Source organism: Salmo salar, chromosome 13 (assembly GCF_965601325.2).
Source record: "Salmo salar chromosome 13, fSalSal1, whole genome shotgun sequence".
NCBI lineage: Eukaryota > Metazoa > Chordata > Actinopteri > Salmoniformes > Salmonidae > Salmo > Salmo salar.
Window position 1 is genome coordinate 89,368,567 of NC_138303.1, and position 121,896 is coordinate 89,490,462.

The 121,896-nt window shown below is 44.6% G+C and overlaps 4 protein-coding genes and 1 long non-coding RNA gene across 9 annotated transcripts in view; 3 read left to right on the plus strand and 2 right to left on the minus strand.

Annotated features, from left to right (window-relative positions):
- The window catches only part of LOC106567763 (A-kinase anchor protein 1, mitochondrial), a 23,996-nt gene extending 21,100 nt beyond the window's left edge, over positions 1–2,896 (minus strand). For both annotated transcript variants that reach the window (XR_001320152.3, XM_014137468.3), the window contains exon 1: positions 2,745–2,896. The gene's annotated coding sequence lies outside the window, so the exon portion shown is untranslated. The remainder of the gene's footprint in view (positions 1–2,744) is intronic.
- A 40,506-nt stretch (positions 2,897–43,402) lies between these two features.
- Positions 43,403–121,340, minus strand: LOC106567758 (neurofibromin). 4 transcript variants are annotated; one of them, XM_045692333.2, is made up of 58 exons: positions 120,900–121,340; positions 113,474–113,617; positions 113,271–113,354; positions 109,906–110,096; positions 108,695–108,801; positions 108,463–108,530; positions 107,695–107,770; positions 106,014–106,171; positions 105,722–105,895; positions 105,456–105,584; positions 100,090–100,164; positions 99,150–99,281; positions 92,526–92,660; positions 91,928–92,041; positions 91,747–91,826; positions 91,488–91,611; positions 91,021–91,267; positions 90,778–90,851; positions 90,577–90,660; positions 90,120–90,461; positions 89,875–90,014; positions 89,637–89,759; positions 89,168–89,251; positions 86,836–86,952; positions 86,530–86,711; positions 85,314–85,525; positions 84,882–85,043; positions 78,871–78,974; positions 78,492–78,627; positions 78,145–78,207; positions 76,177–76,335; positions 75,961–76,058; positions 75,689–75,835; positions 75,310–75,456; positions 74,268–74,378; positions 64,647–65,079; positions 64,058–64,398; positions 63,697–63,899; positions 63,428–63,621; positions 61,669–61,809; positions 60,017–60,296; positions 59,575–59,789; positions 57,789–57,850; positions 57,418–57,559; positions 57,082–57,183; positions 56,536–56,676; positions 56,272–56,398; positions 56,054–56,185; positions 55,748–55,883; positions 55,416–55,573; positions 55,060–55,185; positions 52,606–52,727; positions 52,424–52,524; positions 52,167–52,309; positions 52,023–52,069; positions 51,720–51,936; positions 50,243–50,296; positions 43,403–49,810 (listed from the first exon to the last, which is right to left on the minus strand). In XM_045692333.2, exons 1-58 carry the CDS (start codon positions 120,957–120,959, stop codon positions 49,668–49,670), a joined length of 8,343 nt encoding a protein of 2,780 aa, XP_045548289.1. In that variant the 5' UTR covers positions 120,960–121,340; the 3' UTR covers positions 43,403–49,667. The 4 variants fall into 4 exon arrangements, with proteins under 4 accessions (XP_045548289.1, XP_013992936.2, XP_045548288.2 ...); XM_014137461.3 differs by having other exon boundaries at positions 50,179–50,296; XM_045692332.2 differs by lacking the exon at positions 78,145–78,207 and having other exon boundaries at positions 50,179–50,296.
- LOC106567761 (uncharacterized) lies at positions 66,013–68,688 on the plus strand. Its single transcript, XM_014137467.3, has 2 exons — positions 66,013–66,166; positions 67,123–68,688. Exon 2 carries the CDS (start codon positions 67,127–67,129, stop codon positions 67,982–67,984), a length of 858 nt encoding a protein of 285 aa, XP_013992942.1. The 5' UTR covers positions 66,013–66,166; positions 67,123–67,126; the 3' UTR covers positions 67,985–68,688.
- Positions 70,630–72,091, plus strand: LOC106567760 (oligodendrocyte-myelin glycoprotein-like). Its single transcript, XM_014137466.3, has one exon. The coding sequence runs from the start codon at positions 70,718–70,720 to the stop codon at positions 72,089–72,091; it is 1,374 nt and encodes a 457-aa protein (XP_013992941.2). The 5' UTR covers positions 70,630–70,717.
- On the plus strand, positions 73,272–74,217 carry LOC106567762 (uncharacterized). The gene is made up of 2 exons (XR_001320151.2): positions 73,272–73,511; positions 73,785–74,217. It is a non-coding gene; the product is annotated as an uncharacterized LOC106567762 (long non-coding RNA).
- Positions 121,341–121,896: the final 556 nt, after the last annotated feature.

Genomic DNA, 121,896 nt, shown 5'->3' on the forward strand with positions numbered 1-121,896 from the left:
TTTCAGTAGACTGCTACAGGCTGTTCATTGGCTAGAAATGCAGTTATAAAATCATAATAAGCAGTTGGGAGAGCAAAATAAAGAGCACTGGAAAATTGGTGTGAGGGAGAAAATACAGCCGCGTGGGGATGCAGCGTATTTGTGAGCGCGCAGTAATCTGAGTGTTGACATATAGTACATTCAGAAAGTATTCAGACCCCTTGCCTTTCCCACTGTTACATTACAGCCTTATTTTACAATTAAAATAATTTACCCCCCTTAATCTACACACGATACCAAAGCAAAAGCTGTTTAGAAAATGTTTGCAAATTTATGAAAAATAACTCACATTTACTAAATGTCACATTTACATAAGTATTCAGACCCTTTACTCAGTACTTTGTTGAAGCACCTTTGGCAGTGATTACAGCCTTGAATATGATGACGCTACAAGCTTGGCACATCTGTTCTTGGGGAGTTTCTCCCATTCTCCTCAAGCTGTGTCCAGGTCTCTCCAGAGATGTTCAATCTGGTTCAAGTCAGGGCTCTGGCTGTGCCACTCAAGGACATTCAAAGACTTGTCCCGAAGCCACTCCTGCATTGTCTTTGCTGTGTGCTTAAGGTTGTCCTGTTGAAAGGTGAACCGTCACCCCAGTCTGATGTCCTGAGCGCTCTGGAGCAGGTTTGTCAAGGATCTTTCTGTACTTTGCTCCCTTCATCTTTCCCCTCGAACCCAACTAGTCTCCCCGTCCTTGCCGCTGAAAAACTTCCCCACAGCATGGTGCTGCCACCACCATGCTTCACCTTAGGAATAGTACTGGCCAGGTGATGAGCAGTGCCTTTCCTCCAGACGTGGTGCTTGGCATTCAGGCCAAAGAGTTCAAGCTTGGGTTTCATCATACCAGAGAATCTTGGAGTCCTGTAGGTGCCTTTTGGCAAACTCCAAGCAGGCTGTCATGTGCCTTTTACTGAGGCGTGGCTTCCGTCTGGCAACTCCACCATAAAGGGCCTGAGTGCTGCAGAGATGGTTGTACTTCTGGAAGGTTCTCCCATCTCCACAGATGAGCGCTGTCAGAGTGACCATCGGGTTCTTGGTCACCTCCCTAACCAAGGCCTTTCTCCCCCGATTGCGCAGGTTTTCCTAGAGTTGACCACCAAGCCAGTCTTGGGTGTTCCAAACTTCTTCCATTTAAGAACAATGAAGACCACTGTTCTTGGGGACCTTAAATACTGCCGCAATTTGATACCCTTCCCCAGATCTGCGCCTTGACACAATCCTGTCTCGGAACTTTACGGACAATTCCTTCGACCGCATGGATTGGTTTTTACTCTGATATGCACGGTCAACTGTGGGTCCTTATATAGACAGCCTTTCCAAATCATGCCCAATCAATTTAATTTACCACAGGTGGACTCCAAGTAGTAGAAACATCTCAAGGATGATCAATGGAAACAGGATGCACCTCAGCGCAATTTCAAGTCTCATAGCAAAGGTTCAGAATGCTTTTATTTATTTATAAATACAATTGCAATAAATTTAACCTGTTTTTGCTTTGTCATTATGGGGTAGTGTGTAGATTAATTTAATCAATGTTTCTCCTCATCAATTTTAGAATAAGGCTGCAATGTAAGACAAACATTTCAAATAGGCTACATATTAAACAGCATAAAGACTAAATTGGTCAGGAGCCTAAGAGGATGGAATATGTTTTATGTAGGCTGTATTTTTTCAACGCTATAGCCTACAAAGAAATACATTGAAGCATTTGAGAGTCCGGTACAATAGGCTGGTAGGGACAAAGTGCTCAGCATTTAAAACATTGTTTTTAAAAATCATTATATAGTCTATAAAACTGGGCATATAGGCTGTGACCTGTATTACTTTCTTAGCTACAACATACAGTACATATCACATTTTTGGACTCACCGTTGTGCTGTGCACACTTGAACAGGTAGGTAGTGCGGCAGTCCTTGTAGGCAAATTGACTTTAAACTTCTGTCTGGCATTTTCTGGATTTATGGTACTTTCAAGACAACTTTAAACTCGGGAAAAACAAGGTTGAATCAAGACGTCAGTGATCTTCTGGACGGAGCTCTAGAAAGAGGCCCGAATACCCGATTTGGAATTCCGAGTCAGATGACCGTTCAAAACGAATTTTCCCAGTCGGAGCTTGTTTTTTGGAGTTCCCAGTTGCCTTCAACTCACGGAAGTATGAGATTTCCCATTTTCAGAGTTTCCAGTTGTTTTGAACGCGGCAGAAGTCATGCTGGATTGACAGCATGGCCAATGTATTCATTCAACTTTTTCTAGCCCACAGTAAAGTATTGTATACCCGACTTTTTGGAACACTGGTACTGAAGTTTAAATTATCAACTTATGTCTGGTGCACATGCCTTAGGTCATGAGTAAACATCTATTGCCACACAAACCCGCGTTTGAAGTCGGTTGTAATATACATTTTATTAATCATTCGTGACAAGGGACGTAGATGTGAGTGGTGCCTGCACAATTGAAGGCATCGCCACGTTTAGTGACAAACATACAGATAGGCCTAGTCAGCTCGTTCGCTAAAATTAAGCTAGCTAATGTTAATAGTTAAGTTACCTCTGATCAAATATGTTTGCAACCTATCATTTTTGCTTGCATCAATCAAACGTTTGCTCTGGTTCCTCTCCATTGACCTGCAATGCATTTGGCACTGGTGCAAGATAAAGTAGCTAGCTAGCCCCCAAAAAACATTGTAAGGTAGATGCTATGTACTCACCACGTTCTCAATATCCCGCATATAACTGCACACCTGCAAGTTGCTCTACCTCTTAGATGTCTGGTCTCAACATGCTTCTTTCAGCAAGCAGCCTAAATCACTCTCTGAAATTCGGCAGCTTTGTTCCAAATCCAGCATCCAATCAAACCTCGCGATATTATTGCCCACGGAGGCTGCAGGGTTTCATGCGCAGGCAGATTTTTTATTTTATTTTTTTATTTCACCTTTATTTAACCAGGTAGGCAAGTTGAGAACAAGTTCTCATTTACAATTGCGACCTGGCCAAGATAAAGCAAAGCAGTTCGACACACAACAACACAGAGTTACACATGGAGTAAAACAAACATACAGTCAATAATACAGTAGAAAAATAAGTCTATATACAATGTGAGCAAATGAGATGAGATAAGGGAGGTAAAGGCAAAAAAGGCCATGGTGGCAAAGTAAATACAATATAGCAAGTAAAACACTGGAATGGAAGAAAGTGCAAAGTAGAAATAATGGGTATAGCCGCAAATTGAGGAGTTCCTGCATGTTGGAAATCCTGCATTTACAAGAACGCGCATCCCATTGGTTCCTTCATGAAAGCCCTCCCTGAGTATAGATACACTCCACGAGGCGTGGCTTAACGTGACAACGCCCTCCAGTAGGGTACAGACATGGGGTATGCCCTTTACATAAATTTCCTCCTTCACTCATAACCCAACAACAGCTGTATTCTTTTTTTATCATTATAAAAACATTTTGTATATGCTTGGTTGGTAGTTTTTATCATACTTCCATGTAGTCGTAATCAACAAACTACATCAAACATAATATGGTAAGTATAATCAAAACTTGTATCTCATTGTGGTAAGTGGTGAAATAAGTATAGCTAGTTATAATTGTAATGGTTCAGAAGATAATAAGAAAAGACGATCAGTCTTTACCTGGTTAAAAGAGAATGAACATAATATATTTTGTTTACAGGAAACTCATTCTACACCTTTAGACGAAGTTGTATGGAACAAGGACTGGGGGGCGAAATATATTTCGCCCATGGCCAAAGAAACTCAAAAGGAGTGATGATACTAATTAACAATTTTGATCCGAATGTGCATACTGTTCAAACAGATCAGCAAGGAAGCTGGATCCTTTTAAATAGGATATTGGACAATAAACAGACTTGGCTCTTTAATCTTGTGGACTTGTTTACGTGCTGCTGTGCGGTTTGTTGCTAACGTTACTTTACTACCTGCCAACTTTACGGTTTTACGGTTTTAGATTTTAAAAATTATCTCACTCAACTTTTTTCATTCAACTTTTTCACCCCGGATGCTTTATCTGGACATGGTTCTACATGACCTCCACCAGCCGAAGCTAAATAGTAACATTAACATTATGCCTTCTAACTGCAGTCGCTGTACTCATAATTTACAGGAGAACGATCGCCTTATGGTGAGGATAGCCATGCTGCAAGCCCAGCTTCAGACGCAATCGTTAGTATTGGGAATTTTCCAAAACGTGTGTGTTCATTTCAGAAGAGTCAGCAAGAATTGTGCACTCTATATGTCTGTCTGGATCATTAGACACCATTACACATGCACCTGTCTTGGGAGTGGACATGTCTATTTATTTTTGAACCATTGCTATGGCTCTAAAGTTTCCATGCCCTAATGTTAAACCAAACAAAAATTAGTGCACGGCAAAAAGATAACGGTGGCTAAATGCCAGAGGGAATGAGTCATTAACATAAAGAGGAGTTACTATGTATGTGACATAAGGATGAGACCTGTATAAAGAGTGTGTGCCAAGACTGAAAAGTTAGCTTTCTTCATGAACCAGCTCGGCTTATATTACTATTGTAATAAAAGCTCCTGACTAGCGGGCGGCTCTGGCAGCTCCTGACTGGCAGGCAGCTCATGCGACTCTCGACTGGCGGGCAGCTCAGGCGACTCTCGACTGGCGGGCAGCTCAGGCGACTCTCGACTGGCGGGCAGCTCAGGCGACTCTCGACTGGCGGGCAGCTCAGGCGACTCTCGACTGGCGGGCAGCTCAGGTGACTCTCGACTGGCGGGCAGCTCAGGTGACTCTTGACTGGCGAGGCTGGGCTGACGCACTAGACGCCTGATGCGTGGGGCTGGTACTGGACGTGCCAGCCTGGAGACACGCACCTCCATGCTAGTGCGTATGGCGGGAAACACCGGACCGTAGAGGCGCACTGGCGGTCTTGAGCGCAGGGTTGGCATCACCCCTTCCGGCTCGATGCCTACTTCGCCCTGGCACATGCGGGGCGCTGGTACTGTGCCTACCGGCCTGAAAATCCCAGGCCTCACCACAGCCCCAACCCCAAAGCACGGGACCTGTCCAGTCTGCCCTACAAGGGTACGGGGAGCTGGCCTGGGGCTCCAATCTCGCCCCGCCAAATAGCCCTTGTGCCCCCCCCAAAAAAATTATTGGGGCTGCCTCTCGGGTTCTACCTGCCTCCCAGGCAGGTTGTCACAGTGGGCCCGAAACTGCTCCCATGTCCAGTCAATCCTCTCCTCCAATACTTCCATCGACCAGGAATCCATCTCCTCCCGAGCGCGCTGCTTCCAATAGTCCTCCTGTGGCTTCCTCCTCTTCCGCTGCTTGGTCCTTTGGTGGTGGGTAGTTCTGTCACAAAAAGAGCCGTGTTGAATAGACCAAACTGCAGCGGGAATATGAATGCTCATATTTTAATTCAAAAAAAGGAGTAAAGCATCCACTGGAAAAACAATACACAAGACAGGAACAGTCTTACAGGCATACAAAAACGCAGCGCAAGAACAACTACCCACAACCCCAAAGAAAAACACACACACCTATATAGGACTCCCAATCAAAGGCAACTCAACACACCTGCCTTCAACTGGAAGTCCCAATCACCAACACAAACATTCACACACACAAAACTGCCACGTCCTGACCCCAAAACGAATACAATAGCTCCATCTGCTGGTCAGGACGTGACACCTAAAGGGAGAAATCTAAGAGCAAGAGAAAGAGAGTGGTTTTAATAAAGGGAATAGCACAATAAAACGAAACTAGGGAGCAAAGAATAAATACAAATATCACAGGAAAATAGGGAGAGGCTTGGATAATAGTTATTTTAATAAAACCATGGAGTCGCTGAAAGAAGCGCACACAAATTCTACCAATTCGGCTCAAATATGGAAACTATTGAGCAAACTGGATAATATTGAGCAACATTTCCCTGCTAACGCAGAATTCAAATCAAATAAAGAATTCAGGGAGGCAATTATGAATTAGCACAATCACATAAAACCAGAATCAAAAGCTCAATATACTAGCGTATTGAAGTTAGCGTTCTATCAGCGTAATCACTCGACACTTCCGGTGCCGACAGAGATGGCCGCCTCGCTTCGCGTTCCTAGGAAACTATGCAGTATTTAGTTTTTTTATGTGGTATTTCTTACATTGTTACCCCAGGAAATCTTAGGTTTTATTACATACAGTCGGGAGGAACTATTGGATTAAAGAGCAACGTCAACTCACCAACATTACAACCAGGAATATGACTTTCCCAAAGCGGATCCTCTGTTTGGTCCACCACCCAGGACAATGGATCGGATCCCAGCCAGCGACCCAAAACAACGGCGCCGCAGAAGGGGCAGACGGAGCGGTCTTCTGGTCAGGCTCTGAAGACGGGCACATTGCGCACCGCTCCCGAGCATACTTCTCGCCAATGTCCAGTCTCTTGACAACAAGGTAGACAAAACCTGAGCAAGGGTTGCCTTCCAGAAAGACATCAGAGATTGTAACATTCTTTGTTTCACAGAAACATTGCTCAATCGGGATACGTCATCAGACTCGGTACAGCCCCCTGGCTTTTTCACGCATCACGCCGACAGAAACAAACATCTCTTTGGTAAGAAGAAGGGCGGGGGTGTATGCCTTATGATTAACGAGACGTGGTGTGATCATAACAACATACAGGAACCCAAGTCCTTTTGTTCACCTGACCTAGACTTCCTTACAATCAAATGCCAACCACATTATCAACCAAGAGAATTCTCTTCGATCATAATCACAGTCATGTATATCCCCCCCAAGCAGACACATCGACGGCCCTGAAAGAACTTAAATTGACTCTATGTAAACTGGAAACCACATATCCTGAGGCTGCATTTATTGTAGCTGGGGATTTTAACAAGGCTAATCTGAAAACAAGGCTCCCTAAATTTTATCAGCATTTCGAATGCGCGACCCAGGCGGGCAAAACCCTGGATCATTATTATTCTAACTTCCGCAACGCATATAAAGCCCTCCCCCGCCCTCCTTTCGGAAAATCTGACCACAACTCTATTTTGTTGCTCCCAGCCTATAGACAGAAATGAAAACAGGAAGCGCCCGTGCTCAGGTCTGTTCAACGCTGGTCCGACCAATCGGATTCCACGCTTCAAGATTGCTTCGATCACGTGGACTGGAATTCAACAGCTCAGACACGAGAGGTATGTGGCAGGGTCTACAGTCAATCACGGACTACAAAAGGAAAACCAGCCCCGTCGCGGACCACGATGTCTTGTTCCCAGACAAACGAAACAACTTCTTTGCTCGCTTTGAGGACAATACATTGCCACTGACACGGCCCGCTAACAAAACCTGCGGGCTCTCCTTCACTGCAGCCAACGTGAGTAAAACATTTAAACGTGTTAACCCTGACAAGGCTGCCGGCCCAGACGGCATCCCCAGCCGCGTCCTCAGAGCATGCGCAGACAGCTGGCTGGTGTGTTTACGTACATATTCAATCATTCTCTATCCCAGTCTGCTGTTCCCCCATGCTTCAAGAGGGCCACCAATGTTCCTCTTCCCAAGAAAGCGAAGGTAACTGAGCTAAATGACTACCACCCTGTAGCACTCACTTCCGTCATCATGAAGTGCTTTGCGAGACTAGTCAAGGACCATATCACCTCCACTCTACCTGACACCCTAGACCCACTCTAATTTGCTTACCGCCCCAATAGGTCCACAAACAACGCAATCGCAATCACACTGCACACTGCACTAACCCATCTGGAGAAGAGGAATACCTATGTAAGAATGCTGTTCATCGACTACAGCTCAGCATTTAACACCATAGTACCCTCCAAACTCGTCATTAAGCTCAAGACCCTGGGTTTCAACCCTGCCCTGTGCAACTGGGTTCTGGACTTCCTGACGGGCCTCCCCCAGGTGGTGAGGGTAGGTAACAACATCTCCACACCGCTGATCCTCAACACTGGGGCCCCACAAGGGTGCGTTCTCAGCCCTCTCCTGTACTCCCTGTTCACCCACAACTGCGTGGCCATGCACGCTTCCAACTCAATCGTCAAGTTTGCAGACGACACTACAGTGGTAGGCTTGATTACCAACAACGACTAGACGGCCTACAGGGAGGAGGTGAGGGCCCTCGGAGTGTGGTGTCAGGAAAATAACCTCACACTCAATGTCAACAAAACAAAGGAGATGATCGTGGACTTCAGGAAACAGCAGAGGGAGCAGCCCCCTATCCACATCGACGGGACAGTAGTGGAGAAGGTGGAAAGTTGTAAGTTCCTCGGCGTACACATCATGGACAAACTGAAATGGTCCACCCACACAGACAGCGTGGTGAAGAAGGTGCAGCAGCGCCTCTTCAACCTCAGGAGGCTGAAGAAATTCGGTTTGTCACCACAAACACTCACAAACTTTTACAGATGCACAATCGAGAGCATCCTGTCGGGCTGTTTCACCGCCTGGTACGGCAACTGCTCCACCCAAAACTGTAAGGCTCTCCAGAGGGTAGTGAGGTTTGCACAACGCATCACCGGGGGCAAACTACCTGCCCTCCAGGACACCTACACCACCCGATGTCACAGGAAGGCCAAAAAGATCATCAAGGACAACAACCACCTGAGCCACTGCCTGTTCACCCCGCTATCATCCAGAAGCCGAGGTCAGTACAGGTGCATCAAAGTGGGGTCCGAGAGACTGAAAAACAGCTTCTATCTCAAGGCCATCAGACTGTTAAACAGCCATCACTAACATTGAGTGGCTGCTGCCAACATACTGACTCATCTCTAGCCACTTTAATAATGAAAAAATTGATGTAATAAATGTATCACTAGCCACTTTAAACAATGCCACTTTATATAATGTTTACATACCCTACATTACTCATCTCATATGTATATACTGTACTCTATACGATCTACTGCATCTTGCCTATGCCGTTCGGCCATCGCTCATTCATATATTTCTTTGTACATATTCTTATTCATTCCTTTACACTTGTGTGTATAAGGTAGTTGTGAAATTGTTAGGTTAGATTACTTGTTAGTTATTACTGCATGGTCGGAACTAGAAGCACAAGCATTTCGCTACACTCGCATTGACATCTGCTAACCATGTGTATGTGACAAATAAAATTTGATTTGATTTGATTGCACTAACCGGACTATTTTGAGAATGGATAGTGTAAAATGGGTACTTGGTAAAGCCGTTCAAGCTGTTTTGTTTGGATTTCAAAGCACTAGTATGGATGTACCAGAGTGCAGAATAATTGACGAATTTACGAATGCTCAAAGCCGGATTGAATATTGCCGGTGTCAGTAAACGTCGGGGAAATAACGCAATTTTAATTATTGCCAGCAGTACAGTTAGTCACCAACGTGTTTAACAAACAAGTAAAGAGCCCAACCAGCTCTGCGAGGTGAGTAGAATGGAGAGTGAAGATGTATTCTCTTGTTTATGTCTGGAAGTAGCATTAGCTAAATTAGCTAGCCAACTTTAGCCAGTTAGCTTGGGTGCTTGACTGCCTTGTGGGAAAAATATTTGGCATTATGAATCAGAAAGTTTGGATCAACCCTCATTGCGGAGGGTGTAGTCATTGTGAGAATCAAGGACAGTAGGAAACATTAAAATGGGCAGTGTATATGGGCGAGAGGACAAATGATGTTTAAAAATAGTCGAACTTTGTATCATGCCGCATTCAAACAATCGCTAAAGGTTTAAGATTTGGGGGTTCTGTTTTGATACAATATGTAAACTATGTGGTAGAGCAGGGTCACAAGGAAGTATAGCTATGGTAAACTACAACCGGCCAAACCAATAACATATTTTGGGGTTTCGAGAACCATGCGACTCAAGGAGAAAATCCTAGTCATTTGAAACTCGTGAGTCTTTGTTTCGTTTTATTCTAAAATTTATTTATTGAATTGACATAAGGGACGAAGAGATAATAGTAATGAAAATGGCCTCCCTGTGAAAAGTAGAATTAGGTTTGTTTTAACTATACTGCTCAAAAAAATAAAGGGAACACTTAAACAACACAATGTAACTCCAAGTCAATCACACTTCTGTGAAATCAAACTGTCCACTTAGGAAGCAACACTGATTGACAATAAATTTCACATGCTGTTGTGCAGATGGAATAGACAACAGGTGGAAATTATAGGCAATTAGCAAGACACCCCCAATAAAGGAGCGGTTCTGCAGGTGGTGACCACAGACCACTTCTCACTTCCTATGCTTCCTGGCTGATGTTTTGGTCACTTTTGAATGCTGGCGATGCATTCACTCTAGTGGTAGCATGAGACGGAGTCTACAACCCACACAAGTGGCTCAGGTAGTGCAGCTCATCCAGGATGGCACATCAATGCGAGCTGTGGCAAGAAGGTTTGCTGTGTCTGTCAGCGTAGTGTCCAGAGCATGGAGGCGCTACCAGGAGACAGGCCAGTACATCAGGAGACGTGGAGGAGGCCGTAGGAGGGCAACAACCCAGCAGCAGGACCGCTACCTCCGCTTTTGTGCAAGGAGGAGCAGGAGGAGCACTGCCAGAGCCCTGCAAAATGACCTCCAGCAGGCCACAAATGTGCATGTGTCTGCTCAAACGGTCAGAAACAGACTCCATGAGGGTGGTATGAGGGCCCGACGTCCACAGGTGGGGGTTGTGTTTACAGCCCAACACCGTGCAGGACGTTTGGCATTTGCCAGAGAACACCAAGATTGGCAAATTCGCCACTGGCGCCCTGTGCTCTTCACAGATGAAAGCAGGTTCACACTGAGCACGTGACAGACGTGACAGAGTCTGGAGACGCCGTGGAGAATGTTCTGCTGCCTGCAACATCCTCCAGCATGACCGGTTTGGCGGTGGGTCAGTCATGGTGTGGGGTGGCATTTCTTTGGGGGGCCGCACAGCCCTCCATGTGCTTGCCAGAGGTAGCCTGACTGCCATTAGGTACCGAGATGAGATCCTCAGACCCCTTGTGAGACCATATGCTGGTGCGGTTGGCCCTGGGTTCCTCCTAATGCAAGACAATGCTAGACCTCATGTGGCTGGAGTGTGTCAGCAGTTGCTGCAAGAGGAAGGTATTGATGCTATGGACTGGCCCGCCCGTTCCCCAGACCTGAATCCAATTGAGCACATCTGGGACATCATGTCTCGCTCCATCCACCAACGCCACGTTGCACCACAGACTGTCCAGGAGTTGGCGGATGCTTTAGTCCAGGTCTGGGAGGAAATCCCTCAGGAGACCATCCGCCACCTCATCAGGAGCATGCCCAGGCGTTGTAGGGAGGTCATACAGGCACGTGGAGGCCACACACACTACTGAGCCTCATTTTGACTTGTTTTAAGGACATTACATCAAAGTTGGATCAGCCTGTAGTGTGGTTTTTCACTTTAATTTTGAGTGTGACTCCAAATCCAGACCTCCATGTGTTGATAAATTGGATTTCCATTGATTATTTTTGAGTGATTTTGTTGTCAGCACATTCAACTATGTAAAGAAAAAAGTATTTAATAAGATTATTTCATTCATTCAGATCTAGGATGTGTTATTTTAGTGTTCCCTTTATTTTTTTGAGCAGTGTATAATTGAAATAAAAAATTCACCTGGTAACATAAATGTTAGCGAAAAGAAAGGTGGAGTATGGCTAAGATTGTAGAGAGCTTTCTGAGTTTAAGGGAGATGTAGACTAGGGAAGGTAACAAAGGAGAGTTACAATTGGAAAGTAAGATTTTAGAATTTGAATTGTTTGGATTGATTAAGAATTGGCTGATGTATTTTCTACATTTGCCGCATTACAGGCTAATCTTAAAATAATACATGTTTAATGGGTGTGAAGCAGTGGTTAGTGATAAAAATATAGTCATATTGATAAGGAGGATTGATGTAAATGTAATGAGTGTTGACAGTATGTGAATGGTAATATGTTATTAGTGTCTCTTTATAGCACTCTAATGATGCGATATTTTAGTAATTTGAAAACTGAGGTTTCAATAGAGGTTAAATTATGAGTAGAGGGATTGAGCCTTGAGATTGTAAAAAATAATTATCTGCGGTTGAAAGCAAGCAGGTAGTGGGACATTTGACGTAGAGGTATGAGAAACATTACTGTTGCTTTGTTTTATAGTTAGGGAGTTAGGTAACACCAGTGAATTTGAGCAGGAAGTGAATGTATTCTAGAAATTATAATCTGTTTCCATGACTATCAAGCTAAAACAGCAACCAACTTTTTGAAGGTTCTACATTTGTTAAACAACAGTTTTTGTATTTTACTAAAGTAATGCAACAGGTTAAACTGATAGGATTACTGGGATTGTTTCTTTTAAATGGGGTCGATTCCACTTAATGGAACACTGTATTATCTGATGTGTCTTGAATAGAATTCTTGCTTCCAGGACTGATGGAAGTCCAATACAGAATGTATGTTAATTAAGGGAGACCTAGGAGACCATGTCTCAAACAACTTTTTATTAGATGCCTAGGATCAAATATCACAGATTTTTTAAACTGAGAAATTGACTACATTTGCGACAGGAAAAAGTATTACATTTAGAAAGGTTAACAGGAACAATCTAAGGTGAAACAGCTATTACATATGTTGATTGGACATTGGTCTTTTAACGATACCAGGATAATTGTACATGGTTATGGAAGAGGGAGACCAATCATATAATACCGTATGGGAGTTTTTTTATTTAATTTTTATGTCACCTTTATTTAACCAGGTAGGCCAGATGAGAACAAGTTCTCATTTACAACTGCGACCTGGCCAAAATAAAGCAAAGCAGTGCGACAAAAACAACAACACAGAGTTACACATGGGATAAACAAATGTACAGTCAATAACAAAATAGAACAATCTGTATACAGTCAATCAAATTTTAAATGTATTCATAAAGCCCTTCTTACATCAGCTGATGTCACAAAGTGCTGTACAGAAACCCAGCCTAAAACCCCAAACAGCAAGCAATGCAGGTGTTGAAGCACGGTGGCTAGGCAAAACTCCCTAGTGTGTGCAAATGAAGTAAGGAGGTAAGGCAATAAATAGGCCAATAGTGGCAAAGTAATTACAATTTAGCAATTTACACTGGAGTAGAAATATTGGTGTGCAAAAGAGCAGAAAAACAAATATGGGGATGAGGTAGGTAGTTGGTTGGATGGGCCATTTACAGATTGGCTGTGTACAGCTGCAGCGATCGGTAAGCTGCTCTGACATCTGACGCTTAAAGTTAGTGAGGGAGATATGCCTCCAACTTCAGTAATTTTTCCAATTTGTTCCAGTCATTGGCAGCAGAGAACTGGAAGGAAAGGCGGCCAAAGGAGATGTTGGCTTTGGGGATGACCAGTGAAATATACCTGCTGGAGCGCGTGCTACGGGTGGGTGTTGCTATGGTGACCAGTGAGCTGAGATAAGGCGGAGCTTTACCTAGCATAGATTTATAGATGACCTGGAGCCAGTGGGTTTGGCGACGAATATGTAGCGAGGACCAGCCAACGAGAGCACACAGGTTGCAGTGGTGGGTAGTATATGGGGCTTTGGTAACAAAACAGATGGCACTGTGATAGACTGCATCCAGTTTTCCAAGTAGAGTGTCAGAGGCTATTTTGTAAATGACATCGCTGAAGTCAAGGATCGGTAGGATAGTCAGTTTTACAAGGATATGTTTGGCAGCATGAGTGAAGGAGGCTTTGTTGCGAAATAGGAAGCTGATTCTAGATTTATCTTTGGATTGGAGATGCTTAATGTGAGTCTGGAAGGATAGTTTAAAGTCTAGCCAGACACCTAGGTATTTATAGTTGTCCACATATTCTAAGTCAGAACCGTCCAGAGTAGTGATGCTAGTCGGGCGGGCAGGTGCGGGCAGCGATCGGTTGAAGAGCATGCATTTTGTTTTAATAGCATTTAAGAGCAATTGGAGGCCACGGAAGGAGTGTTGTATGGCGTTGAAGCTCGTTTGGAGGTTTGTTAACACAGTGTCCAAAGAAGGGCCAGATGTATACAGAATGGTGTCGTCTGCGTAGAGGTGGATCAACGAATCACCCACAGCAAGAGCAACATCATTGATATATACAGAGAAAAGAGTCGGCCCGAGAATTGAACCCTATGGCACCCCCAGAGACTGCCAGAGGTCTGGACAACAGGCCCTCCGATTTGACCCACTGAACTCTATCGGAGAAGTAGTTAGTGAACCAGGCAAGGCAGTCATTAGAGAAACCAAGGCTGTCGGTCTGCCGATAAGAATACGGTGATTGACAGAGTCGAAAGCCTTGGCCAGGTCAATGAAGATGGCTGCACAGTACTGTCTTTTATCGATGGCGGTTATGATATCGTCTAGGACCTTGAGTGTGGCTGAGGTGTACCCGTGACCAGCTCGGAAACCAGATTGCATAGCGGAGAAGGTACGGTGGGATTCAAAATGGTCGGTGATCTGTTTGTTCACTTGGCTTTCGAAGACTTTAGAAAGGCAGGGCAGGATGGATATAGGTCTGTAACAGTTTGGGTCTAGAGTGTCTCCCCTTTGAAGAGGGGGATGACCGCAGCCGCTTTCCAATCTTTAGGAATCTCAGACGAATTGTGAATTGTGTCTAAAGGTAGTACATGCTAAATAAAGAATGGGAAGGCCTGGCCATTTTTCTTTGTTTTTGCCATATGGTTTACCACACACACACTCACAATTTATGCAATAGTGGTGTTGATACTGTGTGATTTATTTTGGATGGGGTTTTTTTCAATTCAGTTTTAAATTGGGTTTACAGAAGGGTGGAAATGTTTTTGAAAGGTATTTAAATGGTTTTGGAAGGTCAGGGAAAGGAAAGGAATAGGAAATATTTTAATGGCGTCGAATGCCCTGTATCCTGACTTTCTGGTGAGGCCTGATCAATCTCACTGGAAATGACAGGAACAGGTGGGATTTAATTATAAAAATGAATGAGAAACACCAGTATCTATTCAAAGTTTACCATTACTTTGAGTTACTATTATTTCCTTTGGGAGTTATAAAGAGTTGGTAAATATACAGAGGTACTTTGTTCAGTCTGCATATAGAAGGGAAATTAATGTTGATAAGGGATGACAGTTACTTCAAATGGATTGTGATATATGTCTTGCTGATTTCATTTTGTGTTTTTGTTTCACCGGATTGGGATACTGGAGTGTGGGATTTTGCTTGGGGTTAGGGTGATAACTTAGTATAGTATAAGGGAGTTATCATGGAAGGTGACGTCAGATCGTGTCTTAATGCATGGTAGGAATAATTTGACGACAAACAGTGTGTGTGAACATCAAACCCCTCCCTAACCAGCTGAAGAGAGAGCGACAAAGGCATGCAATGTGACAGTGACTTTTAACACTTCTATCTGTGTCCGTTGGGAAGATGACCTGTGAACGATATCTGAAAAGGACACACTAGAATGATAAATACCGGGAGAAGGGGAAAAAAACTAAAAGGGGAAAGGGGGTCTACACACTATGAAAGTTTAGACTAAGGATGCATTGTGATACTGATCATTCATTACCAAGCCACTTGCGACACAAAAACAGGGACAAAGGGAGGTTGTAATGAGAAGAGTTATTAACAACAATAAAAGGTTCCGTTTACAAATCCACATTCTAACCGGGATGATGTGTGCTAAGTTAAGAAGCAGGAAGTCAAGTCATAGTCTCAAAGTAAGCAAATCAAATCAAATTTATTTATATAGCCCTTCTTACATCAGCTGATATCTCAGTGCTGTACAGAAACCCAGCCTAAAACCCCAAACAGCAAGCAATGCAGGTGTAGAAGCACGGTGGCTAGGAAAAACTCCCTAGAAAGGCCAAAACCTAGGAAGAAACCTAGAGAGGAACCAGGCTATGAGGGGTGGCCAGTCCTCTTCTGGTTGTGCCGGGTGGAGATTATAACAGCACATGGCCAAGATGTTCAAATGTTCATAAATGACCAGTATGGTCAAATAACAACAATCATAGTAGTTGTCGAGGGTGCAACAAGTTGGCTTTTTCATAGCCGATCTTTGAGAGTATCTCTACCGCTCCTGCTGTCTCTAGAGAGTTGAAAACAGCAGGTCTGGGACAGGTAGCACGTCCGGTGAACAGGTCAGGGTTCCAGCAGGTCTGGGACAGCAGGTCTGGAACAGGTAGCACGTCCGGTGAACAGGTTAGGGTTCCATAGCCGCAGGCAGAACAGTTGGAACTGGAGCAGCAGCACGGCCAGGTGGACTGGGGACAGCAAGGAGTCATCATGCCAGGTAGTCCTGAGGCGTGGTCCTAGGGCTCAGGTCCTCCGAGAGAGAGAGAGAGAAAGAGAGAATTAGAGAGAGCATATTTAAATTCACACAGGACACCGGATAAGACAAGAGAAATACTCCAGATGTGACAGACTGACCCTAGCCCCCTGACACATAAACTACTGCAGCATAAATACTGGAGGCTGAGACAGGAGGGGTCAGGAGACACTGTGGCCCCATCCGATGAAACCCCCGGACAGGGCCAAACAGGTAGGATATAACCCCACCCACTTTGCCAAAGCACAGCCCCCACACCACTGGAGGGAAAGCACTAAGGACTGTCATTCTGAATTTGGGTTGGATAATTTATAAAATGTTGTAGTTATGATTCGGATACAGCAAGAGAGAGTTGCTTTTGAACAGTGAGGGGTGAGGGCACTGCTCAAATGTATTGGGCCGAGGGAGGCTCCAGAAACCTTTTTTCTAAGTGTCCTCCGACAGGGAGGCTGTTAGAAAACTCACTGTATGATAGCTTGGGTTGATCATTACTTTTTTGTTCTCTTTTGTTTTACCATGTAATCAGAATTATGTCAGTTGCATCCATGGGTGATGTGGAGTTAAACATTTTTTTTTTTATTCTCTTGCCTTTTCAAGTCAATTTGTTTTTATGTTGTGTGGAACAATAGTATGATCTTTGTTCCAGAGGAGGGACTGATGTATATTGACTAATTGATTTTGAGAATGCTTTAGTATGGTTATAACTGTAGAAATGCATTTGGAGTGGTGACTAGTGTGTTATGGGGTGGACGGAGTGATAGATGTGCGGAGGTATCTGTAGCAGGAGGCGAGGTGTTTGAGACAGAATGTTTACATAGGGCTGTTATTTAACGATCACAAATGAGTGATCTTACCATAAGAGGAGAGTCTATGTTGTCAGGAAATGACCCATGTGTTGCGGTGTGCATGTCCTCAGGTGAAAGCAGCACATAAGGAGCCAGAGATAACCAAGGGCATGGGCTGAATTCTGGAGATTGAGTGTACATCAAGATACACCAGGCAGGGGGTGTTGGGACAGCGTTGGTCTGGTCCACACACAGTACTCCTTACAGCACCTGCAGCGGTAAAGATTGTCATCTCTCTCCGTGGGTGCATAGTTCTCATGAGAAGTAAGGTCCAGCTGCATAATGGGTGAGCTTGAAGACACCATGACAGAGGAAGCGGAGCTAAAGAGAGAGAGAGAGACTAGATTCCACTGTAGACATACATGCAGATGGGTTGTGTCTAGGAGCTACTTTAACATCATAGTTGGGTTGGGTTAGCTGTTTTATTGGTTAATGCATCATATGAAAGAGCTAGCGGGACACCTCGACAACATCCGGTGAAATGGCAGAGCGCCAAATTCAAATTAAATTACTATAAATATTAAACTTTCATGAAATCACAAGTGCAATACTTCAAAATAAAGCTTTACTTGTTGTCAATCCAGCCGCCGTGTCAGATTTCAAAAAGGCTTTACGGCGAAAGCAAACCATGTTGCGACACAAAAGTCAGAAATAGTGATATAATATATGCCTTACCTTTGAAGATTTTCTTCTGTTGGCACTCCAAAAGGTCCCAGTTACATTACAAATGGTCCTTTTGTTCGATAAAGTCCTTCTTTATATCCATAAAAACTCAGTTAACCTCTATGGGCTACTCAACAGCCAGTGTAATCCCGTGGCGCGATATTCAAATACCTTAGAAATGCTATTACTTCAATTTCTCAAACATATTACTATTTTACACCATTTTAAAGACAAGACTCTCGTTAATCTAACCACACTGTCCGATTTCAAAAAGGCTTTACAAAGAAAGCAAAACATTAGATTATGTCAGCAGAGTACCCAGCCAGAAATAATCAGACACCCATTTTTCAAGCTAGCATATAATGTCACATAAACCCAAACCACAGCTAAATGTAGCACTAACCTTTGATGATCTTCATCGGATGACAACCCTAGGACATTATGTTATACAATACATGCATGTTTTGTTCAATCAAGTTCATATTTCTATCAAAAACCAGCTTTTTACATTAGCATGTGACTAGCATGTGACTAGCATTCCCACCGAACACTTCCGGTGTATTTACTAAATTACTCACGATAAACGTTCACAAAAAACATAAGAATTAATTTAAGAATTATAGATACAGAACTCCTCTATGCACTCGCTATGTCCGATTTTAAAATAGCTTTTCGGTGAAAGCACATTTTGCAATATTCTAAGTAGATAGCCCGGCATCACAGGGCTAGCTATTTAGACACCCAGCAAGTTTAGCACTCACCAAAGTCAGATTTACTATAAGAAAAATGTTATTACCTTTGCTGTTCTTCGTCAGAATGCACTCCCAGGACTTCTACTTCAATAACAAATGTTGGTTTGGTCCCAAATAATCCATAGTTATATCCAAATAGCGGCGTTTTGTTCGTGCGTTCAAGACACTATCCGAATGGTAAATAAGGGTGACGAGCACGACGCATTTTGTGACCAAAAAATTCTAAATATTCCATTACCGTACTTCGAAGCATGTCAACCGCTGTTTAAAATCAATTTTTATGCCATTTTTCTCGTAAGAAAGCGATAATATTCCGACCGGGAAAGCGTGTTTACGTTCAAAGAGAAAGAAAATAAAAACATCTCGTGCCCTCGTGCACGAGCCCCAGTCTGATGGTCCTCTGACAGGCCACTATCCAAACGCGCTAATGTGTTTCAGCCAGGGGCTGCCTCGATATCATTCAGCTTTTTCCCGGGTTCTGAGAGCCTATGGGAGCCGTAGGAAGTGTCACGTTACAGCAAAGATCCTCAGTCTTCAATAAACAGAGCCAAGATGAACAAGAACTTGTCAGACAGGCCACTTCCTGTAAGGAATCTTCTCAGGTTTTTGCCTGCCATATGAGTTCTGTTATACTCACAGACACCATTCAAACAGTTTTAGAAACTTTAGGGTGTTTTCTATCCAAAGCCAATAATTATATGCATATTCTAGTTACTGGGCAGGAGTAGTAACCAGATTAAATCGGGTACATTTTTTATCCGGCCGTGTAAATACTGCCCCCTATCCCCAACAGGTTAAGCTGGCGCGCTTCAGTCAATAATCCACTCGGTTTCCCTCCTTCAAAATGCATACAAAATGAATCCCAAACGTTACCAATAAACTTATACAAACAAGTCAATCAATGTTTATAATCAAACCTTAGGTACCCTAATACGCAAATAAACGTTAAAATTTAAGACGGAGAATCGTTATTGTCTTTACAGGAGAAAAATACTAAAGAACGCCCTCTCATTCACGCGCTTGGAAACACTACAGCCAAAATGGGAGCCACCTAGAAAAACTACAATTTCTTGCTCATTTTTCCAAAAACCAGCCTGAAACTCTTTCTAAAGACTGTTGACATCTAGTGGAAGCCCTAGGAACTGCAATCGGGCACGATTTCGCCCTATTATAAAAGTGCCAGCCATTGAAATCAGTGGAAGGATGATTTTTTTGGGGGTGGGGATGGTTTGTCCTCGGTGTTTCGCCTGCCATTTTAGTTCTGTTATACTCACAGACATTATTTTAACAGTTTTAGAAACTTTAGAGTGTTTTCTATCCAAATCTACTTATATGCATATCCTAGCTTCTGGGCCTGAGTAGCAGGCAGTTTACTTTGGGCACACTTTTCATCTGGACGTCAAAATACCGCCCCCTATCCCAGGGAAAGGGGAAGACTGGGCGAAGGATGAGGAGGCTTTTTAGGGCTGTCATATTTGTGGAATCCAGCAGTGTAAGGGGTGCGTAACTGGTGGCAGGGAAGTCAGACGCAGGAGAGCAGAACTAGGTAATAGCCGGAGCAGTTTGATTCCAAAACCAACGGTATCAAGAAAATACCAGCTTGGGTACAAAACCCGACGCGCACCAGTCAACATGTGCACAAGCACTGACAAACAAACAATACCACACAAAGACATGGGGGGAACAGAGGGTTAAATACACAACACGTAATGAGGGAATGAAAACCAGGTGTGTGGGAAAACAAGACAAAACAAATGAAAAATGGATCGGCGATGGCTAGAAGACCGGTGACGGAAACTTCCCTACCATCGACTTCTTAATAGACAGTGGAAATCAGGACAGATGAAGAACGGTAGAATGGCCTTGACAGCAATAGCGGCAAACCTAGAAAAAATTGTAAAAACACCTCCCAGTAGCACTAGTACACCAATGACAATGGTAAAACCACAAGAAAGTGGGTTGATGCAGAAAATCTGGACATCTGTTACCAACTTGGGTAGCCGTAATGAATTAACTACCCCAGAATCAAACATTGACCCAAAATTTAGAAAATAAACAGAAAATGGCTGGTATAAGTGGGCTCAGTGGCGCAGCAGAAAAAAACATAGAATGGACAATTGTATACTGTGTAGCAAATCCCCCATGACAGGTATAGTAATAGTACCTAAACCTGCGATGTTTGAGGTTTGTGCAAATGGTGCAAATTAGATGATATGAAACTTGGACATTTTCATCATGCTGATCCAATTTTCTGTGCCATGTGCAAAAAGAGCCCCTTATGAATGTGTTTAGAGTATACACATACTATAACAGAATATAACCATGTACTCAATGTAACATTTGCTGAATGATAAATGATGTTAGACCTTCTGAATTTCAGTTTGTTTAGACATGTAAGTTACATAGTGTTTTCCGGATACAAGAGTCCACGGACCATGCCCTTAAACCTCTAGCAGGTTTTCTCACTTATGACCAAACAGTTGTTAGAGAGGTGTCTGTGAGGAAGGGCCATATGTTTATGAGGTTTAGTTTATTCTTTTTTATGTTTTTATTGTTTTTCTTATATTTTACGTAACTGAGAACCTCGGGCAAGAATAAGAAATGCATGTACATGCTTTTACACTATGTTAAATGACAATTGGCTTGAGGAGGGATCTTTTACTTCTTTCTAGCCATGTGAGGGGATGTATTTGGTCCTGCCTCCCCAGTATGAATGTGAAGCAAAAGCTGATAAGGATTAAGGGTGGCAGGCAACATAGGTGCTTCCCTTCTCATTTGTACTGGAACATACTTTAAGGACTTATTAAGCCCCAGAGGAGGGTTATATTGGGAACTTTCCAGAACATGTGTGTTCATTTCAGAAGAGTCAGCAAGAATAGTGCACTCTATATGTGCATCTGGATCATTCGACACCATTACACATGCACCTGTCTGGGGAGTGGACATGTCTATTTATTTTTGAACCATTGCTATGGCTCTAAAGTTTCCATGCCCTAACCAAACTAAAATTATTGCAAGGCAAAAAGATAATGGTGGCTAAATGCCAGAGGGGATGAGTCATTAACATAAAGAGGAGTTACTACAGTTGAAGTCGGAAGTTTACATATACCTTAGCCAAATACATTTATATGCAGTTTTTCACAATTCCTGACATTTAATCCAGGTAAAAATTCCCTGTCTTAGGTCAGTTAGAATCGCCACTTTATTTTAAGAATGTGAAATGTCAGAATAATAGTATAGATAATGATTTATTTCAGCTTTTATTTCTTTCATCACATTCCCAGTGGGTCCTCACATTCTCAGAAGTTTACATACACTCAATTAGTATTTGGTTGCATTGCCTTTAAATTCTTTAACCTGGGTCAAATGTTTTGGGTAGCATTCCACAAGCTTCACACAATAAATTGGGTGAATTTTGGCCCATTCCTCCTGACAGAGCTGGTGTAACTGAATCAGGTTTGTAGGCCACCTTGCTCGCACACGCTCCTTGCTCGCACACGCAGTTCTGCCAACAACTTTTCTACAGGATTGAGGTCAGGGCTTTGTGATGGCCACTCCAATACCTTGACTTTGTTGTCCTTAAGCCATTTTGCCACAACTTTGGAAGTATGCTTGGGGTCATTGTCCATTTGGAAGACCCATTTGTGACCAAACTTTAACTTCCTGACTGTCTTGAGATGCTGCTTCAATATATCCACATAATTTTCCTCCCTCATGATGCCATCTATTTTGTGAAGTGCACCAGTCCCTCCAGCACCCCCACAACATGATGCTGCCACCCCCGTGCTTCACGGTTGGAATGGTGTTCTTCGGCTTGCAAGCCTCCCCCTTTTTCCTCCAAACATAACGATGGTCATTATGGCCAAACAGAGCTATTTTTGTTTCATCAGACCAGAGGACATTTCTCCAAAAAGTACGATGTTTGTCCCCATGTGCAGTTGCAAACCGTAGTCTGGCTTTTTTCTGGTGGTTTTGGAGCAGTGGCTTCTTTCTTGCTGAGCGGCCTTTCAAGTTATGTCGATATAGGACTCGTTTTACTATAGATATAGATACCTTTGTACCTGTTTCCTCCAGCATCTTCACGAGGTCCTTTGCTGTTGTTCTGGGATTGATTTGCACTTTTCGCATCAAAGTACGTTCATCTCTAGGAGACAGAACGTATGATGGCTGCCTGGTCCCATGGTGTTTATACTTGCGTACTATTGTTTGTACAGATGAACGTGGTACCTTCAGGCGTTTGGAAATTGGTCCCAAGGATGAACCAGACTAGTGGAGGGCTACAATTATTTTTCTAAGGTCTTGGCTGATTTCTTTTGATTTTCCCATGATGTCAAGCAAAGAGGCACTGAGTTTGAAGGTAGGCCTTGAAATACATTCACAGGTACACCTCCATTTGACTCAAATGATGTCAATTAGCCTATCAGAAGCTTCTAAAGCCATGACATCATTTTCTGGAATTTTCCAAGCTGTTTAAAGGCACAGTCAACTTAGTGTATGTAAACTTCTGAACCACTGGAATTGTGATACAGTGAATTAAAAGTGAAATAATCTGTCCGTAAACAATTGTTGGAAAAATGACTTGTGTCATGCACAAAGTAGATGTCCTAACCGACTTGTCAAAACTATAGTTTGTTAACAAGAAATTTGTGGAGTGGTTGAAAAACGAGTTTTACTCCAACCTAAGTGTATGTAAACTTCCGACTTCAACTGTATGTATGTATGTGACGTAAGGATAAAACTTGTATAAAGAGTGTGTGCCAAGACTGGAAAGTTCGTTTTTTCATGACCCAGCTCGGCTTATACTACTATTGTAATAAAAGTCTATTTGAACTCACAGGCTCCGGTATTTGCGAAATATTATTGACTGAATATTTGCAAGGAATTAGGCAAGGGTAATTTAAGTGTAGGAAAGGATGAAACAGCGTCTGTGCCACCAATAAGTACAGATAGTATTATAAATCCCCTCGCACAGTCCCCGCAGCCGGACAATTTTCTCATGGCTTATGGAAGGAAATGCTGTAGGAATGCTCAACCGGTGTCGCTCATTCAGCCGACAGAAACTTTCAACTGGTTTTCCCCATTAAGCAACGAGTCGGAGTCAGAGGCCAAGCCTTCTCTGGTCTCTACTCCTCCCGTTACGGGGTCTGAGACGCCGAAGGCTCCCACCATTAGCTCTGACAAATTGAAAACCCCATGTCATTGGCGACTCCATTACCCGCAGTATTAGACTTAAAACGAACCATCCAGCGATCATACACTGTTTACCAGGGGGCAGGGCTACCGACGTAAAGGTTAATCTGAAGATGGTGCTGGCTAAGGCTAAAACTGGCGAGTGTAAAGAGTATAGGGATATTGTTATCCACGTCGACACCAACGATGTTAGGATGAAACAGTCAGAGGTCACCAAGCGCAACATAGCTTCAGCGTGTAAATCAGCTAGAAAGATGTGTCGGCATCGAGTAATTGTCTCTGGCCCCCTCCCAGTTAGGGGGAGTGATGAGCTCTTCAGCAGAGTCTCACAACTCAATCGCTGGTTGAAAACTGTTTCCTGCCCCTCCCAAAAGATAGAATTTGTAGATAATTGGCCCTCTTTCTGGGACTCACCCACAAACAGGACCAAGCCTGCCCTGCTGAAGAGTGACGGACTCCATCCTAGCTGGAGGGAAGCTCTCATCTTATCTATGAACATAGACAGGGCTCTAACTCTTCTAGCTCCACAATGAGATAGGGTGCAGGCCAGGCAGCAGGCTGTTAGCCAGCCTGCCAGCTGAGTGGAGTCTGCCACTAGCACAGTCAGTGTAGTCAGCTCAGCTATCCCCATTGAGACTGTGTCTGTGCCTCGATCTAGGTTGGGCAAAACTAAACATGTTGGTGTTCGCTCTATCAATCTCACTGGAATAAAGACCTCCTGTCTTTATTGAAAGAGATTGTCATATCTCAAAATAGGGCTACTTAATGTTAGATCCCTCACTTCCAAGGCAGTTATAGTCAATGAACAAATCACTGATCATAATCTTGATGTGATTGGCCTGACTGAAACATGGCTTAAGCCTGATGAATTCACTGTGTTAAATGAGGCCTCTTCTGGTTGCACTAGTGACCATATCCCCGTGTTTCCTGCAAAGGCGGAGGTGTTGCTAACATTTGCGATAGCAAATTTCAGTTTACAAAACAAAAGACTGCATTTTCGTCTTGAAATCTATGCAGCCTACTCAATCACTTTTTATAGCTCTTGTTTACAGGCCTCCTGGGCCATATACAGCGCTCCTCACTGAGTTCCCTGAATTCCTATCAGACCTTGTAGTCATAGCAGATAATATTCAGATTTTTGGTGACTTTAATATTCACATGCAAAAGTCCACAGACCCACTCCAAAAGGCTTTCGGAGCCGTCATCGACTCAGTGGGTTTTTCCACAGTCATACTCTGGACCTAGTTTTGTCCCGTGGAATAAATATTGTGGATCTTAATGTTTTACCTCATAATCATGGACTATCGGACCACCATTTTATTACGTTTGCAATCGCAACAAATAATCTGCTCAGACCCCAACCAATGATCATCAAAAGTCGTGCTATAAATTCTCGAACAACCCAAAGCTTCCTAGATGCCCTTCCACCTACCCAAGGACATCAGAGTTTAAAAATCGGTGAACCACCTAACTGAGGAACAAAATTTAACCTTGCGTAATACCCTATACGCAGTCGCACCCCTAAAAACAAAAAAAACATTTGTCATAAACTAGCTCCCTGGTATACAGAAAAAAGCAAGCTTCCAGAAAATCGGAACGGAAATGGCGCTACACCAAACTGGAAGTCTTCCGATTAGCTTGGAAAGACAGTGCAGTATTAAAGAGCCCTCACTGCTGCTCGATCATCCAATTTTTCCAACTTAATTGAGGAGAATAAGAACAATCCAACATTTATTTTTGATACCGTCGCAAAGCTAACTAAAAAGCATCATTCCCCAAGAGAGGATGACGTTCACTTCAGCAGTGATAAATTCATGAACTTCTTTGACGAAAAGATCATGATCATTAGAAAGAAAATTACGGACTCCTCTTTAAATGTGCGTATTTCTCCAAAGCTCAGTTGTCCTGAGTCTGCACAACACTGCCAGGACCTAGGATCAAGGGAGACATTTTATTTTCTCTCTTCTCTCAGAGGACCTGAGCCCTATGACCTCAGGTCCTCTGAGAGGACTGTCCCCAGTCCACCTGCTGCTGCTCCAGTTTCAACTGTTCTGCCTGCGGCTATGGAACCCTGGCCTGTTCACTGGATGTGCTACCTTGTCCTGGGACCTGCTGTTTTTGACTCTCTCTCTACTGCACCTGCTGTCTCTAACTCTGAATGATCGGCTATGAAAAGCCAACTGACATTTACACCTCAGGTGCTGACCTGTTGCACTCTCTACAACCACTGTGATTATTATTATTTGCCCCCGCTGGTCATCTATGAACGTTTGAATATCTTGGCCATGTACTGTTAAAATCTCCACCTAGCACAGCCAGAAGAGGACTGGCCAACCCTCAGAGCCTGGTTCCTCTCTAGGTTTTTTACTAGGTCCCTGCCTTTCTAGGGAGTTTTTCCTAGCCACCATGCTTCTACATCTGCATTGCTTGCTGTTTGGGGTTTTAGGCTGGGTTTCTGTATAGCACTTTTTGACATCGGCTGATGTAAAAAGGGCTTTATAAATACATTTGATTGATTGATCTATATGGTCCTAATAATGATGATCCACGCTTCTTTGAAAATAAATATAATAATTTATTGAGCTTACAGGCAATACATCACTCAGCTAAAAAGACAAAGTAGTCAAGAAGACTAACTTGATTGACCCTCCGCCATGTATATCCCACTAGGGCAGGATATTTATGTCTCCGTATATCCACTAGTTACAATATATCTATAATATTCTTAATTGCCTTAAGTGCATGAGGGTGATGATGGTTTGTAGTGTGATTTCATTTACGGTCCACTAAATCCATATTATCCTCCTTTTGCTGTATACCTATAATGTTGATGTTGTGATGTGTCTGTTACATGAACTCTGTGATGTATTTATTTGGGCTGCAATTTCTGAGGCTGGTAACTCTAATGAACATATCTTCTGCAGCAGAGGTAACTCTGGGTCTTCCTTTCCTGTGGCAGTCTTCATGAGAGCCAGTTTCATCATAGCGCTTGATGTTTTTTGCAACCACACTTGAAGAAACTTTCAAAGTTAGTGACATTTTGCAGATTGGCTGACCTGCATTTCTTAAAGTAATGATGGACTGTCATTTCTCTTTGCTTTTTTGAGCTGTCTTTTACCAAATAGGGCTATCTTCTGTATACCACCCCTACCTTAACACAACACAACTGATTGGCTCAAACACATTATTAAGAATGTTACATGATTCTATATGTTTTATTTCATAGTTTTGATGTCTTCACTATTATTCTACAATGTAAAAAACAGTAAATATAAAGAAAAACCTTTGAATGAGTAGGTGTGTCCAAACTTTTGACTGGTACTGTATGTAGAAATAAAAACTGTAACATAGAGGCACCGAATAAGTCAAAGGAAAAACAAAAATAAATGGAGTTATTTATTCAAGAAAGATCAAGTGTGCTTTATTTTTATAATACACTGCTCAAAAAAATAAAGGGAACACTAAAATAACACATCCTAGATCTGAATGAATGAAATAATCTTATTAAATACTTTTTTCTTTACATAGTTGAATGTGCTGACAACAAAATCACACAAAAATAATCAATGGAAATCCAATTTATCAACCCATGGAGGTCTGGATTTGGAGTCACACTCAAAATTAAAGTGAAAAACCACACTACAGGCTGATCCAACTTTGATGTAATGTCCTTAAAATAAGTCAAAATGAGGCTCAGTAGTGTGTGTGGCCTCCACGTGCCTGTATGACCTCCCTACAACGCCTGGGCATGCTCCTGATGAGGTGGCGGATGGTCTCCTGAGGGATTTCCTCCCAGACCTGGACTAAAGCATCCGCCAACTCCTGGACAGTCTGTGGTGCAACGTGGCGTTGGTGGATGGAGCGAGACATGATGTCCCAGATGTGCTCAATTGGATTCAGGTCTGGGGAACGGGCGGGCCAGTCCATAGCATCAATACCTTCCTCTTGCAGCAACTGCTGACACACTCCAGCCACATGAGGTCTAGCATTGTCTTGCATTAGGAGGAACCCAGGGCCAACCGCACCAGCATATGGTCTCACAAGGGGTCTGAGGATCTCATCTCGGTACCTAATGGCAGTCAGGCTACCTCTGGCAAGCACATGGAGGGCTGTGCGGCCCCCCAAAGAAATGCCACCCCACACCATGACTGACCCACCGCCAAACCGGTCATGCTGGAGGATGTTGCAGGCAGCAGAACGTTCTCCACGGCGTCTCCAGACTCTGTCACGTCTGTCACATGTGCTCAGTGTGAACCTGCTTTCATCTGTGAAGAGCACAGGGTGCCAGAGGCAAATTTGCCAATCTTGGTGTTCTCTGGCAAATGCCAAACGTCCTGCACGGTGTTGGGCTGTAAGCACAACCCCCACCTGTGGACGTCGGGCCCTCATACCACCCTCATGGAGTCTGTTTCTGACCGTTTGACACATGCACATTTGTGGCCTGCTGGAGGTCATTTTGCAGGGCTCTGGCAGTGCTCCTCCTGCTCCTCCTTGCACAAAAGCGGAGGTAGCGGTCCTGCTGCTGGGTTGTTGCCCTCCTATGGCCTCCTCCACATCTCCTGATGTACTGGCCTGTCTCCTGGTTGCGCCTCCATGCTCTGGACACTACGCTGACAGACACAGCAAACCTTCTTGCCACAGCTCGCATTGATGTGCCATCCTGGATGAGCTGCACTACCTGAGCCACTTGTGTGGGTTGTAGACTCCATCTCATGCTACCACTAGAGTGAAAGCACCGCCAGCATTCAAAAGTGACCAAAACATCAGCCAGGAAGCATAGGAACTGAGAAGTGGTCTGTGGTCACCACCTGCTGAACCACTCCTTTATTGGGGGTGTCTTGCTAATTGCCTATAATTCCACCTGTTGTCTATTCCATTTGCACAACAGCATGTGAAATTTATTGTCAATCAGTGTTGCTTCCTAAGTGGACAGTTTGATTTCACAGAAGTGTGATTGACTTGGAGTTACATTGTGTTGTTTAAGTGTTCCCTTTATTTTTTTGAGCAGTATATATTAAACTGGATAGAATATGGGGGAAAATGCACCAAATATATATATATTTAATCTTCAACAAAGAAATGCTACCAAAAATAATTTACTGAAACTTGTTACAAATGATGGCATCATCCATGATTTTTTTCAATTAATAGTGTAAAATGTACAGCTATACAGAAAGACTCATGTGAAGGCCTAATTATAGAGGAGGAACTTCTAGATGCAATTAAAGCCTTCAAGTCTGGGAAAACTCCAGGGCTGAATAGCATACCAGTTGAGGTATATCAAATATTTTTTGATGTACTCAAAGGTCCATTATTAACATGTTTTACCACTCCTATAAAAATTCTAGACTATCAGATACTCAGCAAGAAGGTCTAATTTCACTATTACTGCGACAGGACCCAGATGGTAAATATAAAGATCCAGTCCACGTAAAAAACTGGAGACCCCTTATACTTCATTGTTGTGATGCCAAAATCCTAGCAAAATGCATAGCGCATAGAATTAAAAAGGTATTGTCAGATATTATTCATCTTAATCAGACAGTTTTTTTTAACATGGACAATACAGTGGAGATAATATAAGACTAAAGTACTGTAAACAATAGAACACTATGAAACATCTGGGAAACCAGGCCTGGTTTTCATAGCTGACTTTGAAAATGCCTTTGATAAAGTACGACTGGAATTTATATATAAACGTCTGGATTATTTTAATTTTGTAGAATCTCTTATACAATGGGTAAAAGTTATGTATAGTAACACCAGGTGTAAAATAGTAAATAATGACTACGTCGCAGAAAGTATTAAATTGTTAAGAGGAGTATTTATATATTATGGCCATCGAAATATTAGCTAATAAAATTCAACAATAATATCAAGGGGCTAGAACTCCAGTGCTTTTTTATTTTTATTTTATTTTACCTTTGTTTAACCAGGTAGGCAAGTTGAGAACAAGTTCTCATTTACAACTGCGACCTGGCCAAGATAAAGCAAAGCAGTTCAACACATACAGCAACAGAGTTACACATGGAGCAAAACAAATATACAGTCAATAATACAGTACAAAAACAAGTCTATATACAATGTGAGCAAATGAGGTGCGATAAGGGAGGTAAAGGCAATAAAAAGGCCACGGTGGCGAAGTAAATACAATACAACAATTAAAAAACACTGAAATTGTAGCTTTGCAGTAGGTGAATGTGCAAAGTCGAAATACTGGGGTGCAAGGGAACAAAATAAATAAATACAGTAGGGGATGAGGTAATTGTTTGGGTTATTTATAGATGGGCTATGTACAGCTGCAATGATCTGTGAGCTGCTCTGACAGCTGGTGCTTATAGCTGGTGAGGGAGATGTGTTTCCAGTTTCAGAGATTATTGTCGTTCGTTCCAGTCATTGGCAGCAGAGAACTGGAAGGAGAGGCGGCCAAAGGAGGAAATGGCCCTGGGGGTGACCAGTGAAATACACCTGCTGGAGCGCGTGCTACGGGTGGGTGCTGCTATGGTGACCAGTGAGCTGAGATAAGGCGGGACTTTACCTAGAAGGGTCTTGTAGATGACCTGGAACCAGTGGGTTTGGCGACGAGTATGAAGCGAGGGCCAGCCAACGAGAGCGTACAGGTCGCAGTGGTGGGTAGTATATGGGGCTTTGGTGACAAAACGGATGCCACTGTGATAGACTGCATCCAATTTGTTGAGTAGGGTGTTGGAGGCTATTTTGTAAATGACATCACCGAAGTCGAGGATCGGTAGGATGGTCAGTTTTACGAGGGAATGTTTGGCAGCATGAGTGAAGGATGCTTTGTTGCGAAATAGGAAGCCAATTCTAGATTTAACTTTGGATTGGAGATGTTTGATGTGAGTCTGGAAGGAGAGTTTAGAGTCTAACCAGACACATAGGTATTTGTAGTTGTCCACATATTCTAAGTCAGAACCGTCCAGAGTAGTGATGCGGGGCGGGCGGGCAGGTCTAGGCAGCGATCGGTTGAAGTGCATGCATTTAGTTTTACTTGTATTTAGGAGCAGTTGGAGGCTACGGAAGGAGATGTTGTATGGCATTGAAGCTCGTCTGGAAGGTAGTTAACACAGTGTCCAAAGAAGGGTCAGAAGTATACAGAATGGAGTCTTCTGCGTAGAGGTGGAGCAGAGACTCACCAGCAGGAAGAGCGACATCATTGATGTATACAGAGAAAAGAGTTGGCCCAAGAATTGAACCCTGTGGCACCCCCATAGAGACTGCCAGAGGCCCAGACAACAGGTCTTCCGATTTGACACACTGAACTCTATCGGAAAAGTAGTTGGTAAACCAGGGGAGGCAATCATTTGAGAAACCAGGGCTGTTGAGTCTGCTGATGAGGATGTGGTGATTGACAGAGTCGAAAGCCTTGGCCAGGTCAGTGAATACTGACAGTATTGTTTGTTATCGATGGCGGTTAAGATATCGTTTAGGACCTTGAGCGTGGCTGAGGTGCACCCATGACCAGCTCTGAAAACAGATTGCATAGTGGAGAAGGTACGGTGGGATTCGAAATGGTCTGTAATCTGTTTGTTAACTTGGCTTTCAAAGACCTTAGAAAGGCAGGGTAGGATAGATATAGTTATGCCGTAGAAAAATGCTTAAGAACAAAGGTGTCATTGTACACTGACGATTCATGTCTTCTTTCAAATCAGCAATTTGGATCCCTCAACAGCCTCATAGAGGATCTAGATCATTTTTCTAACCTCTCTGGATTAAATCCGAATTATGATAAAAGCTCCATATTAGGTATCGGATCTTTTACGTTACCGTGCAGTTTACCAATATAATGGGACAACGGTGAAGTGGACATACTCGGTATTCATATCCCAAAATAAATATTGTATTTTGTATTTTTTAAATTAAATGAGCCCAAAATATTCCACTTTATTTGGAAAGGCAAGCCGAACAAAATTAAACGGGTGTCACGGGTATCGTCGGTGAAGGAGGACCAAAATGCAGCAGGACTGTGTTTGTTCATTTTGAACATTTATTAAATCAAAATGAACACAAAAAACAACAAACAAGAGAAACGAACAATCCACTGACAGTCTGGCAAGGCACAAGGCTAGACACAGAACAATCTCCCACAAATGACAAACACACCCTAATATATGGGACTCTCAATCAAAGGCAAATAGACAACACCTGCCTTCAACTGAGAGTCCCAACCCCAATTAACCAAACATAGAAACAGACACACTAGACTAAACATAGAATACATGAAAATCAAACAGTGCCCAAAAACCCCGGAATACTTAAATCAAATGCCCCTTCAACAAACACACCACCCGAACCACATAAAACGAATACCCTCTGCCACGTCCTGACCAAACTACAATACCAATTAACCCTTATACTGGCCAGGACGTGACAACGGGCCTATTTATATAATGAATATGAATTTGGAGGGCAGAAATGATTAAATATTAAAGCATTGGACATTTCACTAAAGGCGTCTGTCATACAAAAATTATACTTAAATCCAGACTGGTTCTCTAGCAGATTAGTAAGAATGTGTTCAAGAATGGCCTTTTTCCCTTAATTCAGATAACAACCTCTCATTTTCGGTTATTTGAAAATGAAATCACCTCCAAAATATTGCTATTTTAAAAACAAGCAATACAAAGCTGGTTGCAATTTCATTTTAATCCACCAAGAAAGACAGAACAAATATTAGAACAAATATTATGGTTAAACTCAAATATACTAATTGATAAAAATAAATCAAATTACATTTTATTTGTTACATGCTCCGAATACAACAGGAGTAGACCTTACAGTGAAATGCTTACTTAACCAACAATGCAGTTAAGAAAAATAAGTGTTAAGAAAGTATTTACAAAAATTAAGGAGCAACAATAAAATGACAGTAGCAAGGCTATATACAGGGGATACCAGTACAGAGTCAATGTGTGGGGCCACAGGTTAGTCGAGGGAATTGAGGTAATATGTACATGTACAGTAGGTAGAGGTAAAGTCTCTATGCATGGATAATAACAGAGAGTAGCAGCAGCGTAGAAATGGGGGGTGGGGATGAAATAGTTCGGGTAGCCATTTGATTAGCTGTTGAGTCTTATGGCTTGGGGGTAGAAGCTGTTAAGAAGCCTTTTGGGCCTAGACTTGGCACTCCGGTACTGCTTGCCGTGCGGTAGCAGAGAGAACAGTCTATGACTAGGGTGACTGGAGTCTTTGGCAATTTTTAGGCCCTTCCTCTGACACCGCCTGGAATAGAGATCCTGGATGGCAGAAAGCTTGGCCCCAGTGATGTACTGGGCAGTACGCACTACCCTCTGTAGTGCCTTGTGGTCGGAGGCCGAGCAGTTGCCATATCAGGCGGTGATGCAACCAGTCAGGATGCTCTCGATGGTGCAGCTGTAGAACATTTTGAGGATTGGAGGACCCATGTCAAATCTTTTCAGTCTCCTGTGGGAAATAGGCGTTTTTGTGCCCCCTTCACGACTGTCTTGGTGTGTTTGGACCATGATAGTTTGTTGGTGATGTGGACACCACGGAACTTGAAACTCTCAACCTGCTACACTGCAGCCCTGTTGATGAGAATGGGGGCTCGGCCCCCCTTTTGCTGTAGTCCACAATCAGCTCCTTTGTCTTGATCACGTTGAGGGAGAGGTTGTTATCCTGGCAACACACTGCAAGGTCTCTGACCTCCTCCCTATAGGCTGTCTCATCGTTGTCTGTGATCAGGCCTACCACTGTTGTGCCATCGACAAACTTGATGATGGTGTTGGAGTCGTGCTTGGCAATGCAGTCATGGGTGAACAGGAAGTACAGGAGGGGACTGGGCCCCCGTGATGAGGATCAGCGTGGCAGATGTGTTGTTACCTACCCTTACCACCTGGGGGTGGCCCGTCAGGAAGTCCAGGATCCAGTTGCAGAGGAAGGTGTTTAGTCCCAGTGTCCTTAGCTTAGTGATGAGCTTTGAGGGCACTATGGTGTTGAACACTGAGCTGTAGTCAGTGAATAGCATTCTCACGTCGGTGTTCCTTTTGTCCAGCTGGGAAAGGGTAGTGTGGAGTGCAATAGAGATTGCATCATCTGTGGATCTGTTGGGGCGGAATGCAAATTGGTAGTGGGTCTCGGGGTTCTGGGATAATGATGTAGTCATTTAGATTATATAAATGGTATAATCTTTGTAAATTATATCAAATGGGACTGGTGGAGCTATGTCACACTTGCAGTTAACAAAAATATATGGACATGTATGCTCTATTCAAAATTACCAACTGATTGTGACATTACCACAAAAGTGGAGGAAGCAAGTGGAACTTGTCTGTTGGCCCTGCATTAAAGACTAAAATTGGCTAAAGAAAATTGTGATAAATAAAATAGTATAGCAGTTTCATTTAAGGGCCAAAAATTGCACCATACATGTTGAAAAGTAGTTGGGAGGAGATTGTCCATGTACAGATTCCATGGCCCATGAACTGATACACCAAACAACGTCGGATTCAAAACTTACGAGTTTTTCAATTTAAATGATTATACCATTTTTTTGCAACCAATAGAATGTTATATATAAACTCAGCAAAAAAAGAAACATCCCTTTTTCAGGACCGTGTCTTTCAAAGATAATTCGTAAAAATCCAAATAACTTCACAGATCTTCATTATAAATCATTAAAACACTGTTTCCCATGCTTGCTCAATGAACCATAAACAATTCATGAACTTGTGTTCAATTATTGAACACTTGTGGAACTGCCACGTCCTGATCTGTTTCACCTGTTCCTGTGATTGTCTCCACCCCCCCAGGTGTCACTTATTTTCCCCAGTCTCTCTGTGCCAGTTCGTCTTGTATGTTAGTCAAGTCAAACAGCGTGTTTTTCCCGTACTCCTTTTGCTATTCTCTTTTTGTTAGTCTTCCCGGTTTTGACCCCTGCCTGACTCTGGACTACTTTCCCGCCTGCCTGATCATCCTGCCTGCCCTGACCTTGATTCTGCCTGCCCTTCGGTACCTTTCAGACTCTGAACTGGTTTTGACCCTTTTGCCTGTCCACAACCATTCTCTTGCCTTCCCCTATTGGATTAATAAATATTGTAAGACTCCAACCATCTGCCTCCTGTGTCTGCATCTGGGTCTCGCTTTGTATCATGATAGGAACGGTCGTTAAGACACTAACAGCTTACAGACGGTAGGCAATTAAGGTCACAGTTATGAAAACTTAGGACACTAAAGAGGCCTTTCTACTCTGAAAAACACCAAAAGAAAGATGCCCAGGGTCCCTGCTCATCTGCGTGAACGTGCCTCCTCGGCATGCTGCAAGGAGGCATGAGGACTGCAGATGTGGCCAGGGCAATAAATTGCAATGTACGTACTGTGAGACGCCTAAGACAGCGCTACAGGGAGACAGGACGGACAGCTGATCGTCCTTGCAGTGGCAGACCACGTGTAACAACACCTGCACAGGATCGGTACATCCGAACATCACACCTGCGGGACAGGTACAGGATGGCAACAACAACTGCCCGAGTTACACCAGGAACGCACAATCCCTCCATCAGTGCTCAGACTGTCCACAAAGGCTGAGAGAGGCTGGACTGAGGGCTTGTAGGCCTGTTGTAAGGCAGGTCCTCACCAGACATCACGGTGGGCACAAACCCACCATCGCTGGACCAGACAGGACTTGCAAAAAGTGCTCTTCACTGATGAGTCGCGGTTTTGTCTCACCAGGGGTGATGGTCAGATTCGCGTATATCATTGAAGGAATGAGCGTTACACCGAGGCCTGTACTCTGGAGCGGGATTGATTTGGAGGTTGAGGGTCTGTCATGGTCTGGGGCGGTGTGTCACAGCATCATTGGACTGAGCTTGTTGTCATTGCAGGCAATCTCAACGCTGTGCGTTACAGGCAGGGGCGAAAATCGGATATCAACTTTGGAGGGGACAATTACATTAAATTTTCTCAAGAGCAATTCCTGAGGGGGACACCAAAAGTAGTGCTGTAACACATAGCCTACATTGTAATATGGTAAATGTATATTGAGGAACCAAAGAAATAAGGTGTTTGCCGTACTCCTAACTACCGGTACCCAAAACTACACAACTAATCACAACAGCAATACCATTGCCTTTAACAAATCTTAGTTCAGTCACCAGTTTAAGTTGAGAGTGGGGGTATCCATGGCATTTTCTAATTATGTTCCTATTTTACAAGTAAAAAAAATGGAGAACCTTTCATAATGTTGCCAAACAAAGACTCAACAAACTTACCTGAGACTCCCTGTCTCTGCCAGTCTGTCCCTGCATATCTGTCCCCAACTCTGCTGTCTGTGTGCCATCTGTTGCCTGCTCTGCCTAATTAACATCATTGTGAAACATTTCCATTAGAATTTCATTTCTTTCTTATGAACATTTTATCAACTAGTCTTTGAGATATTAGGCTACTAGGGTTCTTACTTTGCGTTTTGGTGTACTGAAAAATACTCTGATGTCCGTCTTTTATTTTTCTGCCATTTTTCTACCTGGCTGGCTGGCTACACCCACACACACACACACACACACACACACACACACACACACACACACACTTTGTGTAGGTTATTTACAGTAGGAGATGGGCTTCTATCATCTTATCTTTTATCATTCTATTTGGGCTTCGATCTAAAAGGTAGCTAGCAAATGTGAAACGGATTAAAATGACAAGAGTTGACAGCTGTATGAGTTCACCATTTACACAACATATGCTGCAACCTTTTGTAATTTTAATAGTTTGTTTCATATTGGCTGGCTTCCAATAATAGCTGAATTTGCAAAGCTAGCGAGCACCAATTCCGTTTCAGTGGTGTTTGCTATAATCTTTGCTACCCGGGTTAAATAAAGGTGAAATAAAATAAATAAATAAAAGTTCCCTTGCGACAATTTAGCTTTTGCAATGAGACCATTAAATATATTTAAGACAATGGTAGAAGAGAGTGTAGTTCTGTTCAGTTTGGACTTCAGTTTATCGCTAACCTTATCACAGGGACTTTGAAGCACTAACTTACATCATCTGCATGCTGATCTTGGAATAAATTGACGATAGCAAAGATTCCATCTTTGACGAGGCCACATAAATGGAATAGGTACTAGCTAGCTTAATAGTTAATATTTGCGCGCTAGCTCTGCATATTCAGCTAGTGTGTGTGCGCGATTGACTGGATTAACCTCACTTCAGTTACGTTTATTGAGTGCCTTTCAGACAGTAGATACGACCCCTCTGTTACCTTGCCAACTAAGGAACTGGCAGTGGATCAAAACATTGTGAGGCAAAGGGTGGGGGGGGGGGGGTCGCAATCTTTTGAAACTTAAAAACACGCTATTAAGTGTCTATAATCAGCACAATTGCTTTCATTGCGTATTATTAATATTATTTAAATTACATAGTTATGTTTCAGTGATATATTGGGGGGGACAAATCATATTTTTCCAAGGATGGGGGGGTCGTGTCTCCCCCGTCCCCCCCGGGATTTCCGCCCCTGGTTACAGGGAAGACAATCCTCCTCCCTCATGTGGTGCCCTTCCTGCAGGCTCATCCTGACATGACCCTCCAGCATGACAATGCCACCAGCCATACTGCTCGTTCTGTGCGTGATTTCCTGCAAGACAGGAATGTCAGTGTTCTGCCATGGCCAGCGAAGAGCCTGGATTTCAATCCCATTGAGCAATTCTGGGACCTGTTGGATCGGAGAGTGAGGGCTAGGGCCATTCCCCCCAGAAATGTCCGGGAACTTGCAGGTGCCTTGGTGTAAGAGTGGGGTAACATCTCACAGCAAGAACTGGCAAATCTGGTGCAGTCCATGAGGAGGAGATGCACTGCAGTACTTAATGCAGCTGGTGGCTACACCAGATAGACTGTTACTTTTGATTTTGACCCCCCCTTTGTTCAGGGACACATTATTCCATTTCTGTTAGTCACATGTCTGTGGAACTTGTTCAGTTTATGTCTCAGTGTTTGAATCTTGTTATGTTCATACAATTATTTACACATGTTAAGTTTGCTGAAAATAAACGCAGTAGGCAGTGAGAGGACGTTTCTTTTTTTGCTGAGTTTGTATATGGGGGATACACCCATCCCCAGCTTGGCAGATTTTGCTGTGAATCATTAGATCACTTGTTTTGGTACTGCCCATATGTACAGTAGCTGTTTTTGGATGCAGGTTCAGGAATGGCTGAACAAAAAATGTAACATTTACTGGGAGTTAACTCTGCAAATAGCACTGCTGGGTGAAGTCCTAGTCAATCGATCAATAATATAATAATACTCTTAGCAAAAGGTGTTTATCTTTAATTTATAATCTGTAGAAACTATGAAAATAGAACGGTTCAGAACTTTTGTGAAACATCACAGCGGAAAACTACATGGCAGCTAGAAATCAAAACTGGATGGTGTTCAGAGATAGATGGGAGGGGTTGAGGATAGCTGAAGGCTGGGATTAAAAACAAACAAAAGATAACTAATGTAAAATATACTGTCCTTGAAATGTATGTAGTATGTATAAGCTGGAAGTGGAAGCCTAAGTATTGTTGTCCATTAGTTTACTCCAATTAGGGGAGGGGTGGGTAGGGTTAGGGGAAAATATATATATGAAAACATAAAAAATAATATACTGCTCAAAAAAATAAAGGGAACACTTAAACAACACAATGTAACTCCAAGTCAATCACACTTCTGTGAAATCAAACTGTCCACTTAGGAAGCAACACTGATTGACAATAAATTTCACATGCTGTTGTGCAAATGGAATAGACAACAGATGGAAATTATAGGCAATTAGCAAGACACCCCCAATAAAGGAGTGGTTCAGCAGGTGGTGACCACAGACCACTTCTCAGTTCCTATGCTTCCTGGCTGATGTTTTGGTCACTTTTGAATGCTGGCGGTGCTTTCACTCTAGTGGTAGCATGAGACGGAGTCTCCAACCCACACAAGTGGCTCAGGTAGTGCAGCTCATCCAGGATGGCACATCAATGCGAGCTGTGGCAAGAAGGTTTGCTGTGTCTGTCAGCGTAGTCTCCAGAGCATGGAGGCGCTACCAGGAGACAGGCCAGTACATCAGGAGACGTGGAGGAGGCCGTAGGAGGGCAACAACCCAGCAGCAGGACCGCTACCTCCGCCTTTGTGCAAGGAGGAGCAGGAGGAGCACTGCCAGAGCCCTGCAAAATGACCTCCAGCAGGCCACAAATGTGCATGTGTCTGCTCAAACGGTCAGAAACAGACTCCATGAGGGTGGTATGAGGGCCTGACGTCCACAGGTGGGGGTTGTGCTTACAGCCCAACACCGTGCAGGACGTTTGGCATTTGCCAGAGAACACCAAGATTGGCAAATTCGCCACTGGCGCCCTGTGCTCTTCACAGATGAAAGCAGGTTCACACTGAGCACATGTGACAGACGTGACAGAGTCTGGAGACGCCGTGGAGAACGTTCTGCTGCCTGCAACATCCTCCAGCATGACCGGTTTGGCGGTTGGTCAGTCATGGTGTGGGGTGGCATTTCTTTGGGGGGCCGCACAGCCCTCCATGTGCTCACCAGAGGTAGCCTGACTGCCATTAGGTACCGAGATGAGATCCTCAGACCCCTTGTGAGACCATATGCTGGTGCGGTTGGCCTTGGGTTCCTCCTAATGCAAGACAATGCTAGACCTCATGTGGCTGGTAGTGTGTCAGCAGTTCCTGCAAGAGGAAGGCATTGATGCTATGGACTGGCCCGCCCGTTCCCCAGACCTGAATCCAATTGAGCACATCTGGGACATCATGTCTCGCTCCATCCACCAACGCCACGTTGCACCACAGACTGTCCAGGAGTTGGCGGATGCTTTAGTCCAGGTCTGGGAGGAGATCCCTCAGGAGACCATCCGCCACCTCATCAGGAGCATGCCCAGGCGTTGTAGGGAGGTCATACAGGCACGTGGAGGCCACACACACTACTGAGCCTCATTTTGACTTCTTTTAAGGACATTACATCAAAGTTGGATCAGCCTGTAGTGTGGTTTTCCACTTTAATTTTGAGTGTGACTCCAAATCCAGACCTCCATGGGTTGATAAATTGGATTTCCATTGATTATTTTTGTGTGATTTTGTTGTCATCACATTCAACTATGTAAAGAAAAAAGTATTTAATAAGATTATTTCTTTCATTCAGATCTAGGATGTGTTGTTTAAGTGTTCCCTTTATTTTTTTGAGCAGTATATATATATTTACAACAACAAAAAATATGGGGGATTGGAAATGATGCAGACAATTACATTGATAGAAGGTCCAATCTATCTGCAATATTAAAGCTGATCTACCCCCTAAAGAATGAAAAATATAAAAATAAAACTACATCATGCTAGCTGGCACATGGTGTCGGCTCCGCCTGCTGTGCACCGGAGTCCTCCTTGGACAGGGGTGTCAAGCTCATTCTACGGAAGGCCGAGTGTCTGCAGGTTTTTGGTTTTGCCTTTCAATTATGACCTAGACAACCAGGTGAGGGGAGTTCCTTATTAATTAGTCACCTTAATTCATCCATCAAGTACAAGGGTGGAGAGAAAACCCGCAGACACTCGGCCCTCCGTGGAATGAGTTTGACACGTGTCCTAGGACTAGCTAGCTAGCAGTGTCCTTTGCTCCCGCCTCCTGAACACCTGCCTTCGTCATTGTTAACAGAACTGCAGGAAAACAGTGCCGACGTGCATGGGCGATGTCACGAATCCCACCGAAGGTGGCTCCCCTGCCTGTTCGGGCGGCGCTCGGCGGTCGTCGTCGCTGGTCTACTAGCCGCCGCTGATCCCTTTTTCCTTTTCTGTTTGTTCGGTCTTATTGGTTGCACCTGTTCCCTGTTTTGTTTCTTGATTTGTGTTTATTTAAGCCTGTTAGGCCCGTCCAGGTTTGTGCAGGATTATTTCTCTGTGTTGTTGTTGGATGTGCTGGCTGGCGCCTTATTTCTCTCCGGACTGTTTTGCCCTGTGTTTTTGGGCTGGTCTACTTTGTGACACGCCCTCTGTTTTTGGCGTGACCGTTTTGTGCCGGAGAAATAAAGACGTTATACTTACCCTCTGCTCTCTGCGCCTGACTCCAACCACCACTCCTAGGAATCCCTGACAGAATCCTGCACCTGGTAAAGGAGGTGCAGCAGTTGTTATGGTTTGCCAATTACTACCGGAGGTTTATCCGGGGCTTTGGTCAGGTGTTTGCTCCCATTACCTCACTGCTGAAGGGGGGGCCGGCGCGCTTGCGCTGGTCAGCAGAGGCGAACAGAGCTTTCAGTTGTCTGAAGGAGCTGTTTACCGACGCTCCCGTGCTGGCTCATCCGGACCCCTCTTTGGCATTTATAGTGGAGGTGGATGCGTCCGAGACTGGGGTGGGAGCCGTGCTATCACAGCGCTCGGGCACGCCACCAAAACTCCGTCCTTGCGCTTTCTTTTCGAGGAAGCTCGGTCCGGCGGAGCAGAACTATGACGTGGGGGACCGGGAGTTGTTAGCTGTAGTCAAAGCTCTGAAAGTGTGGAGACACTGGCTTGAGGGGGCTAAGCACCCTTTCATCATCTGGACTGACTACCGTAATCTCAAGTACATCCGGGCAGCTAGGAGATTAAATTCGCGTCAGGCCAGGTGGGCCATGTTCTTTACCCGATTTCGTTTTACGATCTCCTATCGGCCAGGCTCCCTTAACACGAAGGCCGACGCGCTGTCCCGCCTATATGACACCGAGGAGCGGGCCATGGATCCAACTCCCATCCTCCCAGCTTCATGCTTGGTAGCACCGGTGGTGTGGGAGGTGGACGTGGAGATCGAGCGGGCGTTACGGTTGGAACCTGCACCCCGTCAGTGTCCAGCAAGTGCTCAGTACGTGCCGCTTGGTGTCCGTGATCGATTGATTCGATGGGCCCATACACTTCCCTCTTCGGGTCACCCTGGGATCGAGAGGACAGTGCGGAGTCTTAGGGGAAAGTGCTGGTGGCCCACGTTGGCTAAGGACGTGAGGCTTTATGTCTCCTCCTGCTCGGTGTGCGCTCAGAGCAAGGCTCCTCGACACCTGCCTAGAGGGAAATTACAGCCCCTCCCCGTTCCACAGCGGCCGTGGTCGCACTTGTCTGTGGACTTTCTCACCAACCTCCCCCCATCTCAGGGGAACACCATGATCCTGGTCATTGTGGATCGGTTTTCTAAGTCCTGCCGTCTCATCCCATTGCCCGGTCTCCCTACGGCTCTACAGACTGCGGAGGCCCTGTTTACCCATGTCTTCCGGCACTACGGGGTGCCCGAGGACATCGTTTCTGATCTGGGTCCCAGTTCACATCCAGAGTTTGAAGGGCGTTCATGGAACGGCTGGGGGTCTCGGTCAGCCTGACCTCGGGTTTCCACCCCGAGAGTAATGGGCAGGTGGAGAGAGTGAACCAAGATGTGGGTAGGTTTCTGCGGTCGTATTGCCGGGACCGGCCCAGGGAATGGGCGAGGTACGTCCCATGGGCAGAGGTAGCCCAAAACTCCCTTCGTCACTCTTCTACTATCATATCACCGTTCCAGTGCGTGTTGGGCTACCAGCCGGTCCTGGCTCCATGGCACCAGAGCCAGACCGAGGCTCCTGCGGTGGAGGAGTGGGTACAGCGCTCGAAGGACACTTGGAGAGCCGTCCAGGAATCATTAAGGAAAGCGAGTGGACGGCAGAAGATGAGCGCTGACCAGCACCGCAGTGAGGCCCCCCGTGTTTGCACCAGGGGACTGGGGGACTGCCCCTCCGCCTGCCATGCCGGAAGCTGGGGCCGCAGTGTGTGGGGCTGTTTAAAGTCCTGAGGAGGATAAACGAGGTGTGTTACCGGTTGCAGCTTCCTTCTTACTACTGTATTAACCCCTCGTTTCATGTGTCTCTCCTCAGGCCGGTGGTGGCTGGTCCCCTGCAGGAAGGTGAGGTGCCGGAGGTCCCTCCACCCCCTCTGGACATTGGGGGGTCCCCGGCGTATACTATACGCTCCATTCTGGACTCCAGACGCCGGGTGGGGGGCCTACAGTACCTCGTGGACTAGGAGGGGTACGGCCCGGAGGAGAGGTGCTGGGTAGCGGTGAAGGACATTTTGGACCCTTCACTTCTGAGGGACTTCCACCGCCTCCATACGGATCGCCCTGCGCCTTGTCCTCCGGGTCACCCTCGAGGCCGGTGGCGGCGCGCTGCGGGGTACTGTCACGAATCCCACCGAAGGTGGCTTCCCTGCCTGTTTGGGCGGCGCTCGGCGTTGCCGGTCTACTAGCCGCCGCTGATCCCTTTTTCCTTTTCTGTTTGTTCGGTCTTATTGGTTGCACCTGTTCCATGTTTTGTTTCTTGATTTGTATTTATTTAAGCCTGTTAGGCCCGCCCAGTTTAGTGTTTGTTGTTGGATGTGCTGGCTGGCGCCTTATTTCTCTCCGGACTGTTTTGCCCTGTGTTTTGTGCCGGAGAAATAAAGACGTTATACTTACCCTCTGCTCTCTGCGCCTGACTCCAACCACCACTCCTAAGAATCCCTGACAGGCGAAGGACGCCTCTTCTGTGAGGTTAATTTTTTCTCTATTATTTTACTAATTAGGGAGGGGCAGCACTATTTTTTTATCATCAATAAATTGTACATCAAAAGCACATTCAAAAACACACATACATGCCATTATCTTCAAGTATGACTCCAGCAGCTAGAGGTCGGACAGAAATGATTTATTAGGGCAACATCTGTAAATGTCAGATGAGGACAGCAACCTATCATACAGTGGAGGTTTAGAGTACACAGTCATCTATATCCTCGATTTGAACCTTTTATTTTCCTCAATATAGTTAATGACAATGCTGTGACATGATGGAGAGAGGTCATCATTACTAACACTAGAATAATTCAATTTGTATGTTTTACATGTACAGCAACTAACTGCTTTACAAAAAGCTAAATAATACAATATATCATCACATGTATTTACAGTGTAGTAAATATACCTTTGTCAATTTTTACACAAAATTATTTACAGAGGTGGAGCTTACTGTGTAAAAAAAATGCGGGAAAGAAACAGTAAAACTGTGGCCAGTGGTTAAAAATATTTTGCATAACCTTGAGATGTGCCAAATTAGGAGATATCACACCAGCGCAAGACAATTGACTTCAGTTGAGAATCATGAAAACCAACAACACATTTACAGAGAGCTCAGTCTGCCTTTCAGAGACAAGTGTCTGCTCCCAACACTTTCCTCTGGTATTAGTGTGATAACAGGTGGTGGGGGTGCTCTGCATCCAAAACCTTTTCAGCTGTCATTTCTATGCTTTACCATTTTGAAAGGAAGTCCAAATGGCCATTCCTGTATATTAAAAGCACGTTTGAAGAGAAAATACATTTTAAAATTGTTTTATCCTTTGCATTGAACAAAGTGGTTAACTGATATCTATATACTGTCTCTCCTGTGCTGCTGCAAATAAATGTTAGAGCCTTCAAGTACAGACATGTTCAATTCATTCAATTTAGGACACATTGTATGTGAATTCATCCTTTCAGTTCTTTAAAAAGTGGCACATTTCCATTAAGTAAAACCAAGGCAAAAACATTCCCTCCGGCCTAACCTTTCAGATGAGACACTGAGAAGAAGGGGTCTATTGAAGATAGGGTTATCAAAGTGTTCTGTCTGCCTGGTATACAATGTAAAATAAAGAAATATCAAATAGAAACAGTTGGTTGGGTTCACTCTTCAAAGCATATGCGCTTGAAACAGAGATCTGTACAGTTCCTAAAAGTCTGATGAGGACAGAACTAAATAACTGATACTTTCACGATACACACATCATAGTACATGATGACTAAAGCTGCGGTTTTGACTAAAAAGCAAAAAGCGTTGATTCATAGCTTGGTCCATCTCTCTCACTAGTTATATCATCTCTCATTCCCATTAAAAAAGCTAACTGTTATTTGTGGGTTAGTATATTGGACTTCTCAGAGGACTTTATCAATACACAGTAGTTTTAGAGTTTGTTTGTACTATATTGCCGTTCCTTAACTTTGGTTTCCTTCACACTAGATCTTTTGAAATCTTGTTGATTGCGTTTGGTAAACTTGCTCCATTTTATCTTTAAATCTTTATTTTTTTCCCCTTTCCATGATGTGGAACTGCTTCTTCTGGACATATATCCTCCTGATTCAAGTATAATAAAACATTTGTAAACAAAATCCAGACATGGAGTTCAACTTCATTACACAAGGTTCATTACCTCTCAACAGCACCAACACACTTTGAATTTGGAAAAAACAACTAAGTGTGCACATTGTTCATTTTCTTGTGGTCACCATGTCAAATCTAAACCAGATTAATAGAATAGGAAAACAAATGTATGGTTGAGCATGGTTGTTGATTGTTAAGATGGCTGGATGTGTGTGACAAACTAAATGGCCAGTAAAACACTAGTGTTTTTTTAACTGTCAAGTCTTCATATCCTCCCTCCTATCTCCATACTCATTTTTATACACCAACTCCTACTCAGTGTACATAATGCACATGCTCTCCTCAGCAAAGCAAGTCAAAAACATCTCATGGAATTGTGTTTTATACAGGATTATCATTATGATAACAAGTACTTTACAAAAAACATTTTGAAGGAGTTGGCACAAGCATCCAAAACAACCATGACTTAGACTCAATGTATGGCACTGGTTGGTAACCTCAAACAGCAGAAATGAGGAACCAGGCTCCACAAGAAATTGAAAGGTGTAACCAGAGGACTCCTGTGCTGCTCAACAAACTGCACCTTGTTGTTACAGAAAGGGAAGTCTCTACTGTTTGCCACACGTTCAGTCTATCTGTGCAATACATATCGGACCAACTGAAAAGGCTCAGAGAAAGTCAAAAATTATAAAACTACAGAACAGGTTTGATTTTCCTTTCGCTACTGCAAGCTAGTCTTTGGTGCAGCATCCCAGGGCCTGCCGCACTGCATCATGGGACTGACCCCTATGCCTATACACGTGCCACACTATCGACTAATGAGGGAAGACAATGGCAAGAAGGGCCAGTAACACCCTGTACAGCTATACTCCCAATACACATAGTTCTCCTATCTGAGAACAGACTGTCTGACTATAGTCTCAATCCCTCACAATGCTTTTTTTTGGCAGCATTTCAGTAGGCTGATTTTAAACATGGAAAACACTATTCAGTAGGTATGTGTCTTGAGGTGATTACTACCATAGGTTATTTTTTACTATAAACTGGGTGGTTCGAGCCCTGAATGCTGATTGGCTGACAGACTTGGTATATCAGACCGTATATAACGGGTATGACAAAACATTTATTTTTACTGCTCTAATTACGTTGGTAACCAGTTTATAATAGCAATAAGGCACCTCAGGGTATGTGGTATATGGCCAATATACCACGGCTAAGGGCTGTATCCAGGCACTCCGTGTTGCATTGTACGTAAGAACAGCCCTTAGCCGTGGTATATTGGCCATATACCACACCTCCTCGTGCCTTTTTACTTTATTCATATTTCTAATCTTTCAAATTAAATATTTATTTTGCAATTATACAATTAAATTAAATTCTATAATAATTCATAACTATATCATTGTGTATGCGACCAATACAATTTGATTGTAATTACCTTACATTATTTTACTATTTACATCATGAACAGGGACAGATTTACTTTAGCTTTTGATCCCGGAACATAATTGGCACCAATTTTCACAAAACAAAGAGCAAACTGAAAACAATACTGTTGTGACTTCAACATTTCATTGTCTTAAATACAGGTGCAACATTTGTAGATGCAAACCCTCAGCAAATCTGGTCCCTAGAGTCATGGACTTTCTGTTTGAATAGTTTTTAGACAAGAAGTACTGAATTTTAACAATGTTTTACATGAATATTTAACCATACAGGTTCATTATTGTCAGGCAGCTGATTAGTAATGAATGTATAGTTGTATTATAAGGTATTGTGTGTGTGTGTGTGTGTGTGTTTATATACAGTATCAGTCAAAAGTTTGGACACAGCTACAAATTCCAGGGTTTTTCTTTATTTGTACGATTTTCTACATTGTAGAATAATAGTGAAGACATCAAAACTATGAAATAAACACATATGGAATCATGTAGTAACCAAAAAAGTGTTAAACAAATCTAAATATATTTAACATTGGAGATTCTACAAAGTAGCCACCCTTTTCCTTGATGACAGCGTTGCACACTCTTGGCATTCTCTCAACCAGCTTCATGAGGTAGTCACCTGGAATGCATTTCAATTAACAGGTGTGCGTTGTTAAAAGTTAATTTAATGCATTTGAGCCAATCAGTTGTGTTGTGATAAGGTAGGGGTGGTATACAGAAGATAGCCCTATTTAGTAAAAGACCAAGTCCATATTATGGCAAGAACAGCTCAAATAAGCAAAGAGAAATGACAGTCCATCATTACTTTAAGATATGAAGGTCAGTCTATCCGGAAAATTTCAAGAACGTTGAACGTTTCTTCAAGTGCAGTTGTAAAAACCATCAAGCACAATGATGAAACTGGCTCTCTTGAGGGCCGCCACAGGAAAGAAAGACCCAGAGTTACCTCTGCTGCAGAGGATAAGTTCATTAGAGTTAACTGCACCTTAGATTGCAGCCCAAATACATGCTTCACAGAGTTCAAGAAACAGACGTAACTCAACATCAACTGTTCAGAGGAGACTGTGTGAATCAGGCCTTCATGGTTGAATTGCTACAAAGAAAACACTACTAAATAATACCGGACATTAAACCGGTGGAAATCTCTCCTTTGGTGTGATGAGTCCAAATTTGAGATTTTTGGTTCCAACCGCCGTGTCTTTGTGAAACGCAGAGTAGGTGAACGGATGATCTCAGCATGTGTGGTTTCCACCGTGATGCATGGAGGTGGTGTGATAGTGTGGGGATGGTTTGCTGGTGACACTGTTGGTGATTTATTTAGAATTCAAGGCACACTTAACTAGCATGGCTACTACAGCATTCTGCAGCGATACGCCATCCCATCGGGTTTGCGCTGAATGGGACTATACTTTGTATTTCAACAGGACAATGACCAAAACACACCTCCAGGCTGTGTAAGGTCTATTTGACCAAAAAGGAGAGTGATGGAGTGCTGCATCAGATGACCTGGCCTCCACAAATCACCCGACCACAACCCAATTGAGATGGTTTTGGATGAGTTAGAACACAGCGTGAAGCAAAAGCAGCCAACAAGTGCTAAGCATCTCCTTCAAGAGTATTGGAAAAGCATTCCAGGTGAAGCTAGTTGAGAGAATGCCAAGAGTGTGCAAAGCTGTCATCAAGGCAAAGGGTGGCTACTTTGAAAAATCTTAAATATAAAATATATTTTGATTTGTTTAACACTTTTTTGCTTACTACATGATTCCATGTGTAATTTCATAGTGTTGATGTCTTCACTAATATTCTACAATGTAGAAAATAGTAAAAATAAAGAAAAACCCTTGAGTAAGTGAGTCCAAACTTTTGACTGGTACTGTGTATATATATATATATATATATATATATATATATATATATACACACACATATACACACACATATATATACGGTACACACACACACACACACACTAGAAAAGGCACACAATGAACAAAACAACCTCCCAAGTGTGTGTTGTGTGTGCATATATATATATATATATATGTGTGTTTACAGTAAGTGTGGGCAAGAATGAGACAATAACAACTAAGACTACCACTATAGATATTATACATTTCAAAGCTAAGGCGGATTTCCAATGTCCATTCCAACATAGGAGGACATTGTCTATTCCTGTTTTTCCTCCAGATTTTCCTTCCCAACTTTCCCTGACATAGTGTTGTGAAACGTGAATAGCGTGCTGATGAAAAGCTTAAGTTCTGAAACCTGCAGGGCTGCTGTCCTCCAACACCAGAGTGGCCTGTCTAGTTGGCACGCCATCATGTGAGAATAAAAATACTGCCTAATCAAGAGGAATCCCCACAGCTTGGACAATCAATAACCAATGAAGACACATGGCTTGGCCATCATTGGATTGTGCCTGACAAAGCTCAAACAGGGCAAATTGATCATCCAGCCCCCACCTCCACAGCACAGTAAACCACTAATGTCTGTTGTTGGCCATGCTTTTCACAGGTGTTGCAAATACAGGATGGTTTTAGTGCTTTCAGTGATTTCCTCCAGAACGGTGTGTGTGTGTGTGTGTGTGTGTTTTTCAGGGTAGTGCTCTCCCTCTGCAGTGATGGTGGGTGAGAGGGATCCCTTTCCTCAACACTGGGTCCCAAGGTCCAATCTCTATTGTCATGTCCATGTCTCAATGAGAGGCATTTGCAGCTTATACTTTGATCTAGTTCAGCCCCATTGTCAAAGCTCTCTCAGCTTGATGAAAAAGGTCCTTCTATGAACAACACTTAAAGGCAAAAAACAAACAAATGTACATGCATGTTGAATTACAGAAAGTTGTGCAAATCACAAAAATGGTTCTCATAATACTTTGTCATTATGATATAAAATTCAACCAAGACAAAAGAAGCAAGACAACAAAATGGCTTCAGATACTATGATCCCTACTGTTTCTGCTGTGTTGTCAATGTCAGTGCTTTCTTCCAACTAATGCTGTTTTTAAAAAAGGATTCCAATGTAGCTCATTATGTGACACAAAAAGACCAAACGAAACAACGCCAGACTCAGACACCGACTGCTTCACAAACAAAACGCATCATATTCAGACAGTTCATCAATATATGTTGATCGTCAAGCAAATATGGCTGACTGGACGGGTTAGGGTAAAAGAAACACGCAAAAAACAACAGAAGGAAACTGAGGAGAATCAAGGCTGAGAGAGAAAGAGAGAGAGATCGATAAGACAGGAGAATTGGCGTAGAAGTGCAGCATGATGACTGGCATGGGCGGCCCTGGTAGGGGGTCCTAGTGGTGGGCATCTCTCATACGATCTTCTTGATGCTGGGCCGTTTGAAGCTGCCTGCACTGCGCTGTTTCTGCACCTGGCTGGCAGAGCCGTGGCGCGTGCGTCCGCTGTTGCTGTGACCCGTGGTTGGAGAGAGCTCCACGTTCTCCTTGTCGATGCCTGCCGGAGGACAGACGGACACACACACACACATACACCATCAGGTATAATATGTCACACTAATACATGAGAAATGATTCTATTATATAATTCTACAGAAATGCTAATGCTTTTGAGACATCCACCTGAAGAGTGTATATAACTCTCAGAGATTCTCTGTTGTTATATACAAATCCAACAATAGGGGGAGTAGTCAACCCATGGACTGATGTAAGTGCTCCAACTTATCGCAACAGGGTTGCTCTGTGTTTTGAACAAACAGGACATATGGTGTACGGGCATTGAAACATTATGTACAAAGACTTCATCACAAACGCTCCAGTAGTGTTGTTGGGCTTTGTGATGGGCCTCTGCTACCCCCCACACACCTCTGAGAGGCTGTGCCGTGTGCCTGGGAGTGAGGAGCAGCATGGGGACGAGGGGCTGTAATACCTGGCCGGACGAGGTGTGGGGTGAAAACGGCGGACTTAGAGCAAGGCAGAGAAGCTTCTCAGACACAGAGTGGGAAAGAAACAGGAGGGAGTGACCATGGCAACCCAAAAAGAGGAATGACAGGAAACAAAGAGCAACATGATTAACAAAAACAAAACATAACAAAGAGTGACAGAAATCAATCATAAGGGGAAAAAAATGATTCATTCAGCATTCTCAGGTGTATCAGACAATATGGTTAAGATTATAAGTATACATACTCCAGTCTATCTGTATAATCAAGTCTCTTTAGTTCCAAATAAAATGTACAATATAGAGCAAAAGAGGCCAATTCTTTCTTCCAAATAGTGGCATAGCATGAATTACTCAAATGTTCTTCAAGACTAAAACAAATGATGAAACATTTCCAAAAGTATATAGACATCCAGTATAACATTACATTTTCAAATAAAACAGAGAATAGAATATGTTCTGAACACAAATGTGGATGTTACCATGACTACGGAAAATCAAGAATGAATCGTGAATAATAATGAGGGAGAAAGTTAGAGGCATCATAACCCCCAAAATGCTAACCTCACCTGTTACTGCATCAATTACTTTCTCACACATCATTATTCACCATTCATTCATAATTATCTGTAATTAATTCATGATTATCACGATTCAGTCATGGTAGCATCCAGAAACTATAAGTGAATTTTTCCAAATACTAATGACACCTTCAAATGGGGAACTAGATGCATAAAGTGCTTTCATTTCTAAACAGTAAAACAGATATGTATGAAAACACCCTCACAGAAAAGGTGACATTCTGTACTGTCGCCTCATATCAAACATTTGTTGGAGTATAGAGCCAAATTAAAAGTTTTAGCTTCTGTCCAAATAAATACGTAGGGGAGTGTATATAGTTTCTAGTTGTCCCCGTCATCTAACGAGACAAGTTGGAGATTGTTGGAGATGGTCTATAAACTACACCGCATCAAGCATAACAAATGAGGAAGAAAAGGGAACAAAAACATGAAATGAAATGTGTATGAACACTAAATAATACATTTTGAGAAGATCATGCATTAATGAGTTAAAGAAAGAGAGAATAAGCCTTACACATGGACCAGGTTGGGGAACCACGATGTAATGCTACAGATAGTGGCTGGAACTTTTCAGATGATGTCGGATTCAGTTGGAAATGGATGGATGGGTCATTTATATTTCTCTCTAATTATGTGTTTGTTAGAGCAAGTTGATTCTTCTGATTGGTAAAATGGAAAGACTAAAACAGGCCAGACTATATTAAGATGAAGATATAATGCAGACAGGTTAATGGATCAAATATGTATTTTGTTTGAGATAAAGGTTACTGTAAAGTATCACAGCTATTCCTTAGAATCAAATCTGCCAAGAGACAGAAGGGCTGGATTTGACTGCATGTGCTCGTGTGTGCGTGTGTGTGTGTACACTGTATCTGTGATCAGACCTGGGGAGTGCTGGGAGGTGGCCAGTGAGGTCATGGAGTTGGAGAGGTTGAGGTTGGCTGTGATGCTGAGCTGGCTCTGGACCGGCGGGGGGTAGGGCGACGTGGGCGTACGCAGACACTCCTCGCTCGTCTCCTCGTCGATCCCCGGCAGATACGTGTCAATCAAAGCATCCAGGAACTTCACTATCAGCTCAGCGTAGTCTGGGAACTGGGTTTGCTGTTGGCACAAGCAGAATGGAATGGAATTTACTAACACTGACAATAAACCTTCCATAGTCTAAAGAGGCAAATGTGTCTGCTCACCTTTGAGAAGGGCCCAGCAAATCTCCATAGACCATTAAACCCAAAGCCTGAGAGAGAAACAGAAGAAACACCGATGAGTATTAAATTGGCATTTTCTCTCCAGAACCCATAGTTGTATGGAGGGAGGAGTGGGTGGAGTCTCACTCTGCAGGTAGGAGGGCTGGTACTGGGGGGGTGACTCTTCGTGGTATACCATACTCTGCACGATGCCATGGATGGGGTTTAGGAGGTTAGGGTCCTGGCACAGTGATAAGAGGGTGTTGATCTTTGAGTCCAGCAGGTTATGACTGGAGAGAAAACCACAAGATAATATGAAGGATGAAAGTTATTTACGCATGCGTACACATTAAAAGGGGATTGGAAAAAATACATACTTTATTGGGTTGAAACGAAACACTTACACAACTGGAAATACTTTAGGGAAGACAACACTAGCTTCTGCTAAAAACTCGTAGAGGATTCTCTGGTCAAATTCATCTGTTGTATTCTTCACCAATGTAGCCTATAGTATAGAGGCAAGCATGTTAGAAATAGGCACAAACTTATACAGAGGAAGTGGGAGAAGCGGAGTGAGTGGTCTCACCAGGACAGTGAGCAGCAGAGCCTGGATCTTGGGGTCTGTGAGGACCTCCTCATCCAGCAGCACGTTGGACTCTGACACAGACACCTTCCTCAGGGTATGGTGGGAGATTCTTTGGGTCGATTCTGTGGAATGGAAGGGAGGAGAGAGCGAGAGTGTGTGAAAGAGAGCGAGGTTGTGAGAGAGAGTGAGGGTATGAGAGAGAGCGAGGGTGTGAGAGAGAGAGAGAGAGCGATAGGGACCTGTGTCAGTTTCAAAGAATCTGCAGTTGCCACAATCATTTTGGACTTATAAATGAATTATATGTACCCAATGATTCTTGAAGAAAAAAAAAAAAAAAATGATATACACTGCTCAAAAAAATAAAGGGAACACTTAAACAACCTATCCTAGATCTGAATGAAATAAATCATCTTGTTAAATACTTTTTTTCTTTACATAGTTGAATGTGCTGACAACAAAATCACACAAAAATAATCAATGGAAATCCAATTTATCAAACCATGGAGGTCTGGATTTGGAGTCACACTCAAAATTAAAGTGGAAAACCACACTACAGGCTGATCCAACTTTGATGTAATGTCCTTAAAACAAGTCAAAATGACGCTCAGTAGTGTGTGTGGCCTCCACGTGCCTGTATGACCTCACTACAATGCCTGGGCATGCTCCTGATGAGGTGGCGGATGGTCTCCTGAGGGATCTCCTCCCAGACCTGGACTAAAGCATCCGCCAACTCCTGGACAGTCTGTGGTGCAATGTGGCGTTGGTGGATGGAGCGAGACATGATGTCCCAGATGTGCTCAATTGGATTCAGGTCTGGGGAACAGGCGGGCCAGTCCATAGCATCAATGCCTTCCTCTTGCAGGAACTGCTGACACACTCCAGCCACATGAGGTCTAGCATTGTCTTGCATTACGAGGAACCCAGGGCCAACTGCACCAGCATATGGTCTCACAAGGGGTCTGAGGATCTCATCTCGGTACCTAATGGCAGTCAGGCTGTCACGTCTGTCACGTGCTCAGTGTGAACCGGCTTTCATCTGTGAAGAGCACAGGGCGCCAGTGGCGAATTTGCCAATCTTGGTGTTCTCTGGCAAATGCCAAACGTCCTACACGGTGTTGGGCTGTAAGCACAACCCCCACCTGTGGACGTCGGGCCCTCATACCACCCTCATGGAGTCTGTTTCTGACCGTTTGAGCAGACACATGCACATTTGTGGCCTGCTGGAGGTCATTTTGCAGGGCTCTGGCAGTGCTCCTCCTTGCACAAAGGCAGAGGTAGCGGTCCTGCTGCTGGGTTGTTGCCCTCCTACGGCCTCCTCCACGTCTCCTGATGTACTGGCCTGTCTCCTGGTAGCGCCTCCATGCTCTGGACACTACGCAGACAGACACAGCAAACTTTCTTGCCACAGCTCGCATTGATGTGCCATCCTGGATGAGCTGCACTAACTGAGCCACTTGTGTGGATTGTAGACTCCGTCTCATGCTACCACTAGAGTGAAAGCACCACCAGCGTTCAAAAGTGACCAAAACATCAGCCAGGAAGCATAGGAACTGAGAAGTGGTCTGTGGTCCCCACCTGCAGAACCACTCCTTTATTGGGGGCGTCTTGCTAATTGCCTATAATTTCCACCTGTTGTCTATTCCATTTGCACAACAGCATGTGAAATGTATTGTCAATCAGTGTTGCTTCCTAAGTGGACAGTTTGATTTCACAGAAGTGTGATTGACTTGGAGTTACATTGTGTTGTTTAAGTTTTCCCTTTATTTTTTTGAGCAGTGTGTATATATATATATATAAATCAAGAATGAATCGTGAATAATAATGAGGGAGAAAGTTAGAGGCATATATATATATATATATACACACATACACACACACACATTTTTTGTACCTTTATTTAACTAGGCAAGTCAGTTAAGAAGAAATGACGGCCTACTCCCCGGCCAAACCCTCCCCTAACCCGGACGACGCTGGGCCAACTGTGTGCCGACCTATGGGACTCCCGATGACAGTCGGTTTTGACACAGCCTGGGAACTAACCAGGGTCTGTAGTGAAGCCTCTAGCACAGCAATACAGTGCCTTAGACCGCAGCGCCACTCTGGAGGCCCAATAGAACTTATAAAATGCCTCATGAGCTTAGTTCAATTGTTTTACCCCATCAGGACCCAAAATAAGGTTGTTTTACTCCAAAGTAAATGTAAACAAACACTTCATAGCCTCAGAACATGATTAAAACTATCAATTTGATATCATGGACTGTCAGTTCTTGAATCCGTGGCAGTCTATGAATTTGAGATTGGGTACATTTCTCCAGCCCCATGCCTCAGCTTTTTACCGAAACAGTGGCGGGGAAAACACTTTATTATTGTTTCAACTACAGATTGCCCCTTTAACATCAGTGTCAACAGCCACAAACATTGTGTAAGTGTCTGGTGTACAGGAGAGAAACTGACCTGGACACTCATAATCATTCTCCGCCACCCGCCTCATCTTTGGAGGCGTGGTGATTCCAGACTCCATCTCTGGCCTCTTTGGTGCTTTAGTGTCTGATATCAAGTGATCAAAACTCTTCCTAGTGCCTGGTGAGCCAGCATTGAAAAACTCATGTTAAACAATGGGGCATGCATACACAGGTCAACTCTCCATACCTAAACTAGTACATACCTGCATGGATATTCTATGGATATCCAAGTCATCCTGCATGAACGTATATAGTCTAAATACCTCTGATCAGTTGTCACATGTTAAAACTCCTCTGTTGGTCAGAGGCCTGGATCTAACAGTAGAGAATGACTGACAGGTGTCTTACCCAGCAGTTTCTTAGTGTTTGCTTGGGAAGGCTGGCCCATGTCCAGGCTCATGGACTTGCGTGTGCGCGGGCTGATCTGCCCCCCCGTGGGGTAGTGGACCACTAAGTAGCGCTCCGACACCTTGGGGGACGTCCACGGCTGACTCTCCCTAAGAGTTCTGACACAGAAGGAGGGAAGAACAAAACATTATGAAAGGTGAACACACATGGCCCATAAAATTCCTCTGACATTGTTCGATACAGCGAGAGACAAATTCTGCTTAGTCAGCTGGTGCTGCAGCTACTCTATCAGCCTCTACATCAACTCAGCAGCCAGCCCTGTAGTCATTCACCGGCAGCTGGGGTCGCTGTGGTGCACAGAGTACGTGTCCATGGGAACATTCTCCATGGTAACGTCTGAGAGGAGCAGGGACTTCCTGTGCTTGAGGCTACAGCGGCTCCGGACCTCTTCCGAGACAGTGAGGAGAGCTACACACAGACATTTCACAGGTCAATTCAATACTACATCAGTTTATTTTCTACACAGAAACAGTTGCCATGCGAATAAAGAATATCATTGTTTAAAGACAATATGAACAATCCTACTATGGCTGAAAAAGAAAAGTATGGCTTCATTGTGGAGCTCTCCGTTAACTCACCTGCCAGGTAGGCCACACTCTGGGTGTTCACCTCAAACTTGTCACAGTTGAGGTGTTTTCCCACCAAGGCCAGCAGTGTGTGGAGGATCCGGATGGTCCGCGCCACTGTGTTGGGGGAGGGGTGTCTGTACCCTAGACAGAGAGGTGGGTGGTTAGACAAAGAGCTAAACCATGCAGTCCCCGGCCGACCCGAGGCTTAGACACCCCCACCTACTTACCTTTCAACAGATGACCCACTAGTGCAAAGTTGAAGTTGGAGTTGAAGTTGAGGCCCACAAAGTGGTCCATCTGTTTACAGTGCCACTCCAGAGGCTTCCTGATCTCCATAAACACCTCCTCTGGACTCTGGACAGGGAGAAACCGGAGGAACACACAATTCAAGTTAGGGAAAGATAATGAAATCAAAGTGAAACTGTAAAAAGATCTGGCCGAAAATGTGAGCCGAATGTTTGTGTATGTGTGTATGTTTGTGTGTTTAGTACCTTGTCGTTGAAGACCCTGAGGCTGTCCAGTGTGTGGAGGTTCTGCTCCAGCAGAGCGGTGCCGGCAGAGTAGAGATTGACCTCGTCCAGCTGGAGCACAGCCACGGCCACCCAGAACAGAGCCTTGTGCATGGGGGAGTCCTGAAGGAAAAACACAGGCTGTTATTTACTCTCACCACCACTACTGTCCAACACACACATAATCACCATCCAACACACGCACACACACACACAAACAAACACACAAACATAGGGCCTCGTGCATAGGCGAGCCGTGGAGGGCCAACAAACACACTTGCAGTCAGAGCGAGTCTCACATTACCATTTACTGCCAACATCCATTGTCGCTCAGCAGCCAATTCACCACATACAGGCCAGGGCGAAAATAACTTCCCTCCTCTTGGTCAGTCTGCTTCAAACGTGTGGGTTATACTCAATAGAATGTGGTTCGCAGGCGGGCACACACGAGGAAGTTAGCTCACCAGAACATTTAGCACATCTCTTAAATTAGCCTTTGAGAGTCGCCATCTGTGTGTTTGTGTGTACCTTGTTGAGGAGCGGCTGTAGCTTGGTGAGAGCAATGACTGTAGCTTCTATCAACACCTGGCTGTTGTAGTTATCAGGTCCCTTTAGACAGCTCTCCAGACCCTATGGGACCCAAGACAGCAGGTCAGTTCAGTCTGAGCAGCACAGGTTATACAAACACAGACCCTTTCAACAGACAGGATCAGACAGGATCAGACACCGTTCAACTACACAGTACAAGATACACTACATGTGACAAGATACTACAGTCATTCAGGAAGTGGTTTCCATGAGATGTCCTAAATCTGGGTATAATATGACGTAGCGAGCAGCAGGGCAGAGTGATGGGACACAGACCCGGTCTATGCTGAGCAGGGGGCTGGCCTTGCTGAGGATCCTGATGATCTGTTTGATCTGGCCGTGGGTCACCCTCTTACTGATGCAGCCAAACACCACCAGGGCTCTGGGCTGCAGGGACGGGTTGTACTGGAACGCAAACCTAAAGGAGGGAAGGGAAAGGGAGAGAAGAGGGAATGATGAATACAATCCATTCACACGCGTGCCTTATAAAAGCCAATGAAGTTGTCTGAAGCCTCTTTACTTTGCTCTGACATCAAAAAATGTGTAAGCTAAGCATCAGGTAATTGATTCAGAGCAGACAGTGTGGTTGGCTCCACTGAGTCAGTGTTAGTTAGAAGAGGGGAAATGGTGGTGTGAGTTTACCATACCTCTGAGCCAACTCTGTCCACTGGTCCAGCCACTTACAGCTAGGAATGTCCCTCATACAGGCCTTGTGGAGGAGGGGAAACACAATTATGAGCATATACAGTACCAGTTAAAAGTTCGGACACACTTACTCACTCAAGGGTTTTTCTTTATTTTGACTATTTTCTATATTGTAGAATAATAGTGAAGACATCAAAACCATGAAATAGCACATATTGAATCATGTAGTAACCAAAAGTGTTAAACAAATATAAATATATTTTAGATTCTTCAAAGTAGCCACCCTTTGCCTTGATGACAGCTTTACACACTCCTGACATTCTCTCAACCAGCTTCACGAGGAATGCTTTTCCAAGAGTCTTGAAGGAGTTCCCACATATGCTGAGCACTTCATAGCTACTTATTTATTTTTTACCTTTATTTAACTAGGCAAGTCAGTTAAGAACAAATTCTTATTTACAATGACGGCCAATTGTGCGCCGCCCTACGGGACTCCCAATCCCGGACGGTCCTTCACTCTGCGGTCCAACCATCCAAAATCATCTCAACTGGGTTGAGGTTGTGTGATTGTGGAGACCAGGTCATCTGATGCAGCAATCCATCACTCTCCTTGGTCAAATTAACCTTACACAGCCTGGAGGTGTGTTGGGTCATTGTCCTGTTGAAAAACGAATGATAGTCCCACTAAGCGCAAACCAGATTGAATGGCGTATCACTGCAGAATGCTGTTGTAGCCATGCTGGTTAAGTGTGCCTTGAATTCTAAATAAATCACCAACAGTGTCACCAGAAAAGCACCCCTACACCATCACACCTCCTCCTCCATGCTTCACGGTGGGAACCATACATGCTGAGATCATCTGTTCACCTACTCTGCGTCTCACAAAGACACGGCGGTTGGAACCAAAAATCTCACATTTGGACTCATCAGACCAAAGGATAGATTTCCATGGGTCTAATGTCCATTGCTCGTGTTTCTTGGCCCAAACAAGTCTCTTCTTATTATTGGTGTCCTTTAGTAGTGGTTTCTTTGCAGAAATTCGACCATGAAGGTCTGATTCACGGAGTCTCCTCTGAACAGTTGATGTTGAGATGTGTCTGTTACTTGAAATCTGAGAAGCATTTATTTGGGCTGCAATCTCAGGTGCAGTTAACTCTAATGAACTTATCCTCTGCAGCAGAGGTAACTGTGTCTTCCTTTCCTGTGGCAGTCCTCATGAGAGCCAGTTTCATCATAGTGCTTGATGGTTTTTGCGACTGCACTTGAAGAAACTTTCAAAGTTCTTGAAGGAAAGAAATTCCACAAATTAACTTTTAACAACGCACACCTGTTAATTGACATGCATTCCAGGTGACTACCTCACGAAGCTGGTTGAGAGAATGTCAATAGTGTGCAGAGCTGTCATCAAGGCAAAGGGTGGCTACTTTGAAGAATCTCAAATATAAAATATATTTAGATTTGTTTAAGAATTGTTTGGTTACTACATGATTCCATATGTGTTATTTCATAGTTTTGAGGTCTTCACTATTATTCTACAATGTAGAAAATAGTACAAATAAAGAAAAACCCTGGAATGAGTAGGTGTGTCCAAACTTTTGACTGGTACTGTATGAAAAACAGATCTTTATTAAAACAACTTTGAAATTCTAGACTGGATTTGTGTGAAGGCAAGTATAATATTGAATTTGGTTAGTGTTCACTGGACATCTAAACCAGTACAGACAGTAGTGTCATGCTAGAGTGATGATGTAATGATAAGTGATTATGTCAGTGGGGTGATCTCCTGACCTCCATGATCTCCAGCAGGGCCTCAGTGACAGTCTCCAGGGAGGAGAGGGCGAAGGTCTCCCTCTCGTAGGACCCGGGGGAGAAGGAGCGGTCGCGGTAGCTGGAGCGGAAAGCGATGACCGCAGCAGACTTGACCTTACTGATGCCGAACAGCAGGTAGAACTTAGGCAGGGAGAACTCTGTCAGGCTCAGCCTCAGGACCTGCTTGGTCTCCTCTGGAAGAGAGAAACACACATGGGAATAGTTATCACTGAGTCTCAGCAAGGCTATACATCAAGAAAAAACATCTGTAGCTATCCAACTGCTTTCAAAACACTGAATCAACACAACACTGATCAACCCTCTGCCTTTTAATCATGTTCACTTCTCCCTTTTTCTGTCTGTGTCCTCAGTCTACAGCCAGGGTGCTGTGTGTGTGTGTGTGTGTGTGTGGCTTCCTCACCGCTGAAGTTGAGCTGGGAGCAGGTACAGAGGGAGTGGATAATGTTGATGACCAGGCCGTGTGTGGAGGCTCGTAGGGACAGGGGTCCAGTGGCCACCAGCAGAGTGACCACGTGGAACAGGTAGGGCAGGTGAGTGGCCACGTCCAGAGAGTTGTTGAAGGACAGCATGAGCATGTAACGGGCCAGGATGGCGATGTCATCCCACATCAGGTGCTGCTCCAGGGTGGGCGTGGGAGACAGACACGTCTTATCGATGATCTTACACATGCGGATGATCACCTACCAGACAGACACGGGTCGGGACACGGGTCGGGGTTAAGGTTACATCAAAGGTCGGGTACGTTACCAAATTTTACATCCTATCTATTATCTCTACCTTCCACCCAAGGGAAAAATATAATAATGACTCAGGACTCTCATGTCACCTAGCATCTCTGGGAAGATCCCTTATCCCTCCTGTTTTTAAAGGTTACAGACAGAACTGGGAATGCATCAAGTAATGCTTTATATCCCAGTCTGGTGTTTATCAATTGTGAAATCACAATATCTAAACGTGTGTCTAGCGTTTTGCCTTGGCATACGAGAATAGATAGAAGAGAAAAGAGACCATTTCAACAAGGGGGGGGGGGGGGGGGCAGTTGTACTGTTAGAGGGGCCAGTTACATTACACGTTATTGTTGTCATATCGCTTTCTTCTGCATTGCAGGGATTAGCAGGCAAAAGACCATGTTCATAATCATCACCGTTGCCACTGTCTAATAACGGATGTAAAAAAAGAACGATAGCAAAAATTTGTTCTGTAAAAATTATTTCATACTGCACATTTAGGGGGGGCCACAAGGGGGTCCAAAATTGTTGTCACAGGGGCACTGGCACCCCCCCAGAACCGCTAGTGACGTCACCCCGACACAGACTGGCCTTTGTATTCAGAGGCTATACTCTTCCTGGCACTAGATCACATGATCAGCATTGTACTTTTTTTGGCTATTATTTCATCTTTATTTAACCAGGTAGGCCAGTTCAGAACAAGTTCTCATTTACAACTGCGACCTGGCAAGAGTACTTAATTGGGCAATACATTAAACTCCCTCTTTCTTTCTGAGAAATCAGCTCAACAGTCAAAAGGAAATGATAAATATCGCAGACCACCAAATGACAGAAATAGTTGTGACACAAACAGCACTGTTGTTGAGAGGTACTGTGGTCATGACAACGAAGAGTTGTTCAATGTCAGCGTGCCAGGGTAGACACTTGGAAATGTGTCTGCCTGCATGTGCAGTTTGTGAGATTTAAAAACAGGCTTCATTCATACTGTAGGAGTACAAATCCTAATCTGTAACAATATGTAATGTCATCTATAACATTAAATACTGTATTAGCTACTATTAATTCAGTGAGATTACAAGATCACAACTTGCCATAAAGAAGTATAAGGAATGCACAGAACAGACTTTTCATGGCATTTGATAGGAAAACGGACATCCAGAAATCATTTATTCATCTGTAGAGGATCTGTATTGATGCTTGCAGCAGATATTCTTGTCTAGACTCAAGTCACAGAATCAACCTGTGAAGGGAATAGCCTGTGAAGGGTTCAACCTGTGAAGGGAATAGCCACAGTGGTCATTCCTGAGGTGTGTGTGTTGCTCACCTTGCTGGACACCAACTTGACGTTCCCTGAGGCCAGAGCCACAGCCGTGTCGGCCATCACCTCAGCCTTGATGGATCCCAGACCTCCTGTAGCGCTGGTCTTGATGAAGCTGTCCAACACCACGTCCAGCAGGTCAGTTATCTACAGAACAAGGATACAACAGGACCTCAGCTCAGAGACTAAATAAATTCCCCTCCATTACTAACTAGCGTATTTGTCTCAAGTAATTTCTATTTCAGAATGCCAGCATCTTTTTCAGTCAGCCCACAACTTCCCGCTCTACACTAACACGCAAACATATGATTTTCACGTGGCTAGCATGATAACTGGTTGAGATCTGAAAAGTACAGGGACGCTGACAAAGATAGTTATTTGTAATACCTACATATGGGGATAAACACTCATAATATCTGTTAAGGCCTCTATAACATCCTGAACAGTGAGTCCACTGAATCCTTCAGCCATTTCCCAGATCCTAAATCAGCAGTAAAATAAAGCCAACAGCAGACAGGGCTGATGGATGGAGTACTGTATGGCCTCAATAACAGCAGACTGGGCTGATGGATGGAGTACTGTATGGCCTCAATAACAGCAGACTGGGCTGATGGATGGAGTACTGTATGGTCTCAATAACAGCAGACTGGGCTGATGGATGGAGTACTGTATGGCCTCAATAACAGCAGACTGGGCTGATGGATGGAGTACTGTATGGTCTCAATAACAGCAGACTGGGCTGATGGATGGAGTACTGTATGGCCTCAATAACAGCAGACTGGGCTGATGGATGGAGTACTGTATGGCCTCAATAACAGCAGACTGGGCTGATGGATGGAGTACTGTATGGCCTCAATAACAGCAGACTGGGCTGATGGATGGAGTACTGTATGGCCTCAATAACAGCAGACTGGGCTGATGGATGGAGTACTGTATGGCCTCAATAACAGCAGACTGGGCTGATGGATGGAGTACTGTATGGCCTCAATAACAGCAGACTGGGCTGATGGATGGAGTACTGTATGGCCTCAATAACAGCAGACTGGGCTGATGGATGGAGTACTGTATGGCCTCAATAACAGCAGACTGGGCTGATGGATGGAGTACTGTATGGCCTCAATAACAGCAGACTGGGCTGATGGATGGAGTACTGTATGGCCTCAATAACAGCAGACTGGGCTGATGGATGGAGTACTGTATGGCCTCAATAACAGCAGACTGGGCTGATGGAGGGAGTACTGTATGGTCTCAATAACAGCAGACTGGGCTGATGGATGGAGTACTGTATGGCCTCAATAACAGCAGACTGGGCTGATGGATGGAGTACTGTATGGCCTCAATAACAGCAGACTGGGCTGATGGATGGAGTACTGTATGGCCTCAATAACAGCAGACTGGGCTGATGGATGGAGTACTGTATGGCCTCAATAACAGCAGACTGGGCTGATGGATGGAGTACTGTATGGCCTCAATAACAGCAGACTGGGCTGATGGATGGAGTACTGTATGGCCTCAATAACAGCAGACTGGGCTGATGGATGGAGTACTGTATGGCCTCAATAACAGCAGACTGGGCTGATGGAGGGAGTACTGTATGGTCTCAATAACAGCAGACTGGGCTGATGGATGGAGTACTGTATGGCCTCAATAACAGCAGACTGGGCTGATGGATGGAGTACTGTATGGCCCCAATAACATCCAATATACTGGTTGGCTGATACATGGGCCAACACCCACACTGAGAGCAGAGAAGAGAGATCCCTACCTGTCCCAGACTACCCCAGATCTTAGCCTGGATAGAGGGGTACATCTGCTTCTCGTTGATGGTCATGGTGATGAGCTTGTCCAGGATGGCAGTGACCCGCTGGCGCTTGGCGTCGTCGTTGTGCTTACAGAACCTCACCAGGTTGAGCAGCCAGGGGGTCATGTACTCCAGACACAGGTGCTTCAGCTCAATACCTACACACATCAGAGAGGATGTTACAACGTGTGCGTATGTGTGTGTGTGTGGAGGGCAGGAACAAGGATACTGACTGGATTTGCTGAAGCCAGAGATGCACTCCTCCAGGAACTCCAGGGTGAGGTGTGGTTCGTTGGCGGCCAGCGTCTTGCTGATGGACACTATGAAAAGCGTGTTGTTAGCAGGGATACACAGCCCTGAGGTCTCCAGCAGCTGGCCTTCTATCTTCAGGTTGAAGGTGCAGGTTAAGGCACACAGCAGGTTGTAGGCTGCAGACCTGCACACAGCAGACAGAGAGAGAGAGGGAAGGAGAAGAAAAAGGTCACTAGTAAGCATAATCCATGTATGATTCAAATATCCCTAAGAAGACTGTCAGCTCTCATAGTCCCACCAGAATCTAAACATGTATGACTATTTTCCTCAGCTGTGTCTGACCTGAGGCTGGGGTCAGAGCTGCCCAGGTTGAGCAGGGCAATGTTGAGCAGGGTGCCTGGCACATCTTTGGGCCTGATCTTGGTGTGCTGGGGGATGGAGTCTGGCTGGGACAGCTCCCAGCGCGTCCTGATGTGGATGATGGAGTGGACGATGGCCTCACACTCCTGGTGCATGAAGGTGAGCGGTGTGCCTTGGTTGGCAATGGTCAGGGTGAACTGGTTCTCGTCCACCAGGCAGATCTCCTCGATCTCCGAGGCGTAGTAGATGTCGTTCAGGAAGACCGACTGGCCCAGGACCCGGGTCCGCTCTGCTGACGTCACCTGGACCGCTGTGGAACCCACCTGGGTACAGAAACACAGAGATATTGAGAGGGAGTTACTATGCTAGCTGGCACACAAAATGGTAACATTGTTCAAAAACATTGACACTCCTGACCACATATGCCTCCTGGGGACAAGGATTCAATCTGTCTCAGCCATTCCTGTCATTTTTGTCTGTGTCTGACTTACTTTCAATTATGTCCCACAGCCCCAAGAATATGTAGGAAACACATTGCATTCTGAATCTACTGACTCCCTCATGTCCTAACCTTGATGGAGACCTTGGTATCCTTGTGGGCCAGTTTGAGGGCGTTGTGGAACACCTTGAGGTCTTCCTCCAGGGCTAGCGTGGCCGCAGGCAGCTTCTGCTGGTCAGGCTCCACGTGCTCCGCTAGCCGCGCCGGGGAGTCAATGAACAGCAGCTTCTTGCTCCCCTTCAGGCCTGTCAGCAGTCTCTCGTGGTACTTGGTGTACTCCCTCACCCACGTGTTGCAGTTGTAGATGTAGATGGCAGCCACGTTCTCGTAGGCGAAGCCCGGGAACACCACGAACCACTTGGACAGGAAGTCGGTCTTGAAGCGGTTGCTGGGTCCGGCGTGGGTCAGGTCCACAACGATCTCATAGGGCTTGGCATAGTAGGGCTTCAGGGTCAGCAGCACGTGATAGATGAGGAGATCACCATTGATCTGGCCAGTCTTAAATCTGGGAGGGTGAGGAAGAAAGGGACATCACATAAGCATTTTTAAGTCCTTGTAAATTGAATAGGGTGCAGGGGACAGGAAATGTGTGTGAGTCATGCCAACCTGATTGAGTTACAGTTCAACACTTGACTCAGTTGGAAAATTACACACTGACAGTGTGGGCTAATAAGCAGTCAGCCAGCATGTTTTCACTTCCTCTCAACCCCCCCACATGTTGTTGTGTGTTAACCATAGTGCTAACCATAGTACTACTGTACCATAGTGCTAACCATAGTGCTAACCATAGTACTACTGTACCATAGTGCTAACCATAGTACTAACCATAGTGCTAACCATAGTACTACTGTTGTAGTGCACCGTAGTGCTAGCCATAGTACTCGTGTACCATAGTGCTAGCCATAGTACTCGTGTACCATAGTGCTAACCATAGTACTACTGTACCATAGTGCTAACCATAGTACTACTGTACCATAGTGCTAACCATAGTACTACTGTACCATAGTGCTAACCATAGTACTACTGTACCATAGTGCTAACCATAGTACTACTGTACCATAGTGCTAACCATAGTACTACTGTACCATAGTGCTAACCATAGTACTACTGTACCATAGTGCTAACCATAGTACTACTGTACCATAGTGCTAACCATAGTACTACTGTACCATAGTGCTAACCTAACATAGTAGGCGTAAAAAGACACCTGAGCGTTGTGCCCACATCTGTTTTTCAGGGGAAACAGAAATTTGGTTGAAAATATTGGATCCCTGAAAAATGGAAACATCCGCTTTCTTCCAAACCCACGGAGAGTGCCATAGTGCTACCCCTCTGAGTGACCAAGCTAAACGTCGCACAGGAAATCAAGTAACTAGCTTCAAATAAATCAGCAAAGGAGAAGTGAGAGAGGAACAGGAAACTGGTCATTACTGAATGAGCATGCTGACGCCGATGGCGTCTTTCACACCTCTCTTCTCATAGGCATTTCTCGTTTCTAAAACTGGTCACACATACGGCTGGGCTTCTTGAATCTCTGCCTGGACTCTCTTGTGTTAGGAAGTACTACACACAGACTGGTCAACTCCATCAAGGTAAGTGATATCAACATATTCAAGAAAATAGTCTACCTTCACAGGGTGGAGGGTACTGTGTTGAACTGAAGGATAAGCATCCCTGAGGGAAGTGTTTTTGTTGTAGTGTATCATTTTGAGATCTTAACTATAAGGAGATTCAGTCTTGAGATTTTGTACATCATACACATACATAATAAATTCCAGTTTATATTGACCAGAATCGCTTGATTTACATTTCTGGGAGATCAAAATTGCACAATGAAATAAAATTGTATTTGTCACATGCGCCGAATACAAAAGGTGTAGACCTTACCGTGAAATGCTTACTTACAAGCCCTTAAAACAACAATGCAGTTAAGAAAATAGAGTTAAGAAAATATTTACTAAATGTTTTTTTTTTTTTTTTTTAAGTAACACAATAAAAACAATAAATGAGGCTATATACAGAGGGTACCTGTACTGAGTCAATGTGCGGGGTACAGGTTAGTCAAGGTAATTTGTACATGTAGGTAAGGGTAAAGTGACTATGCATAGATAATAAACAGAAGTAGCAGCAGTAGAAAAACAAAGGGGTGGTCAATGCAAACAGTCCAGGTGGCCATTTAATGAATTGTTCAGCAAAGGCAGTTTTTTATATTTCAAAAAAATTAATTATATACTGGTGTAAATTGGAAGTGAATATTGATCATCAACTCTCAAATGCATTCTGGGCAAAACAAATTAATAAATGGTTTAACAAGAAAGCTAATTCAATTAATCAAGATATTTTCAATCTCAGCTTAATACCAATCATCATTGTCACTCAGATCTCAGACTGCTGATCAAATGACAGACGGTATGGAAACTGACACTCACACATGAAACCACAAAGGAACTCAATGTGTAAGAAAAAGCAGAACTTGAGATGCTATAATACTTACTGAGGGTCACCAGTAAACCTCACTATGATCTCTTTTTCCCCCCTTTTCCCATAGAAATATGAATGGCTCCCGGGTCTGCCTCTTGCTGTACTGTGTGGTACTCGTGGGAACATCAGTACTTGCTAATGACGGTAAAATGACTTTTGATAAAAGCTTCACAACTGAAAAGGGAGCTGGGGCTAACCCTAACGCAGCCATGGGACCTTCTGGAACTACACAATTTAACAGTTCAACATATTTTCAGTCAGATTTAACAACGCCAGCTACACTCAACACCAGAGAAACATCTGGAACCAATAGCCCAGTGAACACCAACAACACACCATCCAGAGCCAACACCAAACCTAGTGCCTACCCTCCACTTAAAGCCCAAACCAGCCCCACGTCCAGCCCCTGCCCCAGCTGTCTGTTGGATAAGGAGGTGGCCACCATCCTGCTGATGGTGACAGGTGGCCTGGTGGTCCTGTGTACCATCCTGCTAGTCTCCACCGTGGTGCTGTCATGCCAGGTGTGCCACCTGAAGCGCCAGCCCCGCATCAGCAGCCGCCCCACCCGCAGCAACGTAGACCTGGTGAGTGGTACTGGGTACTGGGGCACTGGCCAGAGGACCAAGGAGAAGCCTGACTCTGAGCCCAGTGAGACCAGCCTGATGATGGCAGAGCTCAAACAGACCCAGGAGGGGGAGAACGGCAAGACCGACAAGGGGCAAGGGAAACATGAGATGGCGAAAGACACACCCAAGAAGGAAGAGAAGAAGGAAGCCACGGAAAATGGGGTGGCAGCAGCTGCAAACCCAAGCCAGGGGAGCCCAGTCACTACCACCACCAAACAGCCTGCAGAGCCCTCTGACCCCACCGCCACAGCAGTCTCTCCCCAATCACAAGCCTCTAGCGACGTTGTTGTGGTGGTGGGGTGAGGGCTCTCACATGGTGACCTCCTCCTCAGACCTTGGACCAGAAACAAGCTCAAACCACTGGCCAAACTGTCCTCAGCTGCATACTGATGGGAACAGCACAGTTTTATACAACAGCTTCTATTGGCATGCTGTAAAGAGATTTGCTTTTACACTGAGTGTTTGCTTAGAGTGATTGTGTGGTTTTGTATTTTAAGCTTGCATTCTCATTCAAAACTTATGAAATAATTACCATTATGATCATGTCTATACAAATGAATGTACCACAAGAAGTTGAATATCATGTGAATGTTTAATATTTGTATGAATTTGTATTTTTTGTGTAAAATGTATAGCCATCATCAGTGTCACTGATAAGAGGAAATGACTCCTGTTTTGTCTAGTGGTTGTATCACAGCTTGCTTGTTGTCACAATTCATCTGACATTTCCCTCACTTCTCCATTTTTAGACATTCTAAATTCTGCAAAATTACAAAACAGAACCAACCAGCACTAAACTGTAGTATCAGCTTAAGACAATTTAAAGGAACTGTTTTTAAGCCACAAACCTCTTCCAGAAACACTCTCACAATGTTTTCCTACAAGTCAACATCACTTCCTTGGTCTTTTCGACACAGTAAAGAAGAGTTCAAATGTTTCTGCTCTAGCTTTATCTGCCCTTCCGTTTCCAAGCCTTTGTAACAATAAAGAATTAGTTCACTTCCTGAGTGTTTCTCTGCTACAGTGTGTCTGAGAGACAGCTAATTGCGTGCGAGTGTGCATGTGGATTAATTACAGAGAGAGGGAGAGAGAGGCTGGGCATTAGTAAGCAGTGTGTCTGTGGGGCAGTACCACCTGTTTTCACTGACCAGAGAGGGGAACTACAACAAAGTAGCATAACACCACATCCGTTTTATGTTCCCAGCCTCTTTGTCAGATATTTATTCATCTACTTATGGCTGACAACATGACGAACGTGTGGATTTACTGCATGTCAAGTCTAAAACGGGTTGTCCGTGAAGAGGGCATAATACTGACTACTAACAATTTCAAACCAAAATCAAATGTTATCCATTACTGCAATACGTACAGGGGCAATCCATTACTGCAATACGTACATAACTATTATAGCAAAATATGAAGAACATCTTTGTGCCAGAAAATAAATTCCCTTCCGTGGTGCATTGAGTCAGTGGATTTTCATCGACAGTCCTAGCTAAATCCAGATACGTGGAAAGAGGATAATGTTGGGAGAGAGAGAGATTGAAGACATGTCTTTGAATGATAGTGATTATGAAACATTGGAGTCAGCCCCCCCCCCCCTCGCTCCTCGTCATCAGTAGCTACTGGCTGCTCTGCACTGCATCCCTACTCCTCTCCTACACCCCTCCCACTTTCCCCTCTAACTCCCTCCCTAACACACACACACACACTCTCCCAGTGTTAATGCAGAGCCTGCAGTGGATGCTCAAGCAGTATGAGCTTATCCCGTTTAATGCTACCTGCATCACTGGACCTAAAAGGGCAGACTAAGAGACATATACTCTTAAATGGTCCATCCTCCAGAGGAAAACAAGAGGGATCAAGGATAAAACCAGGGGGAACAGAACAGGCTCAGAAGGTAGCAAAGGAAAAGCAAGAGGGCGTTAAAAACAGTGAACGAGCAAAAAAAAACATCAAACCCCAGAAAATCCCTCTTGAGCAAAGCAGCTGCCAGTCCAGAGTTTTAGGAGACAGAGGATAGAAAGCAGCCTTGGGCTGAGGACCATAGAGAGGAGAGAAGTGACTGGAATGCAAAGATGAGGAAAAGGTGAGTGTGTCTATTCTCTCTCTCTCACACACACACACACACACACACACACACGAGACACCCCCCCATGGAATCCAAGACAAGAAAGCAACAATGCACACACAAACATACATGACTATGGTGCTACAGTAATTGAATCTTTGCACTGCTCCCTGTGCATCATTTCTCTGACTCCGCTTGCTGCGGGACTGGCCGGTGTCCCAGTCCTCTCCTTAGTCATTAACAAACCAATCTATTCAGCCCGTTCTAGTAGGAACAACTCCCTGCTCAATAGCTGACACTCACTGATTGGGCTATATATCGAACAGGCTAATTAACATCAGTGAAATGGGACAGCAGGGAAGTCACATCTCTAGTGATGTACAACCATCTTCTAAAAGGTATCCTCTACAGACTAATAGCCCAAGCCAATCAGAAAATCCTCTTCAAAACAGACTACAAGCCATTCGAGTCAAAGCATCACACTGCCCACTAGTCTGTTGCTAGGGAGGTTGGGGGAACTCCCTTCCTAAATAAATAGGACTGACTGCAGGGGTTAACGCCAAACATTTAAACCCTACTCACATACTCTATTGTATGCATAAGCATGCTGGAGAAGGCACATCTGCAGCACTGTGACGAGTATATATCTACACATGCCGCTTGATAACTATACCTGCATATTTATGGAGGTCGTGAGCCAGATGTTAGGGAGCCTCCATGGGGGAGAAAGAGGGCGAGGGTGGAGCAGAACGGGAGAGAATGAGATCTTAACCGTTGTCTCCAGTGTGTTCAGCACAGCTCACTGCAGTAACACAGCCTCTCCTCCACTACTGGTGCAGAGGATAGTCTCAATCTGCATCTCATTCACCGTGCTCTTTGTCTAATATCTATGTGGACTAGAAGCGTTTTTACTAAGACATGTTACTGCTTTGATATGTAGCCTAGCTAATAGTGGGCTTGCTATCATGTTTCGAACTAATTTATCCTGGCGTTTCCCCTGTGTTTCAAGGCGTGTGCTACTGATGCCCCCCAGTGTCCCTCCCCACTGTGTGGCCGTGCTATGGCTGTTGATGCTGCTGGGTCTCCAGGCCCTGGCTGTCTGCCCCCCTATGTGCACCTGTAACCACAGCCACAGGGAGGTGGACTGTTCCTGGAGGGGCCTGAGGACGCTGCCCCTGGACCTGCAGCACAACCTGCACTCCCTCAACCTGTCTCACAACCGCATCCACGACCTGGATGGCCAGCTGAGTACCTTCGTCCACCTCCGCACCCTGGACCTGTCCCACAACAGGCTGGTCCGCCTGCCCACCGCTCTGCCTAGAGCCCTGTGGGAGCTCCACACTGCAGCCAACCGCATCCATCTGCTGGACAAGAACGACACAGCCTACCAGTGGAACCTGCGGGTCCTCGACCTGTCCAATAACAAGCTGGAACGGGCCGTGTTCATCAACAACACCCTGACCAGCCTGCGCCTGCTCAACCTCAGCCACAACCGCTTCTGGACCGTGCCTACCAACATGCCTGCCAGCCTGGAGACCGTGGATCTTTCCCACAACTCCCTGGTGCAGATGCTGCCTGGCACTCTGGCACGGCTGTTCAGGCTGACCACCTTCTACCTACACTCCAACCGCTTCTCCTCTGTGGGCCCCGGGGCCTTCAGCCAGCTTGGCAGCCTGCGGCTCCTCTCCCTGGGGGAAAACCCCTGGGCCTGTGAGCACAAGACCAACATCACCCACCTGCTGGCCTGGCTCAAGCACACCTCCACCCGCGTGCTGGGCTGCCCCTGCCACACTCACTCTGTCTGTGGAGAGCATCCCCTGGACAGGACTGGAGGGTGGCACTTTGCCTCCTACACTCAGCCTCCCCTGGCTGCTGGTAATCAGGAGGAGCAGAGCCACCCTCCTCCTCCAGAGGCCCTCACCAGGTGGCCTTGGTACCTGTCCGAGTCTGCCCTGCTCAACACCCAGCTCCACAACAGGAGAGCCCCAGGACGCCCCAGTGGATCAGAGGACCACGACCTCTTCACAGACCAATACCCGTTCACCTCCACCCCTCTAGCCATTTCCACCCTGCCCACTGACAGGTCCCACACAGACAACAGATTGACAAGCACAGACAACCCTTTCCTAACAGACACTGCATTTACTACTGACAGCTTCTATACCACTGACAACCCCTCTACCATCACAAGGAGAACAGCCACCCTCCGCACCAGAAGTGTCAAGAGGCCTAACCAGGGTGGCTCCCCGGTACGCAACACCAGCCCAGCCCCCAGGTCTACACTCCCACTACTACTGAACCTGTGGTTCTTCCTGACTCACACCCGGTATGTCCTCTGAAAATTGAAGGAAATGTCTGGAGTTGGAGTAATGTCCTTGTCAGACTTTGGACATACAACTGCACAAACACACACAAATGAGTATCATTAAACCAACTTTGTTGTTTTCTTTCCATTTTGAATACTGTAAGACACTTACTCAAACAAACTCTTCTGCATTACATTAATCAATAACAATATACTGTATGACTTGCACAGGCAGAATCCATGTTCACACCATGCACACTAACACTACTAGTCTACCACTGTATGGACAGTATCATTATTGGGATACTGAACAAATACTTTAGTACTCACTATCTGCATAAAAGGTCCAAAGCAGCCATTTTTATCTCAATATCAAATCATTTCTGGATAATAATTAAATACCTTAGAGTGATTGTTTTCAATTAAATTGTTCAAAATTAGCTTCTTAGCAAATAGCAATTTCTCAAGCAAGAATTTTGCTAGGACTGTCTGGGAGTGGTCTGAGTGGGGAGAGAAAAGCTGAAAACTAGCTGTTCTTTCCAGGGGAGAATGACTGCCCCCTCTCATTGAAGCCACGGGAGTTCGAGGCCGACCATGGTACTGCAGGTAATGACTGGAGTGGAATAGGTGGAATGGTATCAAATACATCAAACACATGGTTTCCATTCTATTTGCTCCTTTCTGGCCATTTTTATGAGCCGTCCTCCCCTCAGCAGCCTGCAGGCATTGTTAGCAGAAAATAGGATCCCCCATTATAGTGAACGGAAAAATTGTAATCTTCGTTGTCAATCTTTGTGTAAATAAAAAAAGTTTTGAAGACAAACATGGTTCCAGTAATTGCTTCTAATACAGATGTAGGTCTTTGAACCAATTCTTTTAAAATCTCACACAGAAGTTAAGGATAATTGAGTTGCTAATGGCAGCACCCTGGTCGTCCTTCAATTCAACTTGAGTTCATCAATGAGAGCGCTATTGAGTCTTCACAGAGGAATGAATAGTGCCACGTGATCGATGGATTTGTACACACACACACACACACACACACACACACACACACACACACACACACACACACTTAGAGACTATGACCTTGACTCAGCAGCAGGTGGCACCATACTGTACCTTTATGTTTCCTACTGGTACCACAGCGGGCTACATCACTCAATCACATCCACAAATACTTGTGTGTGTGTGAGTGAGAGAGAGTGAGAGAATGTTCATGGGCTGTAGATGGGTGGATCTCAGCTAGAGACGTGGAAACAAACAGTTCAGTGATTTTCCATGGGTACAGCTAAACAGAAACGTCAGCCACCCCCGTTGTGGTGAGTTGCCAATACCTACAGTCAACTATAATGATGTCATTAGCCAGGTGCAATAAAATACCTCCTCCCAAACTGTTGGCTCTTCACAAATCATCACCACTGAAGCTGAGAGGGTGTACCTCATAATAACAGGTAAGTGGCAGATCTTTGAACGGTGTTGGTGGTCCCGTTGTTGTTATAATTGGTCAGATGTTTGAGATCAATTTGCTGGCATTCTTCGATCAAATCAGTTTACTAAGATTAACTTATTTAGAATGTACAGTGACCTTAATACAATACAGCTTTAATACGGAAACAGCTCATGAGAAATGTACTAGATTTACAAATGAAAGAGTAAAAAATGCTGTTCTACCTGGCATGCTTGGTGACTGTGGCATGTTGGTTGTCTTATGTCTACATTGGCAGTTTGACCACAGAAAGAGAATGCATGTTCGTAGTGGTGTGCTGCAAATGGTTGCGATGGCCATTTTCTTGCTGGCTCAACACGGGACTGCGATCGGAACCAACGGCACCGTTCCCACGAGCAGCGGCACCAACTCCAATCTCCCACTCTCCTCTCTGTGGGGGTTTGGCATCATGCTCCTGGCTCTGTCCCCCACTCTCCTGCAGCAGATAGCTACTCTCTGATGGCAGCAAGGCAGCTGTATTCACCATGCACTTCCTCAATCTGGGATGTCCAACTATTCTTTAACTACATACATTCTCACCCTAAGGAAGACCACGATGACCTGTACTCATTGGACACTTTATAAAAACCTTTTGTTATCTACTAAAATAAAATATAGCACACATGTTAAAACAACTATGTTTCTGAATAAATGCATCATGATAAAGTGAATACAGCGTTTTGTGACTTTCTGTTGAAATGTGACAGTCTGCAGGCCTCACCTGCGTGTGATGTAGTAGAAGACAGGGTTGCCGTTCTTGGAGGTGCCAGCCTGGTAGAAGATGTTGAGGGTCTTCAGGGCTTTGAACTCATCTTTCTCATGTACCTGGTGTCTGAGGGAGCAGGATCAAGACAGGGAAATACTTTGAGTACTACTAAAACAACCTCTGCCTCAGATGCTTTCATATCCTGTTTTACGAGACCGCTTTGTGACAGTGAGATCTACAGGTAACGGCTGAAATAAAGGAAATGCTTGAGTAAATAAGGAAATGCTTGAGTAAATAAGGAAATGCTTGAGTAAATAAGGAAATGCTTGAGTAAATAAGGAAATGCTTGAGTAAATAAGGGATACAAAGTACACCGGGTGTACAACGCATTAGGAACACCTGTTCTTTCCATGACAGAGAGGTGAAAGCTATGATCCCTTATTGATGTCACTTGTTAATTCCTTCTTAGTTCAGAGGGCAGAAGGAGGGGGGAGCAACTCAATATTAGGATGGTGTTATTAATGTTTGTACACTCAGTGAATATTGAAAGCAGGTGCTTCCACACAGGTGTGGTTCCTGAGTAAATTAAGCAATTAACATCCCATGCTTAGGGTATAAAAATTGCCATTATTTGTGCTACCATGGCTAAAAGATGAGATCTCAGTGACTTTGAAAGAAGGGTCTCAAAGGAGCATAGTGGGTTTAAAGTGTGTGTTGTGTGTGTGTTCTGGTCCCCACAAGGATAGTAAAACAAGTGTGTGTGTGTGTGTGTGCGCGCGTCTCAAGTCACCAGATCTCAACCCAATCTTCTCCCAATTATGGGAGATTCTAGAGTGGCGCCTGAGACAGCGTTTTACACCTCCATCAACAAAACAACAATTTAAGGAATTTCTCAAGGAAGAACAGTGCCACATCCCACCAATAGAGCTCCAGACACTTGTAGAATCTATGTGCATTGAAGCTGTTCTGGCCCAATGCCCTATTAAGCCACTATGTTGGTGTTTCCTTTATTTGGGCAGTTACCTGTATGTAATTAATAGTAACTTGATGTATGTACCTTGTCATAAACTCTTCGAACTTGGAGCTGGTGAGGTTGAGGCTGGACCAGTGGGTGTCAGCCACAGGTTTGTGCTCTGGGGGCCCCAGGTAGGCCAGGAGGGTGGCCATCTTGTCAAAAGGCCGTCTTCCCACTGCCTTATGATCCCTGATGAAGAACAACAAAGTTAGCAATAAATTCAGAGGTTACCATAACATCCAGTCTACTCTCTGATACACATCTGCCACATGCAGAAGGTACAGAGGTGTACAATAATATCAAACAAAGCCTCCTGTGAGATGGGCATTTGTTTATCCTAAAGATCTGGGTTATGTAAAACATCTTACCATCTTATCTCTTGTAACATCTAAGCCATAGATGTTCCATTCTGCCCACTCACCTGTTGCTAGAGAGGTACTGTCCTATCTTTTCCTGGTTGTTCCACAGCAGCCGGTGCAGGGCCAGAACGTTGCCATCACTGATGAAGGACAGGCTGTGGTTGACTGAGTCACTGGCAGGGCAGTCAGATGCGATGTCCAGGAAAAATCTACATCACATAGGTCAAAGGAACAAGATTTAGCGACGCATGCAAGGGTAATTAGTATCCAGTGAAAACATCCAATACATATCAATGCATTCTCAGAGAGGGAAGAGATCATTCTGTTATCATACCTTCTAGCTGCATCAAAGTTGCTTTTGACAAAGTCATTAAAAGGCCTCATGTGCTCCTCTTTGGTGAATACAACATGGTTGGCAATGCTCTGCTGGATCTGTAAGAGAACATTAAAACCATGTTAACAACAAGGCCAGATCCTCAAATAGAATATAGCATATTATTAAGACATATCAGCTTTGTATATATGTGCTCTGGGTATCCTGTCCTCTTACCTTGGACATGAGCTTAAGGCCCCTCTCAATCCTGGGAGGAGGTTTCTTATCCAGGATGCCTGCCTCATAGGGCGACACTATGGCAGGGTTGATAAAACGGAGGAACATGGCACTGCCCACCGCCCCTATGCTGTTCTGGGGGAAACGCTGGCTGACCACCTGTGTATGAGGGTGTTAGAGGGATGGTAAGAACAGGGGATGATTCATTGTTAGAGAGAGAGAGGAGGCGAGGGCATGGGTTGGAGAAGATAGAGGGGTAGAAAGAGTGCAGGGCGGAGAGTGGGGAGGGAGACAAAGTATTCCACAGTCTAGAGGACAAGATGGCCACATCATCACCTCCAAACCACATTCACAATGCTAGGCCCGCTTCAAAACTGAGTTAAGAGATTAAAAGGAAAGCAAGGTACCTGGGAATGTTGAAAAGGGGGAGAAGAGAATCTTAGACCAGTCCTAACTACTAGGGTAGACGTGATACTGTACGCTTCTGGAAAAAAAACACTGGGCGATGTTCAATTAAATCAATGTCCTAAATTGATCAAACTTTCTGCATGTCCGCATACTAAAATGGTATCAGTTGTAACAGACGTGTGTTTTAAAAGGGATATTGCAGCAGTGGAATTACTAGGCTGTGAGATAATGCAACCTCATGAAAAGTCTTGTTTCATTGCTGCTGGAATAAGACACGCTGTCATTAATGACCTGCAGTATTAGAGTGCTTTGAAAGGTCAGCCAATTACCAGGCCTCCACAGCTTACCCAGTCCCATCAACACAGAATATTTACCGCCAGCAATTTTGACCATCATGCCAATATGAAATCAGCCTATGATGGATGCACAACAATAGGTTGCAGATTTCAGATACGGTAATTGCAGTATAGAGAACTGAGGGTGTGGAGGTATTTCTGCACTGCGAAACTTAGCTAGTAATGAATTTCAGAGAAAACCTTAGGACTTTACAAGAGTTACACATTCCATGAAAACTTTCAAAAAAGCGGAGTGGATCCCAGGATCCTGAGTAGCACAGCACAACTATGTGCCAAAGTGCTCCTTGACCATCTGCAACATGAGCCTGTTATCATCGACCCCCAAACTCCTTTCAACACCACGTTTAGTTTCTTGCCCTAACACAATAGAGCTGATTCAAAATTATCAAAGCTTGATGATTAGTGGATTATTTGAATCAGCTGTGTAGTGCTAGGGGAAACAACAAGAAGTGTAAAGAGCCTGGGAAACCCTGGGTTAGGTTAAGGGTTCTGGAAAACAGGACTTTGAATAGGAATAAATGTGTTGGTCCCCACAAGGAGAGTAAAACAAATATGTGTGTGTGTGTGTGTGTGTGTGTGTCAAGTCACCAGATCTCAACCCAATTGAACACTTCTGGGAGATTCTGCAGCGGTGCCTGAGACATTGTTTTCCACCAACAACAACAAAACATCAAATGATGGAAATTCTCACGAAAGAATGTCGCTTCCCTCCAATAGAGTTCCAGACACTTGTAGAATCTATGTCAAGGTGCATTGACGCTATTCTGGTGGCTCGTGTTTGCCCAACACCCTATTAAGACAGTATGTTGGTTCCAAATTCCATGAGAGCTTTCAAAAAAGCGGAGTGGATCCCAGGATCCTGAGTCGCACAGCACAACTATGTGCCAAAGTGCTCCTTGACCATCTGCAACATGAGCCTGTTATCATCGACCCCCAAACTCCTTTCAACACCAACCCCACACCAGTAACAGCAGTGGATAGGAATACTGTAGTTTCACCAGTGCCACCAGTTTGTTTGTGGTGAGCATACATTAAAATCCATATAAACTCATTTGAAAGTAAAAGTATTAGTAGTGGGATTTCAGGTGAGGATTGTAAGGAGGGCGGGAGTATAAAGTAGTTTAAGGTGATAGAACAGCAAGAGGGTGAATGACTTTCCCTTTCTTTCAACAGAGTGGCCCGGGAGAACATTCTCTGAACTTACTGCTTTTTTGCTTTCCTTTTTCTCTTTAACTGTGGCTTTATTCAGTAGAGAGTGGCAAGTTGCCTACAGAACAGAGATGGGCACAAAAAAAGTCACGGCAAACACACACCACAAACACGCACTGCACAAATACTTCTACATTCATATAGACACCGCACAAAAGTGCAAATCTTACCTTTTGATGTACATTTACCTAGTTCATAAAAACCACCCTGAAAACATTATGGTGGCCATTGCAGAAAAAGTTAAAATCTTCAAATAAATGGAACCCTGTCCGTTAAGATGGGGGTTTACAGATTGTGGAGTGGGTTGGAGTTGGCAATTGAGGTGTGCAGTCTAATATGTACCTGGAACAGGCAGTGACAGACACTGCGCAGCTGAGGGGGGAACTCTGTGGAGGAGTTGATGATGGCCAGAAAGAAGCGGTTGGTGATCTGCAGCAGGTTCCTCTGGTTCTCCTCCAGGATCTCACTCTGCTCCAGCCTGCAGCCGGAGACATGGAACCAGCCAGTTACAACCACAGACACAGCAGGAGATACAGAACCAGTCAAAACCAGAGACAGCAACAGAGCGTCGGACAATTCTTCTTCCATGTTGCAAAAATAAATAATCTAAGATGGTAGTGAGGGGGCTGCCTTGGTTTAAATAGTACAACTGGAAAACAAAGTGGGTGAATGAGTGTATGTGTTGTGTCTGTGGGGTCAGGGGAGTCAGGGGGTAGGGTACCTGGTGGGGTCCACCTCGAAGCTGATGAGCTGCCACTCTGGGGCGGTGATGACCCCTCTGAGTAGAGGCTCTAGAAGCTTCTGCAAGTATGTGGCCCCATACACCTGAAAACAGCAGAGGGGGGGAATACACAAACTCAAAACAAACATTTTAGAAAGCAGGCACCATGCTTATTTGAAAGCCAAAGAGCACATACAGTTGAAGTCGGAAGTTTACATGCACCTTAACCAAATTCATTTAAAATCAGTTTTTCACAATTCCTGACATTTAACCCTAGTAAAAAATGCCCTGTCTTAGGTCAGTTAGGATGTGAAATGTCAGAATAAAAGTTGAGAATGATTTATTTCAGCTTTTATTTCTTTCATCACATTCCCAGTGGGTCAGAAGTTTACATACACTCAATTAGTATTTGGTAGCATTGCCTTTAAATTGTTTAACTTGGGTCAACCGTTTTGGGTAGCCTTCCACAAGCTTCCCACAATAAGTTGGGTGAATTTTGGCCTATTCCTCCTGACAGAGCTGGTGCAACTGAGTCAGGTTTGTAGGCCTCCTTGCTCGCACACGCCATTTTGCCACAACTTTGGAAGTATGCTTGGGGTCATTGTCCATTTGGAAGACCGATTTGTGACCAAGCTTTAACTTCCTGACTGATGTCTCGAGATGTTGCTTCATTATATCCACATAATTTTCCTGCCTCATGATGCCATCTATTTTGTGAAGTGCACCAGTCCCTCCTGCAGCAAAACACCCCCATAACATGATGCTGCCACCCCCATGCTTCACGGTTGGGATGGTGTTCTTCGGCTTGCAAGCCTCCCCCTTTTTCCTCCAAACATAACGATGGTCATTACGGCCAAACGGTTCTATTTTTGTTTCATCAGACCAGAGGACATTTCTTCAAAAACCACAATCTTTGTCCCCATGTGCAGTTTCAAACCGTAGTCTGGCGGTTTTTGAGCAATGACTTCTTCCTTGCTGAGTGGCCTTTCAGGTTATGTCGATTTAGGACTCGTTTTACTGTGGATATAGATACTTTTGTACCGGTTTCCTCCAGCATCTTCACAAGGTCCTTTGCTGTTGTTCTGGGATTAAGTTGCACTTTTCGCATCAAAGTAGGTTCATCTCTAGCAGACAGAACACGTCTCCTTCCTGAGCGGTATGTCTGCGGGGTCCCACGGTGTTTATACTTGCGTACTATTGTTTGTACAGATGAAAGTGGTATCTTCAGGCGTTTGGAAATTGCCCCAAGGATGAACCAGACTTGTGGAGGTCTACAATTATTTTTCTGAGGTCTTGGCTGATTTACACTGCTCAAAAAAATAAAGGGAACACTTAAACAACACAATGTAACTCCAAGTCAATCACACTTCTGTGAAATCAAACTGTCCACTTAGGAAGCAACACTGATTGACAATAAATTTCACATGCTGTTGTGCAGATGGAATAGACAACAGGTGGAAATTATAGGCAATTAGCAAGACACCCCCAATAAAGGAGTGGTTCTGCAGGTGGGGACCACAGACCACTTCTCAGTTCCTATACTTCCTGGCTGATGATGTTTTGGTCACTTTTGAATGCTGGCGGTGCTTTCACTCTAGTGGTAGCATGAGACGGAGTCTACAACCCACACAAGAGGCTCAGGTAGTGCAGCTCATCCAGGATGGCACATCAATGCGAGCTGTGGCAAGAAGGTTTGCTGTGTCTGTCAGCGTAGTGTCCAGAGCATGGAGGTGCTACCAGGAGACAGGCCAGTACATCAGGAGACTTGTAGGAGGGCAACAACCCAGCGCAGGACCGCTACCTCCGCCTTTGTGCAAGGAGAAGCAGGAGAAGCACTGCCAAAATGACCTCCAGCAGGCCACAAATGTGCATGCGTCTGCTCAAACGGTCAGAAACAGACTCCATGAGGGTGGTATGAGGGCCCGACGTCCACAGGTGGGGGTTGTGCTTACAGCCCAACACCGTGCAGGACGTTTGGCATTTGCCAGAGAACACCAAGATTGGTAAATTCGCCACTGGCGCCCTGTGCTCTTCACAGATGAAAGCAGGTTCACACTGAGCACATGTGACAGAGTCTGGAGACGCCGTGGAGAACGTTCTGCTGCCTGCAACATCCTCCAGCATGACCGGTTTGGCGGTGGGTCAGTCATGGTGTGGGGTGGCATTTCTTTGGGGGGCCGCACAGCCCTCCATGTGCTCGCCAGAGGTAGCCTGACTGCCATTAGGTACCGAGATGAGATCCTCAGACCCCTTGTGAGACCATATGCTGGTGCGGTTGGCCCTGGGTTCCTCCTAATGCAAGACAATGCTAGACCTCATGTGGCTGGAGTGTGTCAGCAGTTCCTGCAAGAGGAAGGCATTGATGCTATGGACTGGCCCACCCATTCCCCAGACCTGAATCCAATTGAGCACATCTGGGACATCATGTCTCGCTCTATCCACCAAGGCCACGTTGCACCACAGACTGTCCAGGAGTTGGCGGATGCTTTTTTTATTTATTTATTTATTTAATTTATTTTTTATTTCACCTTTATTTAACCAGGTAGGCAAGTTGAGAACAAGTTCTCATTTACAATTGCGACCTGGCCAAGATAAAGCAAAGCAGTTCGACAACATACAAAAACACAGAGTTACACATGGAGTAAAACAACATACAATCAATGATGCAGTAGAAAAAAATAAGACTATATACAATGTGAGCAAATGATGTGAGATAAGGGAGGTAAAGGCAAAAAAGGCCATGGTGGCAAAGTAAATAAAGTATAGCAAGTAAAACACTGGAATGGTAGATTTGTAGTTTGAAGAAAGTTCAAAGTTAAAATATAAATAATATGGTGCAAAGGAGCAAAATAAATAAAATAAATAAATACAGTAGGGGAAGAGGTAGTAGTTTGGGCTAAATTATAGATGGGCTATGTACAGGTGCAGTGATCTGGGAGCTGCTCTGATAGCTGGTGCTTAAAGCTAGTGAGGGAGATAAGTGTTTCCAGTTTCAGAGATTTTTGTAGTTCGTTCCAGTCATTGGCAGCAGAGAACTGGAAGGAGAGACGACCAAAGGAGGAGTTGGCTTTAGGGGTGACCAGAGAGATATACCTGCTGGAGCGCGTGCTACAGGTGGGTGCTGCTATGGTGACCAGTGAGCGGAGATAAGGGGGGACTTTACCTAGCAGGGTCTTGTAGATGACCTGGAGCCAATGTGTTTGGCGACGATTATGAAGCGAAGGCCAGCCAACAAGAGCGTACAGGTCGCAATGGTGGGTAGTATATGGGGCTTTGGGTGACAAAACGGATGGCACTGTGATAGACTGCATCCAGCTTGTTGAGTAGGGTATTGGAGGCTATTTTGTAAATGACATCGCCGAAGTCGAGGATTGGTAGGATGGTCAGTTTTACGAGGGTATGTTTGGCAGCATGAGTGAAGGATGCTTTGTTGCGAAATAGGAAGCCAATTCTAGATTTAACTTTGGATTGGAGATGATTGATGCGAGTCTGGAAGGAGAGTTTACAGTCTAACCAGACACCTAGGTATTTGTAGTTGTCCACAAATTCTAAGTTAGAACCGTCCAGAGAAGTGATGCTGGACAGGCGGGCAGGTGCAGGCAGCGATCGGTTGAAGAGCATGCATTTAGTTTTACTTGTGTTTAGGAGCAGTTGGAGAATAAAGGAAAGCCGCACACTCTAAGAGCTCAGATGCAAAATTTTTAATAACCAACGTTTCGACAGCGAAGCTGTCTTCATCAGGGTACCTGTCGAAACGTTGGTTATGAAATTTTGGCATCTGAGCTCTTAGAGTGTGCAGCTTTCCTTTATTTTCTAGTGTTCTACTCCGCTAGCCAGCACCTCGCCTTTATAGGTGTGCGTTTCTTTTTTCTAGGAGCAGTTGAAGACCACGGAAGGAGAGTTGAATGGCATTGAAGCTCGTCTGGAGGGTTGTTAACACAGTGTCCAAAGAAGGGCCAGAAGTATACAGAATTGTGTCGTCTGCATAGAGTTGGATCAGAGACTCACCAGCAGCAAGAGCGACATCATTGATGTATACAGAGAAAAGAGTTGGCCCAAGAATTGAACCCTGTGGCACTCCCATAGAGACTGCCAGAGGTCCGGACAGTAGGCCCTCCGATTTGACACACTGAACTCTGTCAGAGAAGTAGTTGCTGAACCAGGCGACGCAATCATTTGAGAAACCAAGGCTACTGAGTCTGCCGATGAGGATGTGGTGATTAACAGAGTCAAAAGCTTTGGCCAGGTCAATGAATACGGCAGCACAGTATTGTTTCTTATCGATGGCGGTTATGATGTCGTTTAGGACCTTGAGCGTGGCTGAGGTGCACCCATGACCAGCTCTGAAACCAGATTGCATAGCGGAGAGGGTGCGGTGGGATTCGAAATGGTCGGTAATCTGTTTGTTGACTTGGCTTTCGAAGACCTTAGAAAGGCAGGGTAGGATGGATATAGGTCTGTAGCAATTTGGGTCAAGAGTGTCACCTCCTTTAAAGAGGGGGATGACAGCAGCTGCTTTCCAATCTATGGGAATCTCAGACGACACGAAAGAGAGGTTGAACAGGCTAGTAATTGGGGTTGCAATAATTTCGGCAGATAATTTTTTAAAGAAAGGGTCCAGATTGTCAAGCCCAGCTGATTTGTAGGGGTCCAGATTTTGCAGCTCTTTCAGAACATCAGCTGAATGGATTTGGGAGAAGGAGAAAAGGGGGAGGCTTGGGCGAGTAGCTGTGGGGGGGTGCAGTGCTGTTGAATGCAGTAGGGGTAGTTAGGTGGAAAGCATGGCCAGCCGTAGAAAAATGCTTATTGAAATTCTCAATTATAGTGGGCTTATCGGTGGTGACAGAGTTTCCTATCCTCAGTGCAGTGGGCAGTTGGGAGGAGGTGTTCTTATTCTCCATGGACTTTACAATGTCCCAGAACTTTTTAGAGTTTGAGTTGCAGGAAGCAAATTTCTGTTTGAAAAAGCTAGCCTTGGCGTTTCTAACTGCCTGTGTGTATTGGTTTCTAACTTCCCTGAAAATTTGCATATCGTGGGGGCAGTTCGATGCTAATGCAGAACGCCACAGGATATTTTTGTGTTGGTTAAGGGCAGTCAGGTCTGGGGAGAACCAAGGGCTATATCTGTTCCTGGTTCTGTTCCTGGTTTAGTCCAGGTCTGGGAGGAGATCCCTCAGGAGACCATCCGCCACCTCATCAGGAGCATGCCCAGGCGTTGTAGGGCGGTCATACAGGCACGTGGAGGCCACACACACTACTGAGCCTCATTTTGACTTCTTTTAAGGACATTACATCAAAGTTGGATCAGCCTGTAGTGTGGTTTTCCACTTTAATTTTGAGTGTGACTCCAAATCCAGATCTCCATGGGTTGATAAATTGGATTTCCATAGATTATTTGTGTGTGATTTTGTTGTCAGCACATTCAACTATGTAAAGAAAAAAGTATTTAATAAGATTATTTCTTTCATTCAGATCTAGGATGTGTTGTTTCAGTGTTCCCTTTATTTTTTTTGAGCAGTATATTTTGATTTTCCCATGATGTCAAGCAAAGAGGCACTGAGTTTGAAGGTAGGCCTTGAAATGCATCCACAGGTACACCGCCAATTCACTCAAATGATGTCAATTAGCCTATCAGAAGCTTCTAAAGCCATGACATGATTTTCTGGAATTTTCCAAGCTGTTTAAAAACATAGTCAACTTAGTGTATGTAAACTTCTGACCCAATGGAATTGTGATACAGTGAATTACAAGTGAAATAATCTGTCTGCAAACAATTGTTGGAAAAATTACTTGTGTCATTCACAAAGTAAATGTCCTAACCTACTTGCCAAAACTATTGTTTGTGAACAAGAAATTTGTGGAGTGAAAAACGAGTTTTAATGACTCCAACCTAACTTCTGACTTCAACTGTAGTGTGTCATATCCTTTGTCAGAGAGCAGGGGTATTTTGCATAGTAAAAAAGTTTGTCCACATTTTCATGCCTGGGCACCCAGCCAGTCATGTTGTGTACCTTAAAGCAAAAGGTCATGATTTTACTGGCCAGACTGTTTCCTCTGAAAAGTGTCTGCATGGAGTCAGCAAGCTCCACCTCCTTGGAAAACATGTTCCACAGCAGCTGGTAGAGGAGGTGGCGTGAGTCAAAGAGAGTCACCAGCACCCGCGCCAGCTCATCCTGACAGGAGAAAATCATTGTTACTGACACAGCTCACACTCTGACACCTACAATCTACACAACACTGGCACAGCACTGATGCAACACTGGTGCATTCATTCATATTCATACCGCAACAATCGCAGTGAGGTACAGTGGCGTAATATAAGCTAAAACAGTGTGAACACTATTTGCTTTAAATGTTATTCCATTCACACCCCCAGGTGTAATATAAATGTAAAGATGTCAGGTCCCAGAGAAAGGACAGTGGGTGGTGAATAGACTACATACCCATTGGGAGCAGGGCACTACGTTGGCCAGTGCCATGGCAATAGGCAGCTCTCCCTGGTCTCCCATCATGGTGACCAGCTCCACCAGCCTCTCAAAGCGGTCAGCAAGCACCGTCTCTGCCAGCGTGTCAAACTCTGTCCCCTGCTGCAGGATCTTAGTCAGCACCTCCATGAAGGTGGCCCGCGTCTGCAGGTCCTTATGGTAGCCCAGACCTACACACACAGAAAGAGAGAGAAATGTATTGTAATTTTACCTAAGTGTGACAAGAGGGAAGAACCTTGACCATGGGCAAGTATTGTTTTAATGACCCTACACTAATGATGAATTAGATGTAATCAACAGAGATCCAATTAAAGCCACTTCCACTATTACATCTTATTTCGCATGTTAATCACTTTAAACATGAAGCAGCCAACCAAAGAGTGAGCCTAAGCCTCATTCCTGATAAGTTGATTGTTACGTGTTACGTTTTTCTTGTTCCCCATTTTCCCGTTAGTGTGTTTGTCTTGGGCATTACAGGTGTACCGAGTTGCGGCTAACGATGGTGGGCGTGGCTGTAGCTGATTACAGAGAGGATATCTGTTTGCCGTGTGAGAGGAGAAGAAGAGAGAGGGGGAGAGAGAGAGGACACTTGTTTTTTGTTTGACTATTTGTGTTAATTTCTTTGTTTGTGTTTCAGCCTGTCCTCCTGAGGCGCTCCACCCTACCTAGGTCCTGGAGAAGGGAAAAGGTAGATCTGCCCATGGGTGTACATTCTCACGTAGATAACCCATTGTTTTATACACTAGGTTAGCCGGGCGGGTGTCACCCTTGTATTTTTTTGGAACCAGGTAGGACAGTGGGTTAGGGCTTAGAGTGTGTTAGGAAGGATTAGGTGTGTAGAAGACGAGGGACCTTTTGTTTATTTTCATTACTTGGACCCCGATCCCAAACATTCCCTTCTCTTACCTTCCCTTGTTGTGGTTGTTTTGTTTCTTACTGATTATTTATGGGTGTTCTATATTGTTTATTTAACTAATTCACTAAACATCCCTTGAGGGTTAAAATTGAGTTCTGGTTGTGGTCTGATTTATTTATCGCTCATTGCACCCCACATTTCTTCCCCTTTCATCCGTGTTACCTGGTGTGTTTAGGCCCAGGCATTTACGTCTCCTCCTCAGACGAGCTACACCCGAGGGGAGAACGTAATATTGATATATTAGGTTTCCAGACTGACCAATGGAGTGCATGAGGCCACTGTCCACATTGGCGTTGAGGAGGTTGGACATGGCCAGGACGGTGCAGTGTCTGAGGGAAGCCAGGCGTCGAGACATGCCCCTCTTCCTCCCTGCCACCTGCTGCCCATCATCCTCCACCTCACTGCAGTCATTCAGCAGGTTCATGAACAGGGTGAAGTACCTGGGAGGAGAAGGAGAAAGATACTCTACTCATTCTCTTTTAGAACATTTTATTAAGTAAGCCACATTGCATAAGTAATGAACTTCAATAGTAATAGTGAGTAAAGAGAAGATAGCTGGCGTACTTGAGGAAGAGCTGGGACTTGGCCTCCATCAGTTCCACTCCGTCTCCCTCCTCAGGCTGCAGGGGCAGGCCAGCTAGCAGAGACACCACCGCCTCCATACTGGCCTGGTCTAGGTCCCTGTGTATCACACAGCACAAAGCAGGGGTTAGAGGTCAGATCAAATCACATTTTAATTTCACATGCTTTGTAAACAACAGGTTTAGACTAACAGTGAAAAGCTCACTTCACAACGACGCAGAATAAAATTTAAAAAAAATATATAAAGAAAGTAACATGAGGAATAAATACACAATGAGCAATGATAGCTTGGCTATATACATGGGGTAGCAGTACCGAGTCTATGTGCAGGGGTACTAGGAAATTGAGGTAGATATGTACATACTGTATAGGTAGGGGTAAAGTGACTAGGCAACAGGATATATAATAGACAGTAGCAGCAGCAGCGTATATATCTCTGATGGAGTGTCAGTATGTGCAAGTGTGTGGGTAGAGTCCAGTGTGTGTGCATAGAGTCAAAGGGTCAATGCTGATAGTCCGGGTAGCTACTTGGTTAATTTAGTACAGGTAGCTATTTGGTTAATTTCGTACAGGTAGCTAGTCGGTTAACTGTTGGCTTGGAGTTCAACCCCAGTTATGTACTGGGCTGTATGCACTACCCTCTATAGCATCTTGCGGTCAGATGCTCCTTTGTCTTGCCGACATTGAGGGAGAGGTTGTTGTCCTGGCACCTCACTGCCAGGTCTCTCTGACCTCCTCCCTATAGGTGGTCTCATCGTCGTTGATCAGGTCCACCACCATTGTGTCATCGGCAAACTTGATGATGGTATTGGAGTCGTGGGTGAACAGGGAGTACAGGAGGGGGCTAAGCACGCACCCCTGATGGGACACCGTGTTGAGGGTCAGTGTAGCGAATGTATTGTTGCCTAACCTGACCACCTGGGGCGGCCCGTCAGGAAGTCCAGGATCCTGTTGCAGAGGGAGGTGTTCAGTCCCAGGGTCCTTAGCTTAGTGATGAGCTTGAGGGCACTATGGTGTTGAACTTTGAGTTGTTGTCAATTAACCGCATTCTCAAGTAGGTGTTCCTTTTGTCCAGGTGGGAAAGGGCAGTGTAGAGTGCAATAGAGATTGTGTCATCTGTGGATCTGTTTGAGGGCTATGCAAATTGGAGTGGGTCCAGGGTTTCTGGGATGATGGTGTTGATGTGAGCCTTTCATGGCTACAGATGTGAGTGCTACGGGGCGGTAGTCATTTAGACAGGTTAGGTTGGCATTCTTGGACACAGGGACTATGGTGTTCTGCTTGAAACATGTAGGTATTAGACTGGGTCAGGGAGACGTTGAAAAAGTCAGTGAAGACACTTGCCAGATGGTCAGCCTATGCTCTGACTACGCAGCCTGGTAATCCGTCTGAATGTTAACGTGTATAAAGGTCTTACTCACATCGGCTACAGAGAGCGTGATCACACAGTCATCCAGAACAGCTGGTGCTCTCATGCATGGTTCAGTGTTGCTTGCCTCGAAGCGAGCATAAAAGGCATTTAGCTCGTCTGGTAGGCTTGCTTCACAGGACAGCTCTCTGCTGGGTTTCCCTTTGTAATCCGTGATAGCTTGCAAGCCCTGCCACATCCTGATGAGCGTCAGAGCTGGTGTAGTAGGATTCGGTCTTAGTCCTGTATTGACGCTTTGTCTGTTTGATGGTTTGTCGCAAGGCATAGCAGGATTTCTTATAAGCGTCCGGATTGGTGCCTGTAAGTCATGGCTTCTTGTTGGGATATGTACGGTCACTGTGAGGACTGTGGCGGAAGAATCAGAATTAGTTAGGTAACATAGATAATTAAGATGTCTTATCTGCATAATATGCTTATATGATATGCTTGTTATAAGAATGCATCCCTTCGGACTCTGGTGTTGGCAGTTGCACTTCCTCCCTCAGCTGGGGCTTAGTCACCTGGGGCCCAGAGAGGGGAGAAGTCAGGCTTGTCTTTCACATGTCTCTGGTGCTATGCAGCATATCAGAAAGAGAAGAGGACAGGAGAGAACATTGTCTTCATATGTGAATGTGTCTTTACCTATTCTAAACCGTGTGAAGGGATGGCATGATTGATGGGGAACCATGTACTTGTCTCCACAATGTCTGAGCCAGTCACTACCTCCTTGGGGGAGATAAGATCTGAGAAAAGATATGTGGGGTAGTGTCTGGAACCATTGTATGTCATCTCTGATGTAGCACCTAACCTGGGGGAGTGTATGACCTAGAGGCTCACTCCCCTCAGTGAGCTTGTCCAGGCTTGCAGTCAAGAAGGGGGGGGGGGGGGGTAGTAGTAGTACAGTACCTGGTAAGACACTTGACATCATCATCAGCTGCCTGGTTTGAGGTGCCCATCACCCAGTCTGTTAGGTACTCCACCATCTTATTCCTGCCAAGGACAAACAGACATTAATTGACTGTATGTAAACGCGATGTCATGGTCTTTGTATTACTCCGTATCAGTTGATATGTTGCGGTAAACCTGGACAGTACAGAACATGTTTGACTGACAGTCTAGACTCCAGGAGGACATTCTCACCTGAACTTTATCTCTTGGTAGAAGGCCAGGTCGTCTCGATCTCTCACCTGAACTTTGTCTCTTGGTAGAAGGCCAGGTCGTCTCGAACTCTCACCTGAACTTTGTCTCCTGGCAGAAGGATAGGTCGTCTCGATCTCTCACCTGAACTTTGTCTCTTGGCAGAAGGATAGGTCGTCTCGATCTCTCACCTGAACTTCATCTCCTGGCAGAAGGACAGGTCGTCTCGATCTCTCACCTGAACTTCATCTCCTGGCAGAAGGACAGGTCGTCTCGTCTCTCCATCATCACCTCCACCAGTTGGCACAGCTTGGTCTTCATCTGGATGGCATGCACCATGTTGCCCAGGATACGCACGTACCTGCCAACACAACACAGGGCATGGGGAGAATAAGAGTGGGCAGTGTGCTCACAGCACCAACGGTCTCATAGTCCAGGGTCAGCACGCCATGGAGGAGAGGAGCGAAGGCTTTTACCTGACCAGGTTCAGCATCATGGTCTCTATGCTGGCCTGTCCCAGGTGCTCTGAGCTGCCCTCAGTGTGGTTGTCCAGTAGGTTCTTCATGATGGCGATGGTCTGCTCCACAAACTGGGTGTTAGTGTCATTGATGGGAACCTAAACAGATACAAAAAATTATACATTTTACCACACAGGTTAACAGTGTCTTTGGATTTACAGGTTCAACCCTTTTCACTGTACATGTGTATGTGTTCCTCTCACCGGCCCCTGTGCGTCGAAGAAGCGGCTGATGCTGTTCTTCAGTTTGTTGAAGAGCATGGGGTAGAGAGCTGGGCTGAGCTCCAGGCCCACCAGATCCTTAACATTGGTCCGGATCTGAACACCCTTTTCATGGCTGCAAACCATGAGGGACAGCAGGCGGTCCAGGAAGCGGCCCAGGGGCGTCTCCGTGTTCCCCTCACAGGAGCCCATGGAGATCATGGAGCCCTTCCTCTCACTGAGAGGCCCCATGGGGGGGCTGTAGGTGGCCAGGCCTGGGGCGCTGCGCTGCTGCAGACACACCCCCCCCAGAGCACACAGGAAGCCAGTCATGTTGATCCACTCCTGGACAGATAGGAGCAACAGAGGGACAACATCATTCCACAACAATCATTTGTGAAGTGTATTTTGATGTGCGTAAGGAGAATGCATAAGAACAGGCTAATGGATGTCTGCTTACCTGGCCATCCTCTAGCTTAGTTTTGGGATGGGTGAGGATTAATTTGGTCGCCTGCTCCCATTTTGCATGCGTGTCTTCCCATGCCTATAGGGAAGATTATAAAACAAATGTTGAGTTGATGTGAATATCGTGCTTCACAAACATCCTTCCATATTGAAGCATCAGGGTATGAACAGGAACACAGCAGCAGGCCACTCTCACTTCTGTGTTTCCTGCAGTAGGATGTTCGATCCTCCTCAACAGAGCCATCACTCTCTTCTGCAGGGCTGACCGGCCTGAAAACACACAAACACACCATGACAGGAGCCTTGGCCTCTCAGACAGCCCCGACGTCATAACCTGCTGAGCTCTCATGCTGTGACTGCCCTCTAGAGGTGGTACTCTGTCTATACACCATAAGAAACTCCAGGTTATAGGTCATTAGCGCGTTCATTCACTACTAACCTGTGGACATCATGTTGCTGACGGAGGCAAACTCGATGAAGGTGTTGTAGTTGGGCAGGATGGTCTGGACCGGGACCTCGTCCACTCCACAGCGGACCTCAGCCTCCTCACAGAGGTGTCTGAAGCAGGACATGGCCACCAGAACGGCCTCCATGTCAGGGCTCCACAGGAACATGTAGAGACACACCTCCAGCTTAGTCTGGGCCTGTCTACAGATGGGGATGCCACTGCCCACCGTGGCCCGCTCCTGGGGGAGGAAGACAGGACCGAAGGGTTACAACAATGGAGATTTTTCAGGAGGGGATTCTGAATGTTATATACAACATGTCATGCATAGAGCTATCTTTTTGCTTTACTCAAAAAGACAAATATGCCTAAATATAATTCTGAACATTCTATAACCTTGTGCCCTCCTGGATGAGACCCACAGGTATAAGGACTACAAAACCCACAACGCTGTGGCTCACCTTGTTCCTGAGGAGGAACTTGTTCCTGCAGATGAGGATCTCCCTCAGCCACTTAAGGATCTCTGTACTGTTGATCATCTGGTGTCCAACCAGCTTCTTACAGATGAAGAAGAGCACCTGGGAACTGTAGGGTACAACAGCCAATCACAGTCAAACTGGTGGCCTCCATCTGTACTAAGCAATCAGCATCAATGAACACTCAATTTTACCTGGCATCTTAAGGTAAGAGAACATCTATAAAAAGGAGGGCTGAGGCTACCTGATGTCCCAGAAGGTTTCAATGGGAGCATCTGGGTTCCACAGCTCTATGGCCTCAGGTTGATGCAGGACCAAGAGGGCCTATAAAAGGAAGAAAACAGGAGGAGTATGTTTTAGCTACTGTGGCAAAATGGAACCATACTGGAGAAAAAGAGAGCGAGAGAAAGAGAGATGGGGCTCACCTCCATGGCCTCCTGTGAACACTCTCCCATGTTGGCCAGAGGCACCAGCTGCACCAAGCCGGTGATCAGCTCTGCTGTACTGCTCTGGATCTCCTGACCCTGCTTACCTGGGTTCTGACACACACACACAAACAAACACGTAAACAACTACACAGCAATGTACAAACATGCCAAGAGTGGCTTTCCCGGTCTAGTTTGCCTAAAAGTCTTTGCAAATCTCAAACCAGTTCAAAAGGGTGGCACACATCGCACCGAATGTGGATCTCCCGTTCGTCTACCGATTGTTGAGTGTGCTGTTGATGTCTGGCATTTTCACACAATTCTACATGTAAAATCGGTTTGCAAGTACTCTCGGCAGGAAAACGCTATTGGTGTGTTCGAGCCCTAAGACTTTCTAACAAGTCTCTAACCTAACACTTCGCTAATTTGTCTAAATCTAACCCGGCAAGTGGAATTAACAACGATAAATCGCTTAATCCAACAACAAATGTAGAATTAAAGGATAAGTACAACTACTGTGTTACACAGCCATCCTCAAACAGCAAAATAAACATTATTTCTGTCCAGGAGTCCTAAAGTAAACAGAGCAAACACTAACATGTAGCATGAGTTTGGGGTCAGCATGGATGAGCTTGACGAGAGCCAGCAGAAGGTACTTGTGGCTACGCGTGTCCAGGTCTGTGGTCTTCTCCTTGAACTTCAGACTGGTCATCTTCTCCTTGAAGGTCAGACTCTGAAGGAAACGAACAGTAGAGACTATCCATTAGCAGGAGCATTCATTTAAGATGAGGAGAGTGATAGAAAAGAGAAAGGTAAACATGGAAAAATTAAGTAGAGGAGAGGGAGAAACAGATGCAGAGTATCTCTACTATAATCAGACAAACAAGTTCCCACCCTCCGAGCAACAGTGACCCAGCGCACAGGGATCAGGAGAGCCACCAGGAGAGAAGGAATCAGGGGTCAAACAGGGGGCGAGAGAGAGAGAGACACTGTTTCATAAGTGCCCTTCATTGGTGGGCCATGAAACAGGAGGTGGACAAACAGACAGGAGCCTAAGGGGCCATGCCTAAACCATCATGGGCTGGCCACCATGAGGGAGTCAGGCCCACACACAAACACCAGGACACTGCAAACAGGAATTATGGATGAAGAAATAGCATTCTAGTGGTGTTTGAAGGAAATGTTCAACTATGCACCAACACAATCTATAGGCCTCTCATCCGTTCACAGGTGATAAACACAACCAAGTAGCCATCCATAGAACCTAGTTTGAAGGCATATCAACGCTGTGATTATATTAAAATCCTCCATTTAGGAGTTCAAATAAAGACGATGAACAATCCAAAGTATTAGTGAGAGTGCAAGTAGGACTCAGCCTCAACAGGCTGTAGTGCTGAGCAATTAACCAACAAGTCCGTTGTTTTTCTTTTTTAAAACAACTAACTGACCAACATTTGTTCAATTACTTTAACTTCTATTTGTTCAGTTTTTTTCTGTGAGCTCAATGTGCAGTTTCTCTAGAGATAAATCAGATCAAGCCCGAACTGGGCGATTTAGTAGTTTTAGTTTCCAACAGGCCAATGTTCCACATGGTTTAGCGCAGAAAACGTGGTAATTAACTACACTGACCATAATCCATTGCGTGCCTATTTGTCCGGTCTGTGTGGGGCAGACACTGAGGGAGAGAAGAACGTGCGAGACAGAGAGCAGTTGCTTTGTGAGTCATCTACCTGAAAATACAAGATCTAAGTGATTGATAGTTGGTATTCAGCAGTAATAAAAGTATGCCTCATTAACTTTGAAGAACTACTAAAATAGTGATTTTGTCAGACAGTATAGGCAGCAGATCTATAGAGATGAAATGATGACTTGGAACTAAATAATAAAGTAAATCAAATAAAACAAATGTAACACACACAACTGAAATATTTTAAAGTAATGTGAATAAATGGTTAATAAGCAGTAATGGTCCCTAAAATCATTGGCCTTTTATTAATTGTTGTATTCTGTTTTGTTACAGCATTCAATCCACAATGTATAGTGCATTTAATGTTGAATTATATTTGAACGAAAATCGAAAACCGTGATTATTTTTTAATAACCGAAACGACCTCAAATAGCACTACAAATCACTCAGCACTAACAGACTGAGAAGCATGCGCCAGGAGCTAGCTTAGCATACAGATGAGATGGAGTGGAGGGAGGAGTCGGACGCAGGCTCACTTCAACCAGAGCACAGAGGTGGAGGACGACAGGGGCTCTCTTATCTGTGGTAGCCTGAGGGTGGGGTCAGGGGTTAGAGGTCAGCTGCAGAGGAGTCGGAAGGAGGAAGCGTGGGGAGTGGTAGGGGTGGCAGTTATACTTACAGCAACAGACGCCCACTGCCATGCAAAACAGTGACTGTGACAGGTTGGCATCTGAGTGAGTGGGCGGCAGCAGCCAGGTCAAAGAAAATGGAGGAGAAGGAAAGAACGGGGCAATATGAAAAGAGAAAATAAGCAGCAGACAAAGAAGCACCACCGAGTCAATGATGTCAGAGAGTTCCCTCTGCCGTCCTTCACCTCCATGAGATGAGTAGACCAAACACACAGATATGAGCGAGATGACACGCGCACACACAAAATGACAGGGAAGTGAGTGGTTATCAAAGATGGTTATCAAGAGAGTTATCAGATTTATATACAGTACCAGTCAAAAGTTTGAACACACCTACTCATTCAAGGGTTTTTCTATATTTTTACTATTTTCTACATTGCAGAATAATAGTGATATCAAAACTATGAAATAACACATATGGAATCATGTAACCAACAACAAAAAAGTGTTTAATCTAAATATATTTTATATTTGAGGTTCTTCAAAGTAGCCATTCTTTGCCATGATGACAGATTTGCATACTCTTGGAAAAGCATTCCAGGTGAAGCCAATGTCTTGAAGGAGTTCCCACATATGCTGAGCACTTGTTGGCTGCTTTTCCTTCACTCTGCGGTCCAACTCATCCCAAACCATCTCAATTTGGTTGAGGTCGGGTGATTGTGGAGGCCAGCTCATCTGATGCAGCACTCCATCACTCTCCTTCTTGGTCAAATAGCCCTTACACAGCCTGGAGGTGTGTTGGGTCATTGTCCTGTTAGTCCCACTAAGCGCAAACCAGATGGGATGGAGTATCGCTGAGGAATGCTGTGGTAGCCATGCTGGTTAAGTGTGCCTTGAATTCTAAATAAATCACAGACGATGTCACCAGCAAAGCACCCCCACACATCCTTCATGCTTCACGGTGGGAGCCACACATGCTGAGATCATCGTTCACCAACTCTGCGTCTCACAAAGACACGGCGGTTGGAACCAAAAATCTCTAATTTGGACTCATCACACCAAAGGACAGATTTCCACTGGTCTAATGTCCATTGCTCGTGTATCTTGGCCCAAGCAAGTCTCTTCTTCTTATTGGTGTCCTTTAGTAGTGGTTTCTTTGCAGCATTCAACCATGAAGGCCTGATTGACGCAGTCTCTGAACAGTTGAAGTTGAGATTTGTCTGTTACTTGGCCTCTGTGACGCATTTATTTGGGCTGCAATTTCTGAGGCTGTTAACTCTAATGAACTTATCCTCTGCAGCAGAGGTAACTCTGGGTCTTCCTTTCCTGTGGCGGTCCTCATGAGAGCCAGTTTCATCATAGCGCTTGATGGTTTTTGCGACTGCACTTGAAGAAACGTTCAAAGTTCTTGACATTTTCCAGATTGACTGACCTTCATGTCTTAAAGTAATGATGGACTGTCGTTTCTCTTTGCTTATTTGAGCTGTTCTTGCCATAATATGGGTTTAGTCTTTTACAAAATAAGGGCTGTCATCTGTATACCCATCCCTACCATGTCACAACATAACTGATTGGCTCAAACACATTAAGAAGGAAAGAAATTCCACCATTTTTTTTTTAACAAGGCACACCTGTTAATTGAAATGCATTCCATAAATAAAAATAAGAATGGCATGGCTTTTTGTATTTATTTTCTGTAATACCAACTACTCCACCGAAGACATTCTTTAAAAACGTATACTCGGTCATAAGACTTAACGTGGGCAAATAAAATTCATAGAATAAAAAGGAAAGTTTTACATCATCTAAGTCCGAGGGTGGTTTTAAACTTCCAGACTTGGAATTGTTTGAACTCCCTACCCAAGGCTTTTACTTACGACATTTACACTACATGGCCAAAAGTATGTGGACATCCTTTCAAATTAGTGGAATTCGGCTATTTCAGTCACACCTGTTGCTGACAGGTGTATAAAATCGAGCATACAGCCATACAATCTCCATAGACAAACATTGGCAGCATAATGGCCCGTCCTGAAAAGCTCAGTGACTTTCAACGTGGCACCGTCATACAATGGCACCTTTCCAACAAGTCAGTTCATCAAATTTCTGCCCTGCTAGAGCTGCCCCAGTCAACTGTAAGTGCTGTTATTGTGAAGGGGAAACGTTTAGGAGCAACAACGGCTCAGCCGCGAAGTGGTAGGCCACACAAACTCAGAACGGGACCGCAGAGTGTTGAAGCATGTAACATTTATAAATCATCTGTCCTTGGTTGCAACACTCATTACCGAGTTCCGAACTGCTTCTGGATACAACGTCAGCACAAGAACCGAAATGGGTTTCCATGCCCAAGCAGCAGCACACAAGCCTAAGATCACCATGCACAATGCCAAGCGTCGGCTGGAGTGATGAATCACACGTCACCATCTGGCAGTCTGACAGACGAATCTAGGTTCGGGGATGCCAGGAGAATGCTACTTGCCCCAATGCATAACGCCAACTGTAAAGTTTGATGGAGGAGAAACAATGGTCTGGGGCTATTTTCATGGTCCGGGCTAGGCCCCTTAGTTCCAGTGAAGGGAAATCTTAACGCTACAGCATACAGTGACATTCTAGACCAGGCATTCCCAAACTGGGTATGGAGGCATGTGCAATGCCGTCGAGGGTACACCAAATAAAAATGTATTCACATTTTCAAACAGTCCATTTATATTCAATGTGCGGGACAAAATTGAGGCTGATTAAGAAGTTGGACAACACACAGGTCTTTCCATCATTGTGTGATTTTTTGTGTGCAAATGAACTCAAGCTTACGGACAATGTCAAATGTGATATAGCGAATCACCTGAGTGAGTTGGGTGTGCAATTACGCAGGTACCTTCCCGAAACTGATGGAACAAACAACTGAATTGGTTATCCCTTTCATTCCCTGCTTCCAGTCCACTTACCGATATATGAACATGAGAGCCTCATCAAAATTGCAACAAGCGGTTCTGTGAAAATGTAATTTAATCAGAAGCCACTGCCAGATTTCTGGATTGGACTACGCTCAGAGTTTCTTGCCTTGGCAAATCGCGCTGTTAAGACACTGATGCCCTTTGCAACCACGTACCTACAGTATGTGTGGATTCTCGGCCCTCACTAGCATGAAAACTAAATACAGGCACAGACTGTGTGTGGAAAATGATTTAAGACGGAGACCCTCTCCAATACAACCCAACATTGCAGAGTTATGTGCATCCTTTCAAGCACACCCTTCTCATTAACCGGTGGTGAGTTATTCACACTTTTCAATTAACAAATAAAAAGTTTTATATGTAAGATGGCTAAATAAAGAGCAAAATTATTGATTATTATTATTTGTGCCCTGGTCCTAAAAGAGCTCTTTGTCACTTCCACGAGCCGGGTTTTGACAAAAACCTCACACTCATTCTTATGTTTAATAAATGTATTGTATAGTGTGTGTGTGTGTGTGTGTGTGTGTGTGTGTGTGGCAGGCTTACAATGATGACAAAAAACTACATTTGAGAGTGCGCTGACCCTGGTGCTAGAGGGGGTATGCAGCTGGAGGTTGAATGTTTGAAGGAGTACGGGACTATAAAAATAAATGTGGGAACCACTGTTCTAGACAATTCTATGCTTCCAACTTTGTGGAAGGCGCTTTCCTGTTTCAGCATGACAATGCCCCCGTGGACAAAGCGAAGTTCATACGGAAATGGTTTGTCGAGATCGGTGTGGAAGAACTTGACTGACCTGCACAGAGCCCTGTCCTCAACCCCATCGAACACCTTTGGGATGAATTGGAATGCCGAATGCAAGCCAGACCTAATCGCCCAACATCAGTGCCTGACCTCACTAATGCCCTTGTGGCTGAATGGAGTCCCCGCAGCGATGTTCCAACATCTAGTGAGTGGAGGCTGTTATAGCAGCAAAGGGGGGAGCAACTCCATATTAATACCCAGGATTTTGGAATGAGATGTTCGACAAGCAGGCATTCACATACTTTTGGTCATGTAGTGTATCAAAACATTTCGATTTGAAATCTTTTCGACATCAGAGCAACCTTGAAGGAATCTTATTTGAGTTAGAAAAAAACAATTGGAACCAAGATTGGAACCAAATGATGTTAGCACGAGATGGAGGGAAAGTTGGAGCATAAGTAACAAAATTACACTTAAGGAAAATGTATGTTTAATCCAGTATAAAGTAAATGTATAGAATGTATTATACAAGAGAGAAAACTCTACAGCGCAACAGCAGAGTCATGTGTTAAGTGTAAAACTAACAGCTTTCTGGGAATGCTATGAAGTCCAAAATGTATGGACGGAGCTAGAAAGTTGGCTGTCAGAAGTATTACAATGTAAACTTACTTTTAATCTGTCTGCATATTTCATGACATTGCATATAGTGGTGTAGTGAGCTACCCAATGAGCTGGACGATTCATCATTCATCTTGAAAAAAAAACATATATTAAAAACTTGGAAATCAATCAATCCGCCATCATGAACACAATGGACAAATTTAATGATTTATTATTAAAATAGCATGGGGGACCACGAAAAACAAATTGGTACAATTTAAGGCCAAGTGGCAAACAATAATGCACTAATGATGGGGGTGTGAGCATACGGGTCTGGGCAGAGGAGATGTAGTCACTGTTTGAGTGCGTCTAAGTTGTTGTTTGTATGTATAAGTTTGTATTTGGAGTGGGGAGAAAAAATAAAGTGTCTTGGTGGGGAGTGGGAGATCCTGCTCTCCACAGTAAAACCAAACATGGACACTGCAGTCTGGCATTGAATAACATCTCATCCCAACATGGCCCATTCATAAAAATAACAATCATGCACACTCACACACCGGTAATATTTTGGGTTTGTTGAGTATGTTTTTGTTGTGTGTGTGTCTTACCGGAGTCATGCGGAGGGGAGCGTGCGTACTGCAGCCCCTCATCACGTGGCCCAGCGTCTCAGAAACCATGATCCTCAGCTCTCCAGAGTAGCAGTACACCGCATCAATCTTAGGCCACCAGTCCAATGGAGACTGCAGCAAAGGAATGGACAGAGGGTTAAACTCAATCCTGTAAACAAACCTACTGTAGGCTTCATTATAAAACATTTGAAACAGAAATGTAATCCTATAGAGAGACTTGGATAAAACACGGCCGGTAGGTTAAATAGTAATAGTGGGTGTTGAGTCTTATCCCAATTGAAACTCATTCACAAAATGACATAGGGCCTTCAGCCCAGTAGCATTTGTTAGGGTGGAGAGATGGGACTTCTCCAGTTTGCCTGGAGGGGAGAAAGATGGCGGCTGTACTCTCCTACTCTCTGTTACCCACCCACCAACCCAGACAGACAGAGACATGCAAGAACAAAAGCAGCCTCTGACTTCTGCTCACAGACAGGAAGTGCTTTGCGTGAGGGGGGTGAGAGAGAGACCAGTCATACTCTCACTCCCTCACACACAGTCTCCCAGGCACATGGAGAGCTAATAAAAGGGTCTCTGTATGAAATCTTCCCTCAGGCACTTCCTATTGAAACACACAAACACACACACACATAAACCACATGAGTGTCTGCAGCACTTCCTCTCCCTGCATGGCTCATCCAGAGTGAGATGGTAGTCGATCTAATGGCTGGGTAATAGAGCCAGCCCAGTGTATACAGTAGTGACATCATCTACACAAAGTCACCACAGATAAGGTTACCACTGGTCATTCTAGACATGCACTGTGTGCACACACAGCATTGGTCACTTTATATACTTTGAATAGTGGCACTGGACATTGGCATTTGGTGTGTTGATTGATCCCTTAACCCTATGTTGGGCCATGACAACACACACTTACATTGGTGATGATTCTGTGTAGGGAGTTGACCAGGACGAAGTGGAAGGTGGGAGGGGAGGATGAGGCCAGGCAGACCTGAAATGGAGGAGAAAAATAAAGAGAGATTAACCAGAGATCAGAGTCCTTACTGCAACACACCAGTATGTGGTTAAAAAGTGTGCATCAACAACCATTTCTATGAAATACTATACTCCAAAACTCAGCTCCATCATTGACTGAATCAGATGGTTCATTCATCACAAAACCCACTGATATTGCCAATTACTTTAATGATTTTTCCATTGGCAAGATTAGCAAATTTAGGCATGGCATGCCAGCAACAAATGCGGCATTACACATCCAAGTATAACTGATCAAATTATGAAAAACAAGCATTGTAATTTTGAATTCCGTAAAGTGAGTGTGGAAGAAGTGAAAAAACTACTGTTGTCTTTCAACAATAAGCCACTGGGGTCTGACAACTTGGATGGAAAATTACTGAGGATAATAACAGATGATATTGGCCCTCCTCTATTTGCCATATCTTCAATCTAAGCCTAGAGTGTGCCTGGAGGAAAGCAAAAGTAATTATGTTACCCAAGAATAGTAAAGCCCCCCTTTACTCGCTCAAATAGCCAACCAATCAGCTTGTTACCAACCCTTAGTAAACATTTGGAAAAAATTGTATTTGACCAGATACAATGCTATTTTACTGTAAGCACACTTAAAGGGAAGGACATTCAACAAGCACGGCACTTACACAAATGACTGAAGAATGATGATTGATTGGCTGAGAGAAATTGATGATAAAAAGATTGTGGGAGCTGTTTTGTTAGACCTCAGTGCGGCTTTTGACATTATTGATCATAGTCTGCTGATGGAAAAACGTATGTGTTATGGCTTTACACCCCCTGCTATATTGTGGATAAAGAGTTAACTGTCCCAATAAAAAAAAAAGGTCTACCCCTTTTTCATGGTATCCAATTGGTAGTTAAAGTCTTGTCTCATCGCTGCAACTCCCGTATGGACTCGGGCGAGGCGATGGTCGAGAGGCATGCATCCTCCGAAAAACGACCCAACCAAGCCACACTGCTTCTTGACACAATGCCCACTTAGCCTGTCTGGGCTAGGGGGCAGTATTTTCACGGCCAATTAAAAACATACCCGATTTAAACTGGTTACTACTCTTGCCCAGAAATGAGAATATGCATATTATTAGTAGATTTGGATAGAAAACACTCTAAAGTTTCTAAAATTGTTTGAATGGTGTCTGTGAGTATAACAGAACTCATATGGCAGGCAAAAACCTGAGAAGATTCCAAGTAGGAAGTGGCCTGTCTGCGATTTTGTAGTTCTCCTTTTGCTTGTCTATCGAAACTACAGTATCCGTGGGGTTATGTTGCACTTTCTAAGGCTTCCATTGGCTCTCTAAAGCCGCCAGAAAGCGGATTGGGGCGTCTCCTGTCTCTGGGCAAAGTATAGTAACTCAGTTTGTCAGTGGTCTGCCTGAGGACAAAGGGAATGGAAATGCGCGTTCACGAGACCTCGCCATTTTTTATTTTCCTCTTTGAATGAATACAGTATTGTCCGGTTGGAATATTATTGCTATTTTAAGAGAAAAATACCTTTTTTTTTAAATTTTAAACAGCGTTTGACATGCTTCTAAGTACGGTAATGGAACATTTTGAAATGTATTGTCTCGAAATGCACTCGCGCGTTACCCTTTGGATAGTGACCTGAACGCAAACAAAACGGGGGTATTTGCACATAACTATGGAATATTTGGAACAAAAACAACATTTGTTGTAGAAGTAACAGTCCTGGGAGTGCATTCTGACGAAGAACAGCAAAGGTAACCCAATTTTTCTAATAGTAATTCTGAGTTTAGGTGACCCCGAAGTTGGCGAGTGTCAAATTAGCTAGCCGTGATGGCTGAGCTATGTCTTCAGAATATTGCAAAATGTGCTTTCGCCGAAAAGCTATTTTAAATCTGACATAGCGATTGCATAAAGGAGTTCTGTATCTATAATTATTAAAATAATTGTTATGTATTTTGTCAACGTTTATGATGAGTAATTTAATAAATTCACCGGAAGTTTTGGGTGGGAATGCTAGTTCTGAACATCACATGCTAATGTCAAAAGCTGTTTTTTTTATATAAATATGAACTTGATTGAACAAAACATGCATGTATTGTATAACATAATGTCCTAGGAGTGTCATCTGATGAAGATCAAAGGTTAGTGCTGCATTTAGCTGTGTTTTGTGTTTTTGTGACATATATGCTTGCTTGAAAAATGGCTGTGTGGTTATTTGTGTCCATGTACTCTCCTAACATAATCTAATATTTTGCTTTCGCTGTAAAGCCTTTTTGAAATCGGACAATGTGGTTAGATTAACGAGTCTCTTATCTTTCAAATGGTGTAAAATAGTCGTATGTTTGAAATATAGAAATTATTGAATTTTTGAGGTATTTGTATTTCGCGCCACGCGATTTCACTGGCTGTTGAATAGAGTGGGACGCTAACGTCCCACCTAGCCCATAGAAGTTAACCCGGAATCCAGCCACACCAATGTGTCGGAGAAAACACCGTACACCTGGCGACCGTGTCAGTGTGCATGGTACCGGCCCGCCACAGGAGTCTCTAGAGTGTGATGGGACAAAGACATCTCTGCTGGCCAAACCCTCCCCTAACCCGGACGACGCTGGGCCAATTGTGCGCCGCCCCATGGGTCTCCCGGTTGCGACAGAGCCTGGAAAGCGTTACCTGTCTAACAGAACACAGAGGCTGTTCTAATGGAAGCCTCTCCAACATAATCCAGGTAAAATCAGGAATTCCCCTGGGCAGCTGTCTAGGCCCCTTACTTTTTTCAATCTTTACTAATGACATGCCACTGGCCTTGAGTAAAGCTATGTATGCGGCGGACTCAACACTATACACGTCAGTTCTAAAGCGAGTGAAATCACTGCTTAATAAAGAGCTGCAGTCAGGTTCAGAATGGGTGGCAAGGAATAAGCTGGTCCTAAATATTTCAAAAACTAAAAGCATTGTAATTTGTGACAAATCATTCACTAAACCTCAACTGAATCTTGTAATGAATAATGTGGACATTGAGGTGACTAAACTGCTTGGAGTAACCCTGGATTGTAAACTGTCATGGTCAAAACATGTTGATACAACAGTAGCTAAAATGGGGAGAAGTCTGTCCATAATAAAGCGCTGTCCTGCCTTTTTAACAACACTATCAATGAGGCAGGTCCTACAGGCTCTCGTTTTGTCGCATCTGGACTACGGTTCAGTCGTATGGTCAGGTGCAACAAAGAGGATCCTTGGAAAATTTTAATTGGCTCAGAACAGGGCAGCACGGCTGGCCCTTAAATGTACACGGAGAGCTAATATTAATAATATGCATATCAATCTCTCATGACTCAAAGTGAATTAGAGATTGACTTAACCTGTTAGGGCTAGGGGGCAGTATTGACACGGCCGGATAAAAAACGTACCCGATTTAATCTGGTTACTACTCCTGCCCAGTAACTAGAATATGCATATAATTATTGGCTTCGGATAGAAAACACCCTAAAGTTTCTAAAACTGTTTGAATGGTGTCTGTGAGTATAACAGAACTCAAATGGCAGGCCAAAACCTGAGAAGATTCCATGCAGGAAGTGGCCTGTCTGACAAGTTGTGTTTCATCTTGGCTCTTTTTATTGAAGACTGAGGATCTTTGCTCTAACGTGACACTTCCTACGGCTCCCATAGGCTCTCAGAGCCCAGGAAAAAGCTGAACGATATCGAGGCAGCCTCTGGCTGAAACACATTATCGCTTTTGGCAAGTGGCCGATCAGAGTACTATGGGCTTAGGCGCGTGCCCGAGTCAACCCCATGCTTTATTTTCTTTCGTCTGTTTACCTAAACGCAGATTCCCGGTCGGAATATTATCGCTTTTTTATGAGAAAAATGGCATAAAAATTGATTTTAAACAGCGGTTGACATGCTTCGAAGTACGGTAATGGAATATTTAGCATTTTTTTGTCACGAATTGCGCCATGCTCGTCACCCTTATTTACCCTTTCGGATAGTGTCTTGAACGCACGAACAAAACGCCGCTGTTTGGATATAACTATGGATTATTTTGAACCAAACCAACCAACCATTTGTTATTGAAGTAGAAGTCCTGGGAGTGCATTCTGACGAAGACAGCAAAGGTAATAACATTTTTCTTATAGTAAATGTGACTTTTCTGAGTGCTAAACTTGCTGGGTGTCTAAATAGCTAGCCCTGTGATGCCGGGCTATCTACTGAGAATATTGCAAAATGTGCTTTCACCGAAAAGCTATTTTAAAAATCGGACATATCGAGTGCATAGAGGAGTTCTGTATCTATAATTCTTAAAATAATTGCTATGCTTTTTGTGAACGTTTATCGTGAGTAATTTAGTAAATTCACCGGCAGTGTTCGGTGGGAATGCTAGTCACATGCTAGTCACATGCTAATGTAAAAAGCTGGTTTTTGATATAAATATGAACTTGATTGAACAAAACATGCATGTATTGTATAACATAATGTCCTAGGGTTGTCATCTGATGAAGATCATCAAAGGTTAGTGCTGCATTTAGCTGTGGTTTGGGTTTATGTGACATTATATGCTAGCTTGAAAAATGGGTGTCTGATTATTTCTGGCTGGGTACTCTGCTGACATAATCTAATGTTTTGCTTTCGTTGTAAAGTCTTTTTGAAATCGGACAGTGTGGTTAGATTAACGAGAGTCTTGTCTTTAAAATGGTGTAAAATAGTCATATGTTTGAAAAATTGAAGTTTTTGCATTTCTAAGGTTTTTGAATAACGCGCCACGGGATTACACTGGCTGTTACGTAGGTGGGACGATTTGGTGCCACCTACCCTAGAGAGGTTAATCACTACTTGTTTTTGTAAGAAGTGTTGACCTGCTGAATGCATTGAGGTGTCTGTTTTAAACTACTAGCACACAGCTTGGACACCCATGCATACCCCACAAGACATGTCACCAAAGGTTTCTTCACAATCCCCAAGCCAAGAACAGACTATGGGAGGCACACAGTACTACACAGAGCCATGACTACATGGAACTCTATTTCACATCAGGTAACTGATGCAAGCAGATAGAAATACACCGTACGGAACAGCAGGGATTGTGAAGAAACACACACATGATAAGACATGCACATACACATGGATGTTGTATTGTAAATATGTGATAGTGGAGTAGCGGCCTGAGGGAACACACTAAATGTATTAGTTAAGTGTTATGAAATGTAATGTCATGTAATATTTTAAACTGTATATATAACTGACTTAATGTTGCTGGACCCCAGGAAGAGTAGCAAGGGGATCCTTAATAAATACCTTAAAATGCTGGTTGTTGTGGGGATTGATGCGGAAACAAGAGACAAAGCAGTCGATCATGAGGTCCACGTCTGCATTCTGGCTTCCCGCCCCTCTGGAGAAAGGCTTGGCTGGGTTGAAGAGCAGGGCCTGACAGGAGAAGGGAGAAACAACGTCCATAGCATCAGATGTGACTGGTTACCACTGGTGACTAATACTGGATACTATGTTTATAATACCTTCCCATAACACAGATGACCAGAGGACAATCTGTGGCTGATGCTCACCTTAAGGTCCACTACGATGGACTGCACCAGGAGGAAGATGACAGAGTGGTCCTCCCAGTTGATGTAGGTGGAGGCCTTGCAGAGTTTGACACAAGCGATGGCAGCACTCTCAGTCAGCTGTTTACTGCTCCCGTGGCCGGCCAGGGCCTTCCTCAGGTTCTCCAGGAACAGTTTCTGTTAGGGACAGAAGAGTACTGTAACAGTACTGTATGAGAGAAGAGTAGTGTACTGTAAGACATGGCTGATTAGAACCCTAGTGTGTGCCCTGCCCCGTGGGTGTGTTGTGTCTGACCTTATTGACCTTGGTGTCCTCTACAGTCTCTCTGGAGATGTCCTGTGTGATGTCGGGACAGAGGATGAGGAGGATGATCTGCAGTGGCCACACGGCTGCCTTCCTCTTGGCACTCTCAGCAAAACTGTCCACCAGGTCAAACAGCTTCTCTGCACAGTCTGGGAGAGACCCGGCCAGGCAACACACAGTTTGGGAGAGACACAACCAAGCAACAACATAGTCAATAACACAGACATACAGTACCAGTCAAAAGTGTGGACACACCTACTCATTCAAGTGTTTTTCTTAATTTTTACTATAGTCTACATTGTAGAATAATAGTGAAGACATCAAAACTATGAAATAACACATATGGAATCATGTAGTAACCAAAAAGTGTTAAATCAAAATAGATGTTATATTTGAGATTCTTCAAAGTAGCCACCCTTTGCTTTGATGACAGCTTTGCACACTCTTGGCATTCTCTCAACCAGCTTCATAAGGTAGTCACCTGGAATGCATTATAATTAACAGTTATGCCTTGTTAAAAGTGAATTTGTGGAATTTCTTTCCTTCTTAATGCGTTTGAGCCAATCAGTTGTGTTGTGACAAGGTAGGGGTGGTATACAGAAGATAGCCCTATTTGGTAAAATACCAAATCCATATCATGGAAAGAACCATCAAGCGCTTTGATGAAACTGGCTCTCATGAGGACCGCAACAGGAAGACCCAGAGTTACCTCTGCTGCAGAGGATAAGTTCATTAGAGTTACCAGCCTCAGAAATTGCAGCCAAAAAAGAAATGCGTCAGAGTTCAAGTAACAGACACATCTCAAATCAACTGTTTAGAGGAGACAGCGTCAACCAGGCCTTCATGGTCGAATTTCTGAAAAGAAACCCCTACTAAAGAACACCAATAAGAAGAAGACTAGCTTGGGCCAAGAAACACCTGCAATGGACATTAGACTGGTGGAAATCTGTCCTTTGGTCTGATGAGTCCAAATTTTTGATTTTTGGTTCCAACCGCCGTGTCTTTTTGAGACGCAGAGTAGGTGAATGGATGATCTCTGCATGTGTGGTTCCCACCGTGAAGCATGGAGGAGGAGGTGTGATGGTGTGGGGGTGCTTTGCTGGTGAAACTATTGTGATTTATTTAGAATTCAAGGCACACTTAACCAGCATGGCTAACAGCATTCTGCAGCGATACACCATCCAATCTGGTTTGCGCTTAGTGGGACTATCATTTGTTTTTCAACAGGACAATGACACAGCCCTTACACAGCCTGGAGGTGTGTTATTTGACCAAGAAGGAGAGTAATGGAATGCTGCATCAGATGACCTGGCCTCCATAATCACCCTACCTCAACCCATTTGAGATGGGTTGAGTTGGACAGCAGAGTGAAGGAAAAGCAGCCAACAAGTGCTCAGCATATGTGGGAACTCCAAGACTGTTGGAAAAGCATTCCAGGTGAAGCTGGTTGAGAGAATACCAAGAGTGTGCAAAGCGGTCAAAATATATTTAGATTTGTTTAACACTTTTTTTGTTATTTCATAGTTTTGATGTCTTCACTATTATTCTACAACGTAGAAAATAGTAAAAAAAAGAAAAGAAAAACCCTTGAATAAGTAGGTGTCCAAACTTTTGACTGGTACTGTATGATTCATCACTAAGTGTAACATTAGAACTGTAACTGCATTCTCACCAGCCATGTCTGTCTGTGGCCTCTGGTATAGCATGGTGAACTCATCAGGGTAGTTCTCCACCCAGTTCCAGAAGGCCTGAGGGGAGAGAGAAGGGGGTCACACCACCTGCCTGGGAAGCACTGTACCTATCTTCTACTCGCAAAGAAGACTATCAACAACACAACAACTTGCAACAATATTTCCTGTCCTGATTGTAATGTCAAGCTTCAAGACTGGGGCTTCTGGCGAGCCACAGACGGTTAGTGTAACTGAAGTGTATCCAGATGCCTGAGCAGCTCCACAGAAATGTACTAGAGCAGAAGGAGCAGGGCAACAGGAAGTCAACAGACACTGTACTAGAGCAGGAGGAGCAGGGCAACAGGAAGTCAACAGACACTGTACTAGAGCAGGAGGAGCAGGGCAACAGGAAGTCAACAGACACTGTACTAGAGCAGGAGGAGCAGGGCAACAGGAAGTCAACAGACACTGTACTAGAGCAGGAGGAGCAGGGCAACAGGAAGTCAACAGACACTGTACTAGAGCAGGAGGAGCAGGGCAACAGGAAGTCAACAGACACTGCACTAGAGCAGGAGGAGCAGGGCAACAGGAAGTCAACAGACACTGCACTAGAGCAGGAGGAGTAGGGAAACAGGAGATGTGGACCAGAGACCACTAGGTGGAGAAAGTGAGTCTGTAGATAGATGTGTAAGAGAGAAACAGAGAGAGAGAGACAGTGGCAGACAGAGAGGCAGACAGAGAGAGAGAGAGAGAGAGAGAGAGATACTCACCTTCTCTAAACTGTTGATGACACTTAGCTGGGCAGGCTTCTTGAGGGCTTTGAATTTAAACACCGTCTCTGCAGGAGGAAATGACAACCAATACTGAGTCCACACTGAACCTCAACAACGGTGCACAACTCAAAAGAAACAGAACATCTTTGGCTCTATCAAACGGATAACTTCAAATGGGACGGCTGTAGTCCAAAATAAAGCAATGTGACTGATAAGAATACACAAATACCTTGGAGCAGTTTCTTTAGCTTGGCACAGTCCACATTAATGTACTGGATGAGCTCGATGTCATGGACATCCACTGTGTCCTCCGAACACAAGGTGAGCTCCTGCAACCTGAGGGGAAACGCCGCAGAGATGGATCTTCAATCAAGATGGTTATTTTAATCTCCTCGAATATTCACATTCAATAGAATCACATCATTAGAACATGATAGAGAAGTAGCAGTAGAGCATCATAATAGAAACAGTAATCAAACGGTAAGCCTAGGTCTCATCTGACTAATGGTAATAACGTGACAGACTAGTCTGGGTGAATGGGCAATGCTTTCAAGGTAAAAGCTGAGGACAAAAAGAGAGAGAGGCGACACTGGGGAGTGGTTGAGGTCAACTCTCTAACCCTGTTTTAACATCACATAACATAACCAACTCCACATGATTTAATAACCAGCCACTTCATCAGTCTGGGCCTGCCAGTCATGGACCAATAAGACCACAACACAGCTCGGTTAACAAGTGCAGACTGCAACACAGACAAGTGGAGCAGCACTCTTGTCTTCTACCTCAGAACCAACTTGTACACCAGTGCAAGGAGGAGGAAGACAAAATATGTGCTTTCTGAGCTTCAACAAATAATTAATATACCCGAGTGGTTAATATTTACAGATGTTTTCTCCCCACTCCAAACCACTCAGCTCTGACACACACAGGTCAACACACAGGTGAGCGTGCGCACGCGCGCACACACACACACACACACACACACACACACACACACACACACACACACACACACACACACACACACACACACACACACACACACACACACACACACACACACACACACACACACACACACACACACACAGTGCGCACGCATGTGAGTATGCCTCCATGTCTTGTGCAGGTCCAGGTCCTTTGGGGGTTGGTTTCACAGTGGAACATTACTCCATGAGACACAGACAAAGAGACTCTTTATGAAGGCTACCGACAGACTCCCTTTCTCCCTCTATTTATTTCTCTATCTATCGAGGTAGATGATAGCTCCAGCTTCTTTTTTCCTCCTTGCTCTCACTGAAGCCGACAGGCCTGAACTGATGTACACTTAAAGGTAACCCTTCCTCTACGTACAGCCTGAGGTCTACTACTGTGGCCTGTCGCTTCTCAGAGCAGTTTGGGCTGAGGGTTAGAGTTCTGGGTGTTTATGATTAATGTCACCTGGTGGAGATGCGGCTGAACACGGCATTGAAGTTGTTGCAGCTGAGGGAGAAGAGGACCCCGGAGGCGGAGCTACGTAGCTCGGCGGCGTGCTGGTGGCCCTCGCGGTACGTGTGGATGAAATGACAGATCTCTGGCAGCAGCTGTTTCACCAGCATGGTCTCATCCAGACGCAGGCAGTCCTTCGGTTGCTGAGGGATGAAGGGAAGGAAGGAGAGACCAGGAAGGGAGGGATTAGAGGAAAGGTTAGAGGTCAAACATGAGAAAACCATTCAATGTCCTCACTGCCCGATTAGCCCAGAGGAGAGAATAGACCAGAATAAAACCCTGCCACACGGAGAGAACGGTCAGTCAGGCTTCAGTCACAAGGCAAGCATCCCTGAAGTCACACATTCCCTCTCATACATGAAGATATAAAACATACTAGGTCTAAAACATCCTGACCAATAGGTAAGATATCACATATTTTAGATACAGTGCATTCTGATGCCTCTCACAGCCTTGAAATAATGCTGTAAATCTAGCTGAGATAATGGCTCTGGACAGAGCTATCCAGACTAATGATTCTACATGCTGGATTTGGACCTGCTGCACTGCAGGCCTGGGACCTGTCATTACCCCAGCACACTGTGGAGGGACTGGGGATAGAGAGCTCTACTGCAGGCCTGGGAAATGTCATTACCCCAGCACACTGTGGAGGGACTGGGGACAGACAGCTCTACAGCAGGCCTGGGACCTGTCATTGCCCCAGCACACTGTGGAGGGACTGGGGACAGAGAGCTCTACTGCAGGCCTGGGACCTGTCATTACACCAGCACACTGTTGGGGGAGTTGGGAAAGAGAAGGCTCTACTGCAGGCCTGGGACCTGTCATTACACCAGCACACTGTTGGGGGAGTTGGGAAAGAGAAGGCTCTACTGCAGGCCTGGGACCTGTCATTACACCAGCACACTGTGGAGGGACTGGGGACAGAGAGCTCTACTGCAGGCCTGGGACCTGTCATTACCCCAGCACACTGTGGAGGGACTGGGGACAGAGAGCTCTACTGCAGGCCTGGGACCTGTCGTTACCCCAGCACACTGTGGAGGGACTGGGGACAGAGAGCTCTACTGCAGGCCTGGGACCTGTCGTTACCCCAGCACACTGTGGAGGGACTGGGGACAGAGAGCTCTACTGCAGGCCTGGGACCTGTCGTTACCCCAGCACACTGTGGAGGGACTGGGGACAGAGAGCTCTACTGCAGGCCTGGGACCTGTCATTACCCCAGCACACTGTGGAGGGACTGGGGACAGAGAGCTCTACTGCAGGCCTGGGACCTGTCATTACCCCAGCACACTGTGGAGGGACTGGGGACAGAGAGCTCTACTGCAGGCCTGGGACCTGTCATTACACCAGCACACTGTTGGGGGAGTTGGGAAAGAGAAGGCTCTACTGCAGGCCTGGGACCTGTCATTACACCAGCACACTGTTGGGGGAGTTGGGAAAGAGAAGGCTCTACTGCAGGCCTGGGACCTGTCATTACACCAGCACACTGTTGGGGGAGTTGGGAAAGAGAAGGCTCTACTGCAGGCCTGGGACCTGTCATTACACCAGCACACTGTTGGGGGAGTTGGGAAAGAGAAGGCTCTACTGCAGGCCTGGGACCTGTCATTACACCAGCACACTGTTGGGGGAGTTGGGAAAGAGAAGGCTCTACTGCAGGCCTGGGACCTGTCATTACACCAGCACACTGTTGGGGGAGTTGGGAAAGAGAAGGCTCTACTGCAGGCCTGGGACCTGTCATTACACCAGCACACTGTTGGGGGAGTTGGGAAAGAGAAGGCTCTACTGCAGGCCTGGGACCTGTCATTACACCAGCACACTGTTGGGGGAGTTGGGAAAGAGAAGGCTCTACTGCAGGCCTGGGACCTGTCATTACACCAGCACACTGTTGGGGGAGTTGGGAAAGAGAAGGCTCTACTGCAGGCCTGGGACCTGTCATTACACCAGCACACTGTTGGGGGAGTTGGGAAAGAGAAGGCTCTACTGCAGGCCTGGGACCTGTCATTACACCAGCACACTGTTGGGGGAGTTGGGAAAGAGAAGGCTCTACTGCAGGCCTGGGACCTGTCATTACACCAGCACACTGTTGGGGGAGTTGGGAAAGAGAAGGCTCTACTGCAGGCCTGGGACCTGTCATTACACCAGCACACTGTTGGGGGAGTTGGGAAAGAGAAGGCTCTACTGCAGGCCTGGGACCTGTCATTACACCAGCACACTGTTGGGGGAGTTGGGAAAGAGAAGGCTCTACTGCAGGCCTGGGACCTGTCATTACACCAGCACACTGTTGGGGGAGTTGGGAAAGAGAAGGCTCTACTGCAGGCCTGGGACCTGTCATTACACCAGCACACTGTTGGGGGAGTTGGGAAAGAGAAGGCTCTACTGCAGGCCTGGGACCTGTCATTACACCAGCACACTGTTGGGGGAGTTGGGAAAGAGAAGGCTCTACTGCAGGCCTGGGACCTGTCATTACACCAGCACACTGTTGGGGGAGTTGGGAAAGAGAAGGCTCTACTGCAGGCCTGGGACCTGTCATTACACCAGCACACTGTTGGGGGAGTTGGGAAAGAGAAGGCTCTACTTGGGGACAGTGGTGGATCATTAAGTGAAATATTTCATTGAAAAGAGAATGATTTTCTGATTACGAGTACAGGTGTAATATGTCAATTTTAAATGAACTTGCAGGGACATGGGCTACTGAAAGAGGACATCAACGAGGCAAAAATAGTTAGAAAAAAAGCATTCAGATTTCAAGAAAAAGGATGACTTGAAGAACCTAACAGCTGTCATCCATCCGAGAGCTCGTAGTAAAAAAATGAATACAACTGTCCGGAAACTCGGGGCAATCCCATTGGAGGATCAGAATGCAAAGTGAAGATGAGCAAGCACCTGGAAAAGCAATCTTCAGTGAGCACATCTTTACTAAGGAGAGGAGAGAAGGGAAAGTAGCCAGGGGACTACTGGCTACTAACAGAGTTCCCAAAGACTGAAAAAAAGAGACAGGACTCAAACACACAGTTTCTGTGTGGGGCGGGGAAAGGGCTCAGATCCAGTCCAGAGCAAAGGCCACTGTCCCCACTGAGACAAAACATCTCCACCACAGACAGCCCACCACATTCTATTGTGTTATGCTGATATCTAATGGAGATCTGCTGATAAAAACCAGAACGCTGCATTAGGAGAGCATGCAGGGAGACAAGGAAACAAACCAGGAAAAAAACAGAGGGAGGAAAGGAGAACGAAGGAGAGTGAGCGAGGAAGGGAGTCGGAGATATAAAAGCGACATGCATCCATCATTTCCGTTTCTGATGGGGAATGATCCTCACCCCAGCAAGGCACTTCTCCAGTGTGTCCAGGATGATGAGCTGAGAGAGATACAGGTTCTTCTCCGCAGCCTCTCCAAATATTCGCTAGGGGAGAAAGAGGAGACATGGTTGAGACATCTCCAACACTGTACCTGGCTCCATAGGCTTCAACAGACATTGTTTGCACATACAGCGCACACACACACACACACACACACACTCACCATGTTGTTCACATTCTTCAGTATGTTCGTGAGGCCACTGATGACCAGTGAGAACTTGTACTTGGAGATGTGTATCAGACAGTCCTTGTTGTGCTCTGTGCTGACTTTGGTGTGAGTGTTCTGTTGGCCCACTTTGACTGGAAGCTGTAGAGGGGTAAAGGGACAGAGTAAGGCTGTTGGTGTTGTTACATGAATCTAAGTCGGTAACTTTGCTTCGTGTCCAATACAAATAACCCTAACGTTAACCCTAACATACTGTCAAGAGCATCGAGTACAGGAATAGCCTTCTGTATACATTTCCTGTCAATAAGTCCATTACTATGTTTTCAAGGAGATCGCCTATTCTAGGTCTGCATGACTGAATAACAATACATTTGGTTAACAGCGCTCCTTGAGCAGTGATCTCACAGTCTCTTTCTCTAGAGACCAACATGTCTGCCTCTAGTGAAGCCTCCTCTGCATCCTGAGCAGGGGATGTACTGTATAGTAGGCTACACTACATTCAGTGGATGTGTCAGAGAGCCTGGCTGGCTGGGCTCTCCTCTGCCTCCGACTCCAGCTCAGACAGGATGACAGTGCATCAGCTGGTCTGAGGCCCCAGGCTGACCCTGCCTTGCCTAGGCTCCGCTCCATCTAGCCTAATAACAGAAAATCACAGCTCCATGTGACACCCAAACACCATTAAAAAACACAAACACTCAAAGCAACCCGACTCTCCCACTTCTTGTAATAATTTTCCCATTTGGTGAGGGACAGCAGTACAGAGGCATGGGCTATTATAGAGCTAGCAGGACAAGACGCTCCCCTCCCTCAGTAGACCGGGACAGCAGAAGAGACTTATGGGATAGAGAGGAGTGTAGAGCACTGGGGAAACCTAGAGGGTGGCCCCTCACTGAGCATATAGTCCTACACACACAGGGGGTGGATGTGCTGAGCTGGGCTCACAGACACACGCTATGGACTATACTCCATGCATTACGCTCTGCCTCTACCTTTTGGGCTACAATTCCCCACACACACACACACACACACACACACAAGTTTACAAGTAGGACTACTAATACAAACACATTTACTTAGTCTGCAAAGTGCAGAGGAAGTCCAACTTGACAGTTTTGTATAGCCTATGGCTTCTTATAAGTAAGCTAAACAAATAAAGTTTTGGAGATCTTTGAGGTTGAGACACTCCCAGTCCCAACCATCCGACAGGTCCTGAAGAGGTTCCTCCCCTACAGCAGGAGGATGAGCAAACACCCTGACCCCCAGCACAGGCCAGGGAGGGGCTGCTCCTCTGCTGGATTAGAGACATGCGTATGTGTGAGGGGACAGAAATGAGAGTCCTGAGACTTGAGCATCTTCCCTGCAAACACACACAGAGAAATCCGCATGCAGATCCGCTGGTTGACATCCATATTCAGGCCAGGCAAACAGACACAGGGCCACTTTGTTTCACTGGCACCGTCTTCAATTCCTCTAAAGTCAATCCCTTTCCTTAGGAGTGCTTTGGCACTAACCAACAGGGCACTGCACATAAAGAGAGGAGAGAGGAGGGGTACACTTCTCTTGTCGACGTACCGCCAGAAGACACAAACGCCTAAGTAATGAAGTTTTTGCTGAGTGCCAACATAGAAACACTATTTAGGCGAGCACAGAAAAAAAAACTGGAGGTTGGGATTGTTGTGAATCATGGAGATATTTATGAGCTAACATCCAAGATTCCATCTAAAAGAAGCATGGCTCTTCTTCACGTGGCTGAGCTTCTCTCTCTAGGTCAGGGCTTGTAAGCAGCATCAGGGATCAATGTCAAATTTTCAATGAAAAGGTCAAAGATTCCCTCTTTTCCTTAGAAGCTTTGGTTTCACAAGCTCAAGCACAATACATGCAAGCACTAGTTTAAGACACTGTTAGAATAAATGATAGGGTTTAATGTTGTTTACACAAATGGGGGGGAAAAATGGAATGCTATTCAAACACACTACATTATCCCTGGATGTGGCACGACAGAAGTAGCCCACCTTTCATTAGATTTTGAAAAGGATAGTCTGAATGAACTCTAGTGAGGGCTACATTATTTGTAGGGTATAAATCTCTAATGCTCTGCTTTGACCTCAATGGGTCAAGCTCGAGGAAAGGTGATATGGCCGAACCTATAATATCAGAGGTTGAGCTGCTAATCTCAAAGCTGATTCTGACTAAAAGCAGTCCCAATCCCACCAGAAGCCAACATACACAATCCTTTTTAATGAGTACAAAGCACTATCAATAGGCTTAACAGTCAAAAGTGGATTTAAATTAGGCCTAATCTCCATGAAAACGTCATCAAAGTGCAATGAGCCACACCCAGCCACGTGGCCTTCCAAGCCAGAAATGTTAGCTAACGGATAAGGAGGCACAATTTCAACTGAATATCTGCTACAAGGGACAGGTAGGCCTACCGGCCTGGAATAGTCTGGACCCTTGAAGATGGAGAAAGGTTACTGGGGAGCCGGGACATTCGACTGTTAATCACTATGCTACCACTGAAACGTTCAAAACTATAATAGTGGATGTCAGAAACTAAGTGTTGTGATAGAGTCTCAGTAACCTAGACATCTGGCCTGTGGCATACGGTCTAGCCTCCTCATGTCATGTACTGTATGAATACGTCACTGATGTGGTTACCAACACCTTAGATGGAACTGATCAGATGAACCGGGCCCCGCCCCGCCCCCTCTCCAAATACTACTGCTGCACCATCGAGAGATCGTCCTGACCGGTTGCATCACAGTCTGGTATGGCCAAAACCGCAAGGCCCTCCAGGTGGTGGTGAATACAGCCCAGTACATCACTGAGACCGTGCTCCCACCCATCCAGGATATCTACTCAAAACAGTGCCTGAAGAAGGCACACAGCACCAAGGACCCCACACACGAGCTGTTCTCTCCCTTACGGTCGGGAAGGCGTATCGGAGCATGAGGTCTGATACAGTTTCAAATCTACAAGCCATAAGACTAATGAACACATGAACCACCTGCTCTGATTCTCCTCACCTCAGCAAACATGCAGTCACTCACACACCGAATCTACAAAACCATCCCCTCTTTTGCCCTCAGAACAGCCTCAATTAGTCGGGGCTGGACTCTACAAGGTGTCGAAAGCATTCCACAGGGATACTATTTGCACCCAGGGGGAGCCACAGGACCGAGTTTGGGAAACGTTTTGCAAAATGACTCAAATGTAAATGTAAGTAGGGTCTAACCCAGGGCTCTCCACCCCTGTTCCCGCTGAGATACTTTCCTGTAGGTTTTCACTCCAACCCTAATCTAGTGCACCTGATTCTAATAATTAGCAGGTTGATAAGCCGAGGTTGGAGCAAAAACCTACATGAGAGTAGCTTTCCAGGAATAGGGTTGGTGAGCCCTGGCCTAACCACCTACCCAAAACAAGCCACAGTAGTGTGTTAAACATCCACAATTACTAATCTCTCATCTCCACTGAGCTATTTGGTAAAAATGTGTTTTTTTTATAAAAAAAAAAATGGGCTTGCTTTACACTTAAGAGATAGTTGATAGAAAACACGTGTAAACAAATCATGTTAACAGTGTATGGCAATATGCCCACAAGTCATCTTTCCTCTTGCAACAATGAACCGACCCAAAAATGATTGTTTTACGGTAATTTGATAGGATTCATTAGTCTTTATTTATTTTTACATATGGAATGGGAAATGCCATGTTTTATAGGTTGATCATGTAGGCATAACATCTAGGCCTACTTTACCGATCATAATCATACAGACTGGGCCTATAAATTTGATTACATCAGTTGTATGAAAAAAGCAACACATGCAAGGGAGAAACAATGAAATCACTGCTTTGCATATAAGTAAGCCTACTACAGTACAACCATACCCATACTGATACTGCATCAGGTAGGCTAGGGGCAATTCCAAGGTAACAGAATTATATTTCAATCTGTTTTTTCACTTTAAAATGTATGCCAAACAAAAACCATTTATTTCAAAGTTTAACAAAATATACAAATCTATGCACAAGGACTACTTTGAACAATTTCCACTGAAAAATGTACAAAAACGAATTAAAGTGGAAGATCTGTGCAGATGCAAATTTTGGTAATGGAATTGTGGTAAAATCTCCCTCAGGTTTTTATGTGACCACGTTTACCAAAAATTCTTAAATGTTTACTCCGAATTAAGATTCAAAGATGTCTGCAGAAAGAATGGGGTGTCAGCTATGAGATGGCACCTTGAGTTTGGAAATAAATCTGTTTTGGTTATTGAACTAGGCCACATTAAGTGAAGTGGATTTACACCCGGTAACAGTGCAGTAGAGTTCAGTACAGTAAAGTAGAGTATAGTTCAGCACAGTACAATATACTGTAATACACTTTTCTTTACTGTAATGTGCTATCCAAACTTGTGAAAGATAGGTTCAGATTTGGTGCAGTCCAGTATGTCTGTGAAAGTTAAACGAATATAAAAACAGGTCTACTTCATGTCCATCATCTCCCGCACCACCCCAACACAGGTGAAAATGGTGCATTTCTAATGTTTTGTAGTAAAAAGATGGAGGAAGATAAGTGTTTCCAATGATATCGGTGAGCATTGTGTGATTTTAACCAATTATGAGTAGGCATTGTTTACTAATTGTTTACTAATGTCATCATTCCTTCAACATCAAGGCCAGGGTGGACTGACCAAACTACTTTTCAACGTCCCTGGACGTCCGGTGTCAGTGGGTGCTCAGTCGGTGAAGATGCTGGTTACAGAAAATGAAAAGACAGGGGGCTCATGGTGTAGGTGTCAGTAACAGCTGGGAGAGGTGACATTAACTGGAGAGAGAGACAGAGAGAGAGACAGAGACAGAGAGAGAGAGACAGAGAGAGAGGTTGTCCAAACCGTTTGAACACTCAACAGTCTTGGTTTGACCAACAGAAAGACAAAGAAAACAGTTATGAGCTCAACATAACAGTATGACAGTGGAAGGGAGGACAGTAGCAGGAGACACTATGAACTGAACATAACAGTATGGCAGTGGAAGGGAGGACAGTAACAGGAGACACTATGAACTGATCATAACAGTATGGCAGTGGAAGGGAGGACAGTAGCAGGAGACACTATGAACTGAACATAACAGTATGGCAGTGGAAGGGAGGACAGTAGCAGGAGACACTATGAACTGAACATAACAGTATGGCAGTGGAAGGGAGGACAGTAGCAGGAGACACTATGAACTGAACATAACAGTATGGCAGTGGAAGGGAGGACAGTAGCAGGAGACACTATGAACTGAACATAACAGTATGGCAGTGGAAGGGAGGACAGTAGCAGGTGACCCAACTGTGGTTTGTGACTATTGTGATTTCCCGTTGTAGCCAATTCAGTTGCAGTAATTCGGTTTCTGATGTTTTTCTTTTTCTAATCACTTAATTCATAAACAAAATTGATATCAGTAAAACCACTATAACTAATTGGTAGGTCTACCATTACTTGTTACTTCTGTGAACTTTCATTATCCTCCCTCCTTATAAGGGAGAGACATTAGAAAATATCGTAAAGATGTGGCTTTTTGGTAATGGAATTACAAGGCACAGGGCAATATTTATTAAACTTCCAGAAGGTAAACATTTTCTCCAAAGCTATATAAAGCTTAAGTGTTGATATTGGTTGGCAGGGGTCTTTATGTCAACATTGTGTTTTGATGCATTTCTGATGCCTTTTAAGACTTTTTTCTGGTCAATGTTTTCTAAGCCTTTAGTAATGCCTAATTACGGGAAATGGTTGATGGTATCTATGCCTTCATTTCCCAAAAATACAAACTCGTAGCTTTCATTTGACACCCAATGTAATATGCTCCTACGAACTTCACATGCTGGTGCTTATGATTGGTACTTTTCAATGGAAATGCCCCTAGCCCTGCTTTGAGGTACGACAAGGATGAAGATATTTGTGAAATTGTGCTTGTCAATGACATCAGTGAAGGGATTAGAGCAGGTCAATAAAATATTTTATCTCCCATGTTTTCCAATGCAATGAATGGATGGGACCTGATTGTCAATCTGCATAGATAAATCCACACATACTGTAAACAAACTGGACAAAAATATAAACGTAACTTGTAAAGTGTTGGTCCCATGTTTCATGATCTGAAATAAAAGATCCCAGAAATGTTCCATACAAACAAAAAGCTTATTTCTCTCAAATTTTGTCCACAAATGTTCACATCTCTGTTAGTGCGCATTCCTCAAAACCGAGGTAATCCATCAACCTGGCAGGTGTGGCATATCAAGAAACTGATTAAACAGCATGATCGTTACACAGGTGCACCTTGTGCTGGGGACAATAAAAGGCCACTTTAAAATATGCTGTATCGTCACAACACAATACCACTGAGATCTCAAATTCTGAGGAAGCTCGCAATTGGCATGTTGACTGCAGGAATGTCCACCAGAGCTGTTACCAGAGAATTGAATGTTCATTTCTCTACCATAAACTGCCTCCAATGTCATTTTAGAGAATTTGGCAGTACATCCATCCAGCTTCACAACCTCAGACCATGTGTAACCACACCAGCCCAGGACCTCCACATCTGGCTTCCTCACCTGTGGGATTGTTTTAGGGGGTTGCTGAGGATTATTTGTGTCTGTAATAAAGCCCTTTTGTAGGAAGAAACTAATTCTGATTGGCTGGGCCTAGCTCCCCAGTGGGTGGGCCTGGTTGTCAAGTAGGTGGGCCCACCCATGGCTGCACCCCTGCTTAGTCATGCGAAATCCATAGCTTAGGGCCTAATGAATTTATTTCAATTGACTGATTTCCTGTAACTCAGTAAATTGTTGCGTTTATATTTTTGTTTAGTAATAGTTAGCTGCGTGGCTATAAAGAAACAATGCTTTGTAGTCCAAGGTGAGGCTACTTACTAGTTAATGGAAATGACATTAACACACTAATTACTGGACACTTGCTTCGGGTTGACAAGCTCGCAGTGGCTAGCTAGTTAGCACAGTTTTATTGGCAGAAACTGAATGCATTACAGTAATAACCACGCAAGCTAGCAGCTCGCTGCCCAATTCAACATCTAGTTAGTTCCTCCTTCTTGACAGTAAGAGGCGTGTTCTGTCGATTCCTTTGTTTATATATTGAGGCTACATCCTCGTGGTTTCATCCAAAGGGATTTTAAATGCTATTTCAAATGTTAGGGACAGAATTGGTCCATGTGTTATTTCGTCCTCTCTCTCTCTGTCGCTGTCACTTGCTCCTGTGTGATGATGCGGCTCTGCAGGAGAACTATAAATTCTAGATCGGCTCAAAACATACCACTCATGACAGTGCAGCTTTCTTTAAATGATCCCGTCGCTAAGCCCACGACCTCTATGATGTTACTGGGGAAAAAGCAGAGGCACAATTTCTGATACGATGTGTTATTCTTACCTGCTCGTCGAATCTACTAATTACGGCCTGAACCCATTCCACGGGTTTATGCGCCGCCATGGCCGGCCGGGTGCGAGCCGCGATGGGCCACTTGAATTATCCGTATAAATAATGATTCCTTTGCTATTTGCAACCAGTTAATCCTCAAATTCCGATGTTGATGGGGTTATTTTTTCTTTCTTTTATCAGACACACCACAATATCCCCATGACAGAACCGGAAGTTTGAATCCTCCTTCTCAATGAACAGTCGTCATTAGTTACCACAGCCACAAAGTCATAATTATGGATAAACCCCGCCTATTTCTACAATGTATTTTCTTAAAATCTGTTTTTTAACGTAAGCCTAACCTTAACCACACTGATAACCTTATGCTGAACCGTAACCTTACTTTAAGACCAAAAAGCGTTTTTTTTTTTTAAATTAATTGTTTCGATAGAGCCACTTTGACTTTGTGGCTGTGGTAACTAGTGACAACCTCAATGAAGCAGGCACTGATTCTGTTTAGAGGAGCAGCTACTGCGCGTGCGTTGCAAGAACCTTTGCAGCGTCCAGTATGAATAGAAAAAACGGGACACTGGACCAATGCCGTGTGTTTTCATCAATGACAGGTTTTAGATAACAAACTGGTGAGGTCACACTGCCTTAGGATTTTAGATACAGAAGAAACAGAAACAGAAATACTTTGCAGTTAAAACAAAATGCATAATAACAGTAGCTAAACTCTGTAGCTAACTAAAGGGTTTAAAAACGGTTTCCCATGCTTGTTCAATGAACCATAAACAATTAATGAACATGCACCTGTGGAGCGGTTGTTAAGACACTAACAGCTTACAGATGGTAGGCAATTAAGGTCACAGTTATGAAAACCTAGGACACTAAAGAGGCCTTTCTACGGACTCTGAAAAACACCAAAAGAAAGATGCCCAGGGTCCCTGTTCATCTGCATGAACGTGCCTTAGGCATGCTGCAAGGAGGCATGAGAACTGCAGATGTG

What these genes read in the sequence shown, in the direction of transcription:
- LOC106567761 (XM_014137467.3), top strand. Translation starts at nt 67,127, where the DNA reads ATGAATGGCTCCCGGGTCTGCCTCTTGCTGTACTGTGTGGTACTCGTG.
- LOC106567760 (XM_014137466.3), top strand. Translation starts at nt 70,718, where the DNA reads ATGTTTCGAACTAATTTATCCTGGCGTTTCCCCTGTGTTTCAAGGCGT.
- LOC106567758 (XM_014137461.3), bottom strand. Translation starts at nt 120,959, where the DNA reads ATGGCGGCGCATAAACCCGTGGAATGGGTTCAGGCCGTAATTAGTAGA. An exon ending in TTCAGCCGCATCTCCACCAG is followed by an intron (nt 108,802 to 109,905) that starts GTGACATTAATC and finishes GTTTCCCCTCAG; the next exon opens with GTTGCAGGAGCTCACCTTGT. An exon ending in TGGACAGAGTTGGCTCAGAG is followed by an intron (nt 57,560 to 57,788) that starts GTATGGTAAACT and finishes TCCCTCCTTTAG; the next exon opens with GTTTGCGTTCCAGTACAACC.